General features: G+C 41.6%; 3 protein-coding genes and 1 long non-coding RNA gene across 7 annotated transcripts; 3 read left to right on the top strand and 1 right to left on the bottom strand.

Moving 5' to 3' along the window:
• Positions 1-31,714: 31,714 nt before the first annotated feature.
• LOC144015661 (cGMP-inhibited 3',5'-cyclic phosphodiesterase 3A-like) lies at positions 31,715-127,164 on the top strand. Its single transcript, XM_077515850.1, has 14 exons — positions 31,715-33,021; positions 79,594-79,644; positions 99,486-99,746; positions 104,631-104,788; positions 116,820-116,893; positions 120,093-120,244; positions 120,358-120,495; positions 121,859-121,970; positions 122,148-122,261; positions 122,929-123,128; positions 124,004-124,207; positions 124,575-124,736; positions 124,814-125,069; positions 126,002-127,164. The coding sequence occupies exons 1-14, from the start codon at positions 32,116-32,118 to the stop codon at positions 126,286-126,288; spliced, it is 3,075 nt and encodes a 1,024-aa protein (XP_077371976.1). The 5' UTR covers positions 31,715-32,115; the 3' UTR covers positions 126,289-127,164.
• On the top strand, positions 106,128-111,578 carry LOC144015660 (uncharacterized). 2 transcript variants are annotated; one of them, XM_077515848.1, is made up of 2 exons: positions 106,128-106,265; positions 106,373-111,578. In XM_077515848.1, exon 2 carries the CDS (start codon positions 106,439-106,441, stop codon positions 111,236-111,238), a length of 4,800 nt encoding a protein of 1,599 aa, XP_077371974.1. In that variant the 5' UTR covers positions 106,128-106,265; positions 106,373-106,438; the 3' UTR covers positions 111,239-111,578. The 2 variants fall into 2 exon arrangements, with proteins under 2 accessions (XP_077371974.1, XP_077371975.1); XM_077515849.1 differs by having other exon boundaries at positions 106,348-111,578.
• On the bottom strand, positions 124,265-137,059 carry LOC144015664 (uncharacterized). 2 transcript variants are annotated; one of them, XR_013282782.1, is made up of 5 exons: positions 137,027-137,059; positions 136,891-136,944; positions 126,169-126,294; positions 124,783-124,994; positions 124,265-124,694 (listed from the first exon to the last, which is right to left on the bottom strand). It is a non-coding gene; the product is annotated as an uncharacterized LOC144015664 (long non-coding RNA). The 2 variants fall into 2 exon arrangements; XR_013282781.1 differs by having other exon boundaries at positions 136,891-137,037.
• Positions 131,454-143,759, top strand: LOC144015662 (nuclear receptor coactivator 5). Of its 2 annotated transcripts, XM_077515853.1 has the most exons (10): positions 131,629-131,691; positions 131,835-131,921; positions 133,257-133,330; positions 136,621-136,636; positions 137,289-137,409; positions 139,276-139,475; positions 141,795-142,073; positions 142,162-142,326; positions 142,523-142,729; positions 142,842-143,759. In XM_077515853.1, the coding sequence occupies exons 3-10, from the start codon at positions 133,304-133,306 to the stop codon at positions 142,871-142,873; spliced, it is 1,047 nt and encodes a 348-aa protein (XP_077371979.1). In that variant the 5' UTR covers positions 131,629-131,691; positions 131,835-131,921; positions 133,257-133,303; the 3' UTR covers positions 142,874-143,759. The 2 variants fall into 2 exon arrangements, with proteins under 2 accessions (XP_077371977.1, XP_077371979.1); XM_077515851.1 differs by lacking the exon at positions 136,621-136,636 and having other exon boundaries at positions 131,454-131,691.
• Positions 143,760-144,179: the final 420 nt, after the last annotated feature.

Here is a 144,179-nt window from a genome sequence, read left to right as displayed (position 1 = left end):
AAAAGCAGCCAGTGTCTATTTTTGAAGCCAGTTGCTGTTTTTGTGGCATCACTTTACTTTAAGGAGATCAGACATTAACAAAATCTTCCAAACGTGGGAAAATAGCTTAAATGTTTGAGCGTCTGATGAAACCAAGGCTTGGTTTTTGGCCATGATTCCAAAAAAGTATTTTGGTGCTAACACAAAATACGTAGCTAAACACCAAAAGAACACCATACGTAAAAGGTGAAAGGGTGGCGGCAGCATTATGAATGGGCCTTTTTCCAACAGCTGAAACTGGGGCCCTTAGACAATATGGAGGGAATTATGAACAGTTCAAGTTAACAGTCATTAGTGGCATGAAACCTTCAGGCATTTGTTAGAAAGCAAAAAACAAAATGTCAGAAAAAGCCTACTAGAACATCAGCATCAACAGGTGTGTGTTGATTCACTTTTAAAATGAGTGTGAATGTAATTGTACAAGTTTTTAAGTGATTTATTTTGGTGGTGGAGTTTTTTTAACATCCCAAAAACTGGATGAACAGAGGAAGAAAAAAGTAAACACAAAAAAGATGTTCGGAGCTTACTGACAATCATCTTTGATTACATTTGAGTACTATTGATTGTAATATTTTCATTAAGTTGGAAGATACCAGTACAGTGACACTGGAAATAGATTTATGGACCTCAACATAATGGATGCTCTTTCTTTGTTTTCAATAATTCACCTTAAGATTTAAACCACATGTGGTACACTTTTATTTGGATGGATTCAAGAATTTCCACAGAATTAGGTGCCAATCGTAATAATAATTGGAATTGAAAGTGCCCCAGTCTAATCCGAGAAGCTAAATGGTAATTTTAAGACTTTATGGCATCCAATTGCGCTGTCACATTGGATTAGGTGCAATGTAGCAGGCTTTTATTGAAAAATGATGTGGCTGTAGTGTGAAGCGTGATGTACATTAAAATCACTGTCATGCATTCACATATTATGTCAAACCATTGACTGGATGAATCATTTAAAACATTGGATGGATGAATAATGGAATCCAGATTTGTATTTTTAGATCTCTACCTTCAGAGCACAGGAGAAAATTTGACCGGTGATGACACTTTCCTTATTTGGGTGGTTAGGTCGTACACCTACAGACATGTAACAGTGTCATCCATTGTCAAAGGAGGGCAAGGACAAATACTTTTTTTTTCTTCCCTACTTTGTGTGCGATAAGTAAGAAAAGAGCAATGGGAAATGGGAGTAGCTCCAAGCCCTGCTAACCGTGCTCGGAGGCGTCGCCGGAGATGCAGACAGTGCCCGAGCATGGAAACAATGTCTTCCTTCTCGGCATCAAAAGAATGTTCTGTCTCAGAATGTAACACGGAGGAGATTAGCGGGGAAGTTGAAACGGGAGACAGATAATCACGTCCTCGGTTTGCTTTGGACAGATGAGTTATTCCATGAGCCAGTGCAATCAAACAGGTCGTCACTATAGAGACTATAACTTCACTAGCCCCAAATCTCAGTCAACGTTGTACACTCATGAGAATTCTTATCAATTGAGCTATAGTTTAACATGGCGTGCATTATTACTGTTTCATATTCCATAATAAGTAAATCTCAAAGCATATTCAAGCTCCATGTTTCTTGTTCAAGTTGTGTAGTTAATTTCACACTGTGTAGCCAACAAAATTAATTGCAGCTCTGCTTACCGTTTGGCTTTTATTTGATTGTGGCGGGTGCTGATAATTGTTTCATTTAATTTTTAATAAATTTTAAAGAGGTTTTGTTACTTGCATTGCCATGCTGGACTTGCTGTCTTTCAAATCCTCATGTGGATCATTTGTGGGAGGGGCGACATTTGTGAAGGTAGTGAAATTTAATTTTACTTCAAGGTGTCAACTATTTTATTCTCAACTATCCTCAAAACCTTCTCAGAACATTCTCCAACAGTTGTAATGGTTTTTCTTGTCCCAAGGAAATATTGAGCATTCTCAAAATTTCTCTGTGACAAAAAAATAATTAAGGCCTGTATCTCACTGAGGGTCGAATGTTTGCGAGTGTGCACTTCCATCAGGGCTCCTTCGAGATTCCCAATTGTTCGTGGAGCGTTCCGGGGTTTTTCTTGTCGCAAGAAAAAAACATTACAACTGTTTAGAGAACTATTAAAACTGCTTAGAGAATGTATAAGAATCGTTGCAAACTTGAGTGAACCGGACGTGAAATCAACATTCGCTGGCGTTGCAAACGTTGGCTCATCAGGTGGTATGCTGGCTTAAGACTGTTGGAGAATGTTCTGAGAAACTTTCGAGAATAGTTGAGAACTTTTAAGAACCCCGATAAACGCTGACATGAAATCAACGTTCGCTAGCATCACAAACATTGGCTCCTCAGTGGCATACTGGCTTAAAACTGTTAGAGAATGTTCTGAGAAACTTTCGAGAATAGTTGAGAACTTTTAAGAACCCCGGTAAACCCTGATGTGAAATCAACGCAGGTAGCGAATGTTGATTTCAATCAGGGTTTGCTGAAGGTTGCAATGTTTCCTAAACGTTTTAGGATTCTATACTGGGCCCTCAGGAAGTTCTTCTGGTGACAGATGAAAGGCCACTTACTTCTACAGTATAGGTCACTGCAGTGATAGCTCACATTTGCTCCACACTGTTTATCAGGCCTTTTTGTGTTTACTGTCAGCCTCTATGTAGTTAAACAGTGACAATAAAGGAATATAGTGTGAGGTCCCGTATAAAAGTGGCCACTCAGCTGATTTATTAGGTTGACTTACAGCGATGATCCTTCATTCTCAGGGCCGCTGTACAATGATGAGCGCCTTTTAACATGCCACACAGACAGTGGCGTGTTGTACCCATGTGTGACAGCTCTATCCGTGGTGCCTCCTGATGCGCTTTGTCTCCACTAGAATGGCTCCATTTTGGCCAAATTCTCCTGCTGGTGAAGCACGCAGCAGTTTGGAACACAGCGTTCTGGAGGCGGCTGTGCTATAGACCATGGTGACCCCCTGCTTGAGTTAAGGACCACCTATTGTTTCTCCAAATCCTGACCGCTGTAAATTATGTGTCCTGACACACCAGTTGAGAATCACTAGTGTACAATATTTACAACGTTTAGTGTAGTACTGTACCTCTGTTAACATCTGCCAACTTATATTGGGAATAACTCACATTACATAACCTTTTACCTTTACCTTTTAGCATTTTGAATGGACTGAATTCCTTAGCGGAATAGGAAGTGTTCCCTTAAAGAAAATACAATGTTAGTGATAATCTGTGAAAGTAGACTTAAGAAAGTCTACTTTATTTATGGATGTCTAAGAGGAAGTGTGCAGTCGGGCTACAGATAACATTTTGTTGATATGGAGTCTGGGAAAAAGTGTGGTGTGGACTTGCTTCAGTGTTTTATGGCACCGTGGTCTGCTGTTATCCGATTTTCACTCCTATTTGTTTCTCTGACTTCCTTTCACATTTCTCACAGGCTTATTGTTAAATGAAAGCTTGTGCGATGTGGTGCCATCTAGGGCTGGGTGATATGATCTAAGAGATATATCCCTGCACAATATATACGACGATATATATCACAACAAACTTTTGTGTAAACATGATCATGCAAATGTTCTGAGCGAGTTATGTAGTTTCTTAGCAAAGCGAGATTGATTACAAAAAATATTTAATTTTGAGAAGCGGTATTGTGCACTTTCAATTCAATATTCAAACTCAGCGCTCTATGGTGTAAACGAACACAAATAAATTATGTTATGATTATTTCATTTACTACTTTATTTGTTCAGATATTCTAAAAAATGATTCAAATAATCGAGTATTCTGATCAAATAAAACATATTATTTGGTTGGTTCAGAACAATTATGAACACAAATAAAAAAAAATGGAATTCATTCATTGATTTATTAATTCATTAATCCATTCATAGTTAGTTAGAAAATAGTGTTTCCAGCTTAGAGGGACCATATTTTCGAAATTAAAAACTGGGACACTCATATACAGTACAATAAAGTTTACCAAAGCTCATCGCTAGTCAATCTTATTCAACTGAGGGCGGGTTGGTTGATCAAAACCGTTTTTGCTCGGCCCCAACAGATATTGGAAGCTGCCTGCGCAGTTTGCCTCGCACCATAACATTGAAAATGTAGCTGCTAGATTTTATTTTTAGCGACTAGAAAGCTCGGCTTGCGTTGTCTGACCAGCGACTGGCGACTGCAGTGGATAGTAGCACTGTATTTCCCATGATTCTTATGTGAAAGCAGGAAGTAGTTCTAGTCACATGGTTAACGCCTGCTAAGAAGTCTGTGCTGCTATCAATTAGATGTGGATGAGAATGAGAATGAGAACGCAAATATAAATTTGGAAGTAAATAAGAAGGAATTTAACAGTTAAATACCATTTTAATGACTTTATCGTACGAGTCGCTATGACAACTATGTGATTGACATACACATTGCAAAAAAATTTTTAAAAAAATGGGACAAAATAATGAGGTTGACAAAATCCTCCGGGACATGGAATGCAAGGCTCAAAAACATGTGACTTGTACCAGCCACAACGGGACATCTGGTCACCCTAATCTGGCTGCCTCCAGGTAGGCAGATAAGGAGGATGTCATCAACAAATGTTATCGTTACTAGTCGACAGCGTACAAATCTATTCCACTGGCCATATCGGGCCAAAACGCTTTGCCTCCAAAACCGTCAGTTTTCAGGAGACCCCAAAAATGTCATGTTTTTCAATAATTAACATTGCATCATCAAAGAGAAATGACCAATAGTAGATTTTTGAAAAATGTGATTTAAAAAAAAAATAAAAATATATATATATATATATATATATATATATATATATAGTGACTTAGGAGGTTTCGGCCCGATGCCTGTGATATTTATACTGTACCGGGATACCGTATATCACTCAAGTCCTAGTGCCATCCACATTGTGGCAACCTGAGCGACTTTTGTTCCAGGTCAACTTCCCATCTCATTTTTACTGTGACGGAGTAATGGAATAGAAATCAACTGACAAATTGACGCACTGTATTCCAGCGGCATTTTCTTACTTTTGCTGTGCCTATAAAGCCAACGTTTATATAATAGATGGCTATTATTGTTGCAGGGTGAAAGTTCATTATTTATCACAGGGGGGTGGATTCCGACATCTCACATTGTGGTTTCTGAGCTTTTTTGTCTTTATTGCGAGACTTGGAGTTGTGTGTGTGATCACATGCCTGATTGTTATGGAGATTTTGTGTGCCATTACTTTATAGCAGGGTGGTCAGGTTGGACTCCTGGCCAACATGGCCACACAGTGAGTTACATGCACTAGTGGAGCCAGAGGGGAGGCCGTGGTGGCACTGCCCCCCCTCTCCCCTCAAATGTGGTTGGACCTCCAGGTGCCAAATGATTGACATTACAGGGGCAGTGGCGGAGCACGTCTTGCAGTGCAGTCTGCCAGCAATTTTTTATTTATTTTATTTTTTTCAATTAGATGCCAACTAATTGTTATGCCCCCTCCTGCACAGTAGCTGGTGCTATTTACCACAAAATGTTGTAATCCACCTCACTAAGAGTCTGGAGAAGAAAAATCTCCCGAGTCTGATCAAGATTTCATGTTTTTGGCAATGTCATGTTGGTTTCCCCGTGAGACGTGTTTGACTGTTTAAAATGACTTTTATGTGCAGATAGATTGTTTTGGACGGACATCAATAAGTTAACGTTGTTTTGCACAAGCTAAAAATAAATGCATGAGCTAATGACCACTGATCTGAATGTATTACTGGATAGCCGATAGGCCAAGAGGCCGCCATATTACTCCTCCCAAGGAATGTTTCTCGATTCTATACATTTACTTTATCGAAACTGGAGAACATTTGAGACCTTACTTAGTAGAAACAACATGAATTATGATGTTTTAAATTTGTTAAACATAAACAAGAGGTCTTCGGACATTTTACAACTTGCCTTAAACACATGCATAAATTATATGCTTAATAATGTTTACAGGAGGAAACTTGTATTATTATTATTTTTTTTAATTAAAGATTTATAACTAATTCAGCAAAAGTTGCTTCTGCCAAATCTAATATTGAGGTCTAAGGACCTGAGTGATAAAAGAAAAAGGGGGTCTTCAAAGCAGCACATACTGGCCACTTGTTTTTTTTTTTTTTTTTTTTTTTTTTGGATCAACACTAATTTAATTACATCACACACTAAACAGCTTGAAGAATACTTAGAAGAATTAGTTGTTGTTGTTGTTGTTGTTTTTTAGTACACTCACTCACACAAAAACACACACATATAAACATGGTCTCCCGGGTGGGGAAGTGAACCCACGCATTAAGGCAAGCGACTCTACCACTCCGCCATCCAGATCCCCTTACTTAACACTTAGTATATATATTGCGTGTGGAAAGTGAAATAAGGGGAGAAAATATGACTTGTTCCTTTTAAACAAATTAAACTAAACAAGTGTATGCATACACATTTCATTCATGTTAAACACTGATGTTAATTGTTCATTGACTTTGAATGTTTTTGTACATTGTTAATAAACAATACATTCTGTGCAAAAATCTCCTGCATGCTTAATATCTATTTAAATATATTTCAACATGTAGAGACTCCAATTGAAATGATTTTTTTAATGAAACAAATGATTTGGCATAATCTTTGGATACCTTGAAGTATCCTTGCCCCCATACCCCTCATTTATAAAAGTCTGGTTCCGCCAGTGGTTTTATTATTATTTTAAACTTCATTTTGCTAAATGTTTTTAAAGTTTGTTGAATAATGTTTTAACATTGTCAATGTATGTTCTTTTAGTAAATTTTGTAACCTACTTTTATTTTCTCTTCTCCTCTGAATGTTAACTATTGTTTGTTGATGCTGTGTTGTCTTTCCTTGTGTAAAGCACATTGAGTTGCCTTGTGTGTGTATGTGCTATACAAATAAACTTGCCTTGTCTTACATGAAGCAGCACTCTGTAAAGAGAAACGAAAAGGAAATAAAAGATGCATCATGAGGCCTAATGTGCATGTTTTCTCCATACATGACTCTCAAAGAGATTCTACATTTTATACATCCATTTGTATACTGCTTATGCACGTCATCATATCTTACTCTATCTTTTACATGAGCTCACGAGGAACAAGTCAGGTCTATGTCGTTGAATGCAATTAATTATGTAATTTCTTTCCATCTTGCTTGTCTTTATTTTCTTTACGCAAATGTAACATACATGACTTCATTTGCAGCAGACGGCTACTGAGCCGGTATGTGTTCCGAATGCTTCAGCCTCGCCACAACCACCGCATGCCGTCACCGCCTCTGCCACATTTCTTTTAAGCAGCACATCACCTCCAAGTGGCGTCTTATGTAACCTTTAACCAACTACAGACGTCTTTCTCGAGAGACACGGAACCACAAGTGTGCCTGGGGGTCCGCATGTAGATGACGGTCTGTCAGTTTGCGGACTCATGGTCAGGCCTTCATGATGACAGTAACGCTCCAAGAATGTCTGGAGAACTCGCTCTCGACCATCTTTCCAGCCTCGGCTCCAGCAATGTAGGCTAATTCTTCCCTGCCAAATGCGGCTCGCTTTTATACTATGATGGCCCAACCGCAGGTCCTTTGACAATTTGTCTGCATTTTTTTTTTTCACATATTTGAATGAATTGACCTTTATATGCTGCATAAAGCTTTATGGTTAATGGTACTGACGATATAATTTAATGTTCTGTGGCCACCTTATAACTCATAAAAATTAAGCTATAAATTGTACAAAGTGGCATCCGACTGGAGATTGAACCTACACTCTCAGGTTTGCGAGTCCTGACGCTCCATGTGAGCGAGAATTCTGGGCTGCCATCACAGCTCAGGACTGTATTTGAACGCTTAGGAAGTGAGGTACGCAACGCTGACCTACTTTTTTCTTTTACAAAAATATATTTTTTTTAATATATAACAATAATAACACACACACAAAATCAGCCTTTCTTTTTTCCCTACACCCTGAAAGGTTCTAAGGGACCCTTCACAAGGTTCTTTTATATTTAGTGCTCCCTATACTAATAATAATAACTAGAAGACTGCATGTTCTCAGTTGAATTATTTACTGGATGCCAGAAAGATCGAGTTGTAGAGCCATTTTCTCTTAACTCATTTGCTCCCAATAACGAGTAAATACGGTTTTTTTTTATGTAAGTGTCCCAAAGACGTATTTATACGTTTTTGTTTGTTTTTATGGTAGAGCATACAGAAGGCTTTGATGCAGCCTCTCAGCTGCAAAGAACGGTTGCAGAAGTGGTAGTTATTACACAAACGGCCAGCAGGTGGCAGCAGAACAAAGGAGATCAACCAGGGCCATCTAGAAAAAAAGCTAAATTACTTAGAATTTTAAATAGATTTGTGATAACTGATGAAAATTAGCTCTCTTCTAATGCTAATTGCTGCAAAACGGAAACAGATAGAAACATACTTTTTTTCTGATGAAAGAAGAGACTTTAATCTTTCTTTTGGTAGGTTCCATGCTTTTATAGCAATTGAACACAATATTCTGTGGGACTTGCAACATCAGTCAAAATCCAGTAAAACAGCCAGGAGCGAACGGAATTGCTTCTGTGAAAATGGCTGGGAGTGAATGAGTTAATAATGTGGAAGGTCTAATTTGTCCAAAATGGTTTCTACTCTTACGCTGTTATGGCTTGCCAAAGCTTGACAAAGTGTGACCTGATGGTCTTAACTAGTTTTAACTATGCACCAGACTTCAGATAGGGGTAGGAAAATGCTGAGCCAGGACAGATCGCAGCGACACAACAGGCTAGCTCAAGTCACCTATATCTAATCATAAACGCCAAAGAGGCCTAATCGAACACGTGATGAGCTCCCATCTGCACATCAATGATGAGATTTGAGGTCACCCCAAAATATATTGTAATTTGCAGTATAAAATTTACATGCTATATCTTGTCCACACATCAAACAATATCTGCTGCAGTGGCAATGCGGCACATTTAAGCGTTGGCGTGTGGCAGCGTGCAAGTGATGAAAGGACATTTTTTATGCTTCACAGAAGTCCTCTCAGCTCTCCTCACGGCATGCACAAGAGCTTCAAATGCTTTCGCTCGGCTCCTCTGGCCACATCTAGCATCTCATCCTCATTCCCGCTGACCCGTTTTGTGATGGCCGCCCCGTTACGAGAGGGGCTTTGGGCAAGAAATATTTAGACAGATCACAAGCTTGAGCCTTTGCTTTGAAAGCTGCGATGGTGCTGCTGACAGAAGCTAGTGGGGCGCCTAATTAGGCTATGGAGACTGCACCTCTGTGAGTGGCTGCTCTGACGCAATTTGGAAAGAGACTGAGCCCCCCACCCCCACACCACCCCCACGGTGCTAGCCTGTAGATAAGAGTATGTCATGCCCAGCATTGACTTAGGCCTATGTAGGATCTAATTGCCAGCAAACTGCTGAGAGCTTGCTCAGGTGTTTGTGCACTAATCAAACGTGTATATTTTAGCAGGCAACAACGCTCTCGACATTTCCCTCCTGTCTGATGTAAAGCCTGAACATAAGTCTCTGCTCCGAGCTGTGTCCGATTTGAAAACAAACACAACCCCAGGCAGGCAAATTGCCTTGGCTTCCTGTAAGGAGCCGTGCTTGTATGAGTTGAACATTGATTAGGCCCGTGATAAATGATGGCGTCCGAACAGACAAACAGGGTCGCTGGAAAGGAAATGTGGCCAACAGAATCTGTCGTCTGCGCCAGCCTCAAGGAACTCAGTCAAATCGGTATAAGTCAAAAGTGCCACGCTGTATATTTTTCAAACAATGATTCAAGTCTTACTCAATCTATAATTACTCCTTCTTTTCAGTATAGCCGGCCTTGGTTCTTTACTATTGTGTAGTTTCGCTTCTGCATAGTAGTCTTTACTTGCAGGGACTCTATGTGTATACCTTAGCTAATTTCGTGTCTCATAGGCAAGGGAATAGGCCAAGTATTTACCTGTTCATTTTTGTTCATATCTGGATAAAAGTGTGAATCCAGTCATCTTAACTCATTCACTTTCAGCCTGTTTCATTTTCGAGCTTTTTGACGGATCTTTCAAGACCCACTGACAATTGTGTTCTGAATGTATGCATCAAACCTACCAGAAGAAAGAGCAGATGCTCTTTGTTATATTATTTGCAACCAAGAAGCAGAGAGAATGAACCTTTCATAAAAAGGAGAAATTCTGTATATCAAGCAGAGCAGTGATTTTTCATGCTTATGTTTAGTGTTTTTATTACACAAAGTAAAACAATGTCGGCACTGAATTAGGAAAAAAGGCCTTTGTCTTCACTGACCCTTCTACTTGGAACCTGTTGCAAAAGGACTGTGAATAACAGAACATATTTCTTTGAATTACTTTAAAGGTCCTCTGAAATGAAATGTTCACTTTTTTTTAGGTTTTACATCCCGACTAAGTCCCCAAAGCTGTGAGATAAACGACCCATGTTTCCCTTTCTTATGGCCGTTTGTATCAAAGTCGCTCAAACAGCACTCTCAAATGGGCTATTTCAGCAGATCGGTTTTATACGTCGCTAACCCCACCTTTTTCAGTTTTACACGTCTCCAGCTCAACGCGAACTCCACCCTCACAATTTTCAACCCCTCCCCCCACCGGTGATTTCCAACCCACAAACAAACAGCAGCTGCAGCAGCATGGCAGCAAAACAACCCCATAGGAACTGCTCTGTACCAGAGTGTACAGAGGACAACAAAAACCTTTTTCTTCTGCCACAGAAAGGCTTGTGGTTGGACTTTATTTATGCATTAAATATGCTCAAGCAACTCCCAAAACATGTGCTAGTTTGCAGCAAACATTTTACTTATGACTGCTTCAGGAATTTGGGACAATACAAACGTGGATTAGCAGAACATCTTTCACATACCCCGGGATCGATACCAACTGTTGGCACGCAAAAGCATGTGCCAATATTCCTTCAGGTGCTGACGGGAAGACTCAGTTTGTAAAGGAGCACACGGAAAAGACGAGCCTTGGCCACGCCCACCAAAATCTGCTTGTTTGATGCTCGGCTAACAGTAACCTTCTTAGTTGAGCTAGCAACTCTCCAAAGTATAATTTCGGGAAAATTTCTTTTGATACAGTATTATGGCGTCCAGAGGATGGTTGGTGTCATTGATGCAAAGCTCATTTCAGAGGATCTTTAAATCCAGATTGAGAGCATTTCAGACAGACTCCGTAACTTGTACCTTCTTTGTCAAATTTTTATATTGTATTAAATTGTGTTGAGGACGCAAGATCAAGTCCAGGGTCCGGCCTTCCTGGGTGGAGTTTGCATGTTCTCCCCGTGCCTGCTTAGGTCTTCTCCCACATTCCAAAGACATGCATGATACTGCCCAAAGCCAGCACCCTCGCGATCCTTGTGAGGAGCAAGCGGTTAAGAAAATGGATGGATGGATGGATGGATGGATAAATTGTGTTGGAACTGTAGTTTTTTTTTACTGACATTTACGTCATTTTTATTTTGCTACAACTTTAAATTCTGCCGCCTTTTGACCAGGACTCCCTTGAAAAAGAGGTTTTTCATCTCAATGGGACATTCCTGGTTAAATAAAATAAATAGAAATATAAACGAGATTCAAGAATCATTTACGAATAACCAAAAAGAAGCGTGACATGACATGGCTTTTTAAATGCCGTTCGCCATTCTTGAACTGTGTAATCTGTTCTCACAATCGTGGCACACACTTTCTACAATCAACCTCCACACATTATCTGTCCAAGGGATGAGCGAGTACCGATACCAGGTATCGTGCCCATACCCGGCCTTATTTCAAGTTATCAGTACTTGCAACCACAGCCAATACCAGTATTGCCCACCCTCTTGTGCCCGTTTTACGATCAGCGTCTAGAAATTAGAGGAATAAAAAAAAAAAAAATGCTATTAATTTCCATGCAAATTTAATTGGAAAAAATATCTTTCCTTAAAATTATCTGTCATTGTTTATGTATCAAAAGTTGTAGTGGCATCTGTACTTGGTATCTGTATTGGTAGCTACTCAAGAGTTGAGTACTGACAATGGTATCAGTCTCAAAAAAGTGATATTGAACATTCTTACTCTGTCTGAGTTTTCTCTCACTCATAATTGGTGTGACATGCCAAGATTCTCTGACTATTTTTGTATTTATCTTCAACTCTAAAGGTGTGGTCATGCTATGCTGCCATCTACAGGGATCTGTTGCTCATTAGAGTAGTTTACAAACCGGAATTTCACTGACAAGCTGGGCATGATGCTCGTTTTATCATTGTCAGTATAAAACAACTGCGGACCTCTATGGTATTGAATGAGTTAATTATTACATTCCGACAAATGCTGATCCAAATTAGGATTTATCAACCTTTCAGGTCTTGACTCCATCGAGCACCGTTCTGGTCTTCGTGTTTTATTGCTTTGGATATCCTGCCAGTTGATTTAAGCCACTTTGTTAGACTTGTATTTACCTTTCCTTTTACACAGTGTCCCCGTTTGTTTGGGAATGAAAGTTGTAATGGGTAAGATGGTCCTTGGAAAACTGGCGAGTCCTTTTCATCGTTGGACTTCATCCTCTCCAATTACATTAGGCCGTCCAGCAATAAAGCCGGCCTAAAACCAGCTTGTTGTACATCGCTAACCAAACAGATTCCTGTCTTGATTACTTGCAAAGTCACACACACAGACCAGCTGGAAAGTTTTCCTCGCCGACTCCTTAATGGTGGCCTTACCATCTTTTCGGTCCGAACATTAGAGAAAATATCAAAACAACATGCATAATTACATGCTGCAAGTAGTCCAGACAGATATTGAATTATTCAAGTGACCACTGACTGATCCATCGTCTGTGCTATTCGTTCCGTTCCTGTGAAATAGTTTTAACTGTGTATGTGGCTGTGTGTGTGACTGTATCTCCCACATTCTTCCTTGTCACACAGACTATCATCTGGTGTGGTCTGGTGAGGTAAATAGGACCCACGGGTGTCTGGGAGTTTCAGTCTGTGTTCACTCCTCAGTGTTCGAGTCAAGTGTTGGCTAATGGAGCCTGTCAAAGTTCCTGTAGCCTGAAACCACCTGCACGCGGAGGCCTTGTATGTGGATGTCAACACACCTCAGTTCCTGCCACTCGCCTTGAAGCTCCACTCAATACACTGCTGTCACTGTGATTCATACATGTAGCAATAATGGCTAGCATAGCTATTATTCTTAATTAAGTCGCAGTAATCCTTAAAGAACTCTGTTAGAGGTGAACGCTTAATTGAAATGAGTAACCCTACCAATGGGAGGAAATAAATATGTTGTGTCCTCCAAGCTCGCCGCTGTGACTATAAATAGTATCATTTGTCTATGAAATTGTGGTAAGTGTGCCTCTGCAAAGGAGATAATACTCCTTGCGCACTCTCTGCAATGAGAGAGCCAGTGCCACCTACTGCAGTGGATGCACAATTACACATTATTCTATTATGACAAGAAAAAACGTTCTCTGGGGTCACATGCACCTCTGGCATCACACATTTTTTTTTGCACCCACAGATTTGATTTATTATTATTATTATTATTATTATTATTATTATTATTATTATTATTATATGGGTTTTTTTGTTGTTGTTTTTTTGGGTCCAATATTGCTCTTTCAGCATTTTGGGTTGCGGACCCCTGTTTTAAATAGACATTGTGTAATTCTCCATTGTTTTGTTTCAATAGGAAACTTCAACTAACTGGGAGTGTCAAAAATAGTGGCACAAAACATAAAATTAACAGTAATGCAAGTTATATTAACCATAAAGTCAAACGAATATTTACGGAACATGTTTTTCTTTAACTGATATAAATGGAGTGTAACCAAATTCGAATGTGGTGACTCTAGTAAAACAGGATACCACCAAGATCGGCAACGCACACGTTCCTATTGTTTTCAATTGTGTGTGATTTACACTTCTATATGTAAGCAAATGCATGTACTACTGTGCAAACTGTTTTTTACTGTGACATGATCTCCAGTGCCTGACCAAGAAGAAGATGCATTGACTCTTCTAACTCACCAGCAGTTATATTGTGTGCTAAAGGAAGTATAAAATTGTCTGCTGTATGCTCAAATGTTTATTAGCTGTGGTAATTTACCATCAACTGTTAATGACCATTATTCTTGTGTATGCTTATACTGAAGCAGATATAACTTGTTTGAAGACTAGAGGAAAAAAAAAAAAAAGTGATAGTGAGCTATCGGCACGTGTGCTCGCCTGCTGTTATGGCACTTAAATATGAATGAAAGTGACTTTTGGTGCAGTTTTTAGGAATTTACAGCTTTTAAAACAAAGCCGAATGCCAAACATCTGCATGCAGAGCACTTCTCTTTACTGGAAGCAGTTAAATATGGACCAGTTGTCCAAAAATGTGATATAAGATGGTCATTTTCGAACAGGGGTTTCTGCATATAAACAGTGCGGTTATGACATCCCCCCATCAGGAAAGACCAAGCGACCTCATCATTTACTGCCGCGGTGAGTCTTGTAATTATTTCCATTAACAAGGCTCAGAGCAGATTGCTAAACCCAATCCTATTTCCTCAATGTGGGATGGAAAATAGGGTAGAACGTGGTGTTTTTTGAAGATATGTTCGAGTAACCAATAACCACAATGACTCATGCAATGTAACCTGAAAGGAATGAGCACTTTTCTTATTTGACACGTTCAACATCAGATTTGGAAATGCAAAGAAGAAAACAAAACAACTGCAATCAGATCTTAGGACAAAGAGGAAAAGATATAGATTTCATGTGATAATATTTTTCATACAGCCTCACTGTGGTTAGCATGTCTGGCTCACGGTTCGAAGGCTTGGGGTTGAAATCTCAGCCCAGGACTACTTCTTTGTAATTTACTTGTGTCAAGTTTGCAAACTCCCTGGACTTGCGTGGGTTTTCTTCGGGTAATCCAGCTTCCTTCCACAGTCCAAAACATTTTGGTAAGTGCAAAATTGTCAATTAGTGTACACATTAGTGTAAATTGGTTGTCTGTACATTAAGGCCTGATTGTCATGGATTTTATTTATTTATTTATTATTTAGGTCAATGCCGATTCCAATATTTGACTTAATAAAATACTATGAGGTGATAAATCAGCTGCTTAAAAATGCAAAAGTATTATGATGAATAAAATAACTTGTTTTTTTGTTGGTGTTTTTTCCTGTAGTGCGAGTTATAGCTGAACATTGGTCTGTATAACGAGGAGTTTGAACTTTTTTTTTTTTTTTTTTTTTTTAAACACAACTGTCACGAAGCGGTAAGGTAGGACCCAGACGCAGGATAAGGTAAGCCACCAAGGCAGCAGGTTTATTTCCGGCCAACCAGCGTCTCCTCCCAAGCTGAGAGGAGAACGGGGAAGCAAAAAGGTGGAGAACAAAAAACGCTCCACTGGGGAGGAAAAAACAGGCAAAAGGTACTGGGGACAACAGAAAGCGCTCCGCTAGGGAGGAAAAAGGGCACAAGGCAAAAGGGGTAACTAAAGGCGCTCCAAAAGGGAGGAAAAGGCACAAAAACAAGGCAACAACGCTAGGCAACATGAACAAGGACATAAGGACTGTGGGACGCTTCCATGCACTGACGGTGTGTGACACTTCGGCAACGGAGGGGAGAATGCAGGTGGCTTTTATTGTCTTGGTTGATTGGTGGCAGGTGGACATGATCATGGGCGGGGACCGGTAATTAGTGAACTGCAGGAAGGGCAAGTGACCTGGGGTGCGAAGGGAATCAGAAATTCAAAATAAAACAGGAAACATGACTATGACAATAAAGGCCTGTCACGCAGGTGGCGGCGTGACAGTACCCCCCCCTCAATGGCCGGCTCCTGACGGCCATCTGACCCAAAGAGTCCAAAAACAAGGGCGGGCGGAAGGGGGCACGGAGGTGGGAACACGGCCCACCCATCCGTACAGACAAAAAGCAGTTCAGGAGGGCGTCCTCGACGCCCGACAAGAGAGTCCCAGCGGGGCCAGTCAGGAGGGCGTCCTCGACGCCCGACAAGGAGCAGAGGTGGCGGCGGGGTGTTCGCCGCCAGATGAGGAGCAGGAGGCGGCCGCTGGCCGGGCGCCGCCGGAACTGGTGCAGGCGATGGCGGCCGCTGGCCGGGCGCCGCCGGAACTGGTGCAAGAGGAGGCGGCCGCTGGCTGGGCGCCGCCGGTCGAGGAACCAGAGGTGGCGGCCGCAATCCATGCGCCGCCTGACGAGGAACAGGAGGTGGCGACCGCAATCCATGCGCCGCCTGACGAGGAACAGGAGGTGGCGGCCGCAATCCATGCGCCGCCTGACGAGGAACAGGAAGTAGCGGCCCAGGCGAAGCGGCCAGGGGCTGCGGCGGCAGCGGCCCAGGCGAAGCGGCCAGGGGGTGCGGCGGCAGCGGCACAGGCGAAGCGGCCAGGGGCTGCGGCGGCAGCGGCCCAGGCGAAGCGGCCAGGGGCTGCGGCGGCAGCGGCACAGGCGAAGCGGCCAGGGGCTGCGGCGGCAGCGGCACAGGCGAAGCGGCCAGGGGCTGCGGCGGCAGCGGCACAGGCGAAGCGGCCAGGGGCTGCGGCGGCAGTACACAAGGTTCCGGAGCGAGAGGCTGCAGCAAACGAGGTTCAGGGGCGAGAGGCTGCAGCAGACGAGGTTCAGGGGCGAGAGGCTGCAGCAGACGAGGTTCTGGGTTCTGAGGCCAGTCCGACCCTTCACCCCAGTCGCCACGGTCCAAAGCCATCAACTCTTTTATCTCTGCAATGACTCGGGCGATGTCTTCAAGCCTCTGCCAGGTCTCCAATTTGGACACTCCCGCTGGGTCCATGCTGGCCGAAGTGTACTGTCACGACGTGAAGAGGTAGGACCCAGACGCAGGATAAGGTAGGCCACAGAGGCAACAGGTTTTATTGCCGGGCAGCAGCAGTCTCCTCTAACACTGAGAGGAGAAAGGGGGAATCAAAAAGGTGGAGAACAAAAAGCGCTCCACTAGGGAGGAAAAAACAGGCACAAGGCAAAAGGGGTAACAAAAGGCGCTCCACTGGGGAGGAAAAGGCACAAAAACAAGACAAGGCACAAAAACAAGGCAAGACAATAAGGTACCGGGAACAAGGACTCGAGGACTGTGGGACGTTTCCATGCACTGACTGTGTGTGACACTTCGGCAACGGAGGGGAGAATGCAGGTGGCTTTTATTGTCTTGGTTGATTGGTGGCAGGTGGACATGATCATGGGCGGGGACCGGTAATTAGTGAACTGCAGGAAGGGCAAGTGACCTGGGGTGAGAAGGGAATCAGAAATTCAAAATAAAACAGGAAACAAGACTATGACAATAAGAGCATGGCCTGTCACGCCGGTGGCGGCGTGACAGTACCCCCCCCTCAATGGCCGGCTCCTGACGGCCATCCGACCCAAAGAGTCCAAAAACAAGGGCGGGCGGAAGGGGGCACGGAGGTGGGAACACGGCCCACCCATCCGTCCCAGAAAAAAAGGCAGTTCAGGAGGGCGTCCTTGACGCCCGACAAGAGAGTCCCAGCGGGGCCAGTCAGGAGGACGTCCCCGACGCCCGACGAGGAGGGCCCGGCGGGGCCAGTCAGGAGGGCGTCCTCGACGCCCGACGAGGAGCAGAGGTGGCGGCGGGGTGTTCGCCGCCAGATGAGGAGCAGGAGGCGGCCGCTGGCCGGGCGCCGCCGGAACTGGTGCAGGCGATGGCGGCCGCTGGCCGGGCGCCGCCGGAACTGGTGCAGGCGATGGCGGCCGCTGGCCGGGCGCCGCCGGAACTGGTGCAGGCGATGGCGGCCGGTGGCCGGGCGCCGCCGGAACTGGTGCAGGCGATGGCGGCCGCTGGCCGGCCGCCGCCGGAACTGGTGCAGGCGATGGCGGCCGCTGGCCGGGCGCCGCCGGAACTGGTGCAGGCGATGGCGGCCGCTGGCCGGGCGCCGCCGGAACTGGTGGTGGAGAAGGCGGCCGCTGGCCGGGCGCCGCCGGAACTGGTGCAAGAGGAGGCGGCCGCTGGCCAGGCGCCGCCGGTCGAGGAACCGGAGGTGGCGGCCGCAATCCATGCGCCGCCGGACGAGAAACAGGAGGTGGCGGCCGCAATCCATGCGCCGCCTGACGAGGAACAGGAAGTAGCGGCCCAGGCGAAGCGGCCAGGGGCTGCGGCGGCAGCGGCCCAGGCGAAGCGGCCAGGGGCTGCGGCGGCAGCGGCACAGGCGAAGCGGCCAGGGGCTGCGGCGGCAGCGGCCCAGGCGAAGCGGCCAGGGGCTGCGGCGGCAGCGGCACAGGCTAAGCGGCCAGGGGCTGCGGCGGCAGCGGCACAGGCGAAGCGGCCAGGGGCTGCGGCGGCAGCGGCACAGGCGAAGCGGCCAGGGGCTGCGGCGGCAGTAGACAAGGTTCCGGAGCGAGAGGCTGCAGCAAACGAGGTTCAGGGGCGAGAGGCTGCAGCAGACGAGGTTCAGGGGCGAGAGGCTGCAGCAGACGAGGTTCGGGGTTCTGAGGCCAGTCCGACCCTTCACCCCAGTCGCCACGGTCCAAAGCCATCAACTCTTTTATCTCTGCAATGACTCGGGCGATGTCTTCAAGCCTCTGCCAGGTCTCCAATTTGGACACTCCCGCTGGGTCCATGCTGGCCGAAGTGTACTGTCACGACGTGAAGAGGTAGGACCCAGACGCAGGATAAGGTAGGCCACAGAGGCAACAGGTTTTATTGCCGGGCAGCAGCAGTCTCCTCTCACACTGAGAGGAGAAAGGGGGAATCAAAAAGGTGGAGAACAAAAAGCGCTCCACTAGGGAGGAAAAAACAGGCACAAGGCAAAAGGGGTAACAAAAGGCGCTCTACTGGGGAGGAAAAGGCACAAAAACAAGACAAGGCACAAAAACAAGGCAAGACAATAAGGTACCGGGAACAAGGACTCGAGGACTGTGGGACTGTGGGACGCTTCCATGCACTGACTGTGTGTGACACTTCGGCAACGGAGGGGAGAATGCAGGTGGCTTTAATTGTCTTGGTTGATTGGTGGCAGGTGGACATGATCATGGGCGGGGACCGGTAATTAGTGAACTGCAGGAAGGGCAAGTGACCTGGGGTGAGAAGGGAATCAGAAATTCAAAATAAAACAGGAAACAAGACTATGACAATAAGAGCATGGCCTGTCACGCCGGTGGCGGCGTGACAACAACAGTGAACATCTGTAAAATTCAGACGACTTCATTACCACGTTTTTGTTTGTTGTCATTATCTTTGTCTTTTTTTTCTTTTTTTTTTTTTTTAAATAATGTGTTAATGTGGAAAACAACTCAATCGGAGAACCGATTAATCGGTCGGGCCCTACTATATCTGTACCCTGCAGTTGGATTGCAACTAGTCAAGAGTGGATATATATATATATATATATATATATATATATATATATATATATATATATATATATATATATATATATATATATATATATATATATATATATATATATATATATATATGACAATTGATGACAATTCGCCGTTAACCGGACCGATGACAACATAGCTACTGCTCCATAGGTAGTATGTCTAGCTGTTCTGCTCACTTTCATGCTGACTGGTGTGTTTCGACTTTTTTTGGTTGCTATGTTAATCCATCCATCCATTAGCAGGTTTGCTTATCCTCACAATATTTATATCAATCATTTGTGAATTACATCTGGGGCTAGGAAATTCAGGTTGCAGTGCTAGCTAGCAGATCGGCTAAAAACACGCCCCCTAGTTACGAGGCATACTGTCTAATAATTGCTTATTTTCATACACTTCTATTACAATTTTGACTTTTGTGCTGCTTGGAAATGAAACTAGAGACCTCAAGCAGGCTATTTGTGGAGCAATCTCAAAATTAACCAAAAATGTCCATGGCTACTGTATAGGATCCATGAAAACCGCCAATAAGAATGTCCTTGTTTCCTAAATTGTGTACAGTACACTGTAACTGCAAGCTCAGTTTTGACATGCACACTCCAGCCTTGGTTATATACACTCACACACTTTATCTCAGGATTCCTGAGCGGTCAGTCAGTCTGCAGGCTTATCAGGCTGATGAGGACAAAATTAGAGTGCATGTGTTGGAGGAAGGAGCGTTTTCCTAGCACACCCTAGTAATAACAATCCCTGGTGGACCTTTCTTTGCCCGGCACAGATTAGATCAGGGCCCGGGTCCGATGGTTGGGTCTGTGTGAGAGCTATGAGAGAGTCTTTAGCTTTTACCACTTGCTCTGCACGGAGGCAGTGGAGGCCCTTCTCTCCTTGGGGAGCGTGCGGCCGAACGCGGGGTTACAGAGAAAGTCGGACTCCAACGTATGCTCGCCTGAAACGCCAGGATGTGCAGACAGGAAATGACCCAAGCCTTTGGAAGTCATTAGAGCCGCCATCTGATAGCGCAGGGGTACAATTCAGCAGCTCCAGGCACCATCATGGACGCTTCATGAACTCTTTCCAGTCTGTGTTTTGCCCTTTTATACTTATGTTTTAAATGATTTCCCATTGTGGCCCATATAAACTATGCACCTTTCTACTTGGATTTGTTGTCCATTCACTGTGTTTACTGCTTAACCTGTTTCCCCACTGTAGGCCTACAGTGAACTTATCACCTGCCACCAACACAAAAATGAGGCTCCCTCTTCGCCATACACCTGATGAGCATCCGTTGGACAGAAAATGGATGAATGTTTATTTTGTTTCACCATCCTTCTAGTGAGCATTGTAGTGAGATGAACAGCATAAAGGTCCAGTAAAAAGGGTGGTGTTTAAATTTTTAAACAGTTGCCGTTTTAGCACTTAAATTATTGAATCTTCCCGGTGAGGCGTGAATAACTTGGTCATAATGCAGCTTTAGAGAAATGTGTCAACATCATACAGTAGATTTAGACTCTGGGCTGAATGCTGTTTTTCAAAGTAATCCAAATAAAAGTAGACTTTAGTTGCATGACAAGTGAGCAGAAATGAATCCAATAGATGACCTCAACGTAAAGCTTACTGAGGTATTAAACGGGGCACGGAATGGAGTGAATCCCAAGCGCATGTCGGTGCAGATTAGAGAGTCCAGGTGGTGCTGATGTCCTTCTCTTCACCTTAGACCTTCGCATTCCTACAAAAAGACTTAGTGGGTGTGTCGTAATGCATTTTACACATGAGGATGAATTATTATTTATTTTTTTTATTCTCTTTGAAACATTATTACTGTACTTCAGTTTTGATTGTCTGAAACCAAACTGCCAACTCTTGACTTTCAATCATTCTTTGAACAAGAACATTTGTCACCGTACTGCTTTGCCTTTAAAGGCTTACACAAAGGTGCTGGTACGGAGTGTCTGTGCATGTGCCAGGCTTTGATAAACATTGCTGACACAACTGGTAATGTTCAGTGTAACCGGCTCCATCACACTGCTGTAAATTGAAGCAAAGCTCCTCAGCTCCAAACACAAGAGCTAGTAGATACAGTAAATAGGAAGAAGAAAAATGCAGCTTACATTATGTTCAATTGTTATTATGCATAATGTAGTGAGTAATTCAACTCTTTATTGGTAAATAAAGCATATACAGTCACTAAAGTACTGCATTTAAAGGCAAACTGATTTAAATCATTTTGCACCAATTTCCATGGGATGCTAACTTGACCGAATAAAATAAAAAAATAAAAAAAATGTTTTAGTCATACTCGAATTGTGCCTAAAAAAAAAATTATATAAAAATATTGCTGTTCATATGTTAAGTTGCTAATTTTAAGGGGGGCAATCTTGTTTGAGTTAACACTGCATCATTCAAGTTACCTTAATATACATTATTGCGATCATATACACCACAATACACATTATATGTGCTATCAGATAGAAAATTGTTTGTTCGCTAGTTTAATACGCTAAAAATCCCCATTTTTTTAGTCATTGATTAAAATTGGGGATGTCCGCAACCACTTTTTTTTCAGACTGATACCAGTACGAGTACTTAAGTAGTCACAGATACCAATTACCGATACCACTAGTGCCTAAAATTCCCATAAAAACAACAATGACAGATCATTTTAAAGAAACATCTCTATGTCATAATCAGAAACGAATTTTTCCTTAAAATTGCTTTGAACTAATGGTAATTTTATATTCTAATTTCTAATTTCTATTACTGTACTTGATCGCAAAACGGTCACAAAATAAAGCCGGTATCAGCACCGAAATGATTTCGGGTATCGGTACTTGCCCATCCCTAATTAAAATGGTAGAATACTGTCTACCATTTCCACTCGTTATTGTCTTAAAAAAGAAAAAAACATCCAGACTTTCTTCTTGAAACAAAATTTTGCAACACTACTCAGGATGTTGAGGCATTTGAAACTTATAATGTGAAAAAAAACAGACGACACAGAGACAGACCAATATGATTGATTTGTGGAAAAAATACAAAACTAACCATAATTGGACACATGGATGGGGTTTCCATTCATCAGAGATGACATGTAAAAGAAGAATATTGTGAATAGAAAATGTTTCAATGTTCTTTTCATCATTTGCGTTTTAATTTAACAAGCGCTTCATTCACGATAACAAAAAAATCAATTCAATTCAATGTTTTTCCTGCTTGCCAGAGCTTCAGCTGAAGCTCTTACTGTATTGTGCCGTGCCTCGTGAACAGCAGCGAGCGCGCACATTTTTTCCTTGTTTACAATGTTCCGGCTTACCCAAATGACAACTGTAAGCTGTTTGAGAGCTTTCTCATTTTTGTCTGTTTACTTAAGAGAACCTTTCCACCATTAAATGACGTCAAAGAACCACTGCCAAAGACTAAATAGGGGTTTTCAAGTCTGTTGCCCTCTCCGCTTCAATATATTCAATTTAGGAGAAAAGACTTTGCCTTACAGGGTCTTGTGTTGGGGGTACAACGCAGTGAGGTGCTTCTCAACAAATGTTATTGATAGAAGAGCTCTTTTTTTCTTAAAGCTCCATGCACTATAGGGATCACTTCTTTTTTTTCTTTCTAATAATTACAACTTTGAGTTGACATATGTCAGCACCATTCTCCGTGATGGTGATAAGAATCCCAAACATCAGGAGGCAGCTTAACTCCTCAACCCTCACTCACTACATGATATTTACAAGGAAACGGACGAGGAGAAAAGTTGAATGCCTTCTTTATGAGATGCTAACTGATTGTACTCGCGGGACTTGAATGAGTCTGCTGCAGTTGTTTCTCAAGGACAAGAAGTCTCTTGGCTGCAGTTGTATGATCCTCGCTTCTTATTTTTCTTAATGTAAAATGACATCAAGCTACAATTAATCTTCACGTTTTCATAACATGCTTACCAAACGATTATGAACACCGGGCCTGTTGTGAGTTGAAGGACAACTCAAAGGTCTGCTGAGGTTTTGGAAGACGTAGTCTCAAGACAGTAAAGTTCATTTTTTTTTATTGGCTCTTTCTTCACAGTAACCCGCATTATTCCAATTTTTCATCCTCAATGATTGTTTGGGTCTGGAATGTAAAAGACCAAGAGTATGCACCTCCAACTCGCCGGCCTATGAAGTCCTCCTTACACAGCAAACACATTCTCCAATAGCATATTTACACCCCTGCAGGAGGAAGTACAAAGACAATCTGGCAATGTCAATAAATGAGTACAGACAGTACCGTGTGCATGTCTTAAGCACCATTAGATTTGTTGTCTTTGCAAACTAATATTAACCAGATAATGTGTTTTACAAGCAATTAGTTGCTAACCATTCGTCACCTAGGATATGCTCCCTTGCTAAAGAAAATGGAGGCATGGATCGAGGTTGGCATAGTTGAATGAATTCCCTCTCAGAACTGCCCTATAATTGAACAGCGATCAGGCATCTTCTTTCCGACCCCGGTATGAGTGAAATAAAAAATAAATAAATAAATAAATAAAATAGATGCCACTCGGTAGAGCACGGACCTGGAGGTAAAGATAAAACAGAGCTTTGTGTCTGTTTGTTTGTTTGTTTGTTTGTTTGTTTGTTTGTTTGTTAATTTGTTAGCAGGTTTGTTCATGAACGAACGGATGGGTGATATCATTGTGACATCCTTTTCCAATAATCCACTGAATAAAAGTCTTTAAAAAAAAATGCACAAGCCATTGTAAATCCAACTTAATTTCTGAGAATAATGAATATATCAAAAATCACGCTTTTGATTTGCACTGCAGCCTGTCCGTGTAAGGCAGTAAACTAATCGGGCCAAATTGATTGATTGTGCCTCTGGCCTCGGTGTAATCCGTTACGCTTATTGCTACATTACTACACAGTTCCCAGTTGATGCAAATGTATCCCATTTCAATTTCACTTGACATGCAAAATTGGCATTGCTAACCAATAAATCCGGCCCATCTCTATTCACACAGGAGGACATTTTTAGCTGGGAAAAATGACTTTTAAGACTTATGAGGGGTCTGTGTTCATGACATACCATTTGGTATTGCAAGAAGGGGCAAAATGATCTTAACTGAAACGTGATCTGAATGGGATTCGATTTGAGCTCACCCAAATATTCTGGAGTTGCTTCATCTTCACAGATGAAATGTATATTTCTTGAAAGAAAAAGTTTATCTCGGAACAAAACCATGGGGGAGACCTAATTGCGACCAAATAATACTTTGTAATAACAAAAAATAATTGTATTTTACTCCTCCCACATGCTTTAAACACATTTAAACTGATTAAAACTCACATTTTAGTATTCCTTAGTGCCTTTTCTTATTTTCTTGCTTGCACATTTTTCCAAATAAGAGGCTTGAGCTGTTTTTAACAACCCCAGTTGAGTTTACTGTAAAACTGACAAACATAAAAAACAAAATGAACATTGTTAATGTAAATGCAAAAATGTTCATTCACACCATATATAGCAAGCTAAATGCTAGCATATAATGCAAAACAACTTAGATGGGCTTGCAGAAATTAGCGTAGATTTTATGATAACTTTATAAACCTTGAAAAAACTTCTACTTTCACACACATGGAGCAGTAACACATAAAAACAGCGTACAACAATACTCACAAGCTATTTGCTCTGTAGAAACGATTACTGAAACTTTCTCTTCTGCCGTCTCAAGATTAATTTCCAATAGATCTCAGTGATGCCTGGCATATTGCGTAGGGGTGGGACAAAAAAACGATTTGACCGAACCATCGTTCGTCAAGGCGAGCTAAACGACCGTATCGGTAGCAGACTTGTCAACCGATACAAAATACGCCGGGAATCCTCAGATACATTGTTTGTAAAGCTGTGGACCGGATATCGGGTGGCTGTGAATCGGTTGCGAGTGAGGCAAGAGTGAGCAAGAGTTCTGCGCCGTGTTCTACTTGTTTTGTTTGCGTTTCAGTAGCATCACGGGCTCGCGACACGGCACGGGATAGTGTGCCTGCGCGCGCGCGGTGACAACATGCAACTGGAGACAGTTAGCAGAAGCATCTCAGTATTTCCCATGGCTATCGAGTCCTCTCGGTGCACTTGTACGTCCCGGTGTGTTCCATCTGCTGGTCAAACCTGCGTACATGGAATTTTCTCGAATCACTGTTTACAAAGCTTCATTACCTTGCAACTTATAACAGTTAGCCTCTAAGTCCGAAGCCATACATTGTTTGGGGGGGAAAAACAATAACAATAACAATAAATTACTAATAAATTGAATAGTCATGTTGTTAACTTTACCTGCTGTGATGATGACTCTTCTCCTGAGCTGTTCGAAGCTCCGTCCATCCTTCTGGCTTCAGCCATCTTTGTTCTTTGACGCATGCGCGGGTGGAGGAATTGGTGCTCGACTAGTTTTCATGACGTCATCCAAATTTGCATATTGAAATTCGTACTCGTAAAATACAACCCACAGAAGAGATTCGTGCACAGCCGTGAACTTGTGTGGAGTCAAGCTTCGTAGTCGTAGAAGTGAGAGTTGTGTTGAAAAGGCATTACACTCACAGGTTTTAGATTCGTAGTCACAAGAAAAAAAATCAAACCCAAATTATTTGGATTTGTAGTCATAAGAAAAACATTCAAACGCATATTATTTAGATTCGTAGTCACAAAAAATTCATTCACAACAACGCAATTTTGATTTGTATTCACTTGAAAACATTGAAAACACACGGATTGTTACTATTATGGGTACAAATCTTTAATCACGCATACGTCTTTTTGACAGTGATCTTACTCCATATAGGTTTATTTCATGTCTTAAATGTATGTTTCTGAAATAATTCACACTGTGCACATATTCTGTTTAATTGTGTTGGTGTCTTTTTAAAGATTAAATATTTATATTTCAAATTAAATTATCAGCCTGCCGTTTGTTTTCCTGATCCTTATTTTGAATAGAAAAAAAAAATCAATTATAACTCTCAATAACGACTAATAAATATTTAAACTGATACGTTTTTCAGTCATACACCCAGCCCTTTATTTAAATAATTGATTCTATATTTTTTTTTTTTTTTTTTTTTTTAGTTTGAAGTTTATTGAACATATGCACATATACACGTATAATTATATAAACACAAAGTTAAAAGTAAAAAAAAAAATAAAATAAAATAAAAGAAACATCCAATAAATATCTATGTATATGTTCAAGATGTTCAAGATGTTCATGATTCTATATCTGAAAATATAGAAGACATTTTTGTTGTTTTTTAACACGTTTGTTTGTTTGTTTGTTTGTTTGTTTGTTTGTTTGTTTGTTTGTTTGTTTGTTTGTTTGTTTGTTTGTCTTAACGCTATTTGCCATGTTTGGAGGAAGAAAGAGGACGAATACCATTCCAAGAACACCATCCCTACTGTGCTTGGAGGTGGAAGCGTCGTGCTTTGGGGCTGTTTTTCTGCATGGGGGAAAAGATGACTGTGCCGTATTAAGGAGAAGATGAACGGGGCCATGTATTGCGAGATTTCGGCCAACAACCTCTTTCCCTCAGATGAGCATTGAAAATTGGTCATGGGTCTTCCAACGTGACACCAAACCAAAGCACACAGCCAGTATAATCAAGAAGTGGCTCCGTAAGAAGCATATCAAGGTTTTGGAGTGGCCTCGCCAGTCTCCAAACCTCAATACAAAAGAACATTTTTGGAGGGATCTGAAACTCTGTGTTCCTCAGTGACAGCCGCGAAACCTGAAGAGATCTAGAGAAGATGTGATTGGAGGAGTGGGCCAAAATTCCTCCTGCATTGGCCTCTGGATCATCCAGATGGTCTTTGCTAAACTTCAAACGAGCCTGGACATGTGCTGGCTTAAGCAAGCTAACCTTGCATGCGATGTATGATTTCATACCATGACACGCTAATCTATTACCGTCTTTGGCATCCATGGCATCCCCCTGAACGTCGTGTCCGATCGGGATCCCCAGTTCGTTTCTCAGGTGTGGAGGAGGTTCTGCAAGGCCATGGGAACAACCACCAGTCTTTCATCCGGGTATCACCGACAGACTGAGAGGGCTAATCAGAACCTTGAGGCGGCCTTACGATATGTGTGCCAATACCGACCCATGACATGGGCCCGCTATTTGTTTTCGTCTGGCGGGCGGTTCAAAGAAACTGGGACCGCAGTTTATTTGACCCTTTGTGGTGGAAGCGATCATGATGATTTCAAATTAAACATTGTTACTCTTCCTTCTGCTGTCTGCGTATTTTGGGACCCGCCCCTCCAGTATCCCCGGACATAACAAGAATTAGACCAACTGAAAATCTGCGCACCCTTGTGTGTGATTTGTTTTTCACTTGCAGGAAAGTTGCTGTGAAGCACTTTGCCCATGAGCCTATGTTTCCCTGACAAGTGAATGGCGTCTAAGAATGTGTTTCTGGGCCTCCCCTCCCTATGGCATCCCTCGTGTTTACAAAAACATGTGAACTGATGTCGAAAACAGCAAGAAGTGGGTCGCCGGCTCTCTTGGCCATTCACGTCTGGCCCATATGCCCTGTATGAAAGCTGACTTTTGTGCACTGGCCGAGCGGCGTACACTGCGGACGCTGGTGTTTTTCCTGGCGCACGGGCTTGTCCAAACACCGACCCATTAGGATGTGCTGCCTGCTGTGTCAAACACCGAGCCGCAATTTGCTTTTACATTATTCAAGAATGTCTGCTCTCCGTAGAATGCACAGTCCTGACGATTAGCGTTCATCACCAGCAGATATTTGTTGTCAAGCGCCATCAACTTACTCCTGCGTGATCCGAGTGTGCTCCTTTGAAAACTTTCATGTGAAATATTTAATACTCCTCTACAACTTTCTTGACTCCTGGATGTATAAGCAATAAATGAGTGGCTCCTTTCTCCCTCCCACAAAGCAGGGAATTACATTATTCATCTGAGGGATGTTTCAACATTCCCTCTTTCTGTGCCCGCAGCGCTGCCACCCACACCAGTGAATGAAGTTCTAATTCCATTGCAATATTCTGCCCCATCATTCTGCGGGGATGGAGCAGTGCTCATGTTCTCTCTGTATTTGCATGTTGAAACAGAAAGCTGTGTTACCTTCATATGCTTAGACATAATGGGTTGAAAGGAACAATGTATTAGCACATGAGAATATAATATGTGGTTAGAGCGCTGTGCTGCGAGCAAAGTTTGTGATTGCTGAGATTTAAAGTATTTAGAAACTGGATCATAGCACAGACGAGTACCACTAGGGGGCACATTATCATTGTATCTGAGGATTGTGATGGTTTGCTGTTTTTTATTAACCAGTCCAGCACAAAAGGTCTAACCGTCAACATAGGTAGACCGTTCTCACAAGAGCTCAATTCATCAAACATTGATCAATTATATCTGCACGTGTTTTTGGCCTTTTCTTGAGCTTTCTCTGGTTACTTCTGCGAGACTTGCTTTAGGAGAAGGAGCTGCAGATATGCCAAATAAAGTGGACCATCACAACAAATTATAGCTGGTGACTCATCTTCCGATGCACTGCTATGGAAAAACTGCGACCCTATATCGAGTTTTGAGGCTTCCCATCAAGTGCACTATGCTGCAGGTTTTTTTTTTTTATTGAACCAAAAAAACATGGTGTGATTGTCAAGATTGCAACAAAAGAGAGGAAATGAGAATAAAAGAGAGAGAGGGACAGAGTTTTGAGCAAACTTTTTTTGTTTAGTAAAATGGTATGTGCATTTTTGCAAGGGTCAATTTCTAAGCACGCGGGTTTGATAGTTGCTCATTTGTTTGCGGTTGTCCGATGTTGTTTGATGTGTGGCAGGCCTAATGAGAAGATATGCTTGTCGTTCATGCTCAGCATGTGAGTAAATTGTCATGTGTCTGATACTGCCAGTGAGTGTGTGCACGCGTGCTCTTGTAAGGATAGATGGCGTGCGTGTGTGTGTGTGTGTGTGTATGGATCCTCGCATCACCTCAGTGGATGGAAACTTGGCCTGAAGCCAACTGTGTGCCCAATTTGGGCTGGTAAACATGCTGGATAGATCTCACTTTCTGCACAGGAGTGTCAAACGCAATATGAACTTGTTTCCATCTCTTCATTGTTACTCTTTTTTTTTCTTTTGTTCCCTTGTCTCTGTGAACATTCAGCTTATACTGTACACATGTACTCTTTTCTCAAACGTTATCTTGGTTTCTTGTGCTTATCATCACTTTGTTTTTGTTTCAGTCATCATGAAATAAACCAGTATGAAGAATTGTTTTTGACTCCCCCTTTGAAAAAAAGCGATAGGTGGCCTATCACCTATTTATCACCAAAAAAAAAACGTCGGTTTCAAAGATGTGCTCGCATGTGGAGCCGGCAGCTGTCGACTGCATTGAGGAGGCTGTGTGGCATTGAGTTGATGGACAGGATCAAGACCTCCTGTTAGCGCCTTTTCCTGTCCCCTGTGTCTGACTAATAACAACTGACACGGAATATACAGTACTGAACTTCATTCAACATCATCGCATCTATCAGGCCTCGACAATGTGGATTCTCACAAAAAAGAGCCAACACGAGCCAGCCAATCACAAGGCGTATACGGAAAAACAACCAGTCACACTCCTACTTTCCTCACCTGTGTTCAATTTGCAGTAACCACAAAGCTAGGCACATGATTGCATGTGGACTAGGTGCCACCAGTGCAGCATGGGAGCGTATGTTCCAATGTATACAGTATGTACATGAACACACTGTGCACTCGTGAGACCCGCCAGCTGAAACAGTGATGGAAACCGGCCGCTGTGACAAAACGCATTAGGGGTGACACTTAAAGTGAGATGAATATTTTAGTGACCCGGCGGAGTGGGGGGAGCGGCATTAAGTCGAGCTCAAGAGGGTTGCGGCAGGTTCAGCGCATTCCGCTTTGCATGCTTGTGCCGTCACCGGCCAATTTCACTTCAGTGCGAATTTCTTCACGTCAAAGCAAACGATCCCTTTCACGTGTATCATTTATGTGCAAACGTGAAATTAGTAACACCGTGTGTGGCACTCCTGATCCGTGAGCGTGGTTGTGGCATTCAATCAGGAGAAACTCCCCAAACTCATCTGTGTGTATCCGTTAAGAAACGTTAGCATATTGGCCACATTAAGGTTGGGCATCCTCACCATGACTCTCAACAAGACAAACTGTATCAAAAATAAATAAATACAATTAAATTCCAGAATGATGAAGAAATTATGATTGAAAATTTCAAATCTTATTGGCCAAATACTGTTGGGCTGATTTACTAAAGGCTTGCACATGTGATGTGACTCTGATCCACTAACAGGCAAAATTGCCTCCCAATTCATTTTTGCACATTTCTATCCAAAAGTGAAAAAATGATGCAAATAAATTAATTTTGCACACACAATGAGATGTATCAAACCTGTATTGCATTGTCTGATTTTGTGTTTTTAAGTTGCAGGCTTGCACGGTAAAAAATAACATTCAGCAATGTAAATCTGGAGACTAACATGGCATTATGATGCAGGGTTAGAGTTAAGGTTAATTAAAGTGAGTAAAATAACATAATTTGATGTAGGTGGGACTGCATAATGCAGCTTTCTACCTCTCAAATGAATGGTGCGCCATATTACTGTTTTTTGTTTTTTAAAACTTTAGATTAATGAAGTGTTTGTGATTGTGAAAAATGCCATGCTGAGCAACACGTCATAACTTTTTTATTTTATTTTATTTTATTTCAAATTCAAACAAAATAGCTACAAAAAATGTAAGTGATAACAACAATAAAAACACCCACGTCTCTGGAAACGCAATACAATACGCAATCGCAGCAGCATGGTAACAAAAAGGCGTCCATATGTCATGTGACCCCCAGTTGACCAATCACAGCGTAGTAGTTCTTAAACTAGTTGGCCAAACGCTCTCTATAATATGTACGGTGCTGATTTAACAGCGTCCCCCTGCTGTAAAGTTTACTGGCTTTGCGCGTTTGGATCTTGGGTTTTTGGCACGAGTGCAAAAGTCCTGTGATCCGTAGATGTAGAATTGCTTTTTATGTACGAAAAACATTTTTTTTTTTTTTTTTTTGGGCACTTGAAAGATATTTTTTGTATTCGAATTTATTTTGTTGTACTTTGTTGTTATACTTGAAAGATATATATATATATATTTTGTAATTGAAGATATGCTTCTTTGTGTGTGTAGGACAACATGTTCGTGAATGACGTTTTGTGTGCGTAAATCACCGGGTTGTGTGCGTCGATCGCATTTTGTGTGCGTACATCAGGTTTTGTGTACGTCGATCAGGTTTTGCCTGTTTACGGGGTTTGGGTAGATTCTAACTCCAAAGCGCGCGTCTTGACAGAACTCAGCTGGGCTTGCTCAGAGAGTGCCTGACAAGCGGACTTTTCTGAACCTCGACACGACCTGGTAGTCACGCTCCGCAGGCGGCTTTGGATCCACTTGAAAAGACAACGGAGCTCGGGAGTGTTTTGCACACGCGGACGTATAGAGGGGGGCTCTGGTGGGGCAACAGGAGTGACACACGGGAGACTGTTTTGCGTCAAAGTTCATATCCACGCCTTGGATCTCCACTGGGAAGAAAATAAGAGCGAATGTGGCGTGCATTGGCGGTGCGTAACAGGAGAGCTTTCTGGCCTTCCTCGCGCCCGCAATAAAGTGCGTTTGTTGAGCGGCGTCCCCGTGAGCACAGCGCCGTCGATGCACCCCAGGCTCGCTGCCATTTCCTGTGGCCAATTGGCCATGCTTGCACATTCGGAGCGGACGCGCGCTGCAGAAAAAGGCTTCGGCGCGCCGAGCCGCAACGGTTACGCGCAAACACGTGTCGTCCCATTGAGCCGCGACGCACAGAGCGCGTCGTCGCGTCCGAGGCTAGCGTGGGCCCGCGCGTGGACTTGCGGCGGAGTGGGCTGCGCGGCGTGTGCGCTCTTGCTGGGCGCGCTGCTGAGGTGCACACAGTGGAGCTGTGAGCCGTGCGCACTCCCGCCGCAGCCGCACTCGTGCTCTCGTCCCCACTCGCTCGCAGGCTGCCTCGCGGAGCTGCTGCTCGCTTGCTGGGCTGCGCTCGCGCCCTTCTTCAGCCTCCTGTGTGCCTTCTTCTGGCTCGGCGTCTATCTGATCCGCTGCGGCGTGCTGCTCCAAACCGCCCTCTCGCTCCTCACCGCGGTCCACCTGGCCGAAGCGGCGGCGTGGAGCCTCCTGGACGGCCCGCATGAAGTAGCGGCCGCGCTGGTGTTGGCGTGCGTGGCCGGCGGCGCACTGATGCGAGCGCGCCTGGACCGGGGCGCGTCTGTGGTCGTGGTGGTCAGCGTCGTGCGCGCCGTCTCCCTCTTGTCGCTGCACAAGGTTCGCCCGGCTTGGAGGCCGTACGTGGCGTACCTGCTGGGAGTCGTGGGCGTCCTCCTCGCGAGGTATGCTGACAGGCTCCTCGCCGGCCAAGGGACACTCGAGGAGGGCTGCACCCCCGTGACCGGAGCCAAGGAAGACGTCCCCGCATTTAAAAGGCGCAGGAGGTCCAGTTCGGTGATATCCACAGACATGGCACACAGTCAGTCCAACAGCAAGTCACATCGCAGGACCTCTCTGCCATGCATCCAGAGGGACCAGGTAGGACCCCCTCAACCTTACTATGACCCCAAGTCCACAGTTTCATTATTGTGCCCTGATTTTTTGCAAAAAAAGAAAAATATGAAGAATGATGCAAACTCAATTGTTAACGTTATCATGTTATCATTTCCAAATTTACATCCTATTTTCTACTACTTGATCTTTTTTTTGGACCATTAGTTTGAAAAACAAAAAACGAATTGCTTGTAAGGAGATTTTGTAGGTTCTATTTTATTGGTATTTTAGCCCTGAATATCATCTGCCATCATATTGATCAATTAAATCCTGAATTGACACAATTGAATATGCTGCACCACTTAAATTAAGTTGCCATTTCACTAGTGCAGGCCAAAATAATAAAAATAATAATAATAAATTATAAATATATACGATGTATGTATGTATGTATATGTACAAATTCCAGCTCTTTGTCAGAAATGTTTTAAATAATGCGTTTATTGAACAACTTTTCAGATTTGCAAACTGTAATTTTCCATTTCAGGCAGTGACTAAAATAGGGAAGTTCAGGATGATTTCCCTCATCTTTTAGTCTGCTAATTAATAACTAATTAGTCCATTAAAAGGACACATATTTATAACTTTCTTCCTCACATTATTGAGGCTTTCTGTCCTCAAGTAGAGGAATGAGCGCAGTACTCGTGCACACTCCTGTCAGCTCCTGTGTATGGAACATCAATGACTGTGCTGAGTGTGTGAATGGGGGAGTTTTTAAGTGTGATCAAAGCTGTGTGCGTGCGTGTGTGTAATGCAAGCCTGTCAGTCGGCCTACTTAGAGGTGCCCTAACTGCGCTAGTTAGCGCCTTTAGTGGTCCTGTTTGTTTTTCTTCATGGTCACACACTGAAACTCATATACTGCATTTCTAGTAAAATGATTTATATTTTAACAGTATTAATTAGCAACAACACTGCTGCAGTTTTGTGTTATGAGGTTAGAATCGATGATGTAATGATGTGACATTTATAAGAAGGTGTACACATGGCTGGTCATTCCACACGTGTTTTTAAGAGCGGTTATAGGGAAATTCCCAAGAATCTTCTGGAATACATATTTATTGACAGTGCACAAACCTGTGGTCTCCACCACATGACTAAAACCCAACAAAAATATCTTTACGTACAATATAGCCTATAAGTGATTACCTTAGCAGTCCAAACAGCCCTAAAAAAAAAAAAAAAAAAAGAAATTCCTTGATGTTGTTAGTGCAAGTTAAGCATTTTACTCCCAATGAGATGCTGCAAAGCGAAACCAGAGCGTGATGGAAGAAGCAGCGTCATCTGCACAGCAATCACACGCCACATTTTGACTCACAATCTAGTTAAGATGATGAATCCGTTTTTCCCTCCAACCAACCCTGATGGATGCAGCGTCCCCGCGCGCCCGGGGGCCTCTCATCTCAGGCGGCGGTTGACCAGTCACGACCTGCCTGTAATTGAGACACACATGGCCGACACATGCCGTCGTAAGCGCCTCTTGTCTGTGTGGTCCGTAATGTGTAAACAAGCCCGTAGTGACCTGCGCTCGTCATCGCCTCGTTCACGCAGACGCACATCGGGTGGCTACAATGAGACTAGCACATGGTGAGAGTGTCAAATCTGAATGTGTGCGCTTCCTCTTTCTCGAAAAAATGAGGTGTTTATTTAATAAAGTCAGGATGTTTAAATGTAACAGTAGTATATCTGCACTTTGTTGGCCTGATGATATTTACGTTAGTGCTGAGGATATATAATGCAGATGAGTTTATTTCACAGAACTTTTTTTTTTTTTTTTTTTTACGGTACATCAGATTGATTGTTTCTGTCTAAAGTCAGTTTACTTTGAAAATAAATAAAGCAATGAGGAATTTCCAAGTGGTGTCTTCCTCTCAAGCTTGCTATGGTGGCCCCTGCTAGATGCATGTGCTCCTTGCTTGACTGAAAAGATAAACAAAATGTGTTTTTGCTGTTTATGTTCTACTCAGTTTACTCACTATTGTGCTTTTTCATTGGCAAAACTGGATAATACTGTACCTGGTACTGTATTCCATTTCTATTTAAGAGACGTTTGTGTCATTATTTTCAAGATATTATTTGAACTAATAGGACATTAATCACAGTGTGCAAAACGGTGTCTGCTCGTATTGGCTGTTAGCTTCTAGATGCATGAGATAGAAGTACATGACATATAGAATGGGATTATTTGGTAAATTAACTTAAAAAAATGTTGCTTTGTTTACTTAGACATGATCCTGCTTGTGTTTTGAGTGTGTTGAGCAAGGTTCTGGATACAGCATGTATGTATTTTATTTCCTGAGACCCTGACTGTGGATATTAAGATAAACAATGTCTTCTCAGTTACAGAGGGGGTTGCGAGAATGCGCAGGCACACACATGGACTCACGCATACTCGTGTACGCCTGGACGTCAACTAGTAGCTAATCATATGTTTTAGATTCAGATGAGGTGATGATACCTTGATTGATTGAAATTGTCTTCTGTTTCTTAAGGAGGGTGAACTAGTAAGGAGTGTGAAAAGCCAGTTAGTGCAGGATTTTGAACAACTTTTCAGGCCGTACTAGTGGTGCAACGGATCAGCATTGATCCGCCGTCAGTTCGGATCAGGCCCCATGGTTCGGATCCGCGGATTACTTGATGGATTTCTTGATTGCTTGCTTGACAAAAACAATAAAGTGTGCATTCACAGTGGACATGTCAAGGAAGCTAAAACATACTCAATGTTACATGCCGCTTACGCTCAGGCTAACTTCAAAATAAAGTTGTTTACATAGATGGCAATGCAAACAGCCTTAGCAGATATTTACTTTGAAAGTTGCCCATGTTGTGGCATGATGGCTAGCTTGACTTCCTTTTTAGACGTTCGTAGTTTTGATTGCCTCCCAATGCTGAGGACTCGGGTTCGAGTCCAGGCTCCGGCCTTCCTGGGTGGAGTTTGCATGTTCTCGCAGTGCCTGCGTGGGTCTTCTCCGGGTACTCCGGTCTCCTCCCACATTCCAAAGACATGCATGGCAGGTTGATTGGGCGCTCTGAATTGTCCCTAGGTGTGCTTGTTTGTGTGGATGGTTGTTCGTCTCTATGCGCCCTGCGATTGGCTGGCAACCAGTTCAGGGTGTACCAGCCCAGAGCCAGCTGAGATAGGCACCAGTGCCCCCTGTTACCCTTGTGAAGAATAAGCGGTCAAGAAAATGGATGGATGGATGGATGGATGGATGGATGGATGGATGGACGGACGGACCTCAAAGCATTTGGGGCAAATGTCAAATGGCATATGTTCAGGTGACACAACATGATTTGGAACGACTGTGTTAACCAGAACAATTTAACGGAATCAATCATCTTTGGTGTTGCCTTGAATGCTTTGAGGCCGGAATGGGACACTCTGAGTGGGATAAATGCAACTTTAAACCTTCTTCAAATGCAGCACAAGACTGCCATTTTGACTTGTGACGTAATCTCGGAATAGTCAATTGGCTACCAGCTGTGTTTTGTTGTTCATGGTTGATGCAACTCATTGGGGTCAGACCATAGTTCTAAATACAATGCTTCCACTTTCTCAGCAGTCTCAGCATATTGTAAGTGTTCAGTGCCAGCGCTGTGATATGTGCTCTCAAATAGTTCATGTTGCTACTGTATTGCATGCATGTTTGCTACATAACAATGTTCATTTGATTCTTTGTATTAAAGTTCTTACTTTTTCCACACTGCCAGAAAGGCAACGATGCTACTGCTGCGTAGTACCACTCTGCCAACAGGTTATAGGCCCAGAATCCGACTGAAGTCTGGACTTGAAAGGAATACCGCCGGGACTTTACCACTAGAAATAAGCTGCAACGTACTGCGAGTAAGCCAATGGCTAGCGCAATGTCGGTGGCTGGACTGAAACGAGAAGACTCCTCAATGAAAAAAAGTATGAATTGTGGGATACAAAGTTTTGGGATCACTTAACATGACAAAGGCTCAAAGACGTTATTTTGTATGATCCTACTAAAAATGAAGCCGGTGATGAGGAAGATGAAACAGATTCTCTTGCATCATAACTATAGGGCACGTTCGGAAATACAGCATGTTCCGAAATCCGAATGCACATAGGTTTACACCAACCTTTCAGAAACTCAGTGAGTTGCTCAAATTTGCAATTGATGTCACCAATTAAATTAAATCACCTCACGGTAATAGTACACACTGACATACAAACGTGAATGTAAAAATTGTAACAAAAGTATTTCTGAATGGGTCATGTAGTCCCTTAGCAAAGCTAATTAATTAAAACATATCTATAGTGCAACTTTGAGAGTATGAATTTTGTAGATCTTAAAACTCAGCACTCTTGTGTGCAAAATTGTGCTAAGTGCTGATATAAATACTTGTACACTTTTGAACTTCAAGTGTTCTTGGCTGACACATGCAGGAACGGAATGATTCATTTTTATTTTCGGACATGTAGTGTGTGCCTACTTTGTACTGTTTGTTACTTCCTCTATATATATTAATTTACCTGCTGATTTTCTGTTTATAGTTGGTTTGTCTTTGGTCTGACGTGGTTCCAGATGAGCTTGTGTGCAAAGTGTACTGTACCACCAAGCATTTAATAGGATGTTTCTTGAATGCATTTACAATAGCTTAGCGGTTAGCATCGCTTTTCTTTCGTCTGCTGTTAATTACTAATTTTGTTTTGTGGTATCAATACTTGTCAGCTGTTGCTATCTAGCCACTGAGGTGAAGATTAGTGACTGAGAGGAGCGTCTCCTGACCATAGAAGGACAGTGTTTAGCTGTGCTCTTTACCCAGCCTCAGCTCGTAGCTAGCTGGTGCGGCACAAGATAGCATATAGTACAGAGAATTCTTCACACTGGCTCCAGGACAGCGGGGAAAGCAAGAAGGATAGGTTACATTTTGCTCCAAATAAAGTGTGACATAAAGAAACAGAACATGATCAAGCAGAAGGCAAGCGAACTTGAGAATGCTGCCTTCTTGTTGTAAATGTGCTTCTTTTTTCTGGCAGCGTCCTCTCCCTTATTGATGGCGGGCTCTGCTCTTTGTCCTCTTCGTGACACCAACACAAATATTATCATAGCCAGCGGAGGAAATTCTTTCATAACTTGACTGATCAAGATATTCTTGAAATCTGTTAATGACTTCCTGTGGAATGGGATCCAAACACAATTACTGCAGTTGTAGTAAATGTTTCCTGTTACACTAGTTTCTCTGCACCCATAATTGAATTGTGTTTCGGGATGCTGTTGACAGCCGAAGGGGCAGCGATTTAACACACGCTTGACCAAAAATGTGTCCTCACACTGGACTTGGGAACACACAGCCTCTTGGGATGTGAAGTTTACACTTTTATTGAACATACTGTTTCATTTTTAAAGAGCCTGCACTCTGGATGTGAGATAAACAGAAACTCGTACTAACATGGGTTTGTGTCTCTTGTGATTAGAGGATGCTATTCCCGATCCCAGTGCACGAGGATGCTATTCCCGCTCCCAGAGCACATTTAAGGCCCAGTCTATTAGCTATGCATGTGCGAGGAGGCGAGTGGTGGAGTCGGGGTAGAATGAGAAAGTAGGTCATTCGAGGTTTTGTTTAGTAGCCAGGCAAAACAGCAGGCGAGCTCTTACTCCCCCAAATTGTGGAAGAGTGGTGCGTGATAGACTGTCATAACTTCTAGCATGCTTTTGCTTCTGTTCTGATTTGTGCGTGTTACATTCTCCATGTCGGACGCAGAGCATAAAAGGAACAAAACAAGACAGCAGCTTTTTGGTCATAGAAAACATTTTCTTGCCAATTACTCGCCATTCCTTTGATCATTTCATGTTATGAGAGGTTTCACACCACTTACTCACTGACGTGTGGCTATATAAAGACCAATATTGCAGGACCCAAAACAGTTGGGACAAGTACACAGGTTTTAAACAGTTGGACATTTATTCATTACTAACAACTCTCTAATGAGTGTAACAAAATGGAATTTACACATGGCTGCTCCGATTCTCACAGTTTTTGTTATCTGAACAGGAGTCACAAGAATGAAGTGTGAGGTCCGCTGCGAGGTCCCAATAGTTTCTGTAGGAATTCTTCTTCTTCTGCATAACAATCACATTTTTGAGACCCTAAACATGAACCAAAACTTACCAAACTCTTCACACACATCAGTCCTGTCGAAAAATTTTATGTTTTAAAGTTTCTGTACCACCCCCTAGGTTTAACGAACTCCTAAGAAGTGAGCTTTAAGTAATGAGTATTTAATGTATAATTTTGCCCCCCCCCATACGTTTGCCCAATTCCCTTTATCACATATTTTTTCTATACCAATTCATTGAGTTGCTTAGAATCTGCCTTTGTGTCTTTTGCGTTGTCAAATCAAGCTCACACATAATAAAAAAAAAAGGACTGCTGCTTTGTTTTTCACAATGATTCACGTTCATTCTCCAGAAAGTGGTAATGACGCCTTGTCCTTGAATTGTGTTGAAAATACACACCACTGATATCGACAGGATATTAGAGAAACCGTAACAACTTGAATGAGCAGTCAAAAGATATTGTCCACATTAGGGCTGCCACTACTGAATATTTTAAGAATCAATTATTCTATCACTTATTCCATAGATAGAATTAATCAGATACATTTTTGGAGTAAAGTGTATTACAAAACTATTTTTTCCCATTTATGAACTAGTTGGTGGTATTTTTTATTATAAAAAAACAAAACAATTAAAGGTGTATTCAAGGATCTTTTGTCTCTCCGTCTTCTGGGTGGATCATCTAAACAATTGTTTCTAAATCCCGTCAATCAATCTGCCGTAACGACCTCGTGCGTGCTCGTTCTTAGCTGAGTATGCGCACCCTCTCCTGGCCCCACCCCCGCGGACGAGCAGGAGAGCTGATAGGATGTCTGCCATGCGCATTTTTAAAAAAAGTGACAAACGGACGTTTGGCCTCTACTTTTTGAGAAGATCCTTGGATACACCTTTAAGCAATATCACACGAGATGGATGATGGCTCACCAACCTTTTTGAAAGTGATTGTTACTGGTTTGTTCATTGTTTACCAAAGTAAAGCTTGTATCCCACTGAGTGGTGAGAACATTTGTAACATTAGCAAATGTTAATTTCTTGTCAGGGCCTGTTCAAGTTCGCATTTACTAAACTGTTCGCCTACAGTTTTAATGTGTTTTATTGCCACAGTTTAAAATGTTCTTATGATAAATATAAACATGAAAACTCAAGGCAAACATTTGCGAACCTTCAACGAACCCTGACGGGAGTGCACATTCGTTACCTTCGCCAACACTCGCAAATGTACGACAAGTTAAACAATGGCTCTAAATAATTACTCGATAATTAAAGTAATTGTTGATTCATTTGAGAATTGGTTCATTGTTGATTAATTCGTCCATTTTGACCCCTCTAGCCCGCATAGTGGAAGTCATCATTGTGTGCCTTCTGAAGCCTCTCATGCATTTTTTTTTTCAATCTGTCTCTTTTATTGTCGTTCAATATAGACATGGCGGCATATCGACAGTTGGATTATTTTGACAGAAATGTCCATACAATAATGCCTTATTAATTGTATGCAGGCTGACTCGTCAGTGTTGTGGACGCCACCTGTCTGACATTCTCTTGTGTGCAATCCTCTTGTTAGCGTCACTTTCAGGAGCTTGTGTCTTTAATCATGACATAGAACGGCTCCAGAAACGAGCTGTGGCCTCTTCCCCACAACTCATGACAATGAACCTCATCTGACTCCCTACCGTTTACTATGGAAACTGCAGAAGCGGTGACTGTGTGTGCGCGTGCGTACGTGTGTAAGCACGTGTGTGTTGCCAGCAGCTTGATGGCTGCCATCTGCTGCAGGCCGCGAGGTTGAATTCGCCCCCCCCCAAACAACCGCGTTGGGCCTCAAACCACAGACTCAACCCCAACGCAGCTGGAAGCGCTAGACGGGCCTCCTGTCTTGACTGCAGTATTAACACCTCGGGAGCTTACGAAATAGCGAGCGTTGAACACAATCAGAAACCAAACTGAATTTGGGATTTTTCTCAATGTGATCGAGTTACACGCAGCGGTTTCTTCTGCTTTCTGCTCAAGACAAAAACAATTATTATCAGTTAGCATAAGAGAACCGAGTTGAGGTGAACAGAATGTTCCTGGAAGCAAAGTGTGCATGTGCGCAGTGCGTTCGTGTTGTGTGTGTGTGTGTGTGTGTGTATGTGTGTGTGTGTGTGTGTAGGTGTGTGTGTGTGTGTGTGTGTGTGTGTGTGTGTGCGTGAGGCAAAGCGAGAGAGCATTTGTGTGTGTTTGTGAAGCGCTGAAAGCATTTGCATATGTGCCTGTAAGTGCTTGCCTTAAAAAGGACTGAATCATTTGAAATCTGCTTGTGTGATGTTGGATTACTATGGAATTATTTTTAATGTGATAAAAGGAACAAAACAGCCATCCACTCTGGTCCAGAAGATTCTTCCCACACCCCTTCTTGTTGACGGAGCTAATTGGGGGAATCATGTATTGCCCATCACAAATACCCCTGACCAACCTTACTTCTTTTAACAACAATAACAGTTGCATGAAACGAATCATCCAGGGATAAGGCAGGCACATGCTTCAAAACGCAGGCCTCTACTCATCTTGTGTTTAGGACTCGTTCCTGCGCTTCCATGATTAGCGCCTCAGTGCAGGCTTTTGCAGCCACTATGTTTTCTCGATGTCAGCCACTTCTTCAATTTGTTGGTGGTACATGTCATACAGGGTCTTGTCTTTCCACGACGGCCCATCTGGCTCCTTCTCCTTACTGGGCTTCTGTTGCCTGAGGTGTTGACTAAGCAGGCCATCCCTCTTGTCTGCCAATGATGTTCTTCACATAAAAGGACCAATAATGTACTTCCTTGCTCTGTGCATGAACTGTCTGTGTCCAACCCTTTAGAAATGTATGCAACCTTAAAGGACGAGGGTTAGTAGTTGCCAGTTGCTATCCGGTAGAGCAGCACATCACTTTGAAGCAGTGAAGGCAACACGAGGGGCCATGTGTGTGTGTGTGTGTGTGTGTGTGCACTGGTGAAGGACCTTTTTCAGACACACGCCACCTCTCCGACATTGACCCTTTACATGACGGGCATTCCATAGCTGGCTGCTGTGTTAAATCAATAGTAATTCGCAGTTTTAGCGCACCCTGTAGGGTCGACCTCTGAGCCCATTCAGCGAAGAGTCCCTGCCTCTGCCCACGTTGAACCCAGCCAACAGCAGCATCCAAGGCTGTCAGCAGGTGTGCAGCGGGCCTCCTCTCAATCAATGGACACTCTCATCTGTCCCCAGGAAGCCGGTGCTGGAGTATCTACAGTATTTTGTACTTGAACGAGGAGGAAGGAGTCATGTCATCTTAAATGTAACTGTCTGCAGTTGGTAGAGTGTGCATAAGTCCCTCTCCCATAGAGTGAAGTAGCACAACTAGGGCAGCAGTGTCCAAAAAAAAAAAAAAAAAGGTCACTTTGATTTTTTCCCTGATGAGTTTTAAGGAGGTGCAGTCAATCCCTCTTTTTTTTGCTATTGTTGCTACAGCAGCATACAGTACATCCAACTGATATATGAATAGTGCTAGGTGAATATGAACATATGTGAGGAATGGAGATTTTCTGGTTGCAAAATTCCATCCATCCATCCATTTTCTTGACCGCTTATTCCTCACAAGGGTCGCGGGGGGTGCTGGCGCCTATCTCAGCTGGCTCTGGGCAGTAGGCAGGGGACACCCTGGACTGGTTGCCAGCCAATCTCAGGGCACACAGAGACGAACAACCATCCACACTCACACGCACACCTAGGGACAATTCGGAGCACCCAATTAACCTGCCATGCATGTCTTTGGAATGTGGGAGGAGACCGGAGTACCCGGAGAAGACCCACGCGGGCACGGGGAGAACATGCAAACTCCACCCAGGAAGGTCCGAGCCTGGACTCGAACCGGAGACCTCAGAACTGGGAAGCGGACGTGCTAACCACTCGACTACCGTGCCGCCGGTTGCAAAATTCAACACATTTAATTACTTAAAATTTGTTGGCCCAACTGTTTTGGTCCTTTTTTTTGGGGGGGGGGGGGCAAATCCACTCAACACCTCAGACATAAGGATAATTTTATAGATAAAGTCAGGCATTTTTTGCCCTTGGTTGGGAAGGGACAAAATCGGGACAGAAACAGTCCAATTATCTTTGTGTGTACAGGGCCTAGTTTCAAAGGAGACAGTTCCTAGGTTTTATTAGGAAAAATACATTCTTAGCACTTCAGATAAAAGATTATCTTAGACACATAAGTTAGACGGACGTTTGACATCTTTGGTTGGGAAGGGACAAAATCGGGACAGAAACAACTCAATTATCGTTATGTGTGTACCGGGCCTGAGGTCAATGTAGACAACTTTTAGGTCTTAACATTTTTTTCTGTGAAGTTTTCACCAAAATACCCCACATATCAAGAACTGCATTCACTTTGTGAAATCATAGAAAACCTACAGCCGTTTTTTTTAAAAAAAAAAATCATTTTTTTATTATTAATTTTCAAATGAAGACTTCATTTTGTTTGCCTAGGACAGGGGTCGGCAACCCTGGTCCTCACGCTGCAGTAGCACGTTTTAGTGGTCTCCCTCCTCTAACACAGATGATGATCGTTAGCAGTTTTCTCCAGAGCTTGCTGATGAGCTGATCATTTGAATCACCTGTGCTGGAGGAGGGCGACAGCTAAAACACGCACGACTGCGGCTCTCGAGGACGGGGGTTTTCCTACCCCTGGCCTAGGACATGAAGTCAGTTATTTATTTTTCAAAATGTTGAAAGTCTTTGGGGACATTCTGTATAAGATCCAATCGGTAATATTATAAGCTTCAATATTGATGTTACACAGGGTTGTAGTAAGTAGAGTAGCATCTCTCATTATCATGACACTAAATCAGGGGTCTTCAACCACCATATGCAGCCTGGAATCAATCTACGGGCCACTTGTTACCAAGCCGCAAAGCACATAGAGCCTGAAAAAATAAATGATCACTGTAGATGAACAAATACATGAACAAATACAAATACATTATTTGTAGTAAATGATTGGTAATTTTACCAGACCCACTAAGTTAAATTCCATTTCATGATTTATTGCACAAATCAAAGGAGTTAGCACGTCCGCCTCGCAGTACTGAGGACTCGGGTTCGAGTCCAGGCTCCAGCCTTCCTGGGTGGAGTTTGCATGTTCTCCCCGTGCCCGCGTGGGTCTTCTCCGGGTACTCCGGTCTCCTCCCACATTCCAAAGACATGCATGGCAGGTTAATTGGGCCCTCTGAATTGTTCCCAGGTGTGTTTGTGAGTGTGAGTAAGAGTGGTTGTTTGTCTTTGTGTGACCTGTAATTGGCTGGCAACCAGTTCAGGGTGGACCCCGCCTACTGCCCAAAGCCAACTGAGATAGGCTCCAGTTGGCTGTGACCTCTCCCACAGCAACACAGATCTGCCGGTGTCCGCTCATCAGCGAAATGACCAGCATCGGGTCTAACCAACCTCTGTGCGGAGACACACCACGCACCACACAGGACTTCTGCCGGTCATGAAAATAGAAGCCCCTTATGTTCCGTTATCACTAGCACCTGTGCTAATTTAAATTATAGAGATCTGTGCAATGTTTGGAGAAACTTCGGGGTTAGATGTTCCAAGATATGATAATGTAAAAATGACCAACCAAGTTTTTGTACATGCAGACAATAAACTTACCATATTTTTACTAGGAGAGAACTTGGTAGCAAGTAATGCCAATTCTTCCTTGCCGTAGCTGTCTGAAACTGGTGAGATGTTTTGCAGACCTGCATTTAACTGGCAGGGTCCACGTGTGCATGTATCAACGTGCGTGTGTCTCCCGCTGGCGTGATGCAAGCAAATGTGTTATTGTAACCTCTGCCTGCCGCTGCCTCACTGGCTGGCCATGCGTCTTGTCTGGCCCTGCAGCCAACAAGGCTTCTGCTGTTCCCAGCTCTGCTCAATGCCATGTTTTAATCACTTAAGTCAAAAATGTCCTATCTGTAAATGTTGCTTGTTTCATCTCTTGCAGGTGGGTGACATATTTGGCTTAAGAACACTTACTTCAGTACACAATATACAAGTATTTACATGAAAAAAAAACATGTCCACAACATTAGTTACAGTCCGTATACATGCAAACTAAAAAACATGGAATCAACCATATACATCCACTCAAATTTCAACTCCAGAAAATGGAGCATGCGAGGTGGGAAATGAAAAAGTAGTCAGATAATTTCGTACATATTTTATTAACACTCTGTTTCAGCACAGAGCACTGAAGCAGCTTAGCGAGGCCTCCTTGACTTTTTGTTATGCATGGAAACTCTAACAATGTCAGGTCTGATGTGGTTTTTGTGTAAGTGACATTCACTTCCCCTAGGCCACAATGAATGGCTAAAACAGAAGGTGTATGCGTGGTGCCTGCTGTTTTTTGTCATTGTGATCGTAGCTTGTTGCGTCCAAGTTTTGCTTCATGCCCCAAACCTCTTGCTCTTATTTGAGTGAATAAGCAAGTCATGATTATCATTCCCCTTAGAATAGAGTAGACTTGACTGTCTGGGACCAAGGAAAGCAGATAATTAAAGGTATGGCCCTCATTTCCTTGACAATTCAGAGACCTTTGCTATTTGCAAGGGGTAGAGACTGAGCCCCGATGTCAACTTTGTCAAGAATGAACGCCCCTCCAAAATTGTTTTTATTTAAACAGAGTTTAAGCCCCTATGATGCTAAAACACTTACCGGTAGGTAGCTATAATTTTAAAGGTGTCTTACAACATTACACTTAAAATAGAAGGCTTACAGATAATTTGATTTTGAAAAAGACACAAGGAAGAGCAAAGATGCTGGCATCTCTCGCCACTTCATAAGCTGTAGAAATAGCAATAACTACTTTCCTATTAGCGATGTTAGTGTGTTTTCAGCTTAGTGATGCATAGATATTTTTAATTTCCAAATTACTCCTGGGTCCTATTTTCATGCCCAGCACAAGTGTAGCGCAAAGCGGAGTCTAGCTGTGGACATGGGTAGAATATTTTTTTTTCTTTTGGTATTTTCGTAGACAGGTGTAGTTAGAAATTGATTTGAATTGTCGCACAAATTGTGGGTCGAAGGTGGTCTCCAAGTGACATTCCACAAGAGCCAATGTAGCTCCCTCAGGATGTAGCATGAAGCACCACACGAGGTTTTGCAAAATAAAGGTTTTTATTCCTTGGCAACCCTGTATTTTGCAAAACCTCCTGTCGTGTTCCATGCTACATTCTGAGGGAGCTACAGTGAGAACTCATAGGCTCACATCTACAAGGGGCTAAATATGATTCTTAGACTTGCTTGTCTCCTTTCTTCTTCCTGTTAGTCAATAGAACTTTCGTAATGGCTGTGCAGAGCTCATGAAGTTGACTTTGATTGGCCGAGACTCGCCTGTGTTCCCTCCCACAATAACGCAAATAGCCTCTTCTACAGTATCTATGCTTATCTAGCAAAATATGAAATTAAGAACTCCAGCCATATGCACAGTTATATTGCACTTTGCAAATATGTTTGAAAAATAATGAGATGTACAGACATGTGGAGTCATAGCAGACAAACATGGATAGAAGCGTTACCCATGTGCTAACCTCACTTTCACATCGTCATGGAAAGCTATATTGATTGTGCTTTAGTTCAGTCGCATTTGGGCCAATGATTTGACGTTTCACCACATTTGCAACCTATAATCACTGAAGGCGATATGGTTGTATAACCATTGCAGGGTGCAAATCTGATCCAAATGACCTTTTCAACATTATGTTCTGAGTTTAAGGTCAAACAGATAGAAATGGGAATAGGTCTGATGGTCGCTGTTCAACCATACTGTAAGGTCGACCATGGCACATACGTTTGTTTGGCCAAATACAAATACAATACTAGAATGCTGCTGACTGTTCTTTGCTGCATTTTACATTCACTTTGTGTGTGTTGTCCAGTTGTAACATACACTGCCGCTCTCATTCTTCTCAGTCTCATTGTCTGACGCTGCAAATATGTTCAATACATACATTTGGGGTTACGGGCCACCATCATTCATCCTTTCAGACAACACAAATTGATTGATTGATTGATTGATTGATTGATTGATTGATTGATTATATAAACAAGATATGAAAACAAAAACAAAACAAAAAAATGAAAGAAATGACCATCAATAGATGTCATAGTTCAGCGCAGTCCACCAGTTCACCAGGGCTAAGCGGAGGCTTAGAGGAGATCGAGCCTTTGGAACGACCTACCACTGAATATTAGGCAGTCCCCCTCGTTATCCTCTTTAAAAACAAAGCAAACATTTTGAAGTGCGAATACAGGTTTGTTTGGGGTTTTTTTGTTTAGTTTTTTTTTTACAAGTAAATACATTTTACATCAGTAAAATAAATAAGAAGTAGTGAATAAAGAGCTAAATAAAATAAATACATAAATAAGTGGACTAAACATCACAGTCATACACACCACAAAACACCAGGAACAAGTCTCAAAAATTTATGTTTATGTACAGCACTTTGTATACAGCAGCGCCTGTTCTTAAAGCGCTTTATAAATACAGTTGAGTTGAGTTGAGTAATGACAAATCTACCTGTGCCTCTTATCTTTTAGCCTTTGTGTTGCGCAGCCGTTGGAATCGTTGGAATTGACATTTTGTTTTAAATGTTCTGTACCTGCTGGCTCCCTCAAGTTTTTCTATTAAAAAATAGAAAGAAAAAAAAATCAATCTTCTTTGTACATTATTATTTTTGACATCAGTGTTAAAATTTCATCTGCTAACACATCCTTAAGATCAGAGCTGTGATCTAAGACCAAATTTCTTTGCTTGCAGCGTTGTCTGTTACTCTGTCATTACCTCCCTTTCATCCCATTGACATTTTATACTGTATTGTGTTGGCCCTCTGGAGATAGTCTACCTTAGTGTCGTGACTTGCTGAACTAAAGCGTTGAAACTAAGTAAGATGAGTGAGTGCTTTGACAGCTGATCAGTCAGCTCAACAGAGAGCTCTTCCATTGTAAGAATGAGGATTGACGTGTGGTGGTTTTGGCCCAGTCCCACCAAGTGGAGATGCAGGAGGCTGTTTTGACGTCACTGGGAAACGTGACACACTTCTCAAGTAGCGAGGAGCCTTGGGCAGCTCGAGCAGATGTCGCACAGATGAGCCCACATGTATGTGCACACTCTCGCACGTGTATGTGCCAACTTTACACACTGGCAGGTTTGGCAAGTAGTCAACCTTCATTTTTCATTTAAGAAAGAAAAAACACAGAAAATGAATGTTGGAACGTTTGCCGGATCTCTGGTTGCGTACAGGCGTGGACTGATGTGGTCTTCATCTAAAGCGCTGACAGAAGAGAACCCGGAGAAGGCCCACGCAGGCATGGGGAGAACATGCAAACTCCACCCAGGAACACCGAAGCCTGGACTCGATCTTGCGTCCTCAGTACTGGGAGGCAGACGTGGTAACCACTCAATCCACCGTGCCGTCCTTCCTTTAAACAGGGAGAGTGAATTATAAATTAGCCTTGGTCCAGAATATTGAAAAAGAATTAGAGTAAGCCAGGTGTACCATCTGTCAAACTCATTTCAAGCTGCCAGCCAAGGCACTCGTTGGTAATGCTAACAGCTAGCTGCTAACCACTTACGTCGAAGACTTCTACCGTATCATACAATCACGGCGTAATTAAATAGCGATTTCTTAGAGTCCGATATTCGCGATTGAATATGAGTTTGGCATAGCATTGTTGATGTTGGTCGCAGCTATATTGTTGATTAAAACTACGACAAAGAAATCCTAAGCATCTAAAAGGGAAGTCAAGCTAGTCATCACGCCACAACATGGGCCAACTTCAAAGTAAAAGTCTACTAAGGCTCTTTTCATTGTTTTCAAGGTATTATTAGGTAAACTTTATTTTGAAGTTAGCCTTGGGCAACATGTTACGTTGAGTATGTTTCAGCTTCCTTAACATGTCTGAATGGTGTCCAGTGTCCACTGTGAATACGCACTGTTGGAATTTCTACAATGTGAATAGGAACTGAAACGGATGGAAAATAGACCAAGTTTACAAACCCATCAGCTAATTCAGGCCAGAGAAAGCAAATTGGAAGTGTGAAAGCATCCTCACTCACATCTGTAATGCTGAAAGAGTCCCTGACTGCTTCCATGCATCTTTTATAAGAAACATACTCCTTCACAGACACGCACGAAAAGCCTTCATCCCTTCTGCCTTTTATTTGACTTTACTTTTCCGTAAAATAAATGAATGGACCACCCTCCGCCACCCAGCCCCTTTGTTGTCTTTTTATTGGAGGTTGGCGGTTCAGCCAGCGATCTGAGAGTTCTTGTGGTTTGCATACGAGCGTCACTGGCTGGACTAATTCCCCATGTAAACACCTCGTCTGAGGCACACTTGCGAGCTTGCTTTGCTATGATTTGGATTTCTGGTTATGTATATTTTTGGTTTGTATCCATGCAACATATGCATGTGTGTCTCTTTAACGGGAGTAAAGCTTTTCACTATGAACATATTGGTTTGCTTTTTGCCAAGATGCTGTGCTGGCAGTGTCTTCGCTCTTTCTGGGAAGTCAATCCAAATCCATTTTAAAAGGAAACATCGATGCTTATTGATCTCAGTCATAGGCCTCACTGTGTGATAATGGTATTTTCATATGTGGTGGTGATTAATTCAGCCCAATGTTGTCTTCACCCCCAGGGATGCTATTATACCTTCCTACTTCTGCTCAACTCAGGCTTGAGTTTGTTCGTCTATTTGTTTGGTTTCCAACTTCCTGTTTTTCATTGTGTATTCATTTCAATTATTTATGGTATGGATTCTAGCCAAACTGATGAAACCCATATTGTGTATTTATTTCAATTATTTATGGTATGGATTCTCGCCAAACTGACGAAACCCATATTAGGTTTGTAAAGGGATGTCTTATAAGTGGCTGGTTTTCACAAGTTTTTTTCCACAAAATTAAAGCGATTCTTATAAAATTTTGATAAATTAAAATTTCTACTTGTAGTTGTTTCAATTGACAAGTTTTTCACTGCCGAGGTATAATTTTCACAATGTATCAAGAGATCTCATAATACTCATAAAATCTCATGAAATGTTCTCGTGAGAGTTTTTGCTTAAGGAAGATGGACTGCCACAGTTTTTGCAAAACCTCCAAGGTTGCGTCTACTGATGTTGCATTGATTTGTTAGGCCATATAAAAAATAAAATTACTTACCCATGCTTTTAAACAAAAGACAATGCTTGCACAATTGACCAGTGACCGGAAATGGAATCATGGCATCGTAAAATTGAAACTTAACTTCAGCCATCCCCCAGGTGTTTTTCTGTTAGGTAATTATTTTGTTCGTTCATTTGTTTGTTGTTGGGAGTTTTTTGTTGTTTCAATAATTTCCACTTGTTGCAAAGGTTTTGCCACAGTTTGTTAAACCCTTTCTCATTTTCCTTTCTAGCTCCTTATAACACTCTGCATTACTTGTTTGCTGTCTGAAGTAGACATATTGTCCATCCTATTGAGCTCTAGGAATATATCACTCACATTACACATTTAACCCATCTAGTGTCCAAAGTTGTAGATCAAATTGTGTCATTATAACCTTAAAAATCATGCTTCACAAGTGCAAATGGCGGCACGGTGGTTTGAATGGTTAGCACGTCCGCCTCCCAGTACTGAGGACTCGGTTTCGAGTCCAGGCTCCGGCCTTCCTGGGTGGAGTTTGCATGTTTGCCCCATGCCTGCATGGGTCTTCTCCGGGTACTCCGGTCTCCTCCCACATTCCAAAGACATGCATGGCAGGTTAATTGGGTGCTCCGAATTGTCCCTAGGTGTGCTTGTGAGTGCTTGTGAGCTCCAGCAGCCCCCGCGACCCTTGTGGGGAATAAGCGGTCAAGAAAATGAATGAATGGATGGACAAGTGCAAATGGCTTGTCAAAATGTCACAAGATTTCACCAGGATGTAGAAATTCTAGAGCAATGTAAGTATGTGGCTAGAAATTCATATGTACCGTTGAACAGTGCTATATTTGTGGTAATGCTGCTCCTTAGTCATGGTATCAGATTGTCAGGTAAGAGAATGATTTACCTTTAAATAATGACCAAAAATATAAGATCACAATTACATGACGTAAGGTTCTTCAAGGTGTGTGTATTTATCCTACTGCAGGACATTGTAAGATATTTTGAGCATGTCCAACCTTGAGGAGACCTTGTCGCAGAGGAAGGAGGATGCATTGGTAGGGACCATGTATCAACATTGGCATTGGAACATTTCAGTGGCTGTCAACAGAGAAGTTTAAGCTGCCCCAGTGACTCAGACCTGGACAAGAGGCGGAAAATGAATGGATAGGATCTTAAAAAAGCAAAGGGAGACAAATGTCAGGTGACAGGTTGGAGGTTGTCAGTGGTAATTATTGGTGTCCTTCAAAGAAGCAACTTAATTTTGTGAGACTAAAGTCTTTACTCTTCATCATGCCCTGCCTGATGTCGGCGTGATCCTCTCATGCGGACGGTCAATGGGATGATGAAAACATTACATGCCTGCAAAGGCTTCTCCTGATGCATGGACATGATCAGCTCTGATGGCTTCAGTGTAGATTGGAGGTGGTCACTAGACATGTAGACAAAGTCAACAGGAAGTGATTCCAATCAAGTGCTTTGCGATGTTGCCTCGCATGTAAGAAGCACACATTCACGTCCGTGCTGAGCGAATGTTAAGACTGATTCAAGGGTTAGATGAAAAGACTCGTGTTGAGTATAAGATTTCAGTCATCTCGACTAGCCAGCTTGAAATTACACAAACAAACCCTCTTAGCCCCTTACAGGCTTGATTTTGCCATCAAGTCAATAATATGTCCACACTGTTTTCGCCATCCTTTCAAATTACCTCATTCGCCTTTCCTCCTTCCTCTTTTTGCTTACCCTTATTAAGGCTCGTCCAAACAGCAGCATAACTTTCCTGCTGTTTCCACATTCCCCTGTTGCCAATTTCCACATTTCTCTCTCTCTCTCTCTCTCTCTCTCTCTCTCTCTCTCTCTCTCTCTCTCTCTCTCTCTCTCTCTCTCTCTCTCCACACCCCTCATCTTGCCTTGCCATGCACCTTTTTTTTTTTATTGTTTCCAGACAGCAGTGAAACATTGCGAGAGACGTGTAGAACTGTTTGCACACACATGCTCCGCTGAGGAGAAGAGGAATCCTTCCAGGAAAGTGGCATCTGTGCAGTCCATTAGACAGACAGGGACTCTGTGCGGGACTTTGACATATGGTGGTGAGAGGAGAGGATGTGAAAGCAGGGGTTTGCATTTGAGAGAGGAGGTGATGCACTGCCTGTTGGACAACATTCACATCCAGCATGTGCTCAAAGTGCAAGACTGGGCTGCGAATAAGCTCCCACTTTCACCTCCAAACACGCACTCCTCCTGAGGAGGCTGAGTGGGACTCTTTGAGAAGAAGTAGCCACTCAATTACCAGGAGGAAAACTCCACACTACTGTAATATTTGGAGAAATGGTTCTCTTGTGGGCAGGTCTCACTTACTGTATGTTAGTGATCGGGGAGGCTTAAGGAGCAGATTGTGCCCAAAGTTTTAAGGACGGAAAGTAAAGAGGCCATCAGTTTGAGCCCTGCAGCTGCAATTCATTCGTGTATTTGTGTTTCTAGGTCTGAGTGGACTGGACCAAGTGTGGAGCCAGGCCAGACCAGACCAGGATGTGTTCTACTGGGCAAACACGCTTCAGCTCTTGTATTTTATTTGACTTTTAAGGCCACCGCAAAACAACATTCCTCTCACATGTGTAATGGATGGAACATGAGTGCCTCGCAACGTATTAGTAGGTCGTAATAATCGCTTTTGATTTTCCAAAAGCGAGAAAAAAAATTGTGTGCTAAACTGCATCATCTCTATTTGACTCTTAGCGACTGATCTGTGGCTTAATTAACCTCTCCGAATGTTTTTGAACTTCTGCTTCTTGATCTTAACATTTCTGTCTGTTTAAGCTGAAGGAGTCTTCTCAGCAGGAAACATCACATAGACAGTAGGCATTGTTAAATGGAATGATCTCTGTATTCTTCATGATTGTTTTTCATTTCTGTCAGTGAAGTTGAACGTTTTTCATGGTTTAATATATTTTGTGTTAAGTCGGATTTAACGGGACCCAACGATTACATCATTAGCCTTGAGGTCTTGTTTCCGAAATTTTGTGGGGAAAATCATGTGGGCAAGATGATGTTTACGCTGGTTGAGTCTTCACAGTTTTCCATCATGGTTTATCACATCTGGTCAAGCCAATAACAAATCACAATAAATTTCCTGTAAATTCCAATTAAAGTGAGTGTGAATCCTCTGACCAGAGGTGGGCACGGCAATGAATTGTGAGTGATGAATTTTGAGTGTGCATCATTTGTCAATCGTCAAGAGTTGGAACACCCTTCCATCATCGTCAAACGATTATGTTTTTTAATCAGATTAATCACATCTTAGAATTTTGATGAATCACGATTAGTCGCTTCATTAAAAAGGCTTTTTATCAACATTTTTTGCCTTCCAAATATAAGCAGGGCCACTGTTATGTGCTAATTCTTTCGACATTTATAATGTTATGAGGTCATCGTCAACATTTTTGGATCCACAGCACACACTCTTCCTCTTTTTCTAATCAGTTAATTACTTGCATAATGGAAAAAAATGACCCCGATAGTTCGACATGAACACCCATTCTGAATGTCATACGCAAACATTTATTAAATGCTTAATTTTAATGCACATAGTTATGTTTATTGCTCAATCACAACCTGTGCTACCTTTAACGTAAATATCCGCTGTCAGCTAAAAGAATATCTACGGTCAAAATTAATAGTGTGATTAATCTGCATTTACCCATGATTAATGCAATAATTTGTTTGTGATTAATTAGTTAAGGCTTTAACTTTGGCAGCACTAATTTCAAACCAAACTGAATTGTAATCGCCCATCCGTCATTGCTCAGTGGAATGGGCATCCATCAATGCTTCCTTCATTTGTCAGCAAAATGGGCATATGACTTGTTGACGATTACATTGACAGATTAAAACCCATTTAAGGCAATGCTTTTGACAGTTTTTTTTTTGTTTTGTTTTTTAAATATGTTTCCCGTCATTCAGCAATTGTCAACAGAACAGTCATTGACAAATTGACGGCCCTTATGTCATTATTGACAGAAAGCCCACTTCTGTATCTGATATATCAGCACACTCCAAACTCTTCCGATTTGGGTTACTATAACTATTATTGGTAACTATTTGGAACTAGAGGCTGACTTTTTTTTTTATTTGAGAATCCCGGGGGTCCCAGTCAACATGACCTTTAATCATCATGACTCGATAATGATGAGTTTTCTAGAAGGAGGTGCACATTTTATTTATTTTGGATAGCCAGCAGGAAGCAATAATGGAAGGAATACATGTACTTTGTATTTGGAGTCCTGACATTGCACCTGGACAGAGCCAAGGGTCCCAGATAGTGGATGTTGCCTTGCAGGAAGCTCATGTATTCACACACTCATTAGGTTCATTGCCCTGCCAGGTGGACTGCACACACTGGTATAAGGTGCTCCAGTGAAAGCTGTTCACAGGGACAGATGGAGCGATGGTGATCTGTTGGGATCGTAAGCCTTTAATGCGATCAGCTCAGATACACTATCATTGTAACCAAATTAGCCATGATGCAGTGTGCGCTAGATTAGGTTTGGCTAGCGCTCAGTCACATTTGTGGCAGAGCAGTGACACGGAACACTTGTCCCAAATGTAATAACTGGACTCGTTTCATGCACATTGTAAGTGCACTCTTTGCTGCAGATAGTCCAGTGGAATAGATGCTGGATGACGCTCGCACAATGTGACGCAGTGCACAAAAACAAAGTGAGGTCATGGTGAACGTTATTCTCCAACTGGATATGCTGGAGTCACTCAGCACCGCGATGTCTTTAGGTCACGATCATCCATCATTGTCAACAGAAACTTAAGTTAAACATAGTAGATAGCACTGTTTCAACACTGAATATGGAATGGTTTATTTGGTTAAGAATGACAGGTTCCCTGTTAAGATAACATGTCAAGAAAGATGTGGAAATAAAATAAATAGTCCTCCTTGTGAAAAGGTCATACATCTTGGACAAATTCCACTTGGACTCAGGATGTGAATTTGATGCTCAAATATCACAATGACATGTAGATATCGCAATAATTTATCACCTGCTTTTGACAACATTTGACTGAAATATCTCAAGGATTACATTATTTTAGACTTGGAACTTTTTAAAATATATTATTTAAAGAGTTTGAGCCAGGCTAACCCCCCCCCACAAAAACAAAAACAAACTACTGATGACAATAGAAATGAAATTAAAGAAAAAAAGACTGCTACATTAGCTTCTCATGTTCGCCGCTTGCTTGTTACTTGAGATCAAAAGGTAGTTTCGTTCCACTACATTGGCGGTTCATTTCATTTTATACTTGACAGTTACTAAAAAAAAAAAAAAATCACGTTGACCTTATGTAGATACTGCAAAAAAAAAAAAACATTGAGCCGCTTTTGACAACATGTGACTGAAATATGTCAAACAATTACAGTGGAACCTGGAATGGTCCCAAAACTCACTTAATTGGACTACATTTTTTGTTTTAAAATACGCTTTCAGCCTTACAGTTGGGAGGTTCTGGGTTTGAATCTCTGCTCAGGCCAGACAGTTGGAATTATAATTGATCTCAATGGGAAATTTAGTTCTGAAAGTGGACCAGGTCAAAGTTGAACTTGGATTGTGGTCAAACTTCAAGGTACCACTGGAATTTCTCTTTTTGGGAGTTTGTACTTTATTCCAGGAAACAAATGTAGACCGGTACTTGTTTTTCAAATTCAAATTGTGGAAATATTGTGTGTGCTTTTCTTTGGATGACAGCATTCTTAAAAAGCAAAGGAGTGGTCTATTTCTCGAAAAGAACAGTCATTATGAAAACCGCTGGAGCTTATGTTGATTATTTTTGGATGGTGACACTTACCCGATGTATAGACTAATGAGCTTTAGGGTGGGAACGTACAATGCATCGGTAATGGAGTCTGCATCACATGTTTGTCTGGGCGTCCTCTTCTCTGATTGGCTGCTTGCTCTTAATTACCAGACGGACTGTTTATCCTCACTGTTAGCCAGGACCCTTATCAGCCGTAACAGCGTTTTAACTCCCAGTGGAGAATGTGTGGGAGATGCTAAGAGGAAGTCAGTGGAATGTGTATGTATGTACGTGCCACACAATCGAGGACGTGTCACCGTACAATTTTGATGCACATGTGTTTGTGTGTAAGTGAGAATTTAGGTTTTTACAGCCTTTAATACTGTCAATGCACTATTCATTGTTATTTAGTTGGAGTTATTTAATTTAAATGAATTTCACTTTGTTAATACAGGTGGCATTTTTACTATATACTTGTGAGATTGTTGTTAATTATAATAAATGGAGACCTTTTATTGTTATTATTTCTTGTGGGAATTATTTAAGAAATTCCTTTCCGATTTCACATTGTGTGGATTTGTGGCCGCAGATTTTTTTTTAGTTTTCATTTTTAAAGCAAGTAATCCATCTTCTTTTCATTTATGCTTCAAAAATGACTTTTTGAGTGTGGCGTCCATGTGTGTATCCATATGCCTGTTGTGTGTATGCGTGCGCACGTGCAAAAGCGAGGTTGTGTGTAACCTGAGCTCTGGCCATCACCCCGCATGTGAGTAATGGCCCTTGTTTTATTGGTCTGCTCCTCAACAGACTATGAGTAATCACATAATGCCTGGTCTGACGTCAGAGCCATTTCCATGGCAACACATTGCTTCCCAATCTGGGGAGGTGTGTTCATTTTTTCCCCCTGCAATTCTTGTCATGTGCGCTCTGGATGGACACAGGACGACTTGAGTTAAATACCCCCCCCCCAAAAAAAAATAAAAAAAAATCCATAGTTTCCCAACCTCTCGGAATCATATGTAATCCCACACTTTGTACACTTCTTTCTACTTTCCCTCTTCTCCTCTCATGTGATCTACTTGCTCCATTTTCATCATCTTTCTTCCAGCTTTTTTATGATGAGACTCATTCTGACGCTCACTGTGGCTCCTTTCATCTCCTCTCCAAATTCTGCTATTGCTGACAATCCCTCTCTTCGGGTTCCACACCAGACGTGTCCTTTCTGTCTCCTGGCCTGTCATATGCACTGCTGCGTTCCAGCCAACCGCCGGGCCCTCTGGTTCTCTTTACGCTTTTTCTTTGCTTGCTTGAGTGACAGAAATGTCTTGCGTAAAGGTGAAACATTCCTTTATTTATTTGAGAACAATATTACAGCAAACTTTAAGGCAATGTTAAACTAGAAGATGGTGTGATTGCTCCTCTTTTTGCTATTCAGTTTAAACATCCATCCATCCATTTTCTTGACCGCTTATTCCTCACAAGGGTCGCGGGGGCTGCTGGCGCCTATCTCAGCTGGCTCGGGGCAGTAGGCGGGGGACACCCTGGACTGGTTGCCAGCCAATCGCAGGGCACACAGAGACGAACAACCATCCACACACACGCACACCTAGGGACAATTTGGAGCGCCCAATTAACCTGCCATGCATGTCTTTGGAATGTGGGAGGAGACCGGAGTACCCGGAGAAGACCCACGCGGGCACGGGGAGAACATGCAAACTCCACCCAGGAAGGTCCGAGCCTGGACTCGAACCGGATCAGTTTAAACAGTTTTTTGTTTTTTTTTGTTTTTTAATAAAGGAAGGTAATCCAATAGCGATGACCAACACCGCACATCCCACACATAACAATATTTCCTCCGACAATTGTGAGTAAACTAAATGTCCAAAGTAGTACCAAGACTGAACTGTGAATGGCAGCAGAGAGCCAAAGGGCATCCAGACTGCTTGAAAATAAAATAATAAAGGTACTGGATATATGTATGTACTGACCTGAATATTTGACTGGATAGCCCATGCAAGCCGTTGAAGCACGGGGCGGCCATCTTGCTCCTCCCATCTCGCAAGCAAAGCTAGTAAGAAAAAAAAAAAAGCAAGTAAAATATTGCAAGAGCAAAGCAGAGTGTGACACGCGACCGACCCGAATCACGGGGGTTAGTGATGACCACCTGCAGGCCCCAGCTGTGGAAGGTAAGCAGCGATCGACCCGTTGGGTCCGACACTCGATGCAATATCATCTGGGATAACCAATTTCACGAAGTAGGAAGATGGCAGTGAAACATGGCAGCTCGAATAAGGTGATACTACAGCCATGTAATATAGGTGATTAGTAGACCTATGATTATATATATATATATATATATATATATATATATATATATATATATATATATATATATATATATATATATATATATATATATACATGCAATACAATATATTTTTTGCACCCTATTGACATTAACAATCGTTTTATTTTTTATTTTTTATTTAAAAGAATGAATTATTTTACCACTAGATGGCGCTTGGGATCACTGAATGTCCATTTAAATGTAGATGGCCAAAACCTGCCTAACTAAAATTAATCTGCACTAATAAACTAACCACCAGAGGATGCTGGAAACGCACATATTCTAAACAACCCGGGCCTTTCTAGCCGATGTGCTTATTTCTCTATTGTAACATGAAGATGACAATATATAATATCACCATATCACCGTTATCATTACATCCCTACTAACAAGCGATGATGGTCGAGGTAGGCAGGCTAGCCCAGACATAGGCCTCACACACACAATGAGAATGACGGACGGACATGTAATCCTGTGTTTTGTCTGCTGCCATTGCTTAGAGAGGAACTGCCCATTTCCTCCCTTTCATTACAAGTTCTGTCATTGATAAAAGGGAAAGGGTTAATATAATATCACACACATTTGCCTTTGTATCGTAGTGGGGACATCTCATTGAAATAATGAATTTCCTAGCCCCTTACCCTAACCTTAACCATCACAACTGAATGCCTTACCCTAACTGCAACCAAAACCCAATTCAAACCTAAACTCTGAAACCAAATCTTGACGCTCAAAAAGAGGTCTGAACTTGTGGGGACCACCAAAAGTAAATAACGATGACTTGACAAGATCAAGTCAGTCGCCGCAATGGTAGTTAAACCATGGGTGTATGGGCCCCATAATATAGCAAAGACAAAGGCACGCGCACACACACATGCGCCATGTGACTAGAGTTTTGACATTGGCAGCTGTCTGGAGCTCTAATCTAATGAGGTGCATCTGAGGACTTTATTGCCAGAGGCAGGCTGTGCTCTGCCAACACAGGCACTGCCGAATGCCCCTCCACCACAACCCCCCCAAACACCCACTCACGCACGCACACGCACGCACACAATTTTGAGTAAAAGTGCCATCTCAGCAGATGGATCGAACCCGGCAAAGGACAAAGTCATCGGATGTGCCCCACAATGCAAAGAGGACAATATGCAAGCACGAAGTTTTTGCGATGCGTTCAATGTTGTTTACTGCTCATTAACGCCAGCTGCTAATGGATGAAATGAATTGTGACATGTACACTGCTGTGATTTACATATGCAAATGATGTGTACTGTATGGACCCATCTGTTTCTAGTCTGGATTCCGTGCTGTATGCCCCACACAACTCAAGCCCCATCAAGCTGTTTATGACTCCTTTTTATGGTAGCCCTCTTCTAATTAATGGAAGTACTTCCCATTATCCTGGATAACTCTTCCATTGGGTCCGTTTATGTTATTTATTTGTTAACACAATTGTGAAAACAGTCATAGTCTGATGAGCGTCATTTATCCAGAGTTGCAGCAGCTGTTATTTGTTTTTGCTTGCTTTACGTAAAGTGCAATTAGAGCTGTTCTACATGATAAGTCACTCCAGCTTCAGCCTGCAGACCTCCTTTTTTGGACATGTGAATTCTCGGCTGGACGCGAGCTCACAACCATGTTTGATTAATTCGACCTGCCATCATGTTTAAGTGGCTAATTAAGAGAACAACAAATTGCTGATGGAGGGAGCAGCGTTCATTAAAGTGTTCTCCACTTGAAATGCTCGCACGATGAGCCTGTTGTTGTTTGCTGTCTTTGGAGCGCCGCGGTGAGAGCGTGATGTCAAAGGCTTCTGTTTCCACAGCTGTGTTCACAATTGAGGCCTTATTGACGTCTTTTAATATGTTTGTTTTATCAATTCCAGCCTTAAATTCATTCCGTTTGGACTTCAGAGACATGTATTTGTTAGACACAGGATAATTTATATCGCACTTCAGTGGTTTGTGTAGTTCAGTGTTGACACACTTCAAAGAATTAAAACATCATCTGGCAATTTTATGTGATTCTTTTTCCACCCAAACTAAAATAATTCATTTGATATAAAATACACTTTTGGCTGACACAGAATTTTTTATTTTTGTTTTTATTGTTGTGATCACCAGCATCTCACGAAGCAGGTGCACATTTCCACTCCCCCTAATTCCACAAATCACATTTGTTCAGTTAAATCGGTGGTTCTTAACCTTGTTGGAGGCCTTTTCATCAACTCTGGCTCTCTTCACCTTGAATTTAGAAAGTGTTCTGTCTTCCCCGTCTCCATGCAGTTTAAGGAAGTGTTCATCTCCGTTTTTTGTTTTTTTTACCCAGGGGCAGCAGATACAATGAAAACAGCAGAGACACCAGAAATGAACCCTGTGGAATACCATACGGTCCATTATACATGTGACTTCATCTTGCACATTTTCCATCCGGCAATTTCCTTTTTTTCCCTCGACATACTATGAAGGTATTACAATTATAAATCACATGACGTAGCATGACAGTAGCCGCAAGCTGGCCAAATTTTCTGCAGGACAGGCCAAGCAATGTAGCATGATAACTTGCAGCCAGTGATGGCCAAACGGAGCATATCATCATGAATCATTTGAGTCAGGTGTGTCTTGACCTCTGGCGAAACCCTGACTAAGGCCCTGTTTACACGGAAGCAAAGCCGGCTCGTTCCTCCAACAAGTCTTGTACAGACAGAACCGTCTCGAGACAGGCAAGTGTCCAAAAGAAGACACCTAGGACGTTTAACGGCTGTAATATATATGCCAAGTCTGGTGTGGCGCTGTAGCACTGCCATATGGAGTTAACAGAAAGTGTAGAAGTATCAGTGAAGAAGACAAACCACTGATCTGAACAGCCAATAGGCCAAGACTCTTGAAGCCGCGAGGCTGCCATGTTACTCCTCTCAAGAAACGCTTCTCGGCATACGATCCTATACATTTACAGTATTGAAATTGGAGAACTTTGAGACAGTACGTAATAGAAACAGCATGATTTATGATGTTTTAAATTTGTTAAACATAAACAAGAGGACTTTTACAACTTCCCTTAAATACGACGTGTGTGAATATATGCTTAATGATGTTTACAGGAGGAAGCTTATATATATATATATATATATATATATATATACATATATATATTAAAGTATTATAACTGTAATTCAACAAAAGATGCCTCTGCCAAATCTAATATTGGGGTCTCGGAACTGAGCGATAAACGTGGCTATCCGCCATTGTTGTTGACAGACTGGCGGTTCGTGCGCAGTCACGAGAGAATTACCTAATCACCGGAGGAGTCGCTATCCTGCGCGTGTCCACATTGGAACATACAAACAACAGCGTTTTGAAATCTTTCCACTCTGGAGCCCGGTTTCAAAAGTGATTGGTTTCAAGCGTCGTAACCGAGCCGCTGTGTGGACGAACGGCCCAAACGCTAAGAAACTTGTGTGGATACATTGAAACGAGCTTTTGTGTAAACGGCGCCTGATAATAATACTTGTATTATTGCAGTTTGACAATGGATTGTTTCCATAGCCGTATTTGGGTGCAGGCAGGAGTTCCAATTTATGGTGTGAATGTGAGTGGTTGTCTGTCGAGATCAGGGTTCCCCAATTCCGGTCCTCGACGGCCGGAATCCTGCAGGTTTTCCATTTTTCCGCCTACCAACACACTTGATACTAAACATAAGGATCGTTATCAGGCATGCTGATGAGCTTATTATAGGAATCAGGTGTGTTGGTAGGCGGAAAAATGGGAAACCTGCAGGACTCCGGCCCTCGAGGGCCCTTGGGGAACCAACCCTGTTCTCTCACGTAGAGGTAAGATATGTCGTAAGATATTGCCACTTTCTGTCAACTAAAAATGACATCACAGTTGCTCAGGGCTCAGATAACGACCAATCACGGCTTTTACCGAATGTCACATGACCAAACTCTGAATGAAAACAGGTTTGCCTTGATTTGTCGTCACCCGAGTCCAGAGCAAAATGGCCGCCAACTGAAAATGTATAAAAATGTATGGATTTTGCAGCATTTTTCATATTCCACAAATGAAATATGTCCATCCATCCATTTTCTTGACCGCTTATTCCTCACAAGGGTCGCGTGGGGTGCTGGAGCCTATCATAGCTGGCTCTGGGCAGTAGGCGGGGGACACCCTGGACTGGTTGCCAGCAAATCGCAGAAAGGAACTATGTAATAATCATAATACTATGATAATGATTAATATTCTATACATTTGAATTAACATCATCTTAAAATGTCCATACATGATTAGAAACAAAAAAGCTAAAGTTCTTTTTCAACAAATATTATTTAGATATAGCTATACAGCTATTTAGATATTTTCTGGCCTTCATGTTAACATCAGCTGTGCTATTATTTATGCAAATTGTGTACAGTACTTTAATCCACACAGTGATTCACAGTTGTGCTCTGGGTTTCATGAGAATGCAGATGGCCAAGACAAAGCAGCGTGTTTAATTATTTGATTGGGAGAAGTTCAATACGGTGAACACAGGCCCAGCCAATGCGTTGATCTCCGCTCCCATCACCCCGCCGCCTCTTCCGACACGCTATCAGTGAGAACTGAGCCCGATGAATGCGCGGAATGTACGTTGACGTCACCGCGTGTACCGCATGTCCAGTCACATGGCTAGGTAAACACTTCTAGCGCGGTTGTGTGTGCGTGTGTGTGCGGTAGCACTCGTGGCTAAAACTAAAATGATTCAAGCTTACGTGTGGTTGTGAAAAGAATAACAAGTGCTTTGTGTATTTGTGTAAGGATTCCATCCATGTTTAAACATGAGTATTAAAAAATTGTCACCAATGTTTGTCTAGCTTGTGGTTAGACTGAACCCGTGTACGTGCATTACTTTATGTACAAGCCGTGCAAGTACATGCATAGTCATACACACTCATGTAACATATGTTGGCAAACAACAGTTGTGTTGCAGGTAACTGCCAAAATGTGTTTCTTTCTACTTGGCCACAGTCGCTCAATGGACAACATTAGGCACATCAGCCTTCAATTCACCATGTTATCAAAATGCCAAACAACTTTTATTTCTACACCAGAGAGAAAATTCCAACCACAATATTGTTATGGTATTGCTTTTATAATAGCACTTTATTCTGCTTTTTGTTAGTTTTTAATTTTATAGTGAGCTGGTTTATGTTTAAAAGCTTAAATAATAGGATTTTTAAGATCATAATGACAGTAATTTGTTTTGAATTGATCTCTACAAGGATTCAGATGGATTTTTCCACACTGTTGTCATATTTATGAATGAAATATGATGACATCCACCACACACGTCCATGGAGCTCACAATCTGTTTGTCTGCACCTCATTTAAAGCCACCACCAGCACCGCAAGTTAGGCCTGGTATTAAGTAGTCTAAAATTTAATCTACTTTTGGTGACCAAATCGGCAGACGTGCCGGGCCTATTGAGATGTAGCCAGGTGGTAGTTGGTAGTTCTAATTGTTGGTAGTATGACTTGACAGCTAGCGTGTGGACCGGGGCTTCAGGCTGGCATAGTCACTTTCGAGTGCCTCGTTGTCACGGCATGGAGAAGTGAGAACAGCTTGTTTTTTTTTGTTTTGTTTGTTTTTGTGTTTTGTTTTCCTTCATTCTATCATTCATCAGGGGTGTTAACGTCACTGTTATCTGTGGTGTCATGCCAACTAACATACAGTATGTATTAGGGGTGTTAAAAAAAAATCGATTCGGCAATATATCGCGATACTACAGCACGCAATTCTCGAATCGATTCAATAGGCAGCCGAATCGATTTTTTAACATCCATTTTTGATGGAAAAATATTTTAAAAAAGCGACTAACTTTCACACCTTAAGAATGGAAGACTGTTATATTAATGGAACATTAAACCTTAATATTTTATTTCAATGCTGTTCTAACATGAAAAAAGGTTACAACCTATTTGTTAAATACAGTGGCTCACAGTTATAAAACTGAAGTTTCAGATCAATAAATAATACATTTTCATACAAATCTTACAGTGTACATGTACAAGTTTACTGAATGGTATTTTCTAAATTTGAGTAAAAAAATCGCAACAATCGACTTGTAAATTCATATCGGGATTAATCGGTATCGAATCGAATCGTGACCTATGAATCGTGATACGGATCGAATCATCAGGTACGAGGCAATTCACACCCCTAGTATGTATCCTTTGGCTCTTCCTCAATGTTTTTTTTTTTTTTTAACTGCTAGATTTTCTCATTCAAAACCAACAAATGAATGTGACTGGGAGGCAAATGTATACTTGGTCCTAATTACCGTAGTGGTAGAAAGGCAGAATAATTAATAAAGATAAAATATGTGATACAAAGCTAGTATTGAATGGGTTCCTCATTGCTACGTCTTCCCTTGAATGTTGGGTAATGTGTTCAGCAATACTTGATTTTGACCTGCTACGTAAACGTACTACGTATGCTACGTATGTGATGAAATCATAATCGCCTTGACACAATTAACATGGTTCTATTTTGGTTAGAAGAGCTTAAGGAAACAATTTTTGGTTCAGTGTTATGCCGCACTACAAACTATCGCTACAATATTAGCTACATTGCAACCTTTCTCACAGTGTCATTAAAAGCAAGTATTTTAGTTCCCAATAGCGTTGAATACTTTGAATGTCTTCCATCAATGGCTACACATGTAAACAGCTTTCAAGCATATTTCCACAAAAAATATACACAATAATAAATATTTCTGCAGTCAACACAACTCTGGGTGGTCTGTGATCCTCCTACTACAACTATGACAGGAATTCAGCACGACATCAGAATTTTTGATAGTGGAACATGTAGCCTAGATGCTGTTTATTACCCGCGCAGCCCTTGTGAGGCAGCACTCAAAGAACATGGCTGTGTGTCATTCATTTCCCTAGAGGACCAAAGCTTCTCATGCGTTTGGCTTGGGTTTTTTTTCTCCCTATAAGCTAGCTAGCAGCGTCAAGCTCTATTGTCACGCCAGCCTGCTGGTCAGGGAAATCTGTCTTTGTACCTTCACGGTTGCTGCAGATTCCCGCATTCCTGCTACGTGGGCCCTCTGGGAATGTTACAGACAACTCTCGCTTTACAAGCTGATGGTGGAAACCTACCCACGGGTCTTATGTTAGCCTCTTTCTGAACGCTCGAATACAACCTTTTCCACCTTGAAAAAAAAAAGAGGAAGCAGAGATTTATGTCCTGTACATGTACACAGGTTTATTACAGGCTGCAGATTAGTTGGTACTCATGCTTTGGTCTCCTGTGCTTTATCAGTGATTTATAAAGGGTGTCGTTTAAAAGAGCATACTTTAGTGGGCTGTCACTGGGTTGTGTGTTTGCTGGAGTCCTGTGGGAAACTTGATGGAATTGTAAATGTTCTTGAAGCATCGAGTGCGTGTGTTTGCGTGTGTGTTTTTGTGTGGTCTCTCTGATGAGCGTCGACAGAGCAGAGACCTTGCTGAGTCAAACGTGTGAATAAAAGATGAAACAATGTATGCAACGTGGGCCGCGTCGCACGCTCACATTCTGCCTCCATCGCCTCTGGCCTCAACTCCGTCGTTTTATTCGGCGTCAGCTGCCAAGTGGCGCTTTAATACTCCCGACCGTTCGAACATCAAAAAGCTTTCCGTGCCGTTTGCACCACTGTCGAAAATTACCGCCCGCTCATACTCCAAAGCTCTCATTTCAAGGTCAAATTGTCGTGTTGTTCAACTGGTCATTAAGTTGCTCTTGACGTATAAGCACTCGTCCAAGATAAATATTGTCGCCTATTCCAGTTAGACTTATGGCTTCATAAAAGCATTTTACAGTGGAACTGCACCCAAACCCTTTGCACCGCTTGCAGAAATCCAATTTAATGGCTTTAATACGCTCCATAGTCATCAAAACAGAGACAACTGCGTCTGCTGAACATTCAGACTCATTAGGGGCCTCATTTATAAAACTGTGCGTGCAAACCAAAGCAGGAAAGTACGTACAAACAAAACTCAAAACTCACGTACACAGAAAGAAAAAAAAAGAGATTTATAAAACCACGCGTAGACACACATACGCATATCTACACGCAAGTTCCCATTATAAATGCCATACGATCCCAACCAGTGTGTGCAGCAGATTCCACACCATTCCCCGCCCCAAATCCGCTATTTCACCCCATATTTGGCAATGAAAATCAACTAATCTGCGTATTAATAAGCAGCACGTATTGGCGAACAAATCAAAACAATTTGAACGGTAAATGAAAAGCAAGAAAGAAGGCTAACTTCACCATGATGTACATAGAATTTTGTGTGAATAGTATAAAAAAAATAAATAAATAAATAAATAATAATAATAATAATAATAATAATAATAATAATAATAATAATAATAATAATAATAATAATTTGGTCTGATGGATCACGTGGATCGCATTGTAAACGTTTATGACTTTATTCACGCATGCGTTTCTTTCTTGTATTTATTTATTTGCCTGACAAAACACTATCTCCATCGCAAAAATTCTTGTACCAGACTGTATTTTTTCTAGCTTATTTTTATCCTTATTGTCTTGTGTGAAATATAGATTTATTTAGCCTTTAATATCTATTGCGCCTGTGATTGGCTGACAACCAGTCCAGGGTGTCCCCCGCCTACTGCCCAGAGCCAGCTGAGATAGGCGCCAGCACCCCCCGCGATGGATGGATGGATGGATGGATGGATGGATGGATGGATGGATGGATGGATGGATGGATGGATGGATGGATGGATGGATGGATGGATGGATGGATGGAGAGCAATTGCGCGGCGGTCAGGTGAAATTACTATAGGCACATATTGCGGCACGGCACGATGATGTAATGCGTGCAGTGTGTGTCCACAATGTTACGTGGATGTCGTTTGTTGATTTTGCAAACTAGTTAAGACGCTATCAACAACTCCTTTCCTGGTTTCTGCCAAGTCCTGCGTTTTTGTCTCACTAGTTTCTCTTGAGTCTCTTGGTTGATTGATTAAAATGTCCATCTTTGGGGTGGCATGGCTTAGTGGTAGAGTGGTCGTCTCCCATCCGCGAGGATCCCTTCCTCTGGTGACAATGTCAAACCTGATTTGCTCCCAGTGGACCTGGTAGCGCCCTGCATGGCAGCAGCCGGCCACTAATGTGTGAATGGGTGAATGTGAGGCTTTGTAAAATGCTTTGGGCACCATATGGTGGAGATAAAAAGCAGACCATTTATAATCTTTAGGTGTCATAACATGTTTTGAGTGTTCTTCCTGTGACTCTAGTTTGACTTGGTCAACAAGTAGCCACAAACACTCTGTCCATTGCGTTGAATCGATTGCGATTTAAAACGCACAAAGCAAACTGACACCTTGCAGACGGAACAGAGCGGAGGCTTTTAAAACAAACAAACAAGTGAACGCTGTGTTCTCTCCTTCGCCTCGCAAGGCCCCAGCGGTAATCCTGATTCCTGACTGGTCCATTATACTGTAATGGCTTTGGCTTGCTCCTTTGAGGTGGGCTGCCAGGTCTTAACCTGCCAGATCCCCTAAATGCACAGAGCCGAGAACCTCATTCCTTGATCCAACCTGAGTTCACGAGCATGACAAATGGGAAATGAGCTTGCACACCAAAAACATCACAAATAAATAATCGCCCATCTTTGGGATGTTGAAAGCATCCAGGCCTTTTGAAGTCCGAATAAGGTTACAAGCATGTACATGTACATTCTGTGTTGGTCATGATGTAGCATCAATGTGGCCTTTAGTGACTCATATGGGAAGGATTGCTCTGCACTCAGGCTAAGTCCTTCCCTGAGGAAGCTAAGGATGATCAAGCTCATTAGTCACACATTAGTCAACAATAAGCAGAATCGAAGTAAGAAAGCGTGAAGGGGAGATGAGGTGGTCCACATAAAGTTTAAAACACATCGTGAATAATATTAATGCATGTGAGCATTTTAATGGCCATTACATTTACGGTGAGAGCGCAGCAGATGCCAAAAGAGAGGTTTCGGCGCGTTAAACTTTGCATAGACACAAGCGTGTTCCTCATTTCCTGTGCACGGCCCGTCTTGCTTTGGCAGCCTACCTTAATAGTTCCCTCCAGTGATGACGCAAATGACCCATGATGACTGGCCCCCCTCGCTAAAACCTGTAAAACATTAGCCAGCTTGAATAGCAATGACTCTCACTCTCCATACTCTCCCATCAGCGGGTCGACGAGAGCAGATTTACAAAGTCTCCTCCCCAGTGAGAGACTCCTGTGCTCGAGTGGACGTAGGAGGGACTCGACCTGGACCCGCTAGTGCGAGATAGTTTAACTAACCGTATCAACTTATCAATGTATCAATATATAAATAAATAACTAAATAAATAAATAAATAAATAAATAAATAAATAAATAAATAAATAAATAAATAAACAAACTTAATGTTACAGTGTTTGAGTCCAGTGAATAAGTCAGATGGGACTAATGAGGACATGCACCATAGAAAGTTTATTACTGTATATGATCGGCCTATTCATTACATTGTAATTAGACATTACACCGATCTGATTGACTGGATCATGAATTATAGGATATTTGGCATTTTATGCAAGAATGGTTATTGACTGTAATGTCATAATTTCTACGATCAATCAATAATGTCATTGATCAGATCCACAAAATAAAACATTAAAGCAAAAAGAGCCACGTTCACTCCATAGTTGTTATGTGCTGCCATAGTGTCGGCTATTATGTAAGCTGGAAAGCTAATCTGATTTTAGGATAGCGTGCATGTATTTTTATTTTTATTTTTACATCAAATGTAAGAACCAGCTATAGTACGTTTTATTTATTTTATTTTAATATGTATTTAATTAAAAATATCTTTGATCACTAAGCACGTTATGTTAATTTCCGACTGTACATTCAGCGAATCACAGATGCAACTAGCAGGAAGGCATGTTGTTTGAACTAACACAGAAATACAGACACACTAAACTTTTGCTAAACATGGACTTGTTTACAGCTGTCGAACCAAGATAGCAATAGTATTTAGCTTTAGCATTTTCACAAAACCTCCTGCCACCTGAATGACAATAGTGATGTTAATGCTTTTTTTTTTCCATTAATGTCAGTGCAGATGTTGTAAACATTACATGTTAATCAGTGTTTTTTGAAAAAAATTTTTGGAGTTTATTATTTTTCGAATGCATTTCAATGGGTGTCAATTATTCATGGATTTCACTATGACGAGGGTCAATTGTAGTGTAAATATACAAGTTGTTCAAACGGATATGTTTCTCCCTCTACTGATCGAATTGGTGATAAAGTATTGTATATTTCAAACTCACTCTAAAAATCCTGATGGCCTAAAGCCTAATTTAAAAAAACAAAAAACAAACACTAAATAAACAAGTGATATAAATCGCTGGCGGCACGGCACGGATGACTGGTTAGCACGTCTGCCTCCCAGTTCTGAGGACTCCGGTTCGAGTCCAGGCTCCGGTCTTCCTGGGTGGAGTTTGCATGTTCTCCCCGTGCCCGCGTGGGTCTTCTCCGGGTACTCCGGTCTCCTCCCACATTCCAAAGACATGCATGGTAGGTTAATTGGGTGCTCCGAATTGTCCCTAGGTGTGAGTGTGGATGGTTGTTCGTCTCTGTGTGCCCTGCGATTGGCTGGCAACCAGTCCATGGTGTACCCCGCCTCCTGTCCAGAGCCAGCTGAGATGGGCGCCAGCACCCCCCGCGACCCTTGTGGGGAAGAAGCGGTCAAGAAAATGGATGAATGGATGGTTAATAAATCGTTGTATTGCTCCCAGCTTGTGATCGGATTGGTGATGGCGATTGGTATTGTTTTTTTTTTTTTTGTTTTTTGTTTTTTTAACCCATTGATCAGTGAACATATAAAGCCTAATCATAATGTTTGCAAAGGTTTTTGTTATATATTCACAATTATAGATGTACTCAAAAATGTTCAGGTACTTAAATGAGTGGTAAAAACAAAAAACAAAAATTGTAATTTATACCTGCAAATATAGAATCCCCTATACTAATTCATGACAACTTGCAGAAACAGTTTTCAACATAAATTCCCTGTAAGATTTTCCAGAATACTGTACACCTTTCATAATGATTCATTTAGTATTTACCTTGAACAGCGGACTCTTCCATTGCTGCACAGATGACTTATGATTTAACGACTGTAATATCCGACGAGCTCATCTGATCGTCAGAGACTTGCAGGATGTGACCTAGTTTTTGGTAGTGGAGCGGCATGTCAGAGGAGAGCGCTGCAGACGTCAGCTTATCTCCGACATGGCGCGCTGATAGAAGAACAAAGAAGGAATAAGAAGGGGAAGATTTTGTCTCCTCAAGGTTGGCAGGGTTGAATATAAGTTCAGCGAGGTGTACTCTTATGTAAATAGATGTTTATTTGAACTTTGGACGACTTCAAGCTTGTACACTTGGTGAGAAGGAACGCAGGGAGTTTAATTGGACAGTGCAGAGGTGCATACACAATCCCTGTTTAAAGCTACTAAATCCTGCACACTGATCTTATTTAAACCAACTGGAAAGTTAGCATTATTTTCGTTCTCCCTTCCTTTTAATTGTCCTCATTGAATACTCAAGTGGCATCTCAGTCAATTCAGGCCACACGAAAGTCCACGCAGACACACATCAATGTGTGAAGGCTGTAAAGTAGGACGCGGCGAGATGAACAGCGAGGGCTAATGAAGCGCAGCTCGTGAATGAATGATTAAGAAACACGTGCACATACTGTATCTGGCGCTGAGCTATATTTGGGATGAGGCCGTTTCCGGCTCATTTTCAAGACAGTTTAAAAAAAAATAAAAAATGACTCCACAGCCAGTTGATGACAGTCTTGTGTGCATGCGGGGCCTGACGATGGAGGCTGCGGCTTACACCCACTAGGAAGTGGTTCTTAACTTGTTATTGGCGAGAGCAAGGCAAACAACAATATTTTCATCTAGTTTGTTTGTGCGCCGCACCTCAGAGATGGAGGCTTGCTGTGGGCTGTGGCGCGGGGCCATGGCATGGCTGACACCCACTCTGCTGCCCCCTTAGCACTCTGACAAGGAGGAGATCTGGAAGTTTATCTAGCTGCTACTATTTTCAATCTGGCAAACATTTTTTTTAATGTGCCTGTCCTTCTAGTAACCCTCCTGTCTTACAAGCAACACAAAAAATCTCTCAATGTATGGCTGCCAGTGTAACTTGTTTCCTTGTGTTTGTTATGTCGTGAGTGCTGACAAATGCAGCAGGATGTTTCGAGCAATATTATCTGCTGATGTTTAGCCAAATGCTTTCGAAGTCATTGACGGCGCTTCACAGTGCTGATCGACAATGACCCGGAGAATACTTTGGTAGCAGCAAAAGTTTAATCTTGATGGAAAAGAAGTGGAATTTTATGCATTGGCGAATCACCTGACCTGAATCCAATTGTGCATGCATTTCACTTGCTGAAGACAAAACTGAAGGGAAAAGGCCTCAGGTGGGAACTGAAGACAGTTGTAGTAGACGCCTGGCAGCGCCTTACCAAGAATGAAATCCAACGTCAGGTGATGGCAATGTGTTATCAAGGCAAAGGATTTCCAACCTAGGATTAAAATGTGAAAGTTTGATTTATGATTGATTGTTAACTTGGCCCATTACATTTGATCCCTTAAAAAGTACAGCACAACCTGTTCCTAAGTGATGTGCATGTCTCGAATTCAAGGTGCATTATGGATAGCGGCGTGGTGCATTGTGGGTAGGCGAAACTAGCAAACGGTCATGGAAAATGAATTGGATCCATAGTAACGTTTCAACCGCTAGAAAGTTGCCGTTTTTTATTAGCATGCATAGCATGTGGTTTACTGACATTGAGGAAGTTGACTTGCAAGCTTTAAAGTGAACAGTTACACAAAGATTGTCACCACTCTAATCTCCGCCATTCCAATTGATATGGTAGTTGGTAGCCTCGTTTTTTTCTTCATGCATGTGCAAACTTAATGCGCACATCGCTTATTAAGTCAATGCATACTTGCTAACAAAAAAAAAAAGTCTCACTGGTCGGTGCAGTGTAGGTCTGGCCCGTCTCCCTCTCCAAGCACCTGTTTGCTTTCTTACCACATGTTTAAGGTTAAGTGCAAGTCGTATTTACACTGGTGTGTTTGCATTAGAGTTGGTCGGGAAGGGCTCGTTGGGTCTCATTCAGATGTCAGCGTGCGCATTCAGGCAGACCAGTGGATAGTCGTGTCATTCCATTTTTGAAAGAGATCGAATTGTACGGTGCATTCCACCTCTCTAAAATGTTACAAGAACCTTCATTTAGCGTTGGGATCATCTTAAAGGGATACTTCGGACTTTTTTACATGAATCTCTATTTCATCCTCACCTCCAGTGTGTGCGATCAGCACTGACTTACCCCTGACAGCGTTCTGTGACACGAGTTCTGGTCCGGTGTTGGACGAGAGGAAAATAGTCCGGCAAGTTGGCTGGGCCCACCTAAATAAAGTGTTTTTCTTTGAAAAACAATTTGTGTTCAAAAGAGTGATACATTTGCATCACAAAACTCCCTCCTGAAAAAAAGTCAGACTTCATTACCCCCGGGCACTATTTTTCTGTTCATTCGTATTACTGCGCGTCGCCCTGTAGACAGCTGATAGTTGCGCCTTCCGCCTTCGAAAAGACAAACAACTTGTAGATTAGTGCGCGTCTATTAGCTGCATGTGCGGCACCGCGCAGTAATACGAACGAACAGAAAAGTAGTGCCCGGCGGTAATGGACTCTGACTTTTTTTCAGGAGGGAGTTTTGTGATGCAAATGTATCACTCTTTTGAACACAAATTGTTTTCAGAAGAAAACGCTTTATTGAGGTGGCCCCAGCCAACTTGCCGGACTATTTACCTCTCGCCTAACACCGGACCAGAACACGTGTCACAGAACGCTGTCAGGGGTAAGTCAGTGCTGATCGCACACCACTGGAGGTGAGGATGAAATAGAGATTCATGTAAAAAAATCCAAACTATCCCTTTTAAGGCTTGACCCAATTGAGATCCAAAATGTCATCTCACCATAGGTATCTTATAGACGCCTTCTTAAAATGATCGCCTACGTTGTTTGTTTGTTTTTTTCTTTTTTCTTTTTTTTTGATGATTTAGGCAAAAAAACAAACAAACTGCAAAAACAAATGACTTAGGCAATTATTTTAATTGGGTGATGATATCTGGAGAAGATGTGAGGTATTCTTCTGATACGTCTGCCTCCATCCTACATAGTAAGCAAGATGCTTCTTTGACTGCCAATTTGCGGTCTTGGTATGTTTACGGTCAGCAGTGCACATTAACCTCATGGTGTGCGCAAAGTGGATAGCAAACAAGTCGAGAAGGATAAACAGCATCACGTATCAAGCTCCTGTGGGAATAATTCATTAAGCATCTGCAGAGTATTCCAACTCCAAGTGAGGAACGAGGGGTTTGGATGATGCATGAGAACATTATTGTTGGCTCTTGACATCCTCAAAGATTGTTCTCTAACCTTTGCAAGTGTATTCATTAAGACAAAGATCCTCTTGAGTGCTTGTGACCTACTGTGTCAATACTAAGAGACTTGATTTTTTGACACATGATCCGGACACTTTTGTCACATATTATACCAGGATTTCAGCACACATTTTGGGCCATGATGTTCCAGTGGTGAAAACAAACCATTATGTACCGTATTGTTTGCATCTATAGGAGTAACTCATCCATATGTATTAGCTGTTCAGACCCAAACCACATTCTCAGTAGTCCTGGATAGTCTGCACTCTGATTTGATGCGAGGGAACGTTTTGGCCCGTTAAACAGCGCACTGACAGAGCCTTGCGTGTCATGATGCTGTGTTTCGGTGCACACACATGAAAGGTGGGCTTACATAAGACTGTTTGTGTGTGCACTTGGAGATGCTCATAACTGGCACCACTCAGGCTCGTCATTGACTCAGCCCTCTGCTAGCACCGGTGCTGTTGTCAAAGCTTTAATGAAGCGGTTAATTGGCTGCCATTTACAGTGAATCTAATAAATGAGCCTTTTACCGTGTGGATTAACTGCGCACCCTATCAAGAGAATGAAGACTGAAAGAACAACCCTCCTATTATTTCTGTTCATTTATTCAAAATGTCCATTTACAGTAAATTTCAGAATGTGAATAAGGTTCTTGCAGGCCAAAATATCAAAATAATCCTTTAAGAGTTTTATTGACTTGGCAGTGTTTTTACTATAGGGATGTTCAGCACCACTATTTTTCAGACCAATACCAGGACGAGTACTCTTGAGTAGTCACTGATACCAGGTACCGATACCACTAGCACTTTTGATACATAAAAATTCCCCAAAAATACAATAACAGATAATTTTATAGAAAGACCCGTATAGCTCAACATACTATTTTCTTTTTTAAATTACATGGAATTAATAGCAGTTTTCTATTCTTATAATTTCTATTTCCTGATTGTAAAACAGTGGGAAGCTTTTTAGGTACCAACTCGATACCAATACCTATTTATGTACTTTCCCATCCATCGTTTTTACTTCAACTTCCATTTTTATTTATTTTTCTTCACTAACAGCTGCTCTTTGTACCTTGAATTGATGCACAGAGGAAGTTCTTGGAATTTAATGGTTGTCTGTTTATACTTGTATACTTTTTGGGTGAGTACTGATCCCCAATATGGGTATTGGTGTCAATACCAGCGTTATTTCAATAATTTACAATCAGGAACTAGAAATTAGAAATAAGAAGAATATAAATTTGCCATGAAAAAATGCTATATTGGTATAAATAGGTCTTTCGCTAAAATTATCCATCACTGTTTTTGGGGAAAATGTATGTATCAAAACTACTAGTAGAATCGCTACTTGGTATCGGTAATGGAGACTAATCAAGAGTTGAGTACTCGTACTCAGTTTGAAAAAAGATGTATCACGCATCCCTGTTGGTAGTTTATTGTCAAATGTATTTATTGTAAAATTAAATATCGTATATGCAACGGATCATCATTGATCCGTGGTCGGTTCTGATCACGCCCCTTGCGGTGAATTAGAAAGCAAACAGTGTGACCTATGAAATAGGTTAAACAGTTGATAAATCAGCTACCAACGCTATGGTGAACTTGTGCGCGGCCGACAGATGCTCTAATGCAGGGGTGTCAAACTCATATTAGCTCAGGGGCCACATGGAGGAAAATATATTCGCAAGTGGGCCGGATCGGTAAAATTGTAAAATAATTTTTAAAACATTGCCGTCAATTACATGCAGATTTTCGCTATTTGTGGGCCAGCCCTAAATTGTGGGGCGCATCTGTACAAATATTGTCCACATTTTTTTTTGCATAAACCTGTATATTGTTCACTGATTGTGTGCCGGGTGCCGTTAATGAAGTTATAAGGACGTTAATCCTTGTCATATGTGTAGTTGAATGTGTCTTATTCAGCATGTTTGTGTTTGATTCATGTTTTTATTTTTTAAACAAACTAACTTTAAATTGTGTTTAAAATAACGACATTCAGAGCAATTCCATGTACAAGATGCATTGCTCAACTGAGACTTACTTGTGTAATTATGAATTTATAAGCTTTGATTGTGGCCGGCTGATCAATTGGGCCGACAGTCTTTTTTTTTTTTTTTTTTTTACTTTACAAAACCATCTCGCGGGCCGGATTAAACCCCATTGCGGGCCTGATTCGGCCCCCGGGCCTTATGTTTGACACCCCTGCTCTAATGGCTCAAAGAGAGATGAGATCATTCTTTCAGCTGCTGGCAGTGATACTAAACCAGGTGGAAGACAGTGAGGAGTGAAAGACGATCACGGTGGCTAGCATGAAACTACGACGCAACTGCTTTACACCCACAAAAAGTACGAGGATATGTTCAGATCATTTTAGATCAGGTAGTTTTTCCCTTGTTCATATACAGCTGGTCATAACATTAACCTCTGATTGTAAATTCGAGACAGACATGATGAATGAGCCATTATCGTTAGTGAAGCAATCATTCATACTTTTTTTTGCATAAGTATTCAAGTAATTTTGAGCAAAAAGTTAACGATTTAACACGATTATCACAATTAACGGGCTTGATCTCTTCTGAGGAATGTGTTGTAAACGTGCGATCTGTTTGTTAGCAACTAGCAAGCTAAGATAGAGCTTGGAAGACTTCGATATACAGCAAGGCGACACAAATGGACACAAACGATTTAATGAATGACAATTTACACCATGAAAGTAGTGATAACTGGTTTCAATGAGTCACACTAATGTAGTGTCCTCCTCGGGACGTTTTTTTGTGGCACCTGACATATTTCCCACCTTTTAACGAAAACGCTCGCCGAAAATCAAGCTCTCTACATTCATTTGTTATGGGAGGCTTGCCCTCTGGGAGGCGGAGCAGGAGCGAAGCAGTGACGTCAGCTGGAAGGGTCTATAATTGTCTTTTTCTCTCTCCTCCAAACTGGCCTTTATTTAAGCCCATACAAGCTTTATAATAACACTGAGGCTGTCGGTTTGAAAGGGGTTTGAAAATGTTGGCTCTGGGGAGAAATGGAGCAACTTACTTTCATTCTTTTTCAATATTCTGGACCAAGGCGACTTTGTAATTCCATCCATCCATCCATCCATCCATTTTCTTGACCGCTTATTCCTCACAAGGGTCGCGGGGGGTGCTGGCGCCTATCTCAGCTGGCTCTGGGCAGGAGGCGGGGGACACCCTGGTCTGGTTGCCAGCCAATCGCAGGGCACACAGAGACAAACAACCATCCACACTCACACGCACACCTAGGGACAATTTGGAGCGCCCAATTAACCTGCCATGCATGTCTTTGGAATGTGGGAGGAGACCGGAGTACCTGGAGAAGACCCACACGGGCACGGGGAGAACATGCAAACTCCACCCAGGAAGGCCGGAGCCTGGACTCGAACCCGAGTCCTCAGAACTGGGAGGTGGACGTGCTAACCAGTCATCCACCGTGCCGCCACTTTGTAACTCATTCTTCATATTTACAGGAAGGGAATGTGCCTTAAATTGCACGGGGTCATTTTCATTATTAAATACATAAATAAATAAATAGAACTTTGTTTTCATTTATTTTATAAAATACTTTTGCCCATTAAAAAAGAAAAACATTCAACTCAAAATGTCAAACTTAGCTGTTTAGATTATAGGAACACAACTTTAAGCCATAAATACCTTATTTTACACATGAGCCATGTAAAAAAAAAAAAAAAAAAAAAGTTTCTGTCTCATATTGCACTTAAAAGTTGTGTTCCTAAATCCTAAACGGCTATACTAGACATTTTGAATTGATTTTTTTTTAATGTAATGGGAAAAGGTGCTTTACAAAATAAATGAATGCAAAGAACTACTGTATTTATTTATTTTTTTCCGATCCAAAAAATGATCCGATCCGCGACTCAAATTTGTGATTCGAACTGTGACTTCTGTGATCTGTAGCACCACTAATATATATATATATATATATATATATATATATATATATATATATATATATATATATATATATATATATATATATAATTAGAATTTTGATTTAATTCATTTAAGAATGACCATTAATTCAACTAGAGATTTCACAAATTGACATTTAATTAAATCAAGATTTTTAATGTAGCTATTGTATCTTTGAGGTGAAACATTAAAATGAGTTTACTAATTATAAAATCGATTTATTTATTTGCACTACAATATTTTTGATTCATTATTTATGAAAATAAATTGAAATCATTTTGCAGATTCTTCTTTTCGCAATACCATACAATTTTATCCATCCATCAATTTTCTCAACCGCTTACTCCTCACGAGGGTCGTGGGGGTGCTGGAGCCTATTCCAACTGGCTTTGGGCATTAGGCAGGGTACATCCTGAACTGGTTGCCAGCCAATAGCAGGGCACTCAGAGATGAACAATCCATACAATTCTAATGTAACGTAAAAATTAGTAATAAATTTACTACTTACCGAGAGCCATTGTTGTATGTTGTCTTTTTAACAAGCCCTAGTTCTTATGATGCAGAGTATTTTGTTGCATATCTGCGTGTGAATCTATTTTTGCCCAGCAGCAAAAGGGCCAGCCAGTGATTTACGGTTGTTAAAAATTCATGTCAGTTGTGCTTTATGTTTTGTATCTGTGTTTTTTTTTTTTTTTTTTTAAACCAAGCTTAAATCCAAGCAAATAAAAACAACAGTCCCGTTTGTGTTTTGTTTGGAGTCAAGCAGCATTAGCGGATCACACGGATCATACTGGTGTCTGCACAAGCTGCTTGCAGGCCAATCCTCACTTTTAGCCCACAGCATGACACAACTCAATAAGCCCCTGTGACACATTCAATTACACCTGAATTATCCGTTTGGCGCCGATACTGAGACGCTTGCCTTTGGTGCGTGCTGCGTGGTGATTTGTCACAGTGACATGCCGGGTTTGTCAAGGCGTCTTTGGACCACAGAGCCGACATACTGTACATCCAACGAGTTTTGAGTCGTGACTTGGCTGTCCAGAATTTCTGCGGCACACATCAGTGCTCTAATGCAGGCAGTGGCTCTGGAGAAAGTGAACGAAAAAGAAAATGGGTGTTTGCGAGGCCTGAGGAGGACACAGTGGCTTGTAATCAGATCCTCCGCCTCCACCAGACCCTTAGGCAGCCAGTAGGAACGAAAGTAAACCAAACCTGACTGTGAAATTGCATTTGATGTCTGCGCTTAGTGGAAAGTGGGGGAAAAAGGACACAAACTCATTTTTGCATTTACAACTACCAATCGCTTGGCTTCTCCACTTTTTCCACAAATGCGCACTATAATAAGAATAATCTAATCGGTATCAAACATATTGCCTTGACAAAGGTTTTAACGATGCATTTTGATTGCCATTGTCAAAGAATTACAACAAAAAAACGACTTCATGATTACTGCTGTAAGTGGTTTCCAATACTTTGGATTAACTCTTGTGTTAATCAAAATGTGATCTTTGAAAAGGCAAAATGGTTGATGCAGCTCTTCTGACATAATTGGATTGTGGAGGTTGTGCCTATTGTTGTGACCCGTGAGTGTTATGTCCATTTGGTTGTAGCTTTTCAGATATTTGACAATAGTTGTGTCTTTGTTGTCTCACAGATCCTAGCCCGCTCAGACTGGGAACACAAAAGAGGCTCTCGAGGATCACAGGTGGGTTGGCCGACAGAAGAAGTCATACACACACACACACACACACACACACACACCCCCACACACACACACACACACACACGCAGAACACAAACCTTATCCAAGCTTCAAACATTTGTCATCTGCAATATCAATGAATAGAGTCACTGAATATAATCTTTATAGCTGAAAAGGAAGTCAAGTATACTCCAAAATCAGAGTTTCATTCTGGGACATATTCTGGGCCTTATGCAAGGCTGACACATGCACGACTTTTGGCCACGACCTTGTCGTGGCAAGTAACTGGGAGGTTCCCGCACTGTTCACGACGAGTTCATGAATGCGTGACCATTCGTTTCCACATTGACATGAATTGGCACGATGAATTCACGCATAGTTGGCGCATAGTTTGCGAATAGTTTATGCACTTCCCGCATTTGCACGACGAGTTCGTGCAATTCTGACGGTGTCGTGCCGACTTGTGGACGCCATATAAAAAGGGGGCCTCCCCAAATCCTATTCGTGGCACTTCGTGACAGTCGTGGCGTGGCGCGCATCCTTCCCGCATCGTCCCGACCAGTTCACGAACAGTTTGCGCATAGTTCACGACCCGGTCACAAAATTTTGTCGTGACTAAAATTTGGAACATTTCAAAATTTTTGCCCCGACATGACACACAGTCACGACGGTTTTACGCACACTTCACGCCACTTTATGACTAGTTCGCACACTGGCACGACTCGAGTCGTGCCAATTCATGCCACAAAATCGTGCAAGTGTCTGCCTTGCAATAGCCTCACACATGAGAGCAACAAATCACAACCTGTTAAATAAAAATTGAAAGTGTATATAAACAACACTTCAACGTAGGCTTGGATGAGACAGGATGATATTTTCTGCAATTGATTGGCAACCAGTCCAGGGTTTACCCTGAGATAGACGCCCTCCTACATGGGACCTTAGTGAGGATAATGCAGTTTACAAAATGGATTGACACCTGATCAGAACTGCCAGTGGTTGTGTCCCCGCAGTTGGAAGCGAAAAGCACATCTGAATGTGCACTGGATCCACTATTAATTCCAAATCTCTGAGTTGAGTTGTCCCCTGATGTTCCACAGTCTCTTTCACTGAAGTTTGGTCAGAATCAACTGCACTTGTGCCGGCCGCACGTGGTGTGGTATGATTTTAATACCTGTGACTATCACATCGTTGATACGAAGATTCTGTTCCAAATCATTCACTTTTTGCTTCAAGGCGACAATATGACAACCTTTTTCTTTTGTGTCTTTCCTCGACTGCTGAATGTCCAGAAAAAGTGGCTCAATGCTCTTATTCATTTCAAGTATTTCGGTGACAGTTTGGTTGAGTTTTGCAAGAGAAGATTTTATCTCCTCAATCTCGTCAGCTCTTTTTCCGCCAGGCATGTTGCAACAATGTGGATAAAAATCCTCATGTAAAAATCAGCAAGATAGTGAAAAAAGTGCAGGAGCAAGTACAGATGCATCCTCCCTCGACAGATGCATCCTTGAAAAAAAAAAAAAAAAAAAAAAAAAAAAATCGCATGCTAGCATTAGGCTAGTATTACTAAATTTCCTAGGATTTTTAGACACAGAAGCAGGAAGTAGTTAATCTGGAATCAATGTCTGGTCACCCTCAGCAATAGGCAAGTTTTAAACATTTATAAATGACAAAAGTGTCTGGATCCTTAAGAAGTCTTACCTTTGATATAAACCATTTAACTCACCAAAAAAGAATCACCCAGTGGGTGCATTTACAAATGATTGCTAATATGCTAACTTTTTGGCTACATCTACCTTGAAATTAAGGGAAATGAATTTGAAATGAAATGAATTTCATTCGTTGGTATCTCCTGCATCCAATATCTACTCAATGATAATGTTAACTCCGTCCACATTTCGATCACATTTTTGTTGATCAACTTCACTGCTGAGAGATGTGGACGACGCCAAACGAGTTACCACCGTGAAACCCCACAGGAAGAAAATAAGTCATTTAAGTCATTTACAGTTTTTTTCTAATATTCTGTCTTATTCAGTAGCATAGAAGAGTTACTTTACTCTGAGAACACGTAAAACCTCTTCATCTGGAAGAATATGTGATGCCCCGTAGATCTTTTCTCCTTGTGTTGTGCTGGCTTGTAGTGATTTTGTCACGTTGGGGACATTAAAGGCCAGGGAACTGCAGCTAGACACAAGCTTTTGGAGGACAAATACACACACACACACACACACACACACCACTTTGACATTACCTTCTCCATGTTTGGGATCTGAATGTTTGGACATCATCGATGTATCGAGCTGCCAGTGAGCCACAGGGCACCACTGCGGACGACATGGTGAACAAATAATGCCCTTGAATGTTGGCACAGCACTGTTTTGCGCATGTGTGCGCGTGAATGTGTCGCCCCACTATCGGCAGGACAGACTCAAAGAATGAATAGAGGTGCTGACGACAGTGTGAGATTAGATAGCATTAATAAATCCTGCAAAGTTGTTGTGGAACAGAGACATTAATTATTCTTTAAATGACGTACAATTCACAACTCTGCTATGACTTGAAATCACTCAATGTGTGTCTAATTTCCTGTGGTAGTTCACATGAGCGCGACAGTCTGATCTCCCTCTGGCCTTTTTGGATTGATGTGTCCTCTTTATTGATTGGTCATTTTGCAAAGCAAATGTCCATCAGTGGGATTCCTGCAAACGTCCGTTGAGCGACAAGACGTGAGAAGTTGACACTTTTGTTGGCAAGCATCTCCGTCTGCAGGCTGTTTTCCCTTGGCTCTGCTTTCTTCCCACGGAGGCTGCTGCTTGGTTTTCGTCGCGTTCAGCCGCGATACCTCGTTGCAAGCCTAACTCACACAGCCGCCTCTTGAGCTGCTTTTACGCAGCCTTGATTGGTTTGCGCTGTTGTATTTGCCAGCACACTGCACATTATCAGACTCATTTTCCAAACCACATTTTTATTTTGCCTTGAGCCAATGCTCGTGTGGATCTTGTAGCTATGTAGTTGACAATGAAGTTATTGTACATATGGAAAAATGTCTAATTGTAAGAGACCGCAGACATTGAAAACATGGCACAAATCACTTCATGTTGTCCTTGCTTATTTAATCATTCTCTAAGAAAAAGCAAAAATGAAATATCTTATTTGTAGGATCTTGTAACATTTCCAATACTTTACGCTCAGATTATGACATGCCCACTTCATTGTCAGCCAATTCAGTGCTAGGATATAATAGCCGCAGTCCCAGGGACGTGCGGTCAGGGTAAGGCAAGGCAAGTTTATTTCTATAGCACATTTCATACACAAGGCAAGTCAGTGTGCTTTAAACAAGGAAAGACAACACCTGTAACCATAAACAAACACAGCAGTTAACAATAGGGACGTCCAGATCCAATTACGTTATTGGAAACTGGGCCCGATCACTCGGAATCAAACGTCTCCCAATCAGGAATCAGATAAATACATAAGGTAATTTTTATAACTTTTTATTAAAGCTCGAGTTGCGTGGACGTATAGAGACTTCATTTTTCCCATACAGCTTAGCATGCGGCATGGCGTCACTTGGCAACAGTGACACTATTAATGCCATCGAGTGGTGGGGCGAAACAAGGAAATGGCACCGAGGTATTTGGAAGTAGATTATAAAAAGTCATCTTTAACTCATTGAATGCCAGCCATTTGCAGCACTGCCAACCCCTCAGTGCCAGCCATTTTACAAGATTTTAACCCATTTTTGACGGCCTACAGAATATTGTGTTCTATGGGTATATACACACCAAAAAAAAGGTTAAACCTTCATCTTTCATCAGAAAAAAAAAAAAATGTTTCGCTCTAGCCTTTGTCATTCCTGACTAATCATCAGTAGAAGAGAGGCAAGTTAGCTTTAAAACAGCTAGAGTAGGTTCTCAAAAATAAAGCTCTTGTGAAAAGAAATATACTGGTTAAATAGCCCTTTGAGTAACTCATAGATGTGCCAAAAAAAAGGGGGTGGGGGGTTTAATGTTTTACCTAGTTTAACCACTGTCCACTCGCCATATAAAAGGTGTTGTGGTAGTTTTGTTTAAAAACAAAACAAACAAAAAACAAACAAGCAAACAAACAAACAAACAAACAAACAAAAAACGTTTTTTCTCCTTAATCAAATGTCGGGATATCGGATCGGGATTCGGAATCAGCCCATCTCAAAATGAGGTGACTTGGACTCTGACTCGGGTCCAAAAAAAGTGTGATCTGGACATCCCTAGTTTTAGCTCGGGCCCATATGAGGGCCACCTTTAAACCAATGTAGATTTTAACTCAGGCCCATATGAGGCCCAACTTGAGCCCATCTGGGCTTTCCTACATGGGGCCATCATGAAATCCCTGGCCAAAATTAAGTGGGAACCAGCTGGGCAGCCCAGATGGGACCCATTCACCAGCCCATATGCAACCCACATGGGACCCAACATCTGTGTGTTGACCAGTGTTGCCACAGTTACCTTGAAAAAGTAACTTAGTTACTTTACTGATTACTTGGTTTTAAAAGTAACTAAATTGCGTTACTGATTACTTGATTTTAAAAGTAACTAAGTTAGATTAAAAGTTACTTTTTAGTTACTTTCAGCAGCTGCCGATAACACCATCTCAACATAAAAATAATGCAGTAGAAACGGAGTTCCAAATACTTTATTGAAAGTGCATTTTTAACATGAAAATAAAGTTTTTTTTAATGAAAAACAAAATAGGCAGTCTCTCTTGACTTCTTGTAACGTAAATACTTTTTATAAAACAAAAAATAAAAATCTATCCAGGTTGAAAATGAAAATCCCCTAAATTCCTCTATTGTTTGTTTGTTCCGCTATTCCAGTGTGTACACATGTATCAGTTTAAATATTTATTAGTAGTTATTGACAGTTATAATTGTTTTTTGGTTTGTTTGTTTTTTCTCTTCAAAATAAGGATCAGGAAAACAAAAGGTTGATAATTTAATGTTAAATATAAATATTTAACCTTTAGACAGACACCAACACAATTAAACAGAATATTTGCACATTGTGAAGTATTTCAGAAACATAAATTTAAGACATGAAATAAGCCAAAAGAAATATGAAGCCACCTTATGGAACAATAAATCTATCAAACACATTTTAACCACTTAATATATGCAAAAATATTTCCAAAAGTTCATTTCCCTTTTTAATCAACAATTTTTGTATTTAACAAATTTTTTTTCTTTTGTCATCACTTTCATTTTTGGTTAATGTATGACATCTTTTTTTTGTTTTTTTTAATCTGAGACACGATGATGACCACAGAATCACTACTGTTTATATTTTGTTTTTTGGGCTGTCGTAATCGCGGGCACGTCTCAGTTCTCCTATCTGCTGCTCATGCTAGTTGTAGACATTGACAGGGAGCCACAAACTGAGAAATGAGATACTTGCAGTGTGCTTTTAGCATAGCTGGTGTGTTGGCTGTGGGACATACCTGTGTCGTTTGAATCCATGCATTGGATCGTCACGGGAGTTATTCTTTTTGGCTCGCGCGCAGTACCAACTCCGGCCCGGGACATACAAGTGCACCGAGAGGACTCGATAGCCATGGGAAATACCGAGATGTACGGCACCGGCTTCTGCTAACTGTCTCCACTGTTGCATGTTGTCACTCGTTGCGCGCGCGCGCGCCGTGTCGCGAGCACGGAAACACGGAAGTAGCTTGAATGGTGATGCTACTGAAATGTAAACAAAACAAGTAGAGCACGGCGCAGAACTCTTGCTATTGTTATGAAAACCATAAAGCCTCACTCGCAACCGATACGGTCGTTTAGCTCCCCTTGACGAACGATGGTTCGGTCGAATCGTTTTTTTGTTCCACCCCTACTGAAAACGTAACTTGTCTGACGTCACTCCCCCTGGCGAGAGGGCGGAGACGACCTCATCCCATAATGCTTCACGGACCAGTTGAGGATGGAAATAAATTATTTTTTTTACCACTTTTATGGTCCATAATGCACACTTTTTTTGTTGTGTTGTGTGCCTGTTGGTTAATAAAACTGGTAGTAAAAGTATCATCACTTTTGTTTTGAATGTGCAAACCATTCATGACCAGACCATGGCTGAATTCAGTGTGGTGATCAATGACTTCTGCCTCATCTTCGTAGTTAGCAGTAGTTGTTTGTGACTGTTACAACAGTGAGATAGTTTGCATTCTTCATGAAAATATGGAGTAACGCATTGATTCTCTGGACAGTAACTTTAATCAGACTACTTTGTAGAATAAAGTAACGCGTTAGACTATTAGTTACTTTAGAAAGCAACTTTTTTGAGTAACGCGTTACTAAGTAACGCGTTACCGGCAACACTGGTGTTGACAGGGTGAATTTATCAAAAAAATCAGTTTGAGTTCAAGAATTTGCTGTGTTGATTAATTAAAAAACACTTTTTCAACAATTTTGGCTAAGAAGAGAAGGTTTGAGATTGGTCTATATAATTTGCTAACAAGGAAACATCCAGCATTCTCTTTTTTGTAAATGGGCTTGGCGGCGTCTACTTTCAGGGGTTTAGGAAACTCACCTGATTGAAGTGAGCAGTTAATATTTGCTGCAAATCGATTTGAACAAATTTCACAATAGTTTTGAAAAAGTCAGAAGGTATTTCATGAAGACAGCTTGTGGAAGGTTTCAATTGCTGAACCAAGTCTGTTATAGTGTTTTGATTCACTGAATCAAATTCTGTCATAGTAATTGAATTATTCCTGTGTGATTTTAAGTGCCGTGTCATTTTGCTGGTTTGTGACGTTTGACCTGATGGATAGGCAAGTGAGGCAGTGCCTCCCATCCATGTAAAGAGTGATGGGGGAAAAACATTAAATATGTTTAATTTTAATTTTGTGGCATGCTTTATAATGATTTTCTTTTGTGACAACTAAGGCTGTTTGAAAGCACTATATAAATAGAGACTTAATTATTACTTAATTATTTCACCATTAAAGGTGCACGATGCAAGATTAGACTCAAATTTGAGTGTTAAAATAACCATATTTTTCACCTGCACATGTTTTAAGAATTGTATTATGCACAGGAGTACACTACTGTGGCACAATGACTGCTGCCCCTATTTTTCTGTAAAAGGAAAAAATGTTGGAGCGTTCGGGCCGGAAACTTTAGCTTTGGCTCTGAGCCTGACGTCATGCGCGTGCACGCTATTGTCCATGTTAGCTCTCGCGATTGTTCACGCAACTTCACGGACAGTACAGCTAATTCAAGATGGACTTGAAGAGACCTGCACCCGATGCGTCTCAATCCTTTATGGAGACGCCACGGAAGACAAAGAGAAGTAAAAAACTTTCAGACCAGCGTCACGGGAGGATGCGGATAAATATAGGAGCAGCGTTCGTCAGGTGGAGAGAGCTAAGAGCTATTCTGGGGATGAAATGGGGCCCACAATTTGTTGACTTTTTGCTAAAAGGTAAGACTTCGTAACGAAAATACGATAGGGTCTATTTATGATTAGCAGTGCAGAATAAAACTACCACACGGTCGCTTACCAATGTTTCCGCACTTGGGCATATTAGCAACGCACTGCTATCCTCAACGTCGTCGGATTCACGGGATGCACTATTTACGTTTGATAAGGTTGTAATTTCGTAAGCTTTTGTCACTCAAAATGACTTTCACATACAAAGTAACTTGAAGATTAATAATACGTTTCTTACCTCTTGAGACATTATTAAGCCTATGAAAAAGGCATTGTGCTCCGGGTTTACGTTTGTTCGATTAACTTGGAGGTTTGCTCGTGCCCGAAAAGCCGCGCACACTCCTGGCCGTGTGCACGTCGTTGGGGTCCATTCCACGTTTTGCCAGAGGGGTCGCAAATATGCAAAAACTCTGAATCTTGCATCGTGCCCCTTTAAAATAGCTGTCTGTATCTTGAGAACCACATCCTTAAACAGTCTGTAAAATAAGATGGCATTCCATTTACTCATTCACTAGGGGTATGTACTCCTCTGTCAAACAATTAATAATTTTTGCTAATCATTTTGATACCTATAATTTAAAATTGCCCAAATCCTCAGAACTCCAGCCTCTCAACAATGAATTATGCGATTTCTGCAGTCTTCCGTGTAAGCAGATTTACCTTTGTAAGATTTGCTTTAACTTAGAGCTTTTGGAACCAATCCACCCGTTTATTTATTTATTTATTTTTTTGGGGGGGATGATATGGACCAAACCAGTAACTTCAATATTAATTCATTTAAATTGAATGGAAATGATTTTTTCTGATTCATTGACAAAATAATAAATAAAACAGATTAATCAATTACTAAAACAATGGTTAGTTGTGGCTAAAGACAGACACATAATTGTGTTATTTACAGTATGTATAATATATATATTTCTTTTTAATATTTTTCATGTAGCTAGGGTCGTATATTGAATAGACTGAATTATTATGATTATTTGCGCCAAATTCACATTATGGAAATAGACCCTTGCAAAGCATACCAGGAGTGCCTTAAATGCAGAAGTGGTGTAATTCCAATTCATTCCATTTCAGTGTTAGAAATATAGCAATAAACCGTGCTTATTTCAAATAAGAAATAAGTAGAAGTGCCCAAACATATTAAAATATGCCACATGAACAGGACACCTCTCTTGGAATAACTGTGACTTCCTTGATATGATATTGATTTGAGTTTGATTGCCCTACATCCCTTACATGCCCTTTGCTTGAATAAAACATGTAATAACAAGATGTTGTGGCCGGGCCACAGCGGCACAACCGGGTTCAGCAGAGTTTGAGTAATTTGCTCGCTTCTAAAGAGCTCGTAAAGGGAGTTGGGCTCGAGGGTTGTTTGGGAAGTTGGAAGCTGAGTGCTGGGTGTAGTTTTGGCTCAACAAGTCTGGCTGGGAACGAGGAGAATCCGGAGGGAGCTTTGTGTTAGTCCTCTGCTATGATTCACACTATATCACTGCTTTGTTATTCTAAGTGGTGAACTCTTCAGCTAATCCATTCAGGGCCATTATATGGATGTGCACAGGCCTTGAAAGTCAGGGCGAAGAAAACAGAAAACGTACGTAAGCGTTTTGTCATTGTTGTTTTTCTACTGGACAGTTTCTTGCTCAACGCAGACCCATTTCTCTCTAAGACTATAAGTGAGGGCAAAAATTCATGTAGCATGCGTAGCTTAACCCTTGTGACCACTAGTTTCTTATAGGATTTAAATGTGTTTACTTGGAAGATCAAACACTCGACTTTCTTTCCAGCAGGCCTCTGAGGCCATTTGTCCCAGCGTTTACTTCCCTCCTGGGACATATTATTTTCTCACTATTGCACAATTTCAACAATCCCACACATCCCTGTCCGTTTACTACAGACTCCATGGATGGCCTGTTTAGATGACGCAGCCAAGAGGTTCAAAGTGCACAATCAGGACCAGATCAAAAATAGCAAATGTGTGACCTCTTTTTGTGTAATCCATTAATAAGCATTATTAAACATCAGATGCAAAGATGAACTTTTTTTTTTGTTTTTTTATTTCACACAAAATTGCCCCATGTGATTTGATGGCTAAAAACACAACGATGCACCACATGCACCAAATAATTAAAGGGATACGATCATTTGGCCAATTTTGCAATAAAAAGTTAATATTTTGTCTAGAATTAATTTGATACTTTCATTATTTTTCACGTACAATTAGTACCTTTAAAAAACAAATTTTGCAACTTGCTGTCGATTGAAAATGACATGACAAGGGCTCAGGTAACCAATCACAGCTCACCTGTTTTCTAGGTTTGGTCATGTGACATTCACAAGCTGAGCTGTGATTGGTTACCTGAGCCCTTGTCATGTCATTTTCAATTGACAGCAAGTTGCAAAATGTGTTTTTAAAGGTACTAATTGTACATGAAAAATAATAAAAATATCAAATTTATTTTGGGCAAAATATTCATGTTTGACTGCCAAAAATGGCTAAATAAGTAAAGTATCCCTTTAAGTAACGATTGCATTGCTTGACCTTAGGGTGATCATCAAATAGATGATAGATTCAAAACAACAAAGGAGTTATGTCTCGCACTCACACTAGCGCCATTTCTTCCGTACCATACTAAAACCTAATTGCCCCTCTCCCCTATCCCCCTCCGCCCCCACTCATTACTCTAACCAAACCATTCCCGGGCCCAGTTGCCTCCAAAATATACATCAACACGTTGATTTACGCAAGAAGACGTCATCACAAGGGGACAGTTGTTAAACGGCTCAGCAGCGTTATGGAGAGCGAACTTGACAACACGATTGCACTAACTTTAATGTTTGGTTTTGTCAGTTATCTGCTAAATATCATCATCAGAGCAACGTGAGCCCTTTGCTGCTGCCATCTCTTTGCTCGGGACACTCTGGTTGTTGTATAGTCAACAGTTCTGGTCGTTCGCTATATACGTCGCACGTTGCATGGTTATGTTTCGCACGGTGACTACGCGCCGCGGCTGTGTGCATGTGCGCCCAACCATACCGTTATCTAGCCCACCTCTCCCAATTGTGCCAAACTGGGGATCCGAACCGTACTCAAGCGCAGATCGATTGCGCTCACACTACCTATAGAATTTGGACTTTAGCAGCAAGCGTGCTTGGACACTGTGAAATGGCCCTAGGGTGAGTGCGCCCTTAGACTACTTTATTAACTCATTTGCTCCCAAAAACGTATAAATACTAGTGCTGTCAAACGATTAAAATATTTTAACTAATTAATTGCACAATTTTCTGTAATTAATCGCGATTAAGCACAATTTTCTATTTCTGCTTCTAATATTTTATTCAAAGCTTGTAACAGATATTTATTTGAGTAAAGTCAAAATGGACTCAGCCAATTCTCAGAACTTCTCGCTTCCAGGTTTAGTTCTGCTGATGAGCATTGGTGTGCGAGGCCCTTTAGCGGTATCTTGAGCAGGGAATTTTGCTCTGAGAAGATACGCCAAAGGCATACAACGAATAGGCTGGGTTGGGGAATCCAGATCCAGAGAGAACAAACCCTGAAAATGTATGACTTTAGCCACAGGTGCTTCTATTCTATCGTTTACCTGCCAGTTAAGTAGAAGCACCTGTGGCTAAAGCCAATCTATGGCAGGGCTTTTATTTTCTGGACCTGGATTCCCCAACCACTCGACTATTTGAATTTGGCTCTGCAAAGTGCACAAATCCCTTTAGAGTTCTCCAATAAGCACCAAGCAAGTAAATCAGAAAGTAAAACTACCTATAGTCCTTGTTTATTCATCTTCCCGGCAGTGACTCTTCCAAGTTTTGCTGCACAGAGTTAAAAAAAAAAAATAACGCTTTAATGAATTTAAATTAATCTCCAGAGTTAACGCTTTAATTTTTTACAGCCCTAATAAATGTTTCATTTTAAACGCTTTAAGTGTCCCAAAGATGTATTTAGACGTTTTTTTATTTTATTTTATTTTATTTTATTTTATGCTAGAGCAGGGGTGTCAAACATACGGCCCGTGGGCCGGATCAGGCCCATAAAGGGGTTTTACCCGGCCCGCGAGATGATTTTGTAAAGTAAAAAAGAATTTGTAATGTCGGACCACTTAATCAGCTGGCTACAATCAAAACAATAAATATAAATTTATAAATTCACAAGCAGTCCTCAGATGAGCAAGTCAACTTGTACGGGGAATCGTCCTGGATGTCATTATTTTACACACAATGTAAAGTTAGGATTTGTTTATTTATTCATTTTTAAATCATAGACCAACATAAACATGTTAAATACGACACAGATTATTTACTGGTAACACAATAGGTATGACAAGAATTAACATCCTTATAACATCATTAACTCATTTGCTCCCAAAAACGTATAAATACTTTCTATTTTAAATATTAACAGTGTTCGAAAGACGTATTTATTTATTTTTTTTTATGATAGAGCATACAGAAGGCTTTGATGCAGCCTCTGAACTTATTAAGAGAACTATTGAAGCAATGGTAGTTATTACAAAAACGGCCAGCAGGTGGCATCAGAGTATAAGAGATCAACCACAGCCATGTTGCAACAAGCTGTTTCCCCCACAGTTTTAAACAGATTTGTGAATCATGATGAAACTTAACTATATTCTAATGCTAATTTCTGCAAAACGGAAACAGATAGAAATATACTTTTTTTTTCCTGATGAAAGGAGAGACTAATCTTTCTGTTGGTAGGTTCCATGTTTTGATAACAATAGAACACAATATTCTGTCGGCCTTGCAAAAATCAGTTAAAATCCAAGAAAACAGTCGGTAGCGAAGGGGGTTGCTTGAGTGAAAATGGTGAAAGTGTTGCCGCGTTACATTTGCATTCATGTTATTTCGTGGAACAGTATGATTACAGTTTAGCTCCGTAATTTAGGGTTAGCCCACAAATAGCGAAAATCTGCGTATAATTGACGGCAAAAGTTATATAGTGTACCATTATTTTACCAATCAGGCCCACTTGGTAATACATTTTCCTTCATGCAGCCCCTGAGCTAATATGAGTTTGACACCCCTGTGCTAGAGCATACTTTGATGTAGCCTCACCTGCAAAGAATGGTTGAAGAAATAGTAGTTATTACTCAAACAGCCAGCAGCTGGCAGCAGAGCAAAGGAGATCAACCAGGACCATGTTGAAAAAAAGCTCAATTACTCAAATTCTAAATAGATTTGTGAATAATGATGAAACTTAGCTATATTCAAATGATAATTGCTGCAAAACGGAAACAGATCGAAACATACTTTAGGTTCCATGTTTTTATAGCAATAGAACACAATATTCTGTGGGCCTTGCAAAATCAGTGAAAATCCAGTGAAACAGCCAAGAGTGAAGGGGGTTGCTTCTATGAAAATGGCTGGGAATGAGTTAAATCTCCAGACTTAAAACCTAAATATAGCGCATGCATTCTGTCTTTTAATGAGCAAACTAAAGTGAGTAATAAACCAAAACAAAATTGTGAGCCAGTTTTACCTTACTGTAATCTAAGCTAGTAATAGCATTAGCCACACATGCACTCAAGCTGTGCCAATCTGGTTCACACTCTATAGGGTATATGCCACAGAAGAGGCAAAAAATCGAGAGACTGCCATTTTTTCTTCAATTTGTTGTTCATTTTACTGTTGTATTGTAACTTGTATGTGTGTGTAGTGTATGCTGAATGCTATCTTGGTTGACAGTTCAACAGCACCAAACAATTAAGTGCAGTCACTATTATCCTTTTAAACCTTGTTTCTTGGTCTTAGCAGCTACTGGAAGTGTCATTTACCTCGCGGTCCTACATTGCAACATTGGAAAAGCCCTACGAGAAATGCTCAACCAATCAGCTCGCATTCGTCAGTAAGTTATTGCAGCATTAGGCTAGCCTAGTAGGACTACATTTCCCATGATTTTTAGACATAGAAGCAGGAAATACTTGTAGTTCCGGTATGGCAAAAACGTGGCATGTAACAGATAAATTCAGCCTAAGACTAGCTTGAAAAAGGGGCACCCTGGGCATTCTTGCCTACATTTTCTTACAAACCCAATATAATAATAATAATAATAATAATAATAATAATAATAATAATAAGAAGAAGAAGAAGAAGACGAGCCCTGGCTCTCGTCCGGGCATCGGTCCACCGCACGCCTCCTGACCCGCTCTTCCACAGCGAGTTCACACGGCCAGTAAAAAAATGCTTGATCGCACAGGCCGCCATCGCTCATCCGTGTCACAAGTACAGAATGTTTACGCGTTGCCTCGTGTTTGACTTGGCCGTTAGATGATCATTAAAAATGTGTTTATTGATACGTGTTTGTGGTTTAAATGTTACATGTCACCAAAACCAAATATCACCCTTGTGCATTCATCACTTTGCAGGAAAAGAATGCTGGCACAAGCCACCAAGTTAGTAGGATTATTGTGAGTTCTTGGAGTCTAACATCATTCAAAGTTGCTGCTGGTAATTTAACACAAATGTTTGATCAGCAGTTAAAACAATAATGTTTCATTCTACTTTTGTAAACCTCATTTCAAATGCATCATACTCTATATTGTTCTATATAACATGAGGGACTGGCCTTCTGCCACCAACCTTGATGAGTGACTGTGTATGATAAAGGTTGTGAACGGCATAGCTGGCCTTCATGACTCGTTTTGACTCTAAATGATCATATTTGTACAGCTTCGATATTGTATACTATTTTCTGGTCCACAAATTATAGAACAATAGAAATGAAACATCATGATACCAGTTTCAAAATGTTCCCTTTATTTTTAAAGGCACTCACATGTTTTGTTTTTTTTAAGTGGCGTGTGTAGCAGGCTAGCGGCTTGAGAGAAGTGAAGAAAATATCCATCCATCCATTTTCTTGACCGCTTATTCCTCATAAGGGTCGCGGGGGGTGCTGGCGCCTTTCTCAGCTGGCTCTGGGCAGTAGGAGGGGGACACCCTGGACTCGTTGCCAGCCACGACCCTTATGAGGAATAAGCGGTCAAGAAAATGGATGGATGGATGGATGGATGGATGGATGGATGGATGGATGGATGGATGGATGGATGGATGGATGGATATTTTCTTCACTTTTCTCAAGCTGCTAGCCTGCTACACACGCCACTTCAAAAAAAAAAAAATATGTGAGTGCCTTTAAAAATAAAGGGAACATTTTGAAACTGGAATCATGATGTTTCATTTCTATTGTTCTAGTATTTGTGGACCAGAAAATAGTATGCAGTGGGTGAAACTGACCCATGAACTTTTGAACATAAGTACCAAAGAAACAGGTTAAATCCTTTAACACTAAATAACATAAATAAATAAATTGACTGAAAAGTTTGACTTTAATTTAAAGGCTAACTTGATTAATTTTAGTAGGGCTGTCCGATACCACTTTGTACACTCTTGAGTGGTTACTGATACTAAATACCAATACCACTAGTACATAAAATTCTCTAAAATAACAATGACAGATAATTTGAAAGAAACACCCATATATATCAATATTTTTTTCTTAAAATTGCAAGAAATTAATGGCAATTTTCTATTGTTCTCATATCTGGTTCCTGGTCATAAAATGGCAACAAGAGGGTGGCCGATACTGGTATCAAGCTTGGTATTGATTGATATCTGGTATCAGTATTTGCCCATCCTAATTTATAGTCCCAATGATTAAAGGGAGACAGTTCTGCTCATGTTTTACAAACCACTTCTATTGTGATGTTGTGTGTATATTAGAGCTGTCAAACGATTATTTTTTTTTAATCAGATTAATCACATCTTAAATTTTGTTTAATCATGATTAATCACTTAATTAAAAAGGCTTTTTCATCATTTTTTGCCCGCCAAATTTGAAGAGCACCTGTTATGTCTTAATTCTTTCGACATTTAATGTAATGAGGACATCTTCAACATTTTTTTTGATCCACTGCACATGCTCATCCTCCTCTTTTTCTAATCAGTTAATTACTTGCATAATTTAAAAAGAAAAAAAAGACATGAAAAAGTATTCTGAATCTCATACGCAAACATTTACTAAATGCTTTACTTGAATGCAGGTAGTTATGTGTATTGCTCAAACACAACCTGTACTACCTTTAACATAGCCATTTTGTCAAGATAAAATATCATCTGTGGTCAAAACTAAATGTGATTAATCTTTGTTAATACATGATTAATGCGATAATTTTTTTGTGATTAATTAGTTAACGCTTTAGCTTTGACAGCACTAGTGTTAGTGTATATTATACATAGAATATTTCATTATATACAGTATGTTAACATTTGTGAGATAGGCGCCAGCACCCCCCGCGAACCTTGTGAGGAATAAGCGGTCAAGAAAATGGATGGATGGATGGATGTTAACATTTGTCTACACAGTGTCTCAAAGATCAGAAAATCCTCAATATTTAAATTTTCATGGCACTGTTGTGGGCACTGCCACAATAAATATCAAACTCAGCACCACTTTTATAGTGAAGTTTAGTTTGAGAGTTCATTAAAACAATGTAATGTAACTGAAGAGGCACTTAGTAGAGTACATACATACCACTGCCAAGGTGACACAATCCTAATTTGGAGCAGTATACTGACAAAATATTTTATTATACTTGAATAAAACCAATATATGTACTTTAAATAGTCTGAAACTTACAAAATTAGTGGACATTTTGGATGATAATGGAATTTGTGTAATTTCAGTTTTGTTTGAATTTTGAGGCACATTTCATTTTGTTTGAACTACAACTTGCACCATTTAATGGGAAGGTTCCGCTTTGTTTATGTGCAGATGATCCAGATGGTCTGTGCGTGCAAGAGTGTGTGAAGATATGAGACCCGCTAGGGGTCATTGTATTCTTTTTTTTCCAACCAGATGTTGTGCAGCAGTCATGTTCCCCTTCGGAAACTCTAAATTCAGCTTCTAAACAGCCCAAGAGACATTTGTTTACATTTAGTGTGGACGACATGCAATCGAGTGCACTGAAAGGTAAAAAACCGAAATAAATAAGTTTTGGAGAAAGAATAACCTCATGGACGAACACATAGCTTTTTGTACCGGGCAAGTCGAAAGTGGCAACACCTGCAGACTACATTCATATGTACGCCAACCTATCAGATATGAGGAAGGAAAATAACATGTGAAATGTTCCCACATGTTGGGGCTGAATGGAGAGCACTCACACACGTGTTGTGTTCAAGCCAACCCCAGGATATTTAAGCCAGCATAAACATACTTTTTTTTTCTGGCTGTCTAGCAGCTGGTGTAAAAGGGAATGTGACATTGGGGGCGAGAAAAATCTGATTACATTGTGTGTGCAAAACGAGAAGTGGTGAGTCTGGTGGATCTATTCACCAACAGACAACAGCCCGAGCTCACTTGCGCAGACGCTCGGGAAGACGTGAACGTTACCAGCTACCTCGGGAGGAATAACGCCATCTTGTTTTGCTTGGATGTTGCTAATGAGCCCATTCATTAAGCATCGGCGCACAGATGTGCTGAACACGCTCCAGACAGATTTTGTTTGGTCTAAAATCTACAAGCATGTCGAACCAGACTACTGTTAAGCATTGCCTGTGCATCCTCATATTGTTTGTCACCTTTTCTGATCTACAAGAAGCCATATACGCTATGAATTAAGCCAGTGACGTATGTTTGTCTTTTGCTGGCATCGGGCCAAAATTCATATGTCATAACTTGGTAAAATTAATATTTTTATCACAAATCAGTGTTGGTCAATCCGTACATGTGGGTGTTATTTTTACATTTTTGATCACCTATTAAAATATATACAGTGTTTCATGATTCAATTGAACCTACCTTAGGGAAGGAGCTGGAAAAGAGTGGTGACCAGGATACCGAGGGCCAGAGAGAATTTTGTCTGACCTTGTCTTCTTTCTTTTACCTAGTGGGGGAATGTGATGATTTTGGAGAAACGAGGATTCCGCTCGACGATTGATTGATGATTGAATATCACCCTCACTAAAATTCCAATTGTCTTTATGTGGCTTATAATTAAATTTTACCTGTATGTGTTTAACTTTGCACTATTGTGTCATGGTGGTTATCACGTCAAGACATCTGAGACACGTGAGAACTCAATACAGAATACAACAACAAGCCACTGCAAATTAAACAAACAAACAAACTAACTAACAAACAAACACAACAACAACAGATACATAGAATGTGATCCACCAAAGAACGACGAAGACAATACTACAAAAACATTAACATGACCATATCAAAGACAATAATATGCTACTTTTTCTGAGTATGGCTCAAGTCACTTTTTGATATTTTCCACTGACAAACCTGAGGTGGGTGCTGACATCTGTTCCGGCCTGAGTAGAATGTACAGGACTGTGAATATTGTGATAAAGTCCATTATTTTCTGTAATGCAATTAAATAAGCAAAAACGCCATACATTCTGAATTCATTAGAAATCAACAGAAATATTGCAAGCCTTTTATTATTTTAATATTGCTGATTATGGCTTACAACTTAAGAAAACTCAAATATCCTATCTCAAAATATTAGAATATTTCCTCAGACCAATTAAAAAAAAAAAAAAAAAAGCCATAATGTACTACAGTACATTTGGGACCACGGTCCGTGGACCACCGGCTGAGATATTTCGGTCAACAAGTTCAATACACTCAATAATACAATCATAAAACATAATAGAAGAGAATGCAAAGGGTAGCACTTGCATCATGACTCAAGTGGAAATACAATTAAGTCAAACAATGTTTGCTACTGAGACTATAATTGAATTTACTCAAATTGAATTTTTCTTTTTAACTGGACAATTTAGACAACAGTTTTGGGAACACCCTTTCTATTTAAGCATGACTGCACAATGCAAGGGACCTGGATCTTCAGTGGAGAATTATCCAAACTAATCCATCGTTTAACATCACTTTTCTGGAAAGTCCACCCTGAAAATTGATTTTTAAGCATGATCGAAAAGTCAATTTCTCCTCCTCTGTCACCCATTGCGGTGCTTTATTTATTTATTTATTTATTTATTTATTTATTTATTTATTTATTTATTTATTTATTCATATTCAATGTAATGAATTAAAGGAAGAAATGTGTGCTGATTGCTACAGATATTTTTGTTAGCCACACACCAACCAATAAGAGGGAAAGAAGAATGCTAGAGTTAGCTAGTTGACCCTTTGAAGCAAATTTTAAATCTCATTTGGTAAAAGAAACAGCCAGTGCTATTGATTATATTCAAATGGAAGCATATAGAGACTGAAGTTTGATTAGAATGTTAAAAAAAACAAAAAATCCAACATCCACGTATACGTATCTAGGGATGGGCATGTACCAAAACCACACTGTAAAAACAGATTTTTTTTTTGTCCTTGTAGATATTACCTTGGTTTCATAAATTATATTTACTATTTTTTTGCAAGTATTCACATTTAATTAAAAACAGTATACTTCAATGTGCTACTTGATTTATTCTGTGTAATGTGTTTACAGCAAATTTTGAAATACATTTGAAATGAAATTAATAATTAAGATTTACTCATTTAATGTATTTAAATTTAGAAGTGCTAAAAATGAATAAATTGTACTCGAGAAAGAGAGTGAGAGAGATACAATAACTACACATTACTACGTTACAGTAAGGAACTTTATAATTACGTTTAGTAAGAGTAACTTAATATTTCACACATGTGATCAATCTTTAGTTGCATGTAAATGTTACTTAATTCTGTTGAGTGTGATTTGCTTGATATTGAGCAGTAGAATTTACTTAATTGGAGTGAGTGCAAATACTTGCGAGATTTTTTTTTTTTTTAGCAAATCTTACGTTGTTTTTTTCAGTGCAGGTATTTGTATATGGCCAATCATTTCAATGAATGGGTACTTGCAATGGCAGCTGTGGCTGTTTTACGATCGGAAACTAAAGGCACACATGTCTGACAGAAGCAATTTCTGGAAGTGTATAGAAGTAGAAAAAGATAATAGAGAATTAGTTCATGCAATTTTAAGAAAAATGCTATAATGGGATATCGATATCGGTGACCACTCGTGAGTGTATTCGTACTGGTAGCAGATTGAACAAAAAAGGTAAGCAACATCCCAACACATAACACAGCTACGAAATGAAGAGAATAAACTGTCGGGGAATAAATTAATACAATTCTATGGGACAAATATTTAAAAAATAATGTAGATTGTAAATGTATATATCAGTGCATCTCACCACTGCGAGAACGGCAGGCTTGGATACATTGGGTGTGGATGGACTTATCTGGCCACATGTTTTGTAACTCCAGAAAATTGTGACTGCTCAGACTATGTAAGCTGCTGTTGACTTGCATTGTTCATTTCTCCATTGCAGTCATCAGGCACCAGTGTCATGGTGGACATCGCGGTGATGGGAGAAGCACACGGACTGATCACAGACCTGCTGGCTGACCCCTCTCTGCCCTCCAACACCTGCACCTCGCTCCGGGCTGTCAGCAGCCTGCTCACCACCCAGCTCACCTTCCAGCCCTTGCACCGGCCACGCCCCGCTCCCCTGCTTAACCCCTCAGACGCCTACGTCTGCTCCGACTCGGAGGAGGGACCCGAGAAGGGTGAGAAGACGTCCATCCATAAGGTAAGGAAAATCACATGTGGTTCAAATCACGATGGTCCCAAACATTCAAATGTACAGTTGTCTTTGCAAAGTATGCGAAATTACCCTTAGATGGAACTGCGGTCCACCGTATTACGGCCCAAATGATTTAAAGGGCACAAATCGTTCGACACACATGTTAATCTTTGAGCCTGTCTTCCCTCTAATGGCTGCTGCTGCCTCTCAGACCTCTTAGCATCAAATGAAAGAGTGTTTTCATAGAGTTGAGTGAAGAAAAATAGAGCACGTCTACGGCTTGGAGCTCGCTTCTCCCTTTCATAACCACAGCTGTGTCAACATGACAGATGTGCAGAAGTCAGATATATGTGTGTGCGTGCATGTAGCAGAAGAAAGAGGGGCAAAATGGTGGTGAATGCGTCTGTCGGAAAGACACACGAGTGTGTGGTAAAATCTTGGATGCCCACCACAGTTTTGTTGATATCTTTTAGTGTGTTTTTGAAGGCAGCACCTACCTGGCTGTCATTGGATGAAACCAGTCACATTGTTGGTTGGGACATGTACAAGTCACCACCAATTGTAGTGTCGAGCTCTGTCTGAGTAAGAGGAGAACTGCAGGATGGGAGTCACTCAGAAATGGGGAAGAAAAAACAAACAAACAAACAGCAATGAACAACAAATAGACTTTCTGCTTTGACATTTCTTTTTCAAAAATAGCATCTATCACCATCTATTTATCCATTGTCTCTACCATATCTTTCTTTTGGTATTTTTGTAGACATTCCATACCGATACCTGATTGTTTTTTGTTTTTTTTCTCAACATGAAGAAGCTGTCCTGCCATTGGTTCAGAGCATTCAAGGGCCAATAGGATATCTTCGATCTCCATGCAGTGAACATGTCACATATCAGTGAATGTTGTGCACCAGCAAGACATAAGATGCTGCATCCAAAGTCCTATATTAGCGTTGGAATTAATGGTATCGGCATGTTACTTGTTAGTAGTCACCGATACCGATACCACTGTTTTAATGCAGTATCGAGGCCTCTGCCGATACCAGTATCGGTATCGAAACAACACTAATAATAATGCAACGATTCAGAGGGACACACGTCCACAGAGCTCAGAATCTTCTCTGCCTGCTCTTCAATCAGTTCCCACCAGAATTGTTTCACCACCTGCACCACAATTTAGACCTGCTTTCAGCTGGTCTAAAATTTAGTCTCCTCTCAGTCACCAAATTGCCAGGTGTGCCAGCATGGCAAAATCCCAAACATACGAACGGAGCTTTGCTCCTGCATGAAAATCAAGAAGCGCCACTTTTTAAGCCCAGGGTCAGATGAGAGAATGTCTCACTTGACTGAATTGAATGGTGATGCATAAGCTGCAGGCAAGTCAGCTTTGTGTTTTAAAATCTGAAGCAATGGTGTTCAAATCCTGTTTAAAATCAGGGGATCCTCAATTTACGACCCAGTTTCATTCAAAGTGATGTTGTAACTCGCATTTGTATGCTAATCGGAATGCACTATGGTCTGTCATTAACCTAAGCTAACACCATCATAAAGTCCTAATTACAGTGAATTATTGCATGATAAATGCCATAATTTTAGACCATAAAAATAAAGTCATCAATTGAAAAAGAGTAAATATGTAAGTAGGCTTTCTTGTGCAGTGTTGATAACCTTGAAATGTTGTATGTCGTAAACCGAGGACACGTTTCTGGATGTCATTAAATAGTTTGTGTGTCAACATGCAATATTTAATACCTCTGGCAATTCTTCGACATTGTGGCTGATATGCTTAAATTGTGTGGATGGATATGTATGGTTTATGTTATATGTTAATGAAAGTGAAGCTGACCGAAAACAGCAGCATGTGTGAGGTGAAGTGTGTTTGTGTGAGGCACCTTGCTTTGAATGGGCTCATTCACCATTCGGAGCCAATATTTATTGGATCATCATGCATAAGACTGAGCGAGCGAGGGAAAGACGTTGCCACGTTTAGTGCCTCTTTGCCAAGCTGCTGCATGGCATGGAGCAGATGGAAGCATCACACACGAGCAAACAGGACTGGGATTCCCAGTGAAGGAGCAGAGGGGACGAAAGAGACTTACACAGTTATAGTGTGTGAAGCAGATAGCTTGGTAATGATGACATAACGTTTGGAAAAGACAAAAGAAAATTGAATGCTTCCAATTGTTAAAGTAAAACACCATCTGTGTCATCTGTGTGTTGATACAGTCTGAAAAGGTAGCTAGAGGATCCGTTTGACCGGAAACAGCAAGAAGGGGAAGTCAACACCCAAATCCACTTTACTATTATCCATCCATCCATTTTCTTGACCGCTTATTCCTCACAAGGGTCACAGGGGGAGCTGGCGCCTATCTCAGCTGGCTCTAGGCAGTAGGCGGGGGACACCCTGGACTGGTTGCCAGCCAATCGCAGCACTTTACTACTAGGGGTGTTAAAAAAAAAAAATAATCGATTCGGCGATATATCGCGATACTACATCGCGCGATTCTCGAATCGATTAAATAAAAAAAATCGATTTTTTTTTATTTTATTTTATTTATTTATTTATTTTTTAAGAGCTCAGAATTGTTCATTCGGTAGTCTTACCGATTCAACGTCTTATCATCATTGCCTTTTTTTTTGTGTGTGTGTGTGTGTGTGTGAATCGATTTTTAAACTTCCATTTTTAATGGAAAAATATTCAACAAAACGTCTGACTTCGGGTTAGGATTCACACCTTGAGCATGGAAGAATGTTATATGAACGGAACATTAAGCCTTAATATTTTATTTTAACGCTGTTCAAACATGAAACAGATTACAACCTGTATAAGACAGAAATTTCAGATAAATAAATAATACATTTTCATATAAATCTTACACTCTACAAGCTTACTGATTAGTATTTTCTAAATTTGAATGAAAAAAAATCGCAACAATCGAGTTATAAATTCGGATCGGGATTAATCGGTATCGAATCGAATCGTGACCTGTGAATCGTGATACGAATCGAATCGTCAGGTACTAGGCAATTCACACCCCTATTTACTACTATTTTCTATATATTATTTGCAGCCGCACTACTCTAAAAATTCCATTGTGATTAATATTGCCCTAATCAGCAAAATCCACATGTTTTAATCCATCTCCATTTGCTCTCAACTGAAAGTGACATCAAAGTTGTGAGCCTCTTTGCTGCATTCAAGGAAGGTGGGTCATACTTTTCCAACGTATTGCCAGGAAGTGTGAACTGGAACACCCCTTTGGAGATCTGGAATTCAAAGGGGGTGGGGGTGGGGGGTGTCCCGGGGGTGGCAGTTCACGGGAAGGATAAGAACCCCAACATCACCGACCATCACTTAGGCAACCACCATAGAGATGGCAAAACATAATTTACACAATTATAAACATATTTTTCTCTTTATTTTTTAGAACATAAATTAGGAGTGTGACATATCGATATCGTGATAAATCATGAAACTTTGTCCCCTGTTAGATTATCGATACACCTACGCAAGTATCGCGATATTTGTAGTTAATATTCAGCCACTATAACGGCTCCATTGTTCATTACTAATTGAGCAATTATTTGGTGGGCCACTAGGCGAGCACCTCATAAGAGTGGCGGGGAAATGTACGGAAGTCTTCAGGCGAAGAAGACTCATGAGCTTACCTTTACTTGTCTAACACATTTATCTGTCCAGCAGTCCAGTTTTGCATACGTTTCTATGAAAAATGTGCATTATGTCTTCAATTTTAACATTTTAAATCATATTTTATGTTTCGACTTTTTTAAGCACACAATTTCTGAGGAATATTAATATTGATTTAATTAGATTTAATATTTAAGTCATTTTATTTACTTTTGCAATGTTACACAAAAAAATTGTGTCACAGTTTATAAAATGAAACAATTGACTATGTAACTCACTGACATGTTGCATGACAATATTATTTATATTATTTAAGAAAGACACAAATTTGTTCACAGAAAGTGGTCTCTGTTAAGAAGTCATTTGTATTTGTATTTGTCTAAAAAAAAAAAATACACTAAAGTACTCACTGTAAACAAGACACCAGTTTTAATATTGTGTTTCAGTGATGGTACAAAGATAAACTATTTTCTCATTGAAAAAACATCCGTTTATGTCTTGAGTAGTTTTATCATAGATTATCGTGGATTTATCATCTGACCAATATATTGATAATCGCGGTATAGTCATATCGTGAGATAATAGTTATCATGAGCCTTGTATTGTATATCGTATCGTGTTGTATTTTATTGTGAAGTACATAGAGGTTCCCACCCCTAATATATATATATATATATATATATATATATATATATAATTACTTCTATACATACTATACATTTACAATACTTTAAAAACCCACTATTGAAAAAAAAATATGTTCTATCACATCAACATACTATTTTTTTTTGTTTTTTGTTTTTTTGGCCTTTGCTTAGTCCCGTGATTCGGCTCCCGTCACTTGTCACCTTTTTGCTCACGCAAGCTTTTACTGGCTTTTTTTTTTTTTCTTCTTTTTTAACTAGCTTTTTCCGCTACCCGCTCGTTAGCCACTCCAGCCTATACCTCTGACAAACTCCTACTGGCTGCTCTTGTTAGCTGCTGCGGCCCCCTCGGTCATTTTGTGTTGCTTGCTTCACACTAGCTGCCAAGTATTCGGCACTCGCCGAGATGCATGTTTACTCATGTAAAATAAATCAGAAATCCACATTTAAATTTGTGGGGCACATGGAACATTATTATAAAGGACATTTTGGGTTTGAGTAAAAGTTCCCATTGGGAGTGTTTTAAAACAAACACAAAGTATTTACTCTTGTTAGTTTTCATAAGTTTGTTTTTGTGCGTTTGTTCCTCTCTGTGTGCAGCGTCTGAGGCGGAGTCTCCACCCGGGCCTTCTGAGGAGGATCTCCTCCACGTGGACCACCACCACCTCCGCCACAGGCCTGCCCACAATCGAGCCAGGGCCAGTGCGGAGGGATCGCAGCGCCAGCATCAAACCCTACCATGAAACACTCACGTGCAGGTAGTCAGTCGACCGCTACACGTCTCACATATCCGCAGAGGCCACCTTTTTGTCACACGGAGCCATTCTTACTCGCTCTATTTCCACAATCACATGCTTCATTAGGTCATACTTTACCACAGTCGTGCTAAACTGCAAAGCAAGACCCCTCATAATGGTTTGCACGTTATGACATATTACGTCGAGGTTATTAGGGTTATTCCCAGCAGTGTGGCTGAAGTTTTACCGAATGCATCAGCATGACTGCACAGTCATGGCACAGTAGTTCACAGAAAAGGGATGCATGCGTGTGCAACCAGAGCCAGAATGGAAAGAAGGCCCACAGGCAAAGGCATTAACCTGAATAACTAAGACACGCATAAACTCTCAGCACATTAGTGCTGAAGAGCACGAGAGCCTGGTCCATGAATGGGCCCAAGCGACTGTCATGTATATAATGTGTGGTTTTGTATAGTGTGGTGTGATGGGTTTGTACAGCGAAAGTTTTGGAAGCAAGTATAGATGCATTCATGTGAGAGTATTAATGTATGTGGTTTGGGTTGCACTTCAAACGTTACTTGACTACTGCATCTTGTTCAGAAAGAAAGGCAAAACAAGTCAAGACAGCTGACCGCTTTTCTTACATGTCACGGCCATAAATACAATTCTTCTTTTACGGCATATTTTATTGTGATCAGTGCAGAAACTGCATTCTTTACAACGTGTTTGTGGTGACTACGCTATTATGATTGGATGGATTCAGGACAGTTGAGTGTGTTTTGAATCAGTTTCCAAGTGCCGCAAAGTCAATATTCATTTCCAAAGATCCCAGCTGTGTGTGCGTGTGCGTGTGCGTGTGTGTGTGTGTGTGTGTGCGCGTGCTTAAATATGATCTACAGGGCACACTGTAGTGCTTACAATATTTTTATTACAATGTGCAAGCAATACTCCAGCAGCCATAGGTCACTCCGGAACGTTTATGTCTTGCAGTTGGTTCAATCCTTTGTGAACTTTACTTCTGATGGTTTCCTTGAGTGAGAAATTGTGTTGGTTGCCTCCACCATCATCATCGTGTCATTTCAGACAATAGTTTACAATTCCCAAATATTTGCTCAAGAAAAATCTTTTACTATTCAATCTATGAAAATATGTTTACAGTTGAACCTCTGAAGTTAAATGCCACAGGTCATAAAATTCCAAAATCTGACCCATTTTTTTGGAGTTCAAACCGCTGTCGTGCATGATATCACACTTGGTCAGCAAGCAAAGGGTTACTGCTAAGTGTTTGCTTTTTCTTTGGATTTGAGTGACTTTTTGTTTTTAGATTGGCTATCTTTCTTGGTAATATTGTAGAGGTTTCCTCCGGCCACTAGGGGTCACTGGGGTACTGAGTTTGTTGTGTTGCCTCGCGGCAGCAGTTCTCCATTTTGGTGTGCTGCCGACAGGACACGTTGTTACAGTGCTGCCGACTTCATGTTGAGCTGCTGACGTTGTTCATGTGAGTCTAATTAATGTTTAATGTGTGATTATCAGTTAGGTGGTGATTCTTAATGTTATCCACCTGTTTTATGTAAGCATAGCCATTATATGTTTGTGCCTCTGCAGGGCTCCTTCATCGCTGTCAATAAATGATATTTGACATTGAGGAGTGTGTTTCTTCATGAAGGAGCCATGGTCATCGTTGAATGCTGCGTCCCTAGCTGCGCTTTCAGCACTGCCGATGTGTCTGAGGCCCTCGCCATTGCTCTGTTGGCGAACCATGGCTTTGTGCATCAGAACCCACCTGCCCAGGCGACAGCTCAGGTGCCTACTTTCCAAGGCCCGAAACTTGCCCGACCCACAGTAGACATTGGTGTATCCATAGAGGAATGGAACGTGTTCACTCGTCGCTGGGAAGTCTTCCGCGCTGGCTCGGGCATAGGAGATGCACAGGCCCCTTTCCAACTGTTTCAGTGTGCCGGGCCCAACTTAGGTGACAGCCTATTGAAAGCCGATCCCGATGCTGCTTCCAGGCCTTTGCCAGATCTCATCGCTGCCATGCGCTCACTTGCTGTCATCCCGGTGGCTACTTGTGTGCTACGTACCGAGCTGCTTCAGTTGCACCAGGAACGTGATGAAACGTTCCGAGCCTTTGCTGCCAGAGTGAGGGGGAAAGCGGAGACATGCGCCTACGCTACAGTGTGTGAGTGTGGGAGGGATGTGGACTTTACTGACCACATCATCCGCGATGTTTTGATCAATGGCATCTATGACTCGGACATACGCCGTGCCACTCTGGGCATATCTGATGTCCTGCGTAAGCCGGTGAATGATGTGATTGCACTAGTCGAAAGCAGAGAAATGGCTCGTGATGCTTCCCCGTCTCCCACCCTCTCAGCAATGTCGTCATTTCGCAGCCAGAAGAGAGATCCACGTATGGATGCTGCCCCGCCCCCAGCAGGCAGGACCAGGCAGGCGACGTGCCCTGACTGTAAAAGCCTATTTCGGGTTTTCACTGAAGGGCCTCGGGGGTGGAACACCAAGCCCCACCAGGTCTGCGTTGAGTGCTATCGGGCCCGACGACACAAAAAGCGGCAGCTGCCGCAGATGACTGAGAGTCATCAGGCCGCCATGGAATCTGAACCAATCTCTATGGTTTCGTCGATTCAGTCCAGAGCCGGACCCGCGCGATGTCGTAGGGCCCGACGCCGTGCTTCAACTACACACAGTGATGTCCACAAACCCGCACCTATCAGACTCGAGCACCACATCTTTACTAAAGGTGAATGGAGGCGCGCCAAGCTACGGGACCACCCCCGCGTGTCCGTCGCCATCTCGATCGACAGGCCAGTTGGACAGGGAGGCGGCGACGGGAGCCGGGGCCCGGTCAAACCAGTAAACGTATCCGCCATCGCTGACACTGGCGCGCAATCGGACCTTTGGTCTCTAGAGGGATTTCTCGCCTGTGGATTCTCTCGCGATGACTTGTACCCTGTCTGTCTCGGATTGTCTGCTGCCAATCGCTCCCCCATTAACATTGTAGGAGCATTCTTCGCCGAGCTCTCAACTGTCCCCGGTCGTGGTGATGTAGCGGTGACCTCCTGCCGCTGCATGATGTATGTGAGCAACTCCGTCCGTGCCATGTACCTCTCTTATGATACGCTGCTCAATCTCGGACTCTTACCTGTTGGCTTCCCGTCTGGCGACAACCTGGTAGGAACCAGTGGCGTTCAGGGTCCTGTCGCCCCTGATGCGACGGTCACGCTGCCGCCTTTCAATGCTATACGGTCCATTAATGGTGGCTGTAAAGGTCCATACGGTCCCCGTGACACGCACTGCTTCTGTCCCCAGCGTACAGCCCCTCCACCACGTCCTACGGAGCTGCCATTCCCTTGTACACCGGAAAATAATGGTCGGATGAAGGCCTGGCTCCTCAACAGATACGCCTCATCTACTTTCAACACCTGCCCTCACCGGCCTTTGCCATGTATGGATGGCCCACCCATCGAAATTCATGTGGATCCGGCGGCTACGCCTAAGGCTTGCCACACCGCCGCCACCATACCTCTGCACTGGCAGCAACAGGTCTACGATGACCTCCTGCGGGACGAAGCCCTTGGCGTCATTGAACGTGTTCCTTACGGCGATCCTGTAACTTGGTGCCATCGTATGGTCGTCACTCGGAAGCATGACGGCTCCCCCCGCAGGACGGTGGACCTCTCCCCTCTCAACAAGTTCTGCCAGCGCGAAACCTTCGCTACTGAATCCCCATTCCGCCTTGCGCGTCGCATCCCGAAAGGCACTTGGAAGTCCGTGACTGATGCCTGGAATGGCTACCATAGTGTGCCCCTTCGTGAGTCGGATCGTCACCTGACGACCTTTATCACGCCCTTTGGCCGCTGGCGTTACACTAGGGCGCCTCAAGGCTTTCTGTCATCGGGGGATGGATACAACCGTCGTTTTGATGCTGTCCTCTCTGACTTCGAGCGCAAGGAGCGCTGTGTGGACGACACTGTCCACTACGACACTGACCTTGAACAGCACTGGTGGAGGACCATTGACTTTCTCGCACGTGTCGGTCGGTCAGGGATTGTGTTGAATGCTGACAAGTTCCAATTTGCGGAAAAATGTGTTGATTTTGCTGGGTTCAGAGTCTCTGACGCCTCCATCGAACCACTCCCCAAGTACTTGGATGCAATTAGGGACTTTCCCTCCCCAGTGTCTACGACTGACATCAGAAGTTGGTTTGGCCTTGTCAATCAGGTGGCCAACTATGCGCAGTTGCGTGACACGATGGCGCCATTCAAGCAGTTCCTCAGCCCCCGCTGCAAGTTCTCCTGGTCTTCTGAATTGGAGGAAGCGTTCCAGGCGTCCAAGCTATCCATTATTGGAGCCATCCGCGAGGGCGTGGAGATCTACGACATGCGGAAACGTACCTGCCTCCGCCCAGACTGGTCCAGGTGTGGTATTGGTTACTTCCTGCTCCAACAGCATTGCGATTGCGCCTCTGGTGTACCTGATTGTTGCTCGGGGGGTTGGAAGATCACCCTGGCTGGCTCTCGTTTCCTGTCTTCGGCGGAGCAGCGCTATGCTGCCATCGAAGGTGAGGCCCTTGCTGTGGCCTGGGGCCTTGAGCAAACGAAGTATTTCACACAGGGTTGTGACAACCTTGTTGTGGTTACCGACCATAAGCCCCTGGTTAAGATCTTTGGCGATCGCACGCTGGATGAAATTACTAACTCTCGCCTATTCAGACTTAAACAACGCACCCTCCCATGGCGCTTTGACATTGTGCACCTACCTGGCAAGAGTAACCACGCCGCTGATGCTGCCTCGAGGCATCCATCTCTCTCTGGACCGGTGGATGAGCCACCGGTGAAGTTGTGTAGTGTGCCTGATGTGGTGGAGTCAGCACTAATGGCCTCCATCCGTGTGGATGCGCAGGATCTCGGTGCCATATCGTGGTCCCTCCTCGCACAGGAAACTGCGGCCGATGCGTGCTTCGCCCGGGTCCTGCACCTCATCGAGAATGAGGGTAGGATTGATGCGAGCGACCCCGCCCTGGCGGGCCTGTCCCCGGTCTGTGAATCGATCTACGCGCAGGATGGTGTCCTGCTGTATCACGACCGCGTCGTTGTCCCTCCATCCCTTCGTGGTAGGGTCCTTCAGTATCTCCACGCTGCTCACCAGGGCGTTTCTGCGATGGAGCAGCGTGCTCGTGCTATAGTCTACTGGCCTGGGATGGCCAAGGAGATACATGCCACCAGGTACGGCTGTGCTGACTGCAACCGCAACGCCCCTTCGCAGGCAGCCACACCGCCTCTGCCGTCGTCGCCTCCGTCCACCCCGTTCGAGGCTGTGTTCGCCGACTTCTTTGACTATGGCGGGCGCCACTACTTGGTCGTTGGGGATCGGCTCTCGGGCTGGGTGGAGGTTCTGAGCTCTACGGCGGGCACGGATCTGGGTGGCTCGGCTGGTCTGGTTCGGCACCTCCGTTCTTTCTTCGCTACCTTTGGGGTGCCTGAGGAGCTTTCGAGCGATGGTGGTCCTGAGTTCATGTCGAGCCACACTGAGAACTTCTTCCGCTTATGGTGCATCAGGCATCGTGTGTCCTCGGTCGGTTTCCCGCAGTCGAATGGGAGAGCTGAGGTCGCTGTGAAGACTGCTAAGCGCCTCCTTGTTTCTAATACCGGCCCTACTGGCACCCTCGACAATGACCGCTTTCTGCGTGCCATGTTGCAGTTGCGTAACACCCCTGATCCTGACTGCAACCTCTCCCCGGCTCAGATTATCTTTGGTCGCCCCCTTAGGGACTCACTCTCTTTCATCAACAGGCTGGAGAAGTTCTCTAGCCCGCACATCCGTCCTCTATGGCGCCAGGCTTGGGCGGCCAAGGAGGACGCTCTCCGTACCCGCTTGTCCCGTACTACTGAATCGCTGAGGGCTCATTCGAGGCCTCTCCGCCCGCTGGCGCTCGGCGAGACAGTGTTCATCCAGAATCAGATGGGTCCGAGCCCTCATAAGTGGGACAGGTCTGGTGTGGTGGTGGAGTCGCTGGGCCACGATCAGTACCGTGTCAAGGTCGACGGGTCAGGGCGCCTGACTTTGCGCAACCGTCGCTTCCTCCGCGCCTTCACGCCGGCTGCCCCCTGCATTGGGCAGCCTCCGTCGGGTTCGTTGCCACTGCCCCTTGCCCAGGTGCTGGTTCCCCCGTCGGTGCTTACGGGCCCTGTGGTGTCCCGGGTGAATCCTCGCCTGCCGAACGATGTGCCCCGCGACTCGGCATCGGATGTGGACGTGCCTGCGCCGGGTGATGGACCTCCCGTGGGGCTCGTGGCCCGTGGGGTTCCTGTCGCTGTTGATGCGGCTCCGGCTGCCACGACCCCGCCTTCGCGGTCGCCACCTTTGTTGCCCCCTACCCCTCATCCATGTCGTGTGAGGAGGCCGCCCAGGCGATATGAGCCTGAGAGTGGCCGTTGGATTCGTGGCTGAGTCCGTCTACCTATATATCGATAGGCTTCCGGACTGGGGGGGATGTAGAGGTTTCCTCCGGCCACTAGGGGTCACTGGGGTACTGAGTTTGTTGTGTTGCCTCGCGGCAGCAGTTCTCCATTTTGGTGTGCTGCCGACAGGACACGTTGTTACAGTGCTGCCGACTTCATGTTGAGCTGCTGACGTTGTTCATGTGAGTCTAATTAATGTTTAATGTGTGATTATCAGTTAGGTGGTGATTCTTAATGTTATCCACCTGTTTTATGTAAGCATAGCCATTATATGTTTGTGCCTCTGCAGGGCTCCTTCATCGCTGTCAATAAATGATATTTGACATTGAGGAGTGTGTTTCTTCAAATATGACCTGGGATGTCAGCATATCTCACTTAAAGACTTCCATTCAGAGCATCCAAGAATGTAGTCTTTTTTTTTTTTCTTTTTTTTTGCTTTCACGTTGGCTTTTAATGCAATTTAATTTAAAGCAAGGAGCAGCTCCAGCAAGTGTTGTCAAAGTTGAAGACAAGTGTTTAGTTTGTTTTCTATTTTATAGTGACTGTCCAGGGCCTATCCCACCTGAGTCACCATTGATTAGCTCCAGCTCACTCACGAAAATGAATGGATATACAAATAGTGAATAACCTCTTTATACACAGTTTGCATTCTTATACTTGTTGCGTGCAAGAGGTCCTCAGTTTTATTATGGAGTTCCATTTCTACGAAATGAACGTCACCTGATTTTGTCTAACATAATGCTACCACAGATGCCAAGTAATAACTACAATAAATATTTGTACATGCTTTACTCCTGTGGTTGTCTTGCACACAGGAAGTGACATGATGTAATTAGTAATCTTGAAAATGCCATAACCCAGACCAAACCAGTATGTTTTTATTTGTGTATGCTTAAAATAGGAAAAATATTACTTTATACGGCGGCACGGTAGTCGAGTGGTTAGCACGTCCGCTTCCCAGTTCTGAGGTCTCCGGTTCGAGTCCAGGCTCGGACCTTCCTGGGTGGAGTTTGCATGTTCTCCCCGTGCCCGCGTGGGTCTTCTCCGGGTACTCCGGTTTCCTCCCACATTCCAAAGACATGCATGGCAGGTTAATTGGGTGCTCTGAATTGTCCCTAGGTGTGCGTGTGAGTGTGGATGGTTGTTCGTCTCTGTGTGCCCTGCGATTGGCTGGCAACCAGTCCAGGGTGTCCCCCGCCTACTGCCCAGAGCCAGCTGAGATAGGCGCCAGCAGCCCCCGCGACCCTTGTGAGGAATAAGCGGTCAAGAAAATGGATGGATGGATGGATTACTTTATACTATGACCCTGTAACAGATTGATGTATTTCTATTATTTTTGGTGGGAAGTGGGAATCCGAACAAATCACAGTTCCGCCCGTGTCCTAGAACAACTTTTTCAGGTTCCACTGTCAATGCACTCAGCTGACATCTACTGTCACATCTGTAGTAGTCTGCCTAAAGCAGGGTGCATCCATGACCCCACGCTTGAACAGGAAATATATTGTGTGTATGCCTCCTACTTTGGCCAACACACCACACCATACAAACAACAATTCTGATATTAATGTTAGACATTAATAGTTATTTTTGTAGCACATTATTTCCACAATATAAAAAGAAAATGCCAACTTCACATTTCGAAAAGACTACTGGGGGCAGTGAATTTCCACATGAACATAAATTTAGCCCGTTAAGTGATTCTCCCTGTTGGCCACAACCTGATTGAAATAAATATGACAAGCGCACATGGATCAAAGGAGTTCTTTTTATAGTCTATCTTGGGAAAAAGTATTGTCACGCTTGAGACTTATGTCCCGGTTGCAGAGTCGTCAGTTATGGAAAGCGGAGTCACATTCATTTGAAACCATTCTGTCTTTTCCTGTGTTGTAAAGGAAGCACCTTTTCAATCTCTTTTTGACCTGGCAACATTTTACACAAAAGGTGTTACAAAGGTTTACTTTCCTTGGTGATAAGTAAGGATTTGCACAATTGTAAAGATTAAACAGTTGAATGATTTCGATTTATCGACCCTGAATGTCGTCCGAGCGGATCAGGGAAGAAATGTCACTCCTACAACACCTTGCACCACAAGATAATCTTTGAGAGACCTCTGATATGTGTAGTGATTTTGGTCATCTTAAGACATGCGGGTGTTAAGTCTGTCAGCAGCCTGTTTGGGGTGTGTATTTACACACTGACAATGTGCATTACATGAGCACATTCTGTAAATGTAAGCACACTGAGCAGCTCTTGTACACAGGGGCCTACTTTTACTGCTCTTTGGGCTCTGCTCAGCTCAACTAGCTCCAGCTATGACCACTTAAGGTGGTGTGAGTATAAACAAACAGCAGGGCCTCTCCCCTGTCACCAGAACCCCACAATTATTACACACATTGGATACACCGTCACAAGCACATTTGCGGAAAATAAACACAAAATTGAAGTGTACCGAGGTGGCTCTGGGTTTACTTTACTGCCTGAAAGCACTATCATCTTATTTAGGCAGCTGTAAATGTAATTTAAACTTGGAGTGTACAAGTAGTTAGCATCGAAATGTATCCCCCCCCCCCCCCCCCCCCCGTCAATTCCATAATGTTAATGAGATGAGTGCCTTGAGGTAACCTGTACCATTGAGGCTTGATGTGCAGTAATTATAACAATAATTTATTGAGTCATTGAGAACACATTGTGAGAAAAAAAATAAACACATGGCTTCAATTTCCTTCTTTCTGCTTCATCATATCATTACAATCTTAATTAGACATTAGCCCTGTTTTCCTTACCTCCTCAAAATCCCTATTATGTCATCTTACACACACCCACTATATAGAATTTGAATGAGGAATAACAGCCTCAATACTGCAATACCTGTTTTTATTATAAGGTGAATAGAAATACCTAAGTAAATAAAATACCTTCCATATTGCTCAGCTGCTTGCAGCCGCTGTGCTGTTATCTTCTTCACGTCATCTGGCTCAAAGAGAGAGTGGATTACTGGAAGCAGAAGTAATGGCAACGGTGTTTATTGTGGCTTGGCTGTTGTCTGATTGGGCCTCAGACCAAAGCTAGTTTGTCAGTGTGTTGTGATTGGTTAGACATAACATCTGCAACAGAGTGAGGAGAGGGAGCAAAGGCCAGCTGAAATGCTCCAAAAAAATTCAACAACATGGAATGAAAATCATTCTTTAAAAAGGTATTTTCTACTTTATGGGTTCTGTTTTCATAGAAAGCGCATCTGTGATGGGGCATAAATGTCGGCTGATCCTGATTGCATGTTTTTGCCAATTTGGCAGACTGGCTGGCAACCTGACAATTTGGTGGCAGAAAGTCCATTCAAACTTATGTGTGTTCAGACTATGTCTAAATGCTGGCACAGTGTAGACAGCTGGTTTAATATGACATATTTTGTTTCTCAATAGGTGAACAGCGGGCATTAAACCCGCTGATTGATTGCAGAAATAAAGGAATTTAATGTATTCATTCATTCATTCTCCGAACTGCTTATCCTCACTAGGGTTGCAGGTGTGCTGGAGCTTATGCGAGCTAGTTTTGGTCGAGAGGCAGGGTACACCTTGAATTGACAACCATTCACACCTGCCGACAGTCATTCTCAACTTCAGTAGAACAGTATTTGCGTGCCATCTTTAGATTTAATTTCACTGTTTGCCTTACAACCACAAGCATATCTGTCTTTTTGTTGCCTTGTTATTTTTCTAGTTTTCTGTGGCTACTACTGGCTTCCTCTCACATTCCAAAAGCATGCATGTTAAACGAGATTCAAACGCAGAATCTCTGCTTGTGAGGTCCTAACCACAGTACATATTGCCAAACATGTCCATCAATCCACTCATCCACTCATCCATCCATCCATCCATCCATCCATCCATCCATCCATCCATCCATCCATCCATCCATCCATCCATTTTCTAAACAGTTTGTCCATAGACAGCCCCTGGGTAAGCTGGAGCGTATCGCAGCTGACCTAAACTGGTTGCCACTCTAAAACACAAGGAATAACTACGTAGAGAAAAACAACTATTCACCATCGAATTCACGACAATACACAATTTTGAGACTTAAATGAACCAAACATGCATGTTTTTGGAATATTGGAAGGAGGAAGGCCAATACAAGAAGGGAACTTGCCAGCTCCACAGGTTATGCTTATGCTCAGACTGTCAGGCAGAAAATCTAGCGGCTGGCGATTAGGTCACATATGTGCATACATTTTCTGATAAAAATGTGCCCATTAAGTATCGTCCTCTCTGCCTTACTGCCGACGGATGCCTTATAGAGTAGTTATACATATTTTATATATCGTAGCAACTTTGTCCTATACTCTTTTTACTTCATGCTATACAAGCGTAATTTTTGTATGAATTGATTGCCAAAGTTCAGTTTTGGGGGGATGTTACACTAAGTACAATATGTGACACAACAAATCTAATGACAAGGCTGAGTTGCACTCTTGTGTATTTGCAGGCGCCTGTGCAGATTCAGGATGTTCTTTTGATAAAAGCAAAGTCACCTGATACCTGACCGCATGTGTACACGTCCACCGTTCTTATTTTCATTCTGCACTGAGGGCTCAATGTCAGTTGCTGAGCTTATTCTGCTGCATTAGCAGAATAGGAAGCATGGCTGCCAGTTTTTCAACTTTCATTAAAAGTCAAACCTTTTATGTCAAACACTCCTGCCTAGCGCAGACCCCTCTGACAATAATGCACTAGCTGTTCGCCCGCCAAACTATCAACCTATTTTATATTCCACACCTGCTAGACATTACATGCAGCGGTCCGACCTGGTCGCGCAGACACAACAGAAGTCTTTGTTAGGCCCTCGGAATTGTTGGTCTAGGCTGGGCACGGCGCAGCTCACCAAACAGTTTATCAGAGGGAGATAGGGAACCATACTGCATGCCTTTGTGCTCCTGGTGACACCATGCTCGAAAGACTGGCAATTTCTCTAACACTTGAGAAAGGTATTTTTAATTGGAAACACCTCCAGTCTTATAATAGCTACAATGGGGAAACACTTGAGAGCTGATTGAGAGGCTCCCTGTAGTGATTTACTGTATTGAGAATGGACTTGTAATTCTTAGTGTTATTCCGAGCAGCACCAAGATCAGAGAACGCTGCCTGTCGTTTGGAATTTATTTGTGTGGTCATCCATTACATCCACTAATCTTTTTTTCTGTTGAAACATCTGCACAAACTGTGTTTGTTCAAGCATTGACAGGAAAAAAAATACATAAAGGGGATCCCTTATTAACTTTTTCCTGTCAACGTCTTCCAAGTGTTTTGACATCCAAGACAGATATATTGAATGGAATCTGTCCCAATTCTTCAGCTCAGCTGCTGTCACCAAAGGCTTGTACACTTTCTTTTCGACAAGCAAACACGTGTTCTATTCTCGGTCTGTCCCCCCCAGTGCATTTCAGCTGAATGGGCTCAGTTTGGGTTGGATTTTAATTGGTTCCTCCAAGCACTGTGTCGACGATATTTATATATTTTTCAATATGACAAAAAAAAAAAAAAACTAGTTCAACATCCGATCCCTCTTGTCTGCAGTTGTGGAAGACCATACATCAGACTGAGCCACGGAGAGGGCTCCATAGACAAGGGAGACAGGATACCACGCTCAGGTACGCTCTACAAGGGTTACACTTTTACTTCAAATTTGCTTGTAACAGTGCTTGAGATCTCAGCATGGGGTAACCTGTTATCTGTTTCTTCATTATCAATGAAATTACAAATAAATAAATAAATAAATAAATAAAGAAAGAAAGAAATAATAATCATAATAATAATAATAATAATTAAAGGCGTACTAGGCTCATTGAGACATTTTCAGCAGTAAAAAGTTAATATTTTGTCCAGAATGAATGCGATAACTTCATAATTTTTCAGGAACAATTTATACCTTTAAAAACGAATGTTTCCACTTGCTGTTGATTGAAGATGACATCAACTGTGCTGAGGAAGTAGGTAACGACTAATCATGGCTCAGTTTTCTGACCAAACCCAGAAAACAGGTGAGCCATGATTGGTCGTTACCTACTTCCTCAGCACAGGTGATGTCATCTTCAATCAACAGCAAGTGGAAAAAAATAGCTTTTAAAAGGTATTAATTGTACAAAAAAAACAATGAAGTTATCTAATTCATTCTGGACAAAATCTGAAGTTTTTACTGCTGAAAATTGCTGATTGAGTCAAGTATCCCTTTAAGACCCTATAGATAATTCAGACTGAGAACAATGTAGTACTAATACTTATATACAGTTATATATACAGTTTTTCACCATTTTAGTTTTCCTTATTTTGGGGGGGGGGGGCATGGCTAAAATGGCGTCCGTGAGCCACACCACCAATATATAAGAACAAAGTGCAGTTGTTTGCATCATAATTACTTGGCACATTTCTTCCACTAAGTGTGCAGCTAGCTAGTTAGCTATGAGTCTGTCATGGATACCACAATTTACAGAAAAACTCTTGTGTTATTTAACTTTACACATGTTAAATATTTTTGTGTTATTCAGGCTGCTGTAGCTAATATGTTGTGATGCAAAGCATTGTCAGTATAAATTATCAGGTTGTCCTAAAAAATCTGGTGTGAGTCACAGCCTGATTGACGTGTGCCGCCCGCTGGCTCAGAGGAGCCTTTTAGCTTGCAAGCTAGCTGGTGGCTAATGCCTCTCGTTGGGGCATGGAAGAGCTCAGTAATGACTTAATGGGATATAATCCAGTCACCAGAGGCTTTAAACAGATCTATTTTCACGATTAAAATTTACTGGGATTTGCAAGATGTGTGGTATTGGATTGACAGTTGAGCGTGGTCCCGTTCCAGCACATTCAGCAGACATGCCCATTGTCGAAAGGGGAGAGAACGGCTGGCTTTCTCACGATTTCGAAGCCTAAATTTACTTAACAATTATTAAGGGTTGTTATCAAATTTACAATACATATTTTCACTTTACAGGTTAATGTCATTTAAAGCACAAGTTAATTTTTTAAAGGTGGAACAGAGGTGTGCGTAGGGTTCACTAAAGATGCTCAAATTGCTCCAGCAGAAGACAATACGGACACAGTTTGTCATCTTGTTTCTCATCTTCACCTTTGCTTCCCTCTCCCAGTAGGATCACAAAGTGAGGGCAAACGGAAATGTCTACGGAAACCTAAAAAGCGTGGTGGAAGCAGAGTGCGCAGATTATACAGGATTTGACAACGCACTGATAAATAAAAATGTCTCCTTAAGGTTAAATTCACAACTATACAAAATAACCATGAAATGATAATTCTAATTAAAAGATATAATTACAATGAAAAATAATAAATAAAGTACAGTTTTTAACTCCATTACACAGCTAACTCTGTTGTTTGGAACGGTAACAGTTGTACAAGATTTCTATTTGGAACCACTCATACAAAAAGTCGCAGGCAATAGTAATAAAAGAACTGTTTATTATAGATGTCCCGATCACACTTTTTTGGACCCGAGTCCGAGTCACCTCATTTGAAGATTGGCCGATTCCGAGTCCCTATACGATACCTCGGCTTTGTACGAAGGAGATTTTTATTTTATTTTATTTTTTTCAAGCAAAACTTCCCCAACACATTTTATATGGTGAGTGGTGGCGTGGTGGGCCAACTTCTTCACAACAAACAAAAGGCTGCATTTGAAGGGCAAGCAAGCAAAATGTTTAATCTTACCATATCCTTACTTTGGGTCTGGACTCGCGCCAGGGCTGCCGGCCCGTGTGGGATTGGTGACCTAGCAAAGGACATCCGACTCTCCGGATTTGTGCTAGACGAGGCTAGGCTAGGCGAGGTGAGGCGGGGTCCCTCTGACGCTACTGTAGAGTCCCGGCAGGTGCCTTGGCGGGATCCACGGGGAGGACCCAAAGCACCTCCAGAGTCGCCAGAGCCTGATGGCGGCGGGGCTGCTCGGCTGCCCGTCAGGGAAGTGCAGCGGGGAAGCATGCAATCGTAACACATCTTTATCCTTTCCAGCACATGAAATGCTCACTAGCTTACACACAAGTGCAAGTCGCACCATCTCCGCTTTCCACAATAAAGATAATAACTTATTATCAACTAATAGCTATTTCCTTGTTTGGCCCGCTTAATGGCATTTATTCAGCCAATATATAGCAAAGCCAAAGTCAAAGAGGCACGCTTAGCTGCATGGAAAATTATCTCTCACTCTGTGCCACCCCAAAACTATAACTTTATGAAAATAACCTCATACATTTATGCTGTCCTGATCGGGAGACAATGTCCGATTCCGATCGAGTCAGCAACCACGCGATCAGGCCCAATTTCCGATCACGTGACTGGATCATGGCATCCATCCATCCATTCATCCATCCATCCATCCATCCATCCATCCATCCATCCATCCATCCATTTTCTGAACCGCTTGCTTCTCACAAGGGTCGCGGGGGTGGGGGGGTGCAGGACCCTATCTCAGCTGGCTATGGGCAGTAGGTGGGGCACACCCTGAACTGGTTGCCAGCCAATCACAGAGGGGGCCCTTTTTGACACTTGCTGTCAACTGGAAATAGCATCACATTTTGCTGCTTTATTTATATTCCACAAACAATATTAATCAGAATACAGTGGGGTCTTAACAGAACATATATATTCTAAAAAAGATTTTTGACTTATAATTATTTTGATTAGCATTGTAGTGTTCTGTTCATGTTTTCTACCCCCCAAAAAATTAAGGAAGGTCCATGAAAAATTCTAAAATAAAAATCTAACCACCACTAAAGATACCGTATGAACACAGAAGGTTTCCTGTAGAACGCATCTGTGATGTGTTGGTCTTGCCTCTTCTAACAGCGGAGGATCAAGTGATTGTGACATCCGACTATGACAGCACCCACGAAGCCAACCACAGTGACAGCAGTGATGTAGCACACACAGAAGAGGACACAGAGGAAGGAAAAAACTCCTCCCAGAATGTCATTCTCCACCCGCTATTACCTCCTGAGGTAAGACTGAGAGCCATAACGGCGCCTTAAATGCACTTCAGGGACATCAGTCGACAACCTTGCGCTTCTGTAATGAACAAACTCTCCTATTCCATCATGTGTCATTTGTACAGGACAAACCTATTCTGGCCCCAGAGCCGCTACTAATGGATGATTTAGAGCCGATGATGAGTCAGCTAAACAATTGGAACTTTCCCATCTTCAGCTTGATGGAGAAGACTAACGGCAAATGCGGGCGGATCCTCAGTCAGGTGAGCAATTCAGAAAAGGGTTCACCAGAATCCGTCTCGTGTGTTACAGGTGTGCTGAAGACACCTATTGGCGTGTGCTTCAGCACTTTCAGTGAATGCTTGGATTGAGAAGGACCGTGTGTACTCACTGCGATCGATAGCAGTCATCCTGCTTCACTCAGTGCTCAAGCTGTGCATTTTTCAAGGCTTCCCATGATCAAGCATTTTATTATCTGTTCTCATTGCTGCTGGACATGTAAATTTCCCAGAGGGAGCCATCCCAAAGGGATCAATAAAGTCAAGTCTAAGTCTTAAGTCTAAACTGAAGCACACGCCAAAAGGTGGGCACTTCCATCAATCATCAATTCCAGTCAATGACGATGCTCACCCTGGGCAATTTATAGTCATCACTTCACCTAACGTGTGTTTTGGTAATGTGGGAGGAAGCCGCAGTATGGGAGAACATGCAAACTCAACACATGAAATCAGGAGCCAAAATTGGAACCCTGAGGCAGACATGCTAACCACAATTCAATTCACAATTGATCTCCTCAGTATAATCTGGGTTCCAAATGCTGTCAAATCTGAAATTTCTTTTTTGAATTTGGATCTTGAATTTAATCTGTAACTAATTTTTTTTTTTTTTTTAAAGGAGCAATTTGGTTGCTTTTCTTGTAAAATGGAGAACTGCTTTGCAAAACATTTAACTTTATAGATGATAATGATGATAATAATAATGATAATGATAATAATAATATGAAGTTTTTGTTGTTGTGATTAATTGAATTAGCCATCCATCCATTTTCTGAACTGCTTGTTCCTCGAAAGGGTCACGGGGGGTGCTGGAGCCTCGCCCAGCTGGCTATGGGCAGCAGGCAGGGTACACCCTTAACTGGCTGCCAGCCAATCACAGCAATTGAATTATGTTGATTGTTATTCACATAGAGTAAATATACTACAGCTGTTTTATGCTAGAAAGCATTGAAATTATATTAAAGTGCTTGAATTTGACTTTGGAAATGTTTTCCAAGCGATTTAATATGCAGCGTGCAACTTTTTTGCTGCAGTTTAGTGATGATGTGACATGAGCAGTTCAGTGGTGTAGTAGTTTGCGCGTCTACCTCACAGTTTGGATGCACTTGAATTGAACCTCTGCTCAGACTCTCCTGTATTGAATTTGTATAGAAGTTTTCTCCTACATTCCAAAATTGAGTGTGTTGTATGCTAATTTAAAAACCTACAAATGTCCATAGGTGTAATGGTTGATTGTGTCTGTGCAACTAGCCCAGGGTAACTGTGGTAGCTCACTCGTGACCCGATGAGGACAAGCAGCATTGGAATTGGATAAATGGTGGTGCCATTATGTTCTTTTTCTCCCCCTCAGGTTTCTTACAGGCTTTTTGAGGACACTGGTTTGTTTCAGACCTTCAAGATTCCGATCCAAGAATTTATGAACTACTTCCATGCCCTTGAGAATGGTTACAGAGACATACCATGTAAGCTTGTGCAAATCCATCCGTCTTATGTTACATTCAGGACTTTCACCAAGACCAAATCATCCACTACAGGAAGATTGCATTGTTTGTTAATTGGGTGACTTTATAATGAAGATAAGCAGCTCAACACTGCCCTCTGGTGGAGAAATATAAACTGACTGTTGTTCCCTGACTCAGATCACAATAGGGTGCACGCCACGGATGTGCTCCATGCAGTCTGGTACCTCACCACTCAAGCGGTTCCGGGTCTGCCCAGCCTCATTGCTGACCACAGCTCTGCTAGTGACTCAGGTGTGCCCATCTGTATGCAACGTACATGTTGTCTTTCAAAATACCAGTCTTCAGAGCTTGTTCTCATTTGAGTTGTGAGTGATCTGGAGTCCATTCCAGCTCAGGTCACGGTTATAATTGGGAGGATGCACTTTGAATTTCACATTAATCATGTTGTGATAAACTTGTTATTAGCTCAAGAAGTATTGTTTACTGTCTTGTAAATGTTTGTTTTGCAAATATATTTGTATTTTTCTCGAATTTGTTTCTACCCAGAGTGAAACTATAGGGCATCTCATTAATAGTTTTGAGGAAAAACCTCCAGGAGTATGTGTTCTTCCAACCTATTCAAAGTTTGCCTTATCTTATTGAGGCTTAGGGCACTTCCATTCACATAGCAAAATTATTTGAAGTCCTGAACAGCATGAAATTGCAGGCAGATTAGAATTTCCTCACAACCATATTTTCATACCCTAGTTTGTATGCCTTACTAAAGCCTTCCCTTTGATCCACTTGCGAGTGGATTTGAGAGTTCAAGAAACGTGGTTCTCTCTGTGTGCATGTGTACGCTTAAGTGTGTTATTTTTAAGAATACGTACCCTTGAAGCACAATGTGTGTGTGTGTTTGTGCAAACTGTGGCACCCTTTTCTGCACCTCACTCCCTTTGTCTGTTTCCCCCGTGGCCAGACTCCGACAGTGGAATAACTCACAGTCATATGGGCTTTCTGGTGTCAAAGACGTACACTGTGTCAGAGGACGGTTACGGCTGCTTGTCGGGCCTCATACCGGCTCTGGAGCTTATGGCTCTCTACGTGGCTGCTGCCATGCATGACTACGACCACCCCGGGCGTACCAACGCCTTCCTCGTGGCTACAAGCGCCCCACAGGTGAAGTTCAAAATGCACCAAAAAGGACTATGATAGCTTATTACTTACTGCTGTGAAAAGTGTAAAATTGCACTGCCCACATTTGCCCAAATTACTCCTTAATATGCTCTGTTATACTGATTTATATGAAGATAATAATCATGTTAATGATTAGAAAACATTTCAAAATACAATACAATACAGTACTTCTATAAATCTCTGCTAGTGTTTACATTTTCAAATGATCACTTCTATGACATTCCTAGAAAATCTCAATGTCCCATCACTGGTAAGCTACTTTTCATGCGGTCCTTGGCACCATGTTGGTGACCCCTATTGTATACCAAATTGTTTTCATTAGGGCATCTAGATGTACAAATGGGTGCGTATGGATGAAATGCACTTATCATTTTTCATACTAAATATCTTGAACTACTAATATTTTTTTTAAACTGGCAAAAATAAGCCCAAGTGTTTTTTTTGTTATTTCATAATCAGCTGTCATCATATGTGAAGAGCAAGTTGGCAATGCAATACAGCTAATTTTGGCTGACTTATTGTTGTAAAATAATTTGCTGTCCTTAAGTGTTAACAAAATTTACATGGAAACACAAAAATAAGACACTAAATTCTCCATAGGTGTGAATATGTTACTAGTTGTTTGTCTTTTGTGTCCTGGAAATGGCTTTTGCTTTTTATTTATTTATTTATTTATTTTTATAACTTCAGATGTTTGTATCAATTGTAATTATTAACACGGCATATGGATAATTTTGTCTACACACACAAACATTCAAACAAAGTACATTTGTCATAATTTCCCCTTCTTACCACAATATAAAGAAATCACTTGCTATGTTTTCAAGTGTTGTAAAATGTGTTTGGTCTCTGTGCAGGCGGTTCTCTACAATGACCGTTCGGTTCTGGAGAACCACCATGCTGCCTCGGCCTGGAACCTTTTGTTGTCCCGGCCAGAGTTCAACTTCCTCATCAACTTGGACCACACGGAGTTCAAGCGATTCCGTTTCCTGGTCATTGAGGCCATACTGGCCACAGATTTGAAGAAGCACTTTGATTTTCTTGCAGAGTTTAATGCAAAGGTATTTACGCTTTTGATGCTAACAATCAAAAAGCATTTTTGAGGAGTTTGTGGATATAATTTATTGGAAAGCCTTATTTTTTATTTTATTTTTTAATTTTTTTTTAAACATTGCAGCCCCATGGCTCTCGCGCACAAATTTTGGTCTGGAAAGGACCAGCTGTATGGGAGTTTTCCCACCCAGTTAATAATGAGCAAGATGTATTCATTTACCAATCAAATGTAAAATGCTCAAAAGCTCAACTTTAGGATACAGAGACACAGCAGGGGAGATTACAAAATGTAATGACATGTGGGGGTAAAAGCTGAAAGTAACAACATGGACATCAAGTTTCATCAGCCATGTAATTTTTCTATTGATTCCCTAGGTGGGGGATGATCCATCTTCAGGCATTGATTGGTCCAATGAGAATGACAGGTTGCTGGTCTGCCAGATGTGCATAAAGTTGGCTGACATCAACGGGCCACTTAAGTGTAAGGACCTTCATCTACAGTGGACAGAGGGCATTGTCAATGAGTTCTATGAACAGGTTGGAGAATTCTCCTTAATCAGTGCTGCATATTTCTGGCTGTCACCTTGCGCTAATGAAGGTCATGCTGCATGTAGGGTGATGAAGAGTCCAATCTGGGTCTCCCCATCAGCCCCTTCATGGACCGAGCCGCGCCACAGTTGGCCAAACTCCAGGAGTCATTCATCACACACATCGTGGGACCCCTGTGCAATTCTTACGACTCGGCCTGCCTCATGCCGGGACGGTGGGTGGAACCCAAGACGGATGCAGAGGAGCCTGAAAGCACAGAGAACGAGGAAGAGGAGGAAGACACGGCAGAGGAAGATACATCTACCAGCTCAGAGTCATCACGTAAGCCAATGTGGTCCTTGCGTTTCTAAACAGTACATTTTGTACAGTAAATTTTGCTATAAAAAGAGGCTATTTGGTCCCACTCTAAACAGAGTAAAATTTACACTTGGAAGAGAGTAAGACCGAGAGAAAGCGTTTATAGCGCCACCTTAAGATGTACAGAGCATAGAGGACGACAACGACGTCAATCATTCATAAAGTACAAATTATTGGTGAGGTCATTTTATAAAAATATATTTTCAGAGGTTGGCGTGGCCGTACAGTATGCATCTGGCACGTAAAAATGATCGTAAAATGCCTCCCTGCCATTGCCGATCAGCCCGGGTTACGTTATGTGTCCTAAACTAACACGGAAAAATCTCCTCTCTGCGTGAACAGCCAGAGAGCGATGGTGCACCGTGTCATGCACTGCTGTCATGATCCCGGGATCGAGGTTGCATCAGGTTAATACATGCTTTCCAAAAACGTTATTTGTGTCACGTAAATTTGATGTGGCTATTTGCACTGGCGTTAGTGAATTAGACGCTACATATTAATGAGTCTCGTTTGCATTAAGGTGGGCATATTTTGCATCAAATGTATGCAAATTACCTAATTTACATACGCACAAATAACACCGGTGCACCGGTGCAATTTGGTCGGCGGCGCACTTAGTGATGGATTTCCCCATCTGCGCTCTCGGATTGCTCAATTTTTACCGATTAGCGCAGTGCAAAGGCGACGCAAACATTTAGTGAATAGACCCCTAGTTTGTTTTTGTTTTTTTGTCATAGGTAGCCAATTCCCTCATGCACAGTAAAAATACTTTGAGTAAAATTTACTATGAATATTTTAACCTCTTCCGAATGGGACCAAATAGACTCTTTTTAGAGTAAAATATACTCTAAAAAAATTTACTGTGTTGTTTAATCATGTATATGTTTTAATCTTAGAGAAAGCAGCCAAGAAGAGGAGGAAGGTGTTCTGTGAGATCACTCATCACCTGCTGGAGAACCACGAGATGTGGAAGAAAGTGATTGCGGAGGAGACACAGAAGCAGGGCCAAGGATCAGAGTCAGTCCATGTGAACAGTGTAGCAGAGCCCATTTTGGCTACTCACGAGGAGGAAGACGAGCCGGGCAGCAGAGAGGAGCTGGTTGAAGGGGAGGATCCCGAGGAAGGAGTAGAGGAACCCGAGTGGCCTGCGTCGCCGCAGGATTTGGAGGAAGACCAACAGTGAACGCGTCTGTCGGGATTAGGACAAATGTTTCTTCATTTCGTATCCTATTTACTGAATCCTGTTTTTGCCAGCACATCACTTTAGACACAACACTGTAGATTGGGAAATGTGTGCCTAAGAATAAAAAACAGGGTGGGAAAAATTTGTGCTTTACACACTTTTGTCTAAATATTTGAATTCACCAAACATTTTAAAGGAGCTTTCCGTCTTGCAATACGAGATTATGCATGTACTTTGGAATACAGACTCTTTTGTTACTGTCAAGAGAAGCGGCAGACTGACGACACAGACCTCAACCACAGTGTGTTAACACGAGACTGATGAAATTTGCTGCCGATTTATATATAATTATTTTCTGAATGCAATTATATGGACATCCCCGTTACTTGTTACTTGTGTTTCAATTTCAGCAGGGGGTTTTGAGTGGAGGTCACAAATGGGCCATAATGTGTTTATGGAATATAAAAAAGTTAACTAATTGGGGAACATTGGTGTAACTGTCGTTCCTATAACCTCAGCCAACATGAATCACTCACACAATAAATATTTATAAATGTTATACTGTACATTTTATGTACTGTATAGCCATGTATGTTTAAATACAGGGGCTTCATCCTCATCACACTCTTAAGTTTGTGCCCACGTGAACTATTCCTCAGCCTTAAACATTAATAGGTCCTCAATGTTGTAGTTACACAAAGTATCAAAAACAGGAACATGCAGCAACAATGTTTTAATGGACAGATTCATAGGATCAGGAGAAAAGGGAATAAACCAAGCTAAGTTAAAATTTGTAAATGCATTCGGAATATCTTAGGGAAGAACAGTTATAAATCCATGAGATGAGATATACAATAAAGGGAATATTACATTAATGATCAGTGAAGCACCGCAATACCCCTTTTTTTTTTTTTTTTTTTTTTTGCCTCCCATTATTTCTTCATGGCTCTGTATTATATATTCTCTGTGTGTAATCGGTTCCTCCATATGTGAACCTTTAACCCTCAGGAAACCTTCAACTGTTGAGATTCAACAAAAGCTCTTATAGGAGAGTAACAACGCGCTGGGATATTATTTTTGATGATGTCCATAACACACATTGAAGCACAGGAACTATTAAATCAGGGAGCAACGTTTAAAACAACCATACGCATCAACTGGATGAGTCGGGACTGAAAAATCACATTATCATGTAACTGTAATTTGACACTTCAGGAAATTGCATCCCAAAATGTTTACTACATCACAAGGCATGTTGTGCTTTCCTGGTACCTTTGGGTGATTTGTGCCGAAATGCATGTCAGGTGAGTCTTGAGAAGTATGATTCCCTTTTCGAGTAGCAACCACAGACACTCGTAATTTTGCTCTCATACACTGCCAGAAAAAACAAAAATGTGCTAAAAAATTTTTGGGTCCATTGCTTATCGCTGCGGTAGTACCCTCGATGGTAAACCTATTGTGCCCCTTAAACATGATCTGCAAGCATCACGATACAATATTGTCACAATATTGAGGAAAGGTTGGCAATATAAAAACGGTCAGGTCACAATGTTGTAAAAAAAAAAAAAAAAAGCTCATACTAAAAAAAAACAATATTGTGCTTTTGTACATAACAGCAATGCATATAAACAACCTACAATCTCTAATAACACTTAATATTGTGGCACTTACTTGCTAATGCACGCACACATCGAGTTCTTCCACATATTGACTCGGTTCCCCTTTATCTGACCATTAGCGTGGCTTTTCAACATAGAAGCGCCAAAACAAAACTTGTAAAAATTAAACTGCACTAAAAAACTAGCCATCAGATGGTGCTACAACTGCGCAAATGGAAATCAACCTGACTTTTTAAACACTTGCCGCTTTTATCGTGACATGACGACGACGATATTGTGGCAGTTTTAATATCGCAATATCACAATATTGGCGTTATTGTTACATCCCTAATTAGGACCCTTACATTTTACCCTTATAATTTGTACCGTATCATGTGTATTTGCCTACAAACAGTATTGTCTTGGTCAAGGATAGGCAAATTGTAAAAATGCTTCCCGTACCAAACCTGATTGGTCTTAATTTGTTTTTTTAATGGAAGACATCACTTAGTAGCACTTTCATTTGTTCATCTCCGTTAAAGAAGAACAATGTAGAAATGTCAGTCATGATTGATTTTTGTGACATTTTAAAATTGCTCGTTTGAAGGTGTTCACTGTATCACGCACAAGTCACATGTTGACGATGTGCAATATAAATTTAACGTGACACATTAACACACACATTCAACATACTACTGTATGAGTAACAAATAGACCTAAACAATGATCGACCCCCATCTTATGAAGGTCAGCATAGCATACCACAATACATACTGGGGACCAAAGAATGGCTGAAAAGTTCACAAGAACCGTTTAGTTTCTTTAAAGCATAAAGTGCATTAGGTTGGTCAGTTGTTCTACTACTACAGTGTATTTCTCTAAACTGCATTCCGCACAATAGTGGGCTCTTTTGAAAAGCATCATAACAGAGAGTTGCACCTTGGAGAACAAAAATTGGTCCAAAAATACCCTATTTTTCTGACAGTGTATAAGTATAATGCCATTTATAAACACAAAATTACATCACAAACATGAATAAATGAACAGAGAAAACTATAGGAACACTAATGCATAAAACTTTGTAAATGACATTTAACGAAACAAAAAAGTAATGTGACAAACTCATTTCAAGCCAAAAAATGTCTGAGTCCAATGTAGAAAAATGGTTGAATGGTGTCGCTGCACGGAATTTGGAAGATTTGAATCTGATGATTTCATGTACTATTACTCATTGATATTCACATTGGCAGACTTATTGCTGCCTAATTTCCATTTCAATGTATACCACAGTGGGTGATTCCACTGTGAAGGAGGCTGCGCGAGTCTGAGAAGGGATCTGACTGATTTGTTTGCATTACACGGAACTTGGGGAAGGGTCACTTATGAAAGTTTCTAATTGCAAACCATGTTTCTATGTCCAATGCCGTCCTGTTTTTGATGCAGCTGCATGGGAGCGACTTGTCAATATTGGTAAGGTGATGCATTCAGTTACTTCCTCTGAGTTACTCAAAAGAAATAGTTGCTCTCCAAAGATCCTGTGTGCAAACAGTATTTCTCCTTGTGCTTCCACTTTGACCTAGAAACTGCTTTGTGGCCATGTTCAAAGGCAACAAATTGACATTTTAACATTCGTCATATACCATTCAGATCACAAAGACCATTATACTGTTTTTTGGGATAGAGAACATTTAAGTCAATGTGTTATATATTGTTATAGTCTTCATTTCTGTCATTTGATTGTCACACAATTGTAAGATAATTGTAATCATGACAGCGAAACCAGCTTTAAAATTGCTCATTATTTTTTATGTAGCAGACACAATGCATTATTATGACAATATTGTTTCCTCTCACAAGAACATCACACTTGCCATGTGTACTCAAATAATATATTGTCCAAACACACAAGATTTGTTAACATAAAAGTCCCCCCCCCCCCCTTCCAGGTTAATGCTCCATTTTGTACAATAAACGAATGAATATATTATGTACAGTAAAGACATTTTAAAATGACAAAAATCTTCTAGAAATGCATTATTTATTTTTACCATTTTGTAATTTAGTCACTATACTGTGGCTTCAATATTGCCAGATTGCTGGAAGTGCCTATTGGTATGTATCATACATGAATATAATTAGAAGATTATTAGAAATTGTCACAAACTGATATAAGGTGATGTTGTCATGTGAATACATTCAATTATAAGATAGAAGAAGTTCTGTGGTATCCCTGTGTTTGTCTTCACTAGTTGGGAAAACGAACGGAGAATTGATCGTGAGATAGAAGATGCTGAATGCATGTGCTGCCATCTTAATGAAAACAAGCATAAATATGGAGAAATAGAAAATTGCTTCAAACAAATGATCAGTTTGGAAAAATCCCCTGCAATATAATATTTGTAGTGTGTGTGTGTGTGTGTGTGTGTATTTTTTAAGGCGTGCACATCTAAATAACATGATCAGTAATAGCTTACCATAAATCCTACAATACACTATATGTTGCAATATTTTAGATGTGACTAAGCATGTTTTCGTTTGGACACCCGGAAGTTAAGTTGCATGTGAATGATGTGTTGAAATTACACCTCCCTCTAAATGGAAATCAAGTGAAAGCACAAATCAAGTCAGTTAAAGAGATACTTCACTTATTTAGCCCATTATAGCAATCAAAAATTAATATTTTGTCTATAGTTAATTTGATACTTTAATTATTTTTCACGTACAAATAGTACCTTTAAAAACACATTTTGCAACTTGCTGTCGACTGAAAATGACATCACAAGAGCTTAGATAACAAATCACAGCCACATCTGTTTTCTAGGTTTGGTCATGTGACATTCACAAGCTGAGCTGTGATTGGTTACCTGAGCCCTTGTGATGTCATTTTCAGTCATCAGCAAGTTGCAAAATGTGTTTTTCAACATGAAAAATAATGAAAATATCAAATTTATTATTGGCAAAATATTAATGTTTGACTGCCAAAAATGGCTAAATAAGTAAAGTATCCCTTTAATATTACACATTCAAATACGACCTCAAAGTCCTTAATAACATGTTCATATGCCTCCTCGGGGCAGTCAGCAGTACAGTAAAGGATGATCAGAGCAATCTTTCTGTCAACTTTTAAGATAATGCAACCTTAATACAACTATGGAAGAATTTAGAGGCCACAGCAAGATTAAACAATTGGACAAATGAAAGTAAGGACTTCAAAATCAAGGAGGATCAATTGGATCCAATGCTGTGCTCAATAATATAAACGTTTACAGAAAATGACCAACACGTCAGGTTGTTGTTGTTCATCCCAGTGAAGGTTTGTTGGCATAATTATGCCTGTGATATATTTCCAGAGTTGTATAGTATACTCTGAACAAATGTAGCTGAAAATATATTTATTCCGGACTTAGTCCGAATGCCTACAGCGCACCTAATATACATCGTTACAATAGGTGGAAAAACGTTTCTAAAAATTGCACATATTATTTTTGACCAGATGGCAGGTGGGCTTTGTTTGCAGTACCACAGTTTGACCACTATACGTAAGTGTCGCAATTTTATTCAAAAGCCCATAAACGTAACCATCGAAGAAGAATTGTGGCTTTGCCTACAGACGTATGGCTGACTCGCTGCATTGCTGTTATTTTGCTACGCGTGGGGAGAGAACACCCGACGAATTTATTGTACCCGAAAGGCCTTTGTAGGCCTTTGAGATCGCTGCTTTTGAACTTTGGAGCTCCGGTAAAATGTCGTCTTGGCCCAAAGCCGCCAAAGCTTCCCTGCGGCAGCAGGTTAACCCAAACGGGAGGTCAGTGTTGCCATTTTCGCTTCAGCATTAGCAAGCTACTCGGGAGACTTAATAAAAAAGCAGGCGGCCACGTTTGTTTTAGCCATGAAAAACCTCTTTATTATTATTATTATTATTATTATATATTTTTTTTTTTGTATCAGCGCCAAGCCGTTGATGTTGTTCCGGAGAAGTGCGCCGTATTCAACCAGGGAGGAGAGAAGCGAAGAGCTCAAGGATGCACTGGACAGGTATGTGCAATTCCATTCAATAAAATTGTATTTTATTTAGTGCCAAATCAAAGCAGAATTTTGTGTGGACACAGCGACTTCCAACAAAAGGGGCATTAATTTATGTTAATAATTAATTCTATAATTGAAAATAAGTATCATGGGCGGCACGGTAGTCGAGTGGTTAGCACGTCCGCTTCCCAGTTCTGAGGTCTCCGGTTCGAGTCCAGGCTCGGACCCTCCTGGGTGGAGTTTGCATGTTCTCCCCGTGCCCGCGTGGGTCTTCTCCGGGTACTCCGGTCTCCTCCCACATTCCAAAGACATGCATGGCAGGTTAATTGGGCGCTCCGAATTGTCCCTAGGTGTGCGTGTGAGTGTGTATGGTTGTTCGTCTCTGTGTGCCCTGCGTTTGGTTGGCAACCAGTCCAGGGTGTCCCCCGCCTACTGCCCAGAGCCAGCTGAGATAGGCGCCAGCAGCCCCCGCGACCCTTGTGAGGAATAAGCGGTCAAGAAGATGGATGGATGGATGGATGGAAAATAAGTATCATATGCTCAGTTGGCAATAAACAAGGGTGTCACAACATATGTGACAAAAGGATCAAAGGGGCACATCAATGCCAGGCCAAAAGTTGCCCCCTCCCCCCCGTGCTTCTGCAACCTCTCGTTGCCCATTTTAGAGCATTTTGAAATGCAGCCATTTCTCCCAGTGGACTCACATCCTGTGCTGATCTTATATCTAAGATGGGGCATCAATATCATCTGTTGGTGGCTGTGCACCAGTAAAGCTGTTTCCAAGTTTGACATTTACAGTGGAACAGCATCAGACGCTCTCCAACTCATGCCTACCAAAAAAATATAATTGACAAGGCCGTGGATGAGTTTTAAGAGACCAACTGAACCCCATAACCACTTTGAGACGGAGGCAAGGAAAACCTCAAGCACACCTGAAATTTAAGGTGGAATTGGTGATTTATTATTATTATTTTTTTAATGCTGATAACAAAATTTGAACCCTTGTCCCTAACAAAGCCACACCCTTCACGCATGTCCAATTACCGTGTTTTTTGTTTTTCATTTGGTTGTTTTACATTTATGACCTTGAAGTGTTTTCATACATTTGCTGTAATTATGACTCTTATTAGTGATGGAGTATATTTCATACAAATTCGAAATATGCTTCTACTGTCGGAATGCAAGTTCGTACAAACAAAATGCCACTTATGTAAAGCAATAAATATTGATTTAATTTGAAATTCTTTAAAGCACATTTATTGTGTAAGTTTGAAAGACAGTTCCTTTCTGAGTGTCTTTATTTGTATTCATACACGCAAAAATTAAATGCATTTATCTTTTCAGTTACAAAGAACTAGAACAGAAGCAAAACTTCAGTGGTGGTGTCAAGTATGACGGGGCAAAGCATCAACCCAATGGTGAGTGAACACTCTACCTTCTTGACATTATATTACCCCTGGATTACACCACATGCGTGTGCGTTGCGGATCAACTGCGAACCAGCTCCGTTGTGCCGGAGCCCGCCTGACGAATAGACCCATCTTCTATTTTTGCCAGACGACGCATTCGACGGCATCCATCAAATGGCAAGGTAGCACAGAACACATCGAGCGGGACAGGAAGACCGACACAGTTTCAAAATAAAAAAAATCCTGTTACTTTTCAGAATACACTCGCCAGATCCTATTTCGCAATCATGTCAGCAAAACGTCATAATGCACGGAGCAGGCCTGGAGTCAACAGGCCAGGTGCTTATTCATGGTTTAAACACCAGAGAACATGGACGAAGAGAGTTTTATAATTTGAGGTGGAAACTGGAAAGACACTAAGTTTTATATATGAGATGGAACGTCCTTTTTATAAGGACAACCTAAAAAAGGATGCTGCATGAAACGTCATAGCAGAAGCTATGGGAGTTGATGGTGACTTACTACTAACGTCAGTAAAAAGATTTACAATTCAAGTTGTGCCACATTATCGCGTGCAATCACGCGAGACACGACAGGAAGTGATCGGTGACGGAGCTGCCGGACCACAGTTGTGCGCAGCCGGTGAATTTTGTCCATGGTATAGGAGGATCCTGTGTGACGTATTGTTTAGGTTTCGTGCGTTGCATCATGGGAAATGAGTGGCAAGAAGCAATGTGTTTTGCATGGAGGTCGATGTTTTCGTACATTTGGAGGAGGATTAAGAGAAGCAAATGGTTAAATCTTGTGCCATAAATTGTATGGCCCGTCGGGGGCCTGATTTAAAAATATATATATATATATTATTTTTTTTCTCGCATTCGCACCGAAAGGGGCCGCAAAAAGGGAAAGAAATGGCTGAAAGCAGGGAGGACAGGTTATAACTTCACGCTCAAAGCCCGGATTCCGTCTGATGCTGACGGGTTTCTAACGCTCACTTTATTGTCGGTAAGTACTTGTGACTATATATTTGTTATTTGGATAGGATTAAATAATAATAATAATCGAGTTTGTGCATTATAAAATCCGCTGAGTCATTGTTTTGAGGTCTTATTCAGGTGTTCCCAAGCACGATCGACAGCCACCTTGACTTGTTCCTCGTCTTGAAATGGGCTGTCCTGGATCGCTAAACGTGAAGGCTAATGACAAAGCCGTCCAGTGTTAAGAACAGAGGATCAAAAGGATCAGAATTGTGTTATGGATTTCTATAAATGAGAAGCAGGGGAGGGGGAAAGTGCCTAGTTTTATACTTGAGCGTCGACATGTTGATCTTCTCCGAATAAATAATGCATTCTGCATCTGTTTTGATACCTGCCCATCTCACTCCTTGTGTATACGGAGTATCTATACTTGTAAGTTCCATCCTGACAGCTCCATTAAAGGTGCTACAATGCTAGTATGCTACGTAGAATGACTGGATGTTTCTCCAAGACTGCATTTGAAAAGAAGAATTTTGTCAGCTCTGATATTCATTTGTTAAAACTAGTGCTGTCAAAGTTAAAGCATTAAATAATTAATTAATCACAAAATATTATTGCATTAATCATTGTATTACCACAGATTAATCACACTATTAATTTTGACCACAGATGATCCTTTTTAGCCGACAGTGGATGGTTACATTAAAGGTAGCTGTTGGAGTTTGAGCAATAAACATAACTACATGCATTAAAGTAAAGCATTTAATAAATGTTTACATATGCCGTTGGTCATTTTTTCCCATTTTAAATTATGCAAATAATTAATTGATTAGAAAAAGCAGGATGAGCGTGTGCAGCGGGCAAAAATGTTGGGGGAAAAAAAGATTTTTTTAAGTTTGTGATTAATTATGATTAATCAAAATTTACGATGTGATTAATTAAAAATTTTAATCGTTTGACAGCTCTAGTTAAAACTAGACCACATGCCATTGAAATTCAAGTCTCACTGTACTAAAGTCACTGCATTTCCCAAAATAAAGCAAGAATAAGATGTGGTGCTTGTTGACATAATTCCCCCATGGAGCTATTGATTGTTGACCGTTTTGAGGGTTTGGTTTGCAGTGACATTCCACAAACTTAAATGTAACGGATAGTCTGCCAGTGTCCAAATTCACAAGGCTGGGTCCTCCGAAGGGCGAATTTGTCGGTTGCATGACGTCACTCCCGGCGCGACTGATAGCACGCACGGATGTACACTTCAATGAAGAATAATTACCCAGTTTTGCACAGGGCTTTGTATTAAAAAGCAATTTGTCCCCAAAGCAGATGTGTGACCAGGAAACAGGTGAGTCGGGCCAAATTTTGTCATAATCCCACATCTCATGTGGCCTTTCAATAGTTTCAAATCGTTGCCAATCCATCTCCGTAAACCACCTCCGCCTTTCGGCCGTTAACGTGCTTAAATAACAGCGACTCGCCCGCTAACTTTCTTCGTGTATGGTTTCTATACAGTCCGCCATGTTTTCTGCCACACAGCCATCCACCAATGCGCTAAAAATGTCAACAAAGGATCCTCCTATTGATGTGTCTGGAGCACGCAGTCAAGAAGGAGCGGAGCTGATCCTCAATGCACACGCATGCGGTGTAATCTATGGACTACTGGTTGTTCTCATTTCAAAGTAATCAGATGTTGCGTTATTGCTGTCTCTGAATTGCACTAATCTGCATTACTTTTCAACTACTTCAACTAGGGCTGCACAATATATCGAAAAAATATCGATATCGCGATATTGGCCCTTGCAATATGCATATCGCAAAGGCATGCAATACGTTTTATATGGAATTTTATGCTTTTTATATGAATTTGACCAGTCAGATGCTAACTAAAATATGTATCGCCATTCAACAGTTGAAAATTATCAAGACATAATCACAATTAATTAACTTAGATTACATTAAGGCTCCTTATTTTGCCACATGAAATTTTTTTTTTCTTTCATTAGGTAATAAAAATGTAATTTCTTTCGGTACATGTTAAATATCGCAATAATATCGATATCGCTATGTTCAGCAAGTATATCGGATATCGCATGATTTTCCAATATCGTGCAGCCCTAACTTCAACCAAAACAACTGTTGAATTATAAAGTATGATAATTCAATGTAATAGATTAACGAGAGAGCTTTTGTACTCCCCCCCCCCCTCACAAAATCAAAAAACACCTTTTTTACACCCACAGATTAAAGTCAATCTGTGTCTTTGTTTTTCATAGTTTTTTTTTTTTTCTTTTTTCTTCTTCCCCTTCAACATTTGGCTCAAAGGATACATGCTTGCCAGGTGGGCTACTTTTGTGATATCATAAAGCATCAATGCTATGTTTCAAGCTTGTACACAATCATAAACTGTTACATAACAATTGAATTGCATAGTTAAATTATTCAATACAAACAAACCATCTTCACATGAGGGCTCCCCAATAGATTTAGCTAGCAGAATAACCTAAAGAACATGCTAGGGAGAAAATAAGTCAAACAAATGTACACGCGCACGCACATACACACACTTTACACAAATGGTATCAAGTCACTCACCTCTTGACATTTACACACAGTTATAAATGTTAGGGAATTCTGTACTGGCAAATTCTAATGACAAAGTAGAGTGCAGGGGCCATCAGTAGCTGCATTTTTACTGTACAAGATGCATTCAAGTACAGACAAGACTCACCAACCAGCACCTCAAATGCAGATGAAAAAAAAACACACCAAGATTTGCAATAACACCAAGATTCCACCAGATGGCGTCACAGTAACAGTTTAGCTGTTTAGGCCTGGGCACAAAAACAACACATGGCTGCGTTTTCAACAAATGCAGGGATTCACGACATTTCAGAAGTTCCTGTCAGTATCTCGAATAAGATTAGTATTTTCATCCACTTGCACATTCCCTTGTCGTTCCTTATCAACTCCTTGTATCTCTGCTCCTCCAGCCAAGCCTGACAACACTCTCGCAGACAGACGGAAAATCTTGTATCAAAAATACTACAGGCAAGTGCAGGAAGATCAAACAACTGCTGACTGTGTAATCATCTCCGTGACCAACCAGTGCCTGTAAGTACAAATTCCAAATATGCTGATAGCAAGAGAAATGGTTTCCAGCACTTTGGGTCAAGGACTTCTTAAAAAGTTACTAAAGCTGGAGAGACTATTGGTTTCATAAGATTACTCCAGGGTTTCTTTTCATTTTTATTTTTATTTATTTTTTTAAAACTTTTATCTATCCCTGAAGTTGGCATTACCACTTCCTCATTGGACTTGCTGCCAACATCACACAACAACAACAAGGGGGGCGGCATGGCTCGGTGGTATGGTGGTCGTCTCCCAACCCAGAGGTTGTGGGTTCGATCCCAGGCCATTGTGACCACGTCGAAGTATCCTTGTGCAAGATACTGAACCCCCAATAGCTCCTGATGCTTCGTCATCAGTAGGTGAATGGGTAGTCAAAAATGTAAAGCGCTTTGAGGGCCTTGAAGGTGGAAAAGCGCTATATAAATGAAGTGCCATTTGCCAACAACAACAACAACAACACAATCTCAGTTTATTCTGGTATTTTTAGATGGTAAAAGTTCAAAATTTAAAATGTGAGATCATTCCTGGCACATAATCTCTTTATATTTAAAATGCTAGAGGTCTATTGTTTCAACATGACATGCATACTTCTTTTCTTCTCACCTTACAATTAGTCCCATGAATAAGCCACACTCCCAAAATAATTGAAACAACAATCCAACGTTAAAGCTTGGTAAAATGTAACATGTTAACATTGTTTTTTCACTGTCTACCATCTTTAATTGTTCTTGTTTAACCCTAAAAGGTCTGAACCACAGACTAACCGTTGAAAACCGAAGACTTTTCATCGCAGCGACATACTTCATATTTCAGACTTGAAGTCAGATTGCTTGTGCAAAAAAAGAAGATTGCTCACTTCCATGAATTTCACACAATAGTACACTACCCTCATTTCAAATATATAAATGATGAATGCAAAATATTAAGTCAGCCATCACTCAGCACAAAGATTTACTTTCTAATTGACCAAGATGTCAATCTAAAAAAAGTTTTCTAATAATGTTGACTTTATGAAAACATTTATACATTAATTCTTTAAAACAATTTGGAATATGAGTTAAGCAGCAAAATCCTCCCATTTTTAAAACATGTCAGGGCCCGGGGCAGCCATTTTACCAACTTCAGAAAACAGCTGTGCCTTGATTGGTTTCAGTTGACAGCAAGTGGCAAAATGGCCGCCCCCTGACATGGCTAAAATCAGGTGGATTTTGCTGCTTAGCTCATGTTTTACAAACCCGACAATACCGTGTTTATGCTCGTGGGGGTCCATACAACATATTACTGTAAAAAACATTTTTGGCCTGACTTCCCTTTTGCCCCACACAAATACAGTACTGCACTGTCATGCTTCTTAGTTATATCTAAGCATAAACCAACTTCAATTGACACGATAGTTGAAACTGTTGTTCACCACTCACACAGCACCATTGACACTGAAAGTGTTTGACTGCAAAAAAATTCCTTTAAGTATCACAACTGTTAATATACTGTATGACTACTTTGTTAACAAATTTTTCTATTCAAAGCTATTGTCAGCACTTAATGATTGGGAGCATGGTAAAATGACACATTTGCACAAAGTTCACAATGCCATCAAAACATTGCATTGAAATCAGCTACATTCATATTTTACTGTTTGATTGAGACACTTGCGTTTGACTGTAAAATTATTAAAATGTGTTACTCACCTACTCAAAATCTAACCACGTTCTACAACACATCCAAGTCAAACTGTCACCTCAAACTAATTAATCTGTCGAGTCTCATCAATTTGATTTAGGTTGGTTTCGCTCCAGTTAAGTCAGTCAACAGAGGTGTTAAGTTAACATGTTTCTCTTCCTCTCAAAGGGATTACCCCAAATCGCTAAACCAGTGCTTGCAGGAGCGTGGTCTGTCAGTGGAAATGCTCTACCTGCAGGCGGAGTCGGGCCTGACCCAAGCCCTACAGGATGTCCGAGGTGTTGGCTCCCCGTTATGTATTCTGGTGGAGCAGACAAACATAGCTTTGTCCTCCTGCACTGTTATCATTTTCTCAGAGCCCCTCAAAAGTAAGTCCCTCCCCCTCAAAATCACCTCCAATTACAAACTTTCATCCCTTTTCCAAGCCCCCACCACTGACAATTCAATGTACAGTACACACCAAATCTTGTCTACATGTCAGTCAGCCTACCTGAAAACACAACACGAGTTCAAATTCACATTTGGATGATTTTTTTTTTATTTAAATAATCCCCAAAAGGCTTCATAACACCTGTCATTAATCTCAAAATGGGTTGCATTATGTCCACAGTTGACATTGCATACATTAATTGACTCCAGTCCAAAAGTAACCTTCAATGATTTATTGAAGAAAACAATATTTTCTTACAACTTGGGTTTCTTCTTCATACCTCTCTTTCCCAGTTGTGGAAGGAAAAAAAAAGTAAACTCTGTCCTATTTGTAACTTTTTTTTTTTTTTTTTTTTTTTTTCCCTGTGCTGCATTATTTGGAGGTTGTAGCGGATGGGAGGATAATATGTGTGAATGTCTCTGAGGATGACATGTTCTTTTCTTGACTCATTATGGAGGAATTTATTATTAATTATAATATAATATTATTAGCGTGTATATATACTGTATATATAAGTTGACTTAGCCATTTTCAGCAGTAAAAAGATATTTGTCTAATTTGCTAACTTCATTATATTTCATGTGCACCTAATACCTTTTCAAAACACATTTTGCCCCCTTTTGGACTGAAAGTGACATCACAGGTAATGACCAATCATGGCTCACGTTTTCTGGGTTTCTTTAATTGACGTTCGAAAGGTGAGCTGTGATTGGTTGTAATTTGCGCCTGAGCACATATGTCATTTTCAGTCCGCAAGTGGCAAAACGTGATTTTTACCACCCCCATTTTCAGTTAAAAAAAATAAAATAAATAAAATAATAATAATAATAGTCAGCTTCTCTAGAGATGGTAAAGTTGTTGAGACTGGATCAACACCTTAAGCCTGGTTCACACGGCAAGATTTTAAAATTGTCGGCCGATTTCCAATCTTTGACAGACACCACACGTGAAGAGAAAAAATCACGGGAGTTCCAGTTTTGAACGTACCGTGCGTGGTGTGCGGCCACACTGCACAATCAACACACTCCACACGAGCTGAGTTCATTCAAGAATGTGACGGGAAGTCTCGCAAAACCAAAGGTGTTCTTTAAAGGAGTGTAAATGGGCACTGGCGAGACATCGCTTGCCCTCGGCTCGGTGCTGGGTGGCGCGGGTTGGCGTCCCACCCTGAGACCACGTTTATTTGTGGAGAATGTGTGTGCGTGTATTTAAAAAAAAAAAAAAAAAATACAAATGATTAAAAAACTAAAAAGAGTGTAATAGCGCGAGCACGGACTTTCTGCTGCGTCATGACTATTTTGATTTTGGATTTCCCACCGGCTTCCTCGCTGGTTCGCCAATCTGCTGTGCGGAGCGAAATCGGGCCAAAATATCTTAACATGTTGGATATGCCCGATTTCAAATCGGGGGTCCTTTCGAGCGCCGACATCGGGAGGATTATCTGTGAAGATTATCGCTTGCGTCTCGGCGAGTCCTTACGATTGTCGGGAGGGGAAATTCGGGGCTAAAATCGGGCCAATTCTCCTGCCATGTGAACCAGGCTTTACTGTAGGGCACTTCATTTTGTTACAATTAAAAACAACCCAATTCATAATCCACATAATTAAGACTTGTTAATGATCAATTAATTGCCTAGTCAATTGTCATGCCCATCCCTATTTTCTTCCAAATGTGCCATCCAGTTCCAAGCGATTCCCTCCTGCGACTTTCAGATTTTTTGGATTTAATTGATCCATTTCCCAGCTGAAATTAAAATCCAAGTTGTAACAAAGTGTAGTTTCATGAAAATGCACCTCACTTATTTTGTGTACCTCACATCATTGTGGGGGGGGGGGGGGGGGGGGGGCATAATGTGTGCTTTACCACATTAACTTAAATTTTTATTATCATGCACAATTACATTAAAACTACATGTTAAGTCTGTGTTCACTTCTAAATAAAACATTTAACTGATCTATTAGTGTTCTCTGACTGAGAAAAAAAAAACTAAATGAAAGCATCATCATTCAATATAACATTTAAGTGTTTATGTGTAAGAATCGAATGAAATCTTATCCATTCACGCTTTGCACAAACCTAATAAACAAGTCACCAATCCAACAAATGACATCACATTGAGAAATGCAGCCCACCAGATGTAGCTCATGACTACATCCATCAGTGTACAGTAAAAGCAACTGGTGGTGTAGTTATCTTTTACGTCATCACTCGGAACCCCGTCTGACGCATTCGTTTAACCGTCCACTTTCACCCACAGTCCACCGCAACATGCCCAAAGAGCAGGCCATGGATTTTGTTGTAGCCGAGCACAGGCGCGGAGTTGGTAAGGAAAGCCAACCAAAGGACCCCGCAGATATCGCATCGCAGGCGTCGCAGTTGCTTGGGGAATTTCTGGATCGGGAAAAGATCGAGCGCCACATTGTTCCCTCGGAAATCCGTCAGTCCCTCCAGCTGTTGTCTGGCGGCGTGCACGTTTATGCCGAGGAGCTGGAAGCCATCTCGGCGTTTGTCCGCGCCCGTCAGGAACATCTAAGAGGTGGGGCGCTGTTCAGTCGTGTCAGTGACACTGACGCTTCCGTTGATCTCCTGGGATCCCCTTAACTCTGTATGCCTTTTCTTACCAGCGAGCAACAGCGGAGAGCAGAAGGACACCGTTTTATCTTCAGGACTGGGAAAGCCGCCGCCCCTTCTCCCGACGCCCCTTGGACCGCCTCAGTGTGTAAGTGAGGCGGGGCGCCCGCTGTTGGATTGTTCTCCACCCACGCCGATGCCACTTTTACCTACACCAGGTAAATGCACAGGCCCATTATATTTTTCATTTATGTGCACTACATTTGAATTAAATCATTTAGTACAAATGTTACAGTGGCTTACAATTTTCAGTATTTTTAGGGTACTTTCTGGCTATATATGGAAATACCCAGTGATGAGAATCATAGTATTTGCAAGTGTAATATTTAAATATTTGTTTTCCTTCACTTTTAGGTTCTTTTCTGAAAAGCAAGCCTCCCCCCCTGCTCTCCTTGCAACAATCGCCATCCTTGCACAACTCCTACAGCGGCCCTGGTTTGCTACGTACCCCCCTAATGCCGCACCTCCCCCCACGTCTCCAGGTCTCGAGAGGGTCCCACAGCATGAGAGGTTCTCCACCCACCCTCAAAAGTTCTCGCCCCCCACTTTTATCTACTCCAGGTGGGTTTCTTGTTGTAGTCTTTCCATTTTATTGGATGTTTATGAGAATTTAAGGACTCAAGTGGGAATTATGACTCATAATGACTCATTTTGTCTTCTTGTCTGTCCCAAGGTGTCCCTCGTCTTAACGTTCCCAGACACTAAACATGCAACATCCAAGATCAATTCCACATTTAAGAGACTTCCATCGATTTTTTTTATTTTTTTTTGCCTATGTAGGATTCGTTCAACTTTTAAAGTTTGGTAACATTTTGCTTTATGTGGCTGGAGTACATTTTTCCCCATTGTAATGTTTTTTAATATTATTAGTAGTATTTAGTATGGTCATCTATATTCAGTTTGCCTCTTTTAGATTGACCTACACACATTAATTGTAAAGATGTTAATAACAAGACAGAATTACAGAATAATTTTTCATGCCATGACTTGTTTTACCGAGATGTTTTGAATCTCGCAAGCATCTGCTGAATGTCTCAAAGAAAACATTAAAAAAAAAAAAAAAAAACATAGATGCAAGACAACTTAAGGGAAGTGTGTGCAAAATTAACAGAGTTGTAACTTGGGTTGCACAATGTTGATTCATTCAACAAATCCTACAACATGTTCAATGTTTAGACTTTTTTTTTTTTTTTGGACAATTGTGATGCTTTACATTATTTGTAGAGTATGTGGACTTCAAACATTCATGTGTAGTTGAAATAAATAATTTCATGTTCTATGTTTTTATATATTATTATTCCTGGATGCATTTGATAGTGTTAGTCTAATCCTTTTTGAAATTCCTCTGTGACACTATCAAATGCTTTTGAAAAAGCCTTCTGCATTGCGTCGGAAAGAAACTTTAACTTGACAATTTTTCAGTATTGTACTTCATGAAGTGTAAATTAAGCATTCGTAGCTGTGACAATGTGCTCCTGAGATCGTCATATTTTGTGGGGAGGTTTCTATGCACACCAAACTGAACAAATGTGCTTTTTTGTTTTGGAGCTTCACTTCTCCAATGTATTAAAATCATAAGTATGTGCATTCACTTTGCTGTTATCAATTTAATTTATTGTGAGACATGGAATTTAATCATAACATTTGTAATACTGTGAAGTCGTACATTATAATCCATATGACATCACACACCTCCTCCCAAGATGTTATTCAGTCAACCCAACGATTAAGTTCTGTGCTAATGCTTTATGAAAAAGTTGCTTGAGAAACTGGCACATGTTAAGAAAATTCTTAATCGGTTCGCGTCAGTGAATGCAAAATTTAGCTAGTGTTAAATATGACACTTTTTACAGCCTGTTGCATTGTTAGCTTCTAACATTCGGAGTGCCTTATAAAGAAAGGCATGTGTATTAATGTTGCATCCACGTTTTGGTCATCGTTTTGTCTATTCCACGCAGCTATACTGCTGCGAGACCATCAACCCAGACAATAATGGAAAACTTTTTCAGCC

Source organism: Festucalex cinctus, chromosome 3, assembly GCF_051991245.1.
Source record: "Festucalex cinctus isolate MCC-2025b chromosome 3, RoL_Fcin_1.0, whole genome shotgun sequence".
Lineage (NCBI taxonomy): Eukaryota > Metazoa > Chordata > Actinopteri > Syngnathiformes > Syngnathidae > Festucalex > Festucalex cinctus.
The sequence above is the reverse complement of the archived record's forward strand: the minus strand, read 5'-3'. Positions and strand labels throughout refer to the sequence as shown.

Coding starts and splice junctions, on each gene's coding strand:
- LOC144015661 (XM_077515850.1), top strand. CDS start 32,116: ATGCACCCCAGGCTCGCTGCCATTTCCTGTGGCCAATTGGCCATGCTT. Junction 99,747..104,630: donor AGAAGACGTCCATCCATAAG/GTAAGGAAAATC, acceptor CTCTGTGTGCAG/CGTCTGAGGCGGAGTCTCCA. Junction 121,971..122,147: donor TGGTTACAGAGACATACCAT/GTAAGCTTGTGC, acceptor TCCCTGACTCAG/ATCACAATAGGGTGCACGCC.
- LOC144015660 (XM_077515848.1), top strand. CDS start 106,439: ATGGTCATCGTTGAATGCTGCGTCCCTAGCTGCGCTTTCAGCACTGCC.
- LOC144015662 (XM_077515851.1), top strand. CDS start 131,630: ATGTCGTCTTGGCCCAAAGCCGCCAAAGCTTCCCTGCGGCAGCAGGTT. Junction 133,331..137,288: donor GGCAAAGCATCAACCCAATG/GTGAGTGAACAC, acceptor CTGCTCCTCCAG/CCAAGCCTGACAACACTCTC. Junction 142,327..142,522: donor GCCACTTTTACCTACACCAG/GTAAATGCACAG, acceptor CTTCACTTTTAG/GTTCTTTTCTGAAAAGCAAG.